The sequence below is a fragment of the Poecilia latipinna genome, unplaced genomic scaffold, assembly GCF_001443285.1.
Source record: "Poecilia latipinna isolate Pla-1442-1.1 unplaced genomic scaffold, P_latipinna-1.0 Scaffold39, whole genome shotgun sequence".
Taxonomy (NCBI): Eukaryota; Metazoa; Chordata; class Actinopteri; order Cyprinodontiformes; family Poeciliidae; genus Poecilia; species Poecilia latipinna.
In genome coordinates, this window is record NW_015112655.1 from 167,899 (window position 1) to 310,900 (window position 143,002).

At 39.2% G+C, this 143,002-nt stretch overlaps 6 protein-coding genes across 41 annotated transcripts in view; 4 read left to right on the plus strand and 2 right to left on the minus strand.

Annotated features, from left to right (window-relative positions):
* The first annotated feature begins 7,699 nt into the window (after positions 1 to 7,699).
* Positions 7,700 to 50,390, plus strand: erf (Ets2 repressor factor). The gene is made up of 5 exons (XM_015045925.1): positions 7,700 to 8,391; positions 35,404 to 35,638; positions 42,742 to 42,857; positions 45,885 to 46,756; positions 47,075 to 50,390. Exons 1-5 carry the CDS (start codon positions 8,370 to 8,372, stop codon positions 47,666 to 47,668), a joined length of 1,839 nt encoding a protein of 612 aa, XP_014901411.1. The 5' UTR covers positions 7,700 to 8,369; the 3' UTR covers positions 47,669 to 50,390.
* Positions 50,391 to 59,664: 9,274 nt separating this feature from the next.
* On the plus strand, positions 59,665 to 100,291 carry cica (capicua transcriptional repressor a). Of its 8 annotated transcripts, none has more exons than XM_015045980.1 (24): positions 59,665 to 59,884; positions 64,906 to 68,433; positions 69,505 to 69,763; positions 77,175 to 77,306; positions 78,269 to 78,422; positions 82,037 to 82,136; positions 83,143 to 83,325; positions 84,230 to 84,356; positions 85,337 to 85,509; positions 88,224 to 88,356; positions 89,510 to 89,592; positions 89,733 to 89,737; positions 90,571 to 90,929; positions 91,029 to 91,171; positions 92,158 to 92,300; positions 92,856 to 93,075; positions 93,815 to 94,103; positions 95,065 to 95,225; positions 96,087 to 96,121; positions 96,177 to 96,247; positions 97,783 to 97,934; positions 98,053 to 98,187; positions 98,753 to 98,881; positions 99,023 to 99,183. In XM_015045980.1, the coding sequence occupies exons 2-24, from the start codon at positions 65,101 to 65,103 to the stop codon at positions 99,089 to 99,091; spliced, it is 6,588 nt and encodes a 2,195-aa protein (XP_014901466.1). In that variant the 5' UTR covers positions 59,665 to 59,884; positions 64,906 to 65,100; the 3' UTR covers positions 99,092 to 99,183. The 8 variants fall into 8 exon arrangements, with proteins under 8 accessions (XP_014901466.1, XP_014901475.1, XP_014901420.1 ...); XM_015045989.1 differs by having other exon boundaries at positions 98,756 to 98,881; XM_015045934.1 differs by having other exon boundaries at positions 59,666 to 59,884; positions 96,087 to 96,247; positions 99,023 to 100,291.
* Positions 100,292 to 103,613: 3,322 nt separating this feature from the next.
* LOC106955687 (glycogen synthase kinase-3 beta-like) lies at positions 103,614 to 112,304 on the plus strand. 4 transcript variants are annotated; one of them, XR_001426636.1, is made up of 12 exons: positions 103,616 to 103,976; positions 107,083 to 107,168; positions 107,924 to 108,025; positions 108,115 to 108,198; positions 108,518 to 108,628; positions 108,700 to 108,830; positions 108,900 to 109,104; positions 109,392 to 109,487; positions 109,660 to 109,846; positions 109,927 to 110,004; positions 111,131 to 111,253; positions 111,286 to 112,304. XR_001426636.1 is itself a non-coding variant. In XM_015046002.1 (11 exons), the coding sequence occupies exons 1-11, from the start codon at positions 103,802 to 103,804 to the stop codon at positions 111,190 to 111,192; spliced, it is 1,317 nt and encodes a 438-aa protein (XP_014901488.1). In that variant the 5' UTR covers positions 103,616 to 103,801; the 3' UTR covers positions 111,193 to 112,304. The 4 variants fall into 4 exon arrangements, 2 of the variants coding, with proteins under 2 accessions (XP_014901497.1, XP_014901488.1); XR_001426637.1 differs by having other exon boundaries at positions 111,131 to 111,249; XM_015046002.1 differs by having other exon boundaries at positions 111,131 to 112,304.
* Positions 112,305 to 115,318: 3,014 nt separating this feature from the next.
* LOC106955726 (zinc finger protein 706) lies at positions 115,319 to 118,846 on the plus strand. 2 transcript variants are annotated; one of them, XM_015046082.1, is made up of 4 exons: positions 115,319 to 115,425; positions 117,013 to 117,157; positions 117,327 to 117,453; positions 118,520 to 118,846. In XM_015046082.1, the coding sequence occupies exons 2-3, from the start codon at positions 117,023 to 117,025 to the stop codon at positions 117,420 to 117,422; spliced, it is 231 nt and encodes a 76-aa protein (XP_014901568.1). In that variant the 5' UTR covers positions 115,319 to 115,425; positions 117,013 to 117,022; the 3' UTR covers positions 117,423 to 117,453; positions 118,520 to 118,846. The 2 variants fall into 2 exon arrangements, with proteins under 2 accessions (XP_014901568.1, XP_014901558.1); XM_015046072.1 differs by having other exon boundaries at positions 115,326 to 115,427; positions 117,009 to 117,157.
* Positions 118,824 to 129,456, minus strand: bmp8a (bone morphogenetic protein 8a). 5 transcript variants are annotated; one of them, XM_015046023.1, is made up of 9 exons: positions 129,436 to 129,456; positions 128,531 to 128,614; positions 126,467 to 128,425; positions 122,455 to 122,647; positions 121,476 to 121,624; positions 120,783 to 120,962; positions 120,628 to 120,704; positions 119,919 to 120,029; positions 118,824 to 119,380 (listed from the first exon to the last, which is right to left on the minus strand). In XM_015046023.1, exons 3-9 carry the CDS (start codon positions 126,915 to 126,917, stop codon positions 119,231 to 119,233), a joined length of 1,311 nt encoding a protein of 436 aa, XP_014901509.1. In that variant the 5' UTR covers positions 126,918 to 128,425; positions 128,531 to 128,614; positions 129,436 to 129,456; the 3' UTR covers positions 118,824 to 119,230. The 5 variants fall into 5 exon arrangements, with proteins under 5 accessions (XP_014901509.1, XP_014901534.1, XP_014901517.1 ...); XM_015046048.1 differs by lacking the exons at positions 128,531 to 128,614; positions 129,436 to 129,456 and having other exon boundaries at positions 126,467 to 127,135; positions 128,316 to 128,439; XM_015046031.1 differs by lacking the exons at positions 128,531 to 128,614; positions 129,436 to 129,456 and having other exon boundaries at positions 126,467 to 127,717; positions 128,316 to 128,439.
* Positions 129,457 to 131,344: 1,888 nt separating this feature from the next.
* The window catches only part of macf1a (microtubule actin crosslinking factor 1a), a 222,836-nt gene continuing 211,178 nt past the window's right edge, over positions 131,345 to 143,002 (minus strand). For 9 of the 21 annotated variants that reach the window (XM_015046202.1, XM_015046193.1, XM_015046209.1 and 6 more), the window contains 8 exons: positions 142,464 to 142,481; positions 141,632 to 141,749; positions 140,560 to 140,622; positions 139,405 to 139,437; positions 136,095 to 136,312; positions 134,564 to 134,686; positions 132,966 to 133,068; positions 131,345 to 132,276 (listed from right to left, as the gene is read on the minus strand). In XM_015046202.1, coding sequence (XP_014901688.1) covers positions 132,029 to 132,276; positions 132,966 to 133,068; positions 134,564 to 134,686; positions 136,095 to 136,312; positions 139,405 to 139,437; positions 140,560 to 140,622; positions 141,632 to 141,749; positions 142,464 to 142,481 — 924 coding nt within the window. In that variant the 3' untranslated portion in view covers positions 131,345 to 132,028. Of the gene's footprint in view, positions 132,277 to 132,965; positions 133,071 to 134,563; positions 134,687 to 136,094; positions 136,313 to 139,404; positions 139,438 to 140,559; positions 140,623 to 141,631; positions 141,750 to 142,463; positions 142,482 to 143,002 lie in introns of all 21 variants that reach the window. The other 12 variants (XM_015046227.1, XM_015046133.1, XM_015046256.1 and 9 more) reach the window with 8 other exon arrangements.

Sequence of the window (143,002 nt, forward strand, 5' to 3'; positions counted from 1 at the left end):
ATATCTAAAGGATTATAGACTTAAAATATGCTTTTATGTCTTGCTGAAAAATTAGTTAAGTTAGTTTAATCTAGTAAGATATTTGCACCTGAAACTAGGCCAAAAATATCAGGTAAGATTTTGTGTTTTGCACTGAGGGAAGATGCCAGAATCGACAAGATGGATGGAGCTAAATACAGATCAATGTCCAGATCTAAATCCAGAGGAGAATTTGTGGCATGACTTGAAAAATGATGTTCAAAGATGTTTTCCATCCTGCTTTATTTTTGTTTTTTTACAACAGAGGGAGAGAGGTCAGTTTCTCCAAGTAGTTAAACTCCCTGAAACTGTAACTGAAGTCAAACATGGTTCTAAATACTGACCGTTGAGTCATTTTTTACTGGTAAAAAGTTTTGAAAATTGTGTTTTTTTTCCTCCTTTCACATCAATGAAATATTTACCAACAATAAATAAGATGAACTTTCAGTTTTAAGTGGGACTCAGATGGATTTTGAGCTGAATATTTCTCCTCTTCCTGCGCTTTAAGTGGCCCAGAAATCTTCTTTCCATCCTTCGTTTGCTTGTTTTGGTTCTGAGCTGAGCCGGCTCACGTCTGCGATCCAGGTCCGGTTGCTGGGATGTCGGGCAGGCAATAAGGACCCGTGTTAAGCAGCGCAGACAGGCCCAATGTGGCTCCTGAAGAGTTCAAGCGCCAAGAAAATAAACAAGCCTTTTGATCACAAAGGACCCATTCACTCCCTGCCTCACTCTTCCTTTCTCTCCACTTACCCTCAATAAGTAGAAGTTGTCAAGCTCTGTTTTTTTATCCTTCTTTAAAACCCTCTCTTGTGTGTTTCCTCCATCCATTTGCAACATCTTTCTTGCTTATCTGCACATGCAAGACAGCTTTGAGTAGAAGACAAAGAGCAGCAGCGACAGACAGACATCATCTGACCAGCCAGAGGGCAGACAGACAGGCAGACAGAGAGGAACATACAAGGGCCTCCTTCTTCCACAAACACGCTGTCGGGCTGGCGCAGAGCAACACGACATGGAAAATGTCCTCATCACTCCATCTTTAGCAGAAAAACAGCAGCACAAACTCTCACCAACCTAATAGGCTTCTCATTTTGGCCCTTGGAGTTGGAGGCTGTGTTTTCTTATGCATGCAGATGGGCCGGCGTGAAAAGGTCTCTCCCGTTGAAAGCCGCGCTGTCGAGGCCGTGCGTGTCGCTCTCTGGGTGTGGCCTGGCTGCCATTTGACCCCCTCGGGCCGGTTTTCCATTTTCAAAACAAGCCAGATTTCCTCATGCAGAAATCGCTCACTTTTATGAAAATAAATAGGGGAATAATCCCGGTTCAGTCCGGAACATTTCCTCTGGGGTTTCATTTCGTTTTTCCACCATCACGGTATTCACCCAAAAACACTTAGTCAGCACTTTTAAAATTCATAACTGGAAAAACATAAGAAGATTTTAGTTTTATATGTTGTTTCTAACAACAAAGGTCAATAAAAGTTAATAATTAGACTTGGATGTAAAATTTGTACTCAAGTAAACGTAAAAATCCACTCAAGTACTGAGTAACTGATCAAACTGTTAGTCATTTAATATTTAAAAATTACATCATCAGATTAAACAAAATATAAATTTATGTGGAAACTTTGGTATTTTAAAGACCAAAGTGAAAATAATTTATATAAATAATATAATTATGAAATAATAGAATCAGTTCAGTTTATTCAGTTTATTTCTCAAAGCTCTTTACAGAAGAAATTATTTGAATTCAATCACAGACATTCATATTGATTCTAGTTATCAAACAGTGGAGCATGCTCAATTAGTTATTCAAATTACATTTTAAAAAGGTTTCTAAGTAAATCCAGCAGATTTCAAACAAAATAAACATTTTTCCAAATAAATTTAGTTCAATATAAAACTTGTGAAACTTTAATGAAAAATGCAGGTGAATATTTAAAACAAGCTTGTCAGTTAGTATCCAGACATTTTATTCACGTTAGAGCAGCACCGCTCCATAATAAAGTTACTCAAGTAAGAGTAAAAAGTGGAGTGTAATACTAAATGTTAGTCAACTAAATGTAATTACCTCCCATCTGTAGCCAAACTAAATCCATCTTCAACCAAACGTACAGGTATGTTAAATCCTTCTTTATTGTTTACCAATCAATGCTGATTGATTGCCCTGTTTACTGATTCCTCTCATTACCACCTCAGTAATGAACCCAGAGTGACTCTGGTGATCACTTAGGACCGATTACCCCAGCACTCCACACCAGTGGAACCATCAGACCCCCTGCTGGGCTTTTGTTGCTGCAGCTTTCTCATGCAGCTTCATCCCCCGACTGCAGAAAGTAAAACTCTGCCGTTTCTCTGCATCTGTGACTTTTGTATTGGATATCTAAGACTCTATAACAAATCATTGGAAACTTCTGAAATAAGCTAATAGGTCAGAGCTTTCAACACAGAAGCCTTTTCATAAAGTCAAAACATTTAATTTGCAGAACATTTTCCACATTCTTTTCATTTTTACTTCTGCAGACTTTTCAAATGGAAAATATCACAATTTTTCACTTAAGCCTCCTCAAAAGAAGATCAAATATTAGAGTTAATAATCACAATTAGGATTATATTTAACGTAAATCACAAAGCTTTTGAAAAAGATTGACATGCGTTGAACTTTTCCACATTTTTCCATCTTACAACATGAAACTTTATGTACTTTATCACAGTTTTTCTCCATTGCTATGGTTCATTTCTCAGAACACAATTGAAATTCTCAAAACTACTTAATTATCACTCAAGTTAGAGTAAAAATGTAATTACTAAAATAATTTAGTGATTTGTGTACATAAAAAAAATAATTTTCCTGTTCTGAGAAAATGCATATGCTTTTGTACATCATCAGGTGATTATGTCCAATTCTCTGCTTTTTCATACATTTTCAATTGCTTTTGTCATGTTGATCAAAATGTAAAAACAAAATACATTCTGAGGCTCTGACTTGTTAATTTTACAGATATTTAATTTTCAGAGATGATCTAAGGATTTAGAGAAAAAAACTGAGTTTTGCAAGTAATCCAGACAGTTTTCCTGTTTGTACAAAATGCTGTAGTTATGACTGAGAAAAACTGTATGTTTTTATGCTATAAAGAAACGTTAGAAAAGTGCGGCCCAAACTAATCTCAATTGGCAAATTTTAAACATGTTTTAAATCACAATTCACTCAAATTAAACATTAAATGTGACTTTGTGTGTCACATAACTTCTAAATAATAACATTTTATTTATAAAGCATTTACATATGAATCTCAAAGTGCTACAAAATGACTATAAAGGCAATGTAAAAATCATAAAAACTCGTTTAAACAGCCTTCTATGTGTTTTGTTTTTGTGTTTCTAATTTCTGTCAGGATGCACACAGACACTGTAAGCTTTTAAGATGTGCTTTTATTGTGGAATAAGTACAGCTGATTTTTAATGAAGGCGTGGTGGGAGGTTGGCTTTTTGATTTAAGCCTTTTCCTGATGCTGTGTGGCATCTCCCCACCCACACAGCCACTCGGTTTCGCTGTCTAAAAACTCACAAACAGAAAGCAGAATTTTGTTTCATTTGCATTAATTATAATTTATGATATTTCCATTGAACTAGGTGGATTCTTGTACGCAAATCTATATTTAAAGCACAACCTCCAGACTGAAAAAAAGAAAAACATGGAAAAGGGAAACAGTTGGTTTCATCTTTAACGGTTTAATTGAAGCGCCTTTTGTTAGATTTCACAGGCGCCTCTCAGTTTGAGGTTGTCGTGGGGAAAGAAAACAGACACAACAGAGACGTTCACGCTCCTCTTCCTCGAGGTGCTCCTCTTCGCGCGTCCTCAGGTGGAGCAAAAGTTCATCCTGAGCTGAAAACCACATCGGGAACATCTGCAGTCACATTCTAACATGACGCCTGTCTCTGTGTGAAAAACTAAACATCCCTGCGCCTAAAAACATCCTTAGTACCTCCAAATGTGATAGCTAAAATGTTTATTCAATATGGAGGAATTTTGCCCCATTTTTCAAATTCAAACTAAAATATACTTCTTGATCCAAAAGGGAAATTAAATGTTGCTGTAACTCAAATTAATTCAGATTCTTCAACGAGTTTTTGTAGGTAGTGATGACTGTTGGCAGGAAAGATCTTTTGTAGCAGTCTGTATTACAGTCAGCCCTCTGACTGAAGACACTTATGAAGAGTTTTTCTTTCAGACATGCTTTCATTTGCCTACATTGAAGGTTTTTTAACTATGAAACCCTTTTTTCAAAATCATGCCACTCCATCAGATCTAAGTGCAGACTTTGACTAGAAAACTCCCAAAATTATTTTTGGGGGTGTGGCTTCCTGAGTTTAGCACCACAAACTGATAATCCCACATTCTACTGCAGGATTTTCTGGTAGAAAGCTAATGGTAACAGTAACAGGAAGTTGTTGAGATCTTAACTCAGAAAAATAAACCCAGAAACCCGGTCAAAAACAACCAATCAGAGCCAGGAGGAGGGTCTTTGCGCTGTCAATCATTCTCATACTAGCTGCTTAATATACTAAATGCGGAGAAACAACTTGACAGTACAGGAAAACCATTAATCTGCCAACTTCAGTGGCTATGCTAACTACCTTCAGCATTTGTGGCAGGCTATGTTGTGCAGCATAGCAGCAAGCACATACACAATAGTGATTAACAACGCTAAAATCCTCCTTCTGGCTGTGATTGGTTGTTTGTAACTGGGAGACAGCAGAGGAGCTCAATTTTTTTCACAAATTATCTGTCATATGCTGTCATGATATAATAAATTTAACAAATATGTAAAAAAAAAAAATGTTTATATAAAGTTAGGCACTGCAGCTTTAATTTCAGTAGACTGGACTCTCCTGGGAAGGTTCAGCCCTGTTCCAGATTTTTTCCATGTGTGTAAAAAGATTTTCAGTGTGGTTCTCTGAGTCTCAATATCTTAAAAATTGTCTTATTGTCCTTTCTTCCACTTTTACGGGATCGGGTCGCGGGGGTAGCAGCCTAAGAAGGGAGGCCCAGACTTCCCTCTCCCCAGCCACTTGTTCCAGCTCCTACGGGGAAATCCCAAGGCGTTCCCAGGCCAGCCGGGAGACATATTCCCTCCAGCGTGTCCTGGGTCTTCCCTGGTGTCTCCTCCCGGTGGGACCCAGAATACCTCACCAGGGAGGCGTCCAGGAGGCATCCAGACACCCGAGCCACCTCAGCTGGCTCCTCTCAACGTGAAGGAGCAGTAATATAATCGTAATGGCATAATAATGCAAGAACACATTCTCAAAGATCAATAACCTTTAAATTATAATGAATATTTAACACTGGAACTGGAAGACATTTTAAATATGCAAAATAAATAAACAAAACAGCAGAAACAACAAATAAAATTAATTATGAAGTCTCTGTAAACAAAATTGTCAATCAATTGATTTATTGCAACAGGCCTAAATGTAAACTGACAGTAAACTAATAATCTTTGCCAAGGAACGTTGTATTTTTTCCATAAATGACAATCAATAATCAATATATTAGCTGTTACTGGGGAGGTAAGTAGTCATACAGGTGGGTTGTTTTCAAGAGGGTACAAGCAGGAGAAGGTGGGAAATTAAAGAGTAGAAATGAGTAGAAAAGAGGCCGGAAATGAGCCTTTTTCATTGTTTGTAGGTGTTACGTCATCACTTTTCTCAATATGATTTTATAAGAACCAGAACTCAGTCTGATTAGGATTGTGAATCATAGCAAGGCTAAAGTTTGTGATGGTTGTGACTAATGAGCCGGAAATAAGGTGGAAAGAGCCGCAGCTATTCAACACTTTAGTGCTGCTGGCACTTCATCTCCTTCCTCGGCCCACCTTTGTGTAATTACTGCTCCTTTCTTCAAACACCTCTCCCTCCAAGAGCGGCTGTGAGAGCTGAAGGGCCCTTCATTAGCCCGGAAAAAGGGCGTGTGGGAGTAACTTCGAGCCACATAATGCTAATGACAGCCTGATGAGCTGCAGGCGCTGTCCTCTTGTAATTACAATCAATGTAAATGGCCCAGTCATTCCTTTAGGGACAGGACACCTGTTGATTAGACCTTTCCGTCCCGCAGCGGCCGAAAAAAATGGCCGATTGGCCGCCTAGATGTCGCGGTTTACGGATAAACACGGGCGCCTCTCGTCACCCGCGGCTGTAATCGGTATCCATGGCAACGCCTGGACGCGCGAAACGAGAGCGAGCGACAAAAAGCGAAGCGGCAAGCAGCGACCGGGGTCTGTCTCAAAGATCGTCTATTAGTATGATGGGGGCACCATTGTTCATTACCTCATAATCATCTCAAGGATCATCTGTTGCTTGTTTGAGTTACAGAAAAGCAACAGGGTTAAGTACTAAACACAGAAATATATTTATTTTGTCAGTAATTAAATCAGCAAAGTGAAGTAGATAATTATTTTTCCTAATTTTAAACTAAAGAAAATAGGGTTTGTTTGTAAATCTGAGGAAGCAGCGGAGGTGGAACCATTAAGTTAGTGTGATAACATTTCATTTGAAGGACTGAGCATACGACTGACATGACACCGTCATAAACATAACACAGCAACTGTCATGAACATGAAGCAGACTGTTTTCATGAAGTATCATTTGATAAATAATGCAAGGTTACATTAAAAGTATCAATTTTGCATTATTTGATAAATAATTGATAAATAATGACACTTTTAAAGTAAAAATGCATTAAAACTTGCTTTAAAATATCAGATTGTCCACTTTGCATTAAAAGTAATCTAATTTGCTTTGATTCCTTCATATATGTGGATAATATATGGTACCAGTATCTGGTGTGAATCTTTATTGTTGAAGCTTAACATTAATGAGATCATGCTCACAACTTAGTAAGCAGAGGGTTTTTGTCCCCACTTTTTCTTTTAATATGAGAAGAAATTTTGCTTAATTCCTAAAAAAAAGAAATTAACATATAATTACAATCTGGCTTTCTCTTTGTTTTGAGAAAAACACCCACAAAACCAGGTTAAAACACAAGTAGCTGAGGATATAGTAGTCAAAAATTGTCCTCAAGTAACAGTAGCACTACTTAAACATATTTTTACCCAAGTAAAAGTAAAAAGAACCCATCCAAGAAATTACTCAAATAAGAGTAAAAAAAGTATTTGGTATAACAGTACACAAGTACTGAGCAACTGATCAAAACATAAATTATTTGATATTTAAAAATTACACCAACAGAGACCAAAACAAAAACGTATGCGGAAATATTGGTATTTTAAAGAACAAAATGAGAGTAATGCATATAAACACTGTATCTACGAAATAAAATCAGACAAAGAAAAAAAAAATCCAAATTTTTTTTTGTGTTGTTAATACAGAACTTATGGAATTTTATTACAAAAACTGTGCTGTCTGGTGAATTTTTGGTTAGGACAAGTTTGTTCTTTATTCAGTGAAGTTACACACAGTGGGTAGAAAGTCCAGAAACTCTTACTCAAGTAAGAGTAGTGATACCTCACAATGAAATTACGCAAGTAAAAGTAAAAAAGTACAGCGTAGTAAAAATACTTAATTCCCCCCCCCCCCCTAAAAGTTACTAAAGAAAATGGAAATGGTTATTGTAACAAAACATTTTCCATCTTTTCATTAATAATCATAATGCTTGGCATATCATAGACGATCTTTGAAGAGTGGGCGTTCGGTTCCTCGCTCCCTCCCTCCCTGTGTGGGTCAGCGTGGGCGGCCCCGTGTGGCAGGAGGAGAGCGAAACACGACACCCCGGCTGTGTAAGAAGGAGGAGGGGGTGCTGGAGAGAGAACACGAAGTGACTGAGTGGAAAAAGAAGAAAAAGAGGGGGCACAGAGAAAGAAGTGAGTTGGCTTCGGTACTTTTGTTCCTCCCCGAAGCGCGGCTGTTGTCAGGAGGAAGATGCTGCCGCTGCCCCGGAGGACTCCAACATGCGACACCGCCGCCGCTGCTGCAGCGATAGGAGTGAAAATTTAAACTCGCCACATTCCGTTGCTCCAGAAGCGGCCAACGGCAGCACGGACTGACTCCTCCAAACTTTCACCATTCAGCCGGACCGGACTGGATTTCTCCCCCTCCTCCCCCACAGCTCCAGAGGCTTTGGGACAACTTTGCTGATTTAAACCAGCAACTTTCACAGTGAATCCGTGTGTTTTAAACTCCATTCGGGGTTTTTTTTCTCGGCTCTTTTTTTGGCTAGAACAACACCGGGGGGTGGAAGGAGTGCGGAGCCGCTGCTAACTCAGCTAAAAGCTACCGTCTGAAGTTACCCGTCGACGGGATTGGTGACGGAGGGAGCCGCCGAAGATTTCGACAAAGATGAAAACCCCGGCAGAGACGGGTGAGTGGACATTTCTGTGGTTTTCCAACCAACTTTTACAGACTCTGGTGTTTGTTGTTCCCGGTGAAAACGGCAGCAGTTGTTAGCCTGTTAGCAGCAACAGCTCCAGGGAAAGTGTGACTGAATTATGGCGCTGCAGAGGATCCATCCGTCTGTTAAAAAGTTTCTATCGCTTCCAGCTCAGAACCAACATGGCCCAAACCTGCCTGGCTTCTTGTATCAAAACAAACCTCCATGTTTAGATATTTACAAAAACTGTGGAGTCACGGTTCACTATTACAGCTCTGTATTTACATCATTGAAATCTATTTTAAAGTACAGTTTGATCTCGAAGTAAACAAATATAGACTGTACAGTTTATTTACAGTCTGGGTGATTTGAACACGGTCTTGATTTACTTGAAAATTTAATTGAACATATTAGGTAGGGGCAATGCACATTAATTAACTTTACTATAATACGCTAGAATTAGCCAAAATGCTATTTTTCATTTGTTATCCCGGGACAATGCTCATTTTGTCCAACTAAAAACAGACTATACACATAACTTAATTAAACAAATTATGTCAACAAAGCATAACAAAACAAAGAAACTGCAACACAGTTGTCATAAAAAGCACACGAAGTAATTAAAACAAAATACATTTTTAAGAATACATTGAATTTACTTTAGCAGCAAAACAGTTGTTGGAAAGGAGAATTAAGAGAATTGAGTGTTATTATTCAGGTTTTAGTTACCAAAAATGGCAAATTTAATGTTGGAGATTTCATTTTTATAATCTCACATAGTTTAAAATTTAACATCCATCTGTAGAAAAATGTTTCAAATGAAGCCAAAAATAATAAATTAAACATATCCAATATGTTACTTTGTGACAATTTTGAGAAACATTCAAGATTTATAACTGACTGTAAACAAAATATGAGTTCCCTTTATAATATCACTGATTGCAGAAAGTTTAGCTTACAAACCACATGTAAAAATAGTGATTGTTGCAGACTTTTACCCACTTATATGAAAATAAGGTGAAAAGTTGAAGCCCAGCAAACATAATTTACTTGGTTTTGCAGAAAAAAAAAGTTTTACAGTGAAAATCCTTGAACTCAGTGGTGTTGAGAAGGAGAAATAAGAGGATTTAAAGTGATTATCCTCCTTCTACTTTACAAAAGGACACACTTTATGTTGGAGATTTTATATTAAACTGAAGCCGGTCACATGGTTGCTTCAGAAACTTTAGGAAGTGGCAATAATTAGTATGTTTGGGTAAAAACTGTCCAATCAAATGACAAGAAAAAGCATTTAAGGTGGATACTTTGGCTCAATGTAACATCAGAAATGATGAAACCAATATGGAGATTCATTGAGATTTGTTTGCAAAGTACCAATGCACCAATCTGTTTGCCAGAGATCATAACCAGACAATTTTTCATTGAAAATTCCCTTCAAATACTGAAAATAGTTGTTTCTCCACCCTGTTTTCCCTCTCGTTGTATAAAATTTTTAATCTCACATCATTCTTGGTATAGAAGTGCATTAAATATTAACTTGTCCTCTGCACTTTTTAGTTTAACTGCAATCAGACCAAGATAAGGGGGATAATCTTACTCTAACTTTATTCTCTGGTTGACGAAGGGTGTTTAAATCAAGTTTTTGGTTCAGATTTTAGATTTTTAAGCATTCTGGTCATTAGGAATATGATTTCTGAACATCCATCACCCATTTTGTTGCCTGAAATCAATTCACATCCATCCATTTAACCAATGTTTAACAGTTTATTTTGGTTCTGATTCCTTTGAAATACCAGAGACTGTGCCCTCTGATCAAACCAGAACAACTCTAAGTTGGTATATAGTATTAATTGTGAATACATAACTACATTTATTCATATTAATCTATGAGATGCATTTAGAAAAAAATGTTAGTTGTTAAAGTGGATATGAATTGATGTGTGATTGCTAACAAATGTGTGATTTCTGGGCCAAAATGACTATATTTTCAATAAAATTTTACCATTTTAAGTTGAAATCCTATTTTTATTACTATATAACTTTTGATTGATCCATGCAAATTGCATTAGTTCCACTAATCAAAGCTGAATGACTAAAAATCCTGAAGTTAGACAGGATCTCCTGCAGAAACTAGAGGGAAACTTGGAGATAGTTGCAATAAGAGGAATGAAAAATGCTGTCTGTTTGTTTACAAAGCTTTCAAATGAATCCCACTTCCAGAAAGACGAGCTTTCAAAAAAAAAAAAAAAAAAAAAAAAAGGAGCCGCCTTCCACCTGAGATTCAAGCAGACCTTATGGCTCTTACAGTTAACATTCCTCCCATTTTTCTGTGACACCACCGATTTTGCTGAAATGATTATAATTTTCCCCCCATTGTGCATTTAGGTGCTCTTAAATTCAGTTTAGTCAGGAGCGCTTTGCGGTGACCTCGGGCAGGCAGGGATCCAGCGGCCCATAATAGACGCTTAAAGAGGGGAATGCCTCGCCGCAACACAACGTCGTAATTAGAAATGTGGTTTCATCCATCTCGTTGCAGCTGAAGGTGCCTTTTTATATCCCAAACTGCTCTGGAGGAGCCGAAAAGAAGCTCAATCTTCGCATGAAGGAGTGAAAACTTTATCTTTCTGAATCGAGCCTCCTTATTTTCATGACTCCATCTTTATTTTTAGAGGACGGCTCAGACCAGCGGGTCATCGTCGCCTATTTCTGACTCCTGAACATTGTATTCCCTCCTAATGACTTCCAGCATCCAGGGGCTGTGTCACACTTCCGCTCGGTTTTAAAAGTAGACCGTCTAGTTTAACCCACATGCCGCTCTCCTTTGTGTGTTTTTGACCCGAGTTCTGGTTTGGTGCAGCTTGTAGCAGCTTGCAAAAGGCTTAGAGGAGTTTGTGTGGCAGCTTAAAGAAAGTTAACCCAGTTCCATTAGTTTCTGTTGATTAAAGCCAGAGTTGAGTAGCAACTAGTTACCTTTAGTTAAGTAACTTTTTTTGAAAAAAATAAAATAAAATAAAAAATAAATAAATATACTTTTCACTACACTGTACATTTTACTTTTACTTGAGTAATTTTATTATGAAGTGTTGCTACTCTCACTTGAGTAAAAGTTCTGCATTATCTACCCACTGAAAAAAAGAGAGAAAAAAAAAACGCATTTTAACCAAAAATTCACACACCTGCAGTTTTTGCTGAAGTTTCATAAGTTTTTTATTGAAAGAAACTGATTTGGAAAATAAATATTTTGTTTGATTTTGCTGTTGTTTGTGCAAAAAATACCATCATTTCCACATATTTTTAAAATTTGGTCTGTCTGTTGATGTAATTTTTCAATATTAATTGATCTATAATTTGATCAGTTACTCAGTACTTGAGTAGACTTTTTACCAAATACTTTTTCAGTAATTCCCTGGATGGCTATTTTTTACTTGAGTAAAGATATGTTGAAGTAGTGCTACACTTAGTGGAGTACAATTCATAACTCCAGTTGACGCTTTTACTCCAAAGTTTTTACTTTAGGAACCCTTTTGTGGTCTTGCAGACCTTTGCAGATATAAATATCTCCATTAAACAAAACAAATAATGGGTCAGCCTGCACTGTCTTCCTATCAGGAAGTCACAAGTCTGGCTCCACCAGCTCCAGCTCCAATTTTCCACTGGTGTTCCTCCTTATATCAACAACACTCCACATGTGAGACGTCACAGCTGCGGCCGGCCGGGACCGCCCGCTCGCCCGCTCTGCGCCGTGTTGCATGTGAAAGGAGCCATACATTAGCAGAGAGCTGCTGTTTACGACTGGGAGGCTTAATTGAGTGCGTGCACAGGCGCGCAGACACGTGTACGACTGCTGGTCTGTCGCAGCGTGGCTCCACCTGATGTTGATGTGGTCACAACAAAACAAGTGTTTTTACTGTCACGCTTCAGGAAGACCGCTTGGTTGTGGGCTGATGAGTGAAGTCGTATTTACAGGAAGTGGAAAGCGCTAATAAGCCTGCCTTAAATTTGGCTAATGAACCACATTCTGTCTGTTAAAACATCAACAAACACCAACATGAACCTCTACAGTTGTTAGACGCACGGCTTAACCTGGAGTAATAAAAATAAATCACATATACCAGCAAGGGATGTGCAGTATGGTATAAAATTCATATCCTGGTCAAGCCTGTCACAATAAACAATATATCAAATAAACGCATGATAAATTAAAACAAACTCAATAATTTCCAGTTGCACAATTCCTTTTTCTCTCTTTCTACCAAAAACTTGGTGATAGAAGTCTTCAGTCTGGTGTTTTGGTCTCAACTTGAAGGACAGTTTTGTTCGAGAAACTTCATAATTCATTGTATTTGTTCCTTCTGTTGTTTTGTTTATTTACTTTAAATATTTATATTGTCTTTTAATGTATGGAAAAATGTTTAAGTTAAATTAAAAACTTGTAGAATGTACCATTTTTTTCCAAATCTGTTATTTATTTTGATCTTTTATTTATTAGTTTTTGGAATAATCGATTACTTGGTAGTTATTAATTGGAGCCACACAGTGCCTCAGATCAGTATTCACACCCTTAAACCTCGTCCTGTTCTGTTAGTTTATCACCTTTCACAATTACAAGCTTTGCTGGACGTTAAATTGTCCAATTAATACTAAAATGTTGTTTTTAGACCATTTTAAATTAATAATATATGATATTGGCATAAAATATAAGTATTCCCTGTATAAGAACAATAAACTTTAATATCTAATGAGCATTTAACACAGAATTGGAAGACAGAAACAAATGAAATGAAGTCTCTCTAAGAAAACATTACCTTAAAAAAAGGGGGTAGTTGAGACCAAAGCACCAGACTGAAGACTTTTATCATCCAGTTGTTGGTAGAAAGAGAGAAACACAAGAAAAACAGTCATCCAGATTTAAATGATCAAGCTTGTTTTTAATCATCATGTTATTAATTGGTTTATTGCTTATTGCGACAGACTTATCTACAACCCTAAATTGGGTCAACCTGCACCAAGTAGTGCTGAGCTGCAAAGTCAAAACAAATTCGTCTTCAACAAGTCTACAAATAAAAACCTGAAAAGTGAAGCAGCAGAAGTATCCAAGCCCCCTGAAGACATGCTTTACACCCCAACCCTCCTGCGACTGGAACGTAACTCAACCTTAGTTTGGATTGGACCAGATTCATAGCCTTGCCACAGATTAGCAAATAGATTTGGGTCTGTACTTTGACTAGGCCGTCCTGGCATATAAATACACTTTGATCTAAACCCGAGATGCTTAATACCAGATTTCCTGAGCTGATCCTGCAACTTTTAGATGCATCCTTTCTCCAAATCTCTACACGAGGAAATTTTGGTGCATAAAATGGCTCTAGAAGTATATTTTATTATTTGTTTAAAATCCTAAAAGTAGAAACAATTTGTTTTTGCAATCTCTGGGGTCATGTTAGGATCAGCCAGATGACGTAACATCAGACCATAAAACAAGTCTTTCTTTTCTTTTTGCTGATCCAGCAGCTGCAGAATCGTGACAACTGGAAAAAAGCCAAACGTATTTTTCCCCACACCCACACAGAAACTCATAGATTGTACTTTCCTCAGGTTTTCCTCCCATTATGCGGTTACTGTGAGTGATTAGTTCGACAAAGGTCGACCTGATCACATTCCTGATTGCTAGCGAGCCAAGTCTGGGCAAGCAGGGCCTGGAAAAACCTCCGCAGAGTGACGTCAGTGCCTCTCTGATGTGCTGTTGAGCGGCAGCCTGGGTCAGCGCCGCTTCGATCGTCTCCTGATGTTATGGCGGGCCTCTTTTCCTGGAAGTGTGTATGCACAGTGGCTCTGTGACCTGTAGCAAGCGCCGACTCCAGACAACAGGTTGCTCAAAGCTCGACCATGCTGGCTAAACAAATGAAATCTCACATACAGGAAAGTCTGGCAGCTGCACCCACATCTTTATTTATTACTAAAATATGTAAAGTCAGGCTTCAAAATAATGTTTCCACAAAGGAAATTTGGTAAAGCTTAATTTGCATAAGACTGATATGATACTGTCATAAACATGGAGTCTTCATGAATGTTTATTACTGTTGTTTTTCCAATCAAAGCAACAATTTTAAAGCGTTTAAAAGCAGACAAACAGATGCTTTCATAATCTAATAGCTGGACTGTTGGGCAACTTGGAGTTAAGTGCCTTGCCCATTTACATGTGGAAGAATTACTATTGTTTTAGAAATGAATAAAAACAAGGTGAGTTTGTGTTATGGTATAATCACAAGTTGAGAAATTTAAAGAATTTATACGTAAAAAGCCAAATTAAAGTGTTTTGACAGTAAATGGATCAATGAAATGTTGCTGTTGGGTGTAGAGAGGAGCGATAAAATGCTAATTTAAAACAACAGCCAAGAGGGATTCTTTATCTGCTTCCAGCTGAGATTACTTGCTGATCAGATTCCTCAGGGCTGGGTTTAGGCTCGTACCGGTTCTGGAGGCCCAGAGTTGGTTAACAATCAAAAAAAGTTTTTTTTTGTTGTTTTTTTTTCCTGCTAGTAGAAACCAAAATGTAGCACAGATATTGTGGGATTTTGCTATGCCAAATGTTATAAACTATATTCCAAATGTTATAAACTTGTATTTATGTTAAAGATGTCACTTAAAATGCTAAAGGTTCCAATATTTACCAACATTATCACAGGATTTCCTAACACAATAACACCTAGTCCCATTTTCTATGTGTTATTTCTGCCTGTTTGTTTCACTGTAGCTCATAACTTTAAGTTGAACTACAGGAAAAGTTATTTTAGGTTGTGTTTTTATCTTTTAGCAGCTTCAATCAGCTGAGGAAACAGAACTAAACCACAACCTGCTGTGGTTGAGTGAACTTTCTGTTTGCGTTTACCTCCATCTGATAACCATCACTCTTCAGCACAGGATGCTTTATCAACTTTATCCCTTAGATCTGAGTGGAAATGCTCATCATCCATGGCTGAAACGATTCCTTTGCTCCTGAAGAGCGTTTAAAGGAAAATATTCACTTCTTTACTCCTTACTATGTCATCATTACATGGAAAAATATTTCCTGTAAAGTTAATTTTTTTCAAATTTAGAGGATTTGCAAATTATTAGAAAGCCTAAATAATCAGCACAGGGTATTATTCTGGTTACTGAAAATCCATTTTATTCTGAGCTGGTCTGTAAGAGCCTGGAGGTGTAAAGTTTTCTCACAGCGGATCTTAAATGAACGTTTCCATCAGGCTGCCAGGCAGTGAGCTGTGATGTTCTCTGATTTTACACGCTTCACTTCACGTTTAAACATCTATCTAAACAGGAAGGCTTTCAGAGTGCCTTGCCTAAAGGAACTAAAATGGTTGCCGTGTTGCTGCCTGATTGAAGGATTTGTTTTAGTATTTTATTTTGCACGACAAAAGTAAAGTGAAAGAATGTGTCCAGGACCTGTGTCAGCTTGACCTGTTGGCTTGGTCCTATCTGTAAGTATTTATGACTGAGTGAATCTCTGTGACATTTGACCTCCAGTGAGGCCAATAAAACAGCAGAACAGGTCGAGTGGAACCAATGATGCACCTCAGCGATCAGATAAGGAGGAGCTCAGATGTTTCTGAAACACCTGACAGGATGCTGGGCTTCCCGCAGAAAGATATTTTAATCAGGCCCGGGACTTTAACGCCTTAATTTTGATTAATTGGTTTTGACACTTTTAATCACTTTTTTAATACGTAAGAGTGTTTTTGCATTATTTTGCTACTTGAAAATGGTCTCAAAACAACAATATTATCATTTATTGCAATAACGTCTGGGACAATTTATCATCCAGCAAAATTTGATATCGCGACAGACCTAAGTGCAACATCAACCAACAATCATCATCATGCATGCGTGCTTTTCTTCCTTCTTTAGTCACTACTTGTACAGATTTATTGCGATAAGTATACATTTCTAATATCTTCTGCTTCCCTATTTGAGATTTATTTTAGCATCTTGTGGTCTGCTTTCAGAGTAAACTTGCTTCGGTTGCCGGTTGTTCGAATGTTCTTCAGTTTTAGATTATTTTCTGTACATTGAAACAACAGATTTTAGATTCTTTCTAAGATCTAGATCTCCAAACTATATATTTGAGGTTTAACTAGAGGCAAAGCTGCTCAAACACTGTGTGTGATTTTAGCTATTTTAAGGAGCAACAATTGTAAGGTTGTCCTGATTCCTCACATATTTATTTTAGTAATTTTTGCAGAAATTAAGGTATTTTCATCATATTCTTGTTTATAATGTTGTCATTTTTCAGTCTTGTTTTTAATGTAACAAATCCATGTTTTCCCGATGTGGTATAAAAACACACAGGCTTTCACAGGGTGCACGCTCCCTGCTGGATTTGATGTTTTTCAGGCCTTTATGGCTCTGTAAAGTAGTTCCAGTGTTCCTGTCGAAGCCAAATCCTCCACCATGTTTGTGAGGTTGGATCCAGCAAACATGAGCGGTAGATTGGAGCCAGCCAGGTTATGTCCAAGTATTTAGGGTGACCCACTGTGGGTGGCACTGTCATTAATTCGTAATAAAATGGGAGTATTGACATGACTTCCATCCATTCATCAGCAGTGCATTACTTCACCAGTGGAAAGTCTTTGATAGTAAAAACAAACCTGTTGAATTTAGAAAGTGTTTAGGATTGATGCAGAATAAGCCTGAAGACCACCTGAAGAGGCTCTGAGGGGAAACCTGCCAACTGGCGGCAGCGGCTCGGTTTGTGGTTGTTTGGACTTGGTTGATCCAGACCAGACTTTTCCTGCATCTCTGTTGGCTTTGCACCTGCATTTTAAAGCTCCCACTGCTCTATAGAAAACATCCAGCTGTCAGAAAACTATCTATATTTTATTAATAACCCCACAAATAAACTCTGCAAAGAAGAGTTTTGATCAAAAGCTGTAGAAATATAAATTTATTGATCTTTATGTCAACAGTAAGGTTCTGTTTGAATCCCTTTGGGACAGACATTGACCCAGCAAGGCAGACAGAGACACTTTGTCCACACTTCTCAACATCTAGGATCTTTTGATTTGCAGGCCACCCTTCTTAAATCCAGGTTTTATGCTGAACTAAAAACTTATTTTTCATAATCAAACACTGTGAAAGAAACCAGGAACACACAGAAGACACAATGCTTCCTTTTTCTCCTGCATTAAATGTCTTTTATTCAGAAGATATTTCTGAATACAGTTTAACTAGATGAATCATAAACTTTTACCTGGAGCTCTCACGCTACCTGTAAATGCTGAAAAGCCTTGAAGTTTGTTGTTTTTGATGGTTTTTGAAGTGTTAAAGTTACTCCAACATGAGCTTCCTGAACCTCCTGCAGCTCTTTGCTCCTTCTGAAATCCAGCGAGGCATGAAACTGGTACTGAACCACAGGATAATGTCTGAAAAATCTAACAGGAGGTTTTATTATCACACATAGTGGCCATGTCTGTGGTACTGGGATTGGCTTTTAGACAAAGTTTAGGAAAGGTTGGCATATTTATGAGCGCGTTTTCACCTCTGAGGTGTTGAATCTGTTTAAAGCTCACTTTTATTCATTTCACGTTGCCTAAAATAATACCCAGAAAAGAGGGGGGCAGACACTTATAGGCCTGTCACAATAAAAAATTTTATTGATAAATTGTGCTAGAAGTTATTGCGATGAACAATAATATTATTTTGAGACCATTCAAGTCAGTGGTAATGCCATAATAATACAAGAAAACATTATCAAAGATCAATGGACTTAGAAGAGAAATGATCAATCATGCAAATGGAAATGATTGAGCTTGTTTTAATTTATCACGCAATTAACTGATTTATTTATTATTGCGTAAGGCTTACCTGTATTCACACTAGTTATTCCAACCCTGAACACATCAAACCAATAAATGAACTAATTTGGTTTGTTGCGACAGATTTAGAAACCGAACCAAGCTAACAAACTCATCAGCTGATTGTACCAAATTGGCTTCAGGTATGAAAGTTCCTCAGAGGTACAGAGTGTGGATCTCTGCTGGGAACGGAGCAAACAGGTGATGATCAGGTTCAGCGGCGCTCACACCGTGTTTGTTCCAGTTATCACTCCGCTGGGAATCCTACAGCTTTGTCTCTCTCTTATGGCCGTCAGGGCCAGCCTTGGGAATCGGTGTGTGGTGTGTTTGTTGTGACTCTGTGTGAAGGTGTCGTACCGCTAAAGCTCAAACGCCTACTTTAAAGACGAGACGGAAGCAAACTTTATAGACTCTCAGTAAAATGCTGCAAAACATCCCAACTCAAAGCAGGATGGAGGATTTTTTAAAATTTTTTACTGGAAACTCAGTGTAGCTAAATGCTAACAGGACATACTAGCAATAAGCTTTTTCACTAATGATGTTGACGGTTTTGAAAAACATGTGAAGCCCTATATGGCCTAAGCTGCTATTGTTCATTTAGACTGCTAGAGAGGGCAACTTCAGGGGATAACAGGAAGGCTAAGCATTCTACAGCAAAGTTTCTGTTTTATCTTCAGTTTCCTACTTTGATCTGTGATTAAAAACACGGTGGATAGGAAAATGTTGGCATCTATAAATCAATGACATTTATTAGTCTTAATGAGATATTCCAATCTGCATTTCATAAAATCTGAAGTCACAAATTGACCTTAAAATGTTTGATGCGTCTGTAATGTGATTCCTTTTTTGGTCTAAGACGCAATAGACAATCTACCAGAAAAGAAATAGAAGGGCTGTTTATTACTTGGTTTATCCATTCCATTTTGTGTTTTTCTGGGTTTTTAAAAATGTTTTATATGAAGAACAATATGCACATGAGACTAAAACAGCCTTGAAAGGTCTCAAATTTGATCAAAACATACTGTATTAGCAGGTAGGAGATTGTAATTAAGCGTAGATGCATAATAACTGGGGGAAAGTCATATAAAATGTTAAAAATTATTTCATAAAGTAGTAAAAAAAGACCATTAAATGTAATGGCTACAGGAATGAATGGTGATCTTTGTTGCTTAATCACCTGATCGTGACTCAAATCTTAATAAAAATAACAGTTAAACAACATTTAAGATGCAGTTTAGTGTAAAGAGCGAACTTCAGTTGTTTTTTTAATAATCTGACTTGTTTTCTGTCTGTGTAGTTTGTGTGAACACCAGTCGGTGACATTGATGAATGAGCGAGAATCATAACATAAAACCCGTTAATCTCTCAGACTCCCACTCATTCTCCTCGCCCACTCTGAGCATGCTCCGTTTATTACGGGTCTGGACCCCCCACGTGCCATGAAAACGGCCGATATCTGTCTTGTATTACACACACACACACACACTCTTTTAATTTTCTCACTGCAGCTCGTGAGCGTGTTGCGCTCGTTTGGGCTGCCATCTCCCTGCGGTGACGCCGTCGTGCCTCCAATCTTTCATGTTTTTACAAACGGAGCGAGCCACTTTGTCTGCAGACTGGAAGATCCAGATTTAATGTAATGGAGGAATTAAGAGTGCGGCGACTTTTTCCTCTGAGGAAAGGCTGACTAACGCTCCCAGACGTCACATATGTTGAAAGTCCCGTGTCTGCTGACACTCGTTTTTTAAAGATTTTCAGAAGTTCAGACTCATTTCTCCAGAGCGGATCACTGTCGCTGTGATTGTTCTATAAGTCTCAAATGGCAGATAAATTACACAAACCAACGCCGGAGAGTGGCAGGGGCAGAACCGCAGCCGTCTGGTGAGAAAACAAATATTCATGTTACAGTCTTGATGAAGCTGCAGAAGTGACGACCCGCTGCATGCGGCGCTGATGAGGTGCTTTTGTTTAGGAGGGGCTTGAAAACTATTAGTCAGGAATGCCTGAGAGGCCAGATGGATCCAATCAACAAACTTCCCACAAACACTGACTGATAATGTTAATCAGACATGAAGAACATGCATCAGAAGATTAACAGCACTTTAGTCTGGCTTTTTTCCCACAACACCTTCAGGACGGGGCTTTTCCTTCACCCACAGGCTGTTTATGGATATTTGATCCAGGGCTGAAATTATTAATCTAAATTAGTAACCAATTGTTGGCTGTGAAAAACTGCTTTAAAAGAATCTCTCAAGCAGCTTCTTTCGGTCCAAATATTAATCAGTTTATCCAAAAAATAAGCAGATTAGCCTACACTGTATTGATGTTTTTCACATCTTGGTTTTATTTAGCTGCAGATTTATCTTTGCTACAAATGATTAAGTGCAAATTAAGGGAATGCTGTGTAATTTCATTTTAGGCAGTAAAATGATTATTTTCTTATGTAAGATTAAGAAAATAATTATTTATTTCAATTATCACAATTTATCCAATTAATCGTTTCAGCCCTAAAATAATTGATTACTACAAATAATTGTTAGCTGGAGCCCCAGTTTGATGTGAATTTGTTTTAGAGACATTATTGGCTCAACCATCAACAGGCTGCATGAAGAGCAGCTCCTTGAAATCTCCAGCTCCCGATAGTCTGTCCTTCAAGTCCTGCCCACCACAGAGACTTTTTCCCCAGATCACACCAGTTTTATGTGCTTTGACTGTTTATAAATGCCATAAGAACAGCTGTACTACTAATTTCACTGTGCAGTTTACTGTACAATGAAATTAAATCAAATGAATCTATCTAAGTTTTAAATAGGTTTGATTGGCTCTAAGTGAAGGTATTGGTTGGTCAGGTTGAGGTCTGAGCTTTGACTAGACCACCCCACCCCTTGATTCTTGATCCTTGCATGTTAACCGAGGCCTGACATGGAGCTACAGGTTTTGCTGCATTTTATCTGAGCATTTTTTCGATCTGACCTTGGGGTGAAATTCCACTTGCAAATCTTTTTCACCATGGAGCGGGGGCGTGCAACTCCAGTCCTCGAGTGCAGGACTTTGCTGACGTGTCAAGGAGGTAATTCAGGCTATAAATTCAGGTGTGTTGTAGCAGGGATGCATCTAAGCGGAGCAGGATGTTTCTTTCTCAAGGCCATTGCTGATGTCTTTCCAGCTTGGCGTTGTATTAGAACACCTGTCTAATCCAGAGTTCCAGACTTTGTTTTCTTTTTTTAATTATTATGGAAACAGTATTTTATGGATGTTACTTTATTTTTTGCTTAACTTGTGTGTGAAGCTGCAGCTAAATCTGTCAATAACACAGTAATTTATTTGCTAGTTTTCTTATTTTTGTCTTAAAGCTCCCAGTGGTTGTTGTTCTCATCCTAAACAGATGTGAAAAGGTTTTTATATTGATTCTTAATACATTAGAATGTAGGCTAACTTTTTAAAAGCACTTTAAAAACCCTTGGAATGAGAGTTAATCAGTACCAGATATGAATATTGTGTGTTATGAGTTTGGCACCGTGTAGTAATAAAAGTCGCTGTGATGTCTCCTCGGCGGGGTCGGGAGGTTTTGTGACTTCAGGGGGAATTATGACACCGTCGTTGCTAATTTCAGATAGATGGATGGATGCCGTTTCATCCTTCCTCTGTCGCATCTCCCAACTGCTTGTATGCAGTTGTCTTAATCAACGCTGGAGCCTTTCCGTCTGTTGGAAAATGCGCTGAAAGGAAAAACTGCCTTATTGGAAAGAAGCGAAATGAGAAGATGACATTTGATTGGCAGAGAGAGTGAGAGTGACTCATTCATGTAGCTCGTCGGATTCAGAGCTATAGATCTATTCAGGGCTGTGGTGGCACATGTATGCGCGTGGTTTTGTGCGTGTATGCATGCACACTAGTGTTCAGACGGCTAAATCTGATATCTGAAGTCACTCAGTAAGCGGTGCTGGGTTTGCTACTGTGTCTGTGTGTGTATTGGGAGTAAAATGAGAGTAGTCTGCTGAACAAACCACAACACAGAAGGCAGATATGAGATTTAAAAGCAGAAATCGCTTTCCTCAGATGTCATCCCTGTGCTAAACCACAGCTCTGCATTAATCCAGTCACAAGTCGTGTTTCTAATGCTAAATATTTAGGTAAAGTAATAAAGGACCAGTATACTTTGAATAAAATTTTTATGTAAATGTTTTTGGGGTAACATGGTTGAGTCGACTTTCATACAGTGCTGAAACGATTAATCATGATTAGTCGATTATTCAAATAATCCTAGACTAATTTAGCAATTGATTAATCGTTAACTAGAGTATATAGACTCAAAAAAAATTATTTTGCTGACAGAACAGAGTAGTGATTAAATCAAAACTACAAATATAAATATATATATATATATAGTATAATAAGAAAAAAATATATATTTTTTCTTATTTCTAAGTAAGAATTGTATATTTGCGTCTTTGTATTTCTAATGCTATATAATCTGCAGAATGTGGCAGTTTGTTTTTTTTTCTACCCCATTTGTCAATAAATTGTAAGAATTATCGATTACTATAATAATCACCTTACTTTTATGTCATACCCATATACGTGAACCACTGTTTCTTAGTTTTTGGAAAAAGTTCTCATGATTATGAAGATAAATAATCATTAATATATGTTACATGTATATCTGATAAACTCTTGCTTTTGAAAAATTGTTTCATCTTATTTACATTAGTTGGGTTTCTGATTGCTGTTCTTAACCTGTTGACTCCAGAAACAGGGCTGCACAATGGATTGCATCAGTTATCATTGTAATGTAAATGTTTGCAATTACAAATAAGTACTTTGAAGCAATATATCATATTCGAGTGACATGCATTCACTCTGCATGCAAATAAAATATTTGGGTAGTGAGATGTTAATGTTTCCTGAAGTCAGCGAAAATATAGGCAGGTCATAATCAACATCACAGTATTTAGCAATCTTATCGCAGTTGCATTCTTTCTTTATACTGTAGAGTCAAGATAAAACCAAAACAGCAATTATCTTGTAAAAGTTTGAATTTATGTATGGCGGACTATTGACTGGTTGTGAGAATATTAACAGCAGAAAAACTCAGAGAAGGTAAACTCACTTAAAGCATTTGAGAAATGTGACCTTCACAACCAACTTTTGTGTCATTTTAATTTATGCTTTTACACAACAGAGTGAAAATTTAGGTCAGAACCAGAATAGATTGTTTAAACTGCCAGAACTTTGGGTTTTCACATATCTGTAGTAAATATGAGACATGTTGAGCTTTTAAATCCTTCTATTGAGTCCTGGTTTGTTAAGTCTTCAAGTTAGTTCACCCAGAAAACATTTCTCCTGACTGCCTTCTTCCTTACTGGATGATTGGTCATATAAATCTTCTCTTAATAAATTAAAATTTAAGGTGGAGAATTTATTCCTGCTGTGTTTGGTGGAAATGGTGTGTATTAATGTCAGAGTTGGTTTTTCAACTTTAATGTCACCTTACTTTGTAAGTCATTGCTTACTTTTTTGCATATTTTTATATCTGATATGGAAAGACAACAATTGATTTACCCACAAAAAACTATAAAATTTATTTTATTTTGGATTTTCTGCCATATCTAAGTCGGTAAAAAACAAAATTTCCCTTTTATTTCTTTGCCTCCTTCTCCTCACGCTTTGTATTTCATCTCGTTTGATCATTCTTTACGAGCCACGGGAACCACTTCTAAAGGTTTTCAGGTTTTTAACAAGCTTTTCTAGTAAAAAAGTTTCTCTTTTTCATCCCGCCGACCGAATGCCCAGTTTGATTCGCCTAATCAGCGAAGAACCTGCCCGACTGTGGAGATGTCTGGTTTGGTTGACTTCACTCTGCAGGGTGTCTGCTTCGCTCACTTCCTGCGCACAGACAGATGCAAACTTTAAAACTTTCACTCTTTCTTTTTTTTTTTCTTTCAATCATTTAAACTAAGTTCATCCTCGTGCCCCGACGGTGGCAGGATGCACTGCAGATCTCCTGCAGGGTAGTCACGCAGCCAGCAGCTCATTACAGGTGAATGTTCTACAGGGTTGTCATTTTCTGGAAGGGAAAGCATGCTCCAACGCGTTCGGCAGCACGTGTACATGCATGTATGTGTTCCTTCGCTGGGAAAACTGATAAGGCTTCAACCTTGGCTCAGGCGCTCCAGATTAGCAGATAGAGTCCTGAGCTGTGAGATCATCACCGATGCAATTGCTGAAGGATTTTGTTTCTCATTAACGCTCGACTAATGATGCGTTCCCATGAAGAGTTTTATTCCACCCACTCATGCTGCCAGGACCTAATTACGAGCTTTAATTGGATTGGAATTATGAAAAATCAAAACAGCTGTGTAACAATGAAGACTTCGCTGGTTGTATCACATCATAATGACTGACTGAACATGAAGAGGCGCACATTGAAACTGATCCAACACCGATCCGCTTTTTCACTTCCGATCCGATACAGAAAAACGGAGCTAAATTTACTTAATTTAGTCAATTTAGCTAAATTAAATTGACTAAATTAAATAAAATTTTTTAAGCCGATACATAAAATGTACTGAATTACAAATTTATTTGATAACTCTGCTCCAGTACCGCACACTTAAATAGCTTTGCAAACTTGGTCAAACATCTAAAAATGATGTTTTTAGATTTTTTTTTTAGATCAGTAGTATAACAGCCAATGTAAAAATAAATAAAAAAACTGATACTGACAAGCATAGAATTAGACTGAATAGATTTGTCCTTATGGATCAGACAAATCGTCACGATACACAATCTAGAATTTTTTTTAATACCAGGACAGATGCAGATATTATTATAGTACCTGATGTTCGTATTTCAACTCTGTAGTTTTAAAAAGTGTGCATAAACATTAAAAAACTGTATTTTTCTTTTTCTGCAGTTGCTCTTATTTGAAAGTAAATGATACAGTATTGGTTGATTTTTAAGCCTCCTTTCTCTTTGTTACCCCCAAATGAAATCCAGTGTAACAAACTGGAACCTAAAGGAGGAGAATATTAATAAGAAAATCAGCCATAAGGCTCATAGTTACTCTGGAGGAGCTGCAGAGATTCACACTCAAGTGGGAGATTGAGTTAAAAAATGGAGGTTCACATAACAACATTAAGCTAATTTACATACTACTGTATAGTCAAAGGTTAGAATGACCTAAACTCAATTGGAAATGTGTGGAAGGAGTTTACAATGTATCTTTTGATGCTCTCCATCTAATCTGACTGAATCAAAGAAGAAGAATGTGGAGAAGTTTCAAGGTATCTTTGCAACAAAACGTGTAAGAAGAAAAAGTTTGGGTGCCAACTTCCTGCCTCTGACTGTGGACTTGGGACCTGCGGGAAGGTTTCAGAAGCAGCCAGGAAGTCACTTTTCTGCTTTTTCCTCTGACTGAACTCAGTTTGATCTAATTAGAAAGATCTGTGATAGATAAATCTTTTTTCCCTGCAAACATTCCTTTTGTTGCTTTTCCAGCACATTTGAAATGTGGAGGCAGTCAGCAGCAAGAAACATTTTGTTGTGTAAATATAGAGTAAAAAAAAAAAGACAGGAGAGTGTTTGAACTTTACATTTATTAAGCAACAAAGCAAGATTTGTAATGACAAAATACATTTTCTTTATCATTCTGCACATGACAGTAATGTGACTGCCTGCTCTGAAACTGCCCATCCCTAAACGGTGAAACATTGTTGAATTATTTGGTTTCAGAGTGCAGGAAGTATCAAGGACATAGAAGCCAGATTTTAGCTCTGAGATCTGAGGAAGGGACTCTGATAGCATGTTTTCTAGATGCTTTGTACTTTTTTTTTTTAGCATTTCACTTTGAAATAGGGGATGTTTATCAATATTTATGGAGCATTTGAGTCAGAGTCGAGCGCATGCTATACATGCACCATAAATTGTTTGTTCACATCGGTGTATGCGCCGACATCGGTCTCACCGCACCCTCACTTTGGGGTTCCCACACTTCACTACTTCAGTTTGGTTTAGACCAGAATATGAGTCTAATGTGTTTTTTTTTTCCCTCGAATGAATGAGTGCACCTGAATGAATGCATTCACACCAGCACTGTTAGTCCACTTCAGTCAAACCCCGGTCCGTTTTTCTGGAAAGTTTGTTTGAGGAGGTGTGAATCAAACTCTGATTGAAACCAAAAAGCAAACTCTGGTCCACCTACAAACTTTGATCTGGTTTCACTGGAAGTGCACATGTGAACGCCAAGTGGACCAGAGACTGATTCAAAGGCAGGAAGTGAACTACTGTGCAGGGCATTCTGGGTAAATACAACCAAAACAAATGCACGTGTCTAGCGCTTACAAGAGAAATGGCTTATGGTCTTTTACCAAAGATAACAAAGAAATCCTTCAGCTGCTAACATCAGACTCCACTCTATTTTCGTTGACATTTTATGAAGAAGAGAGTTGCGTTCATGTCTTTTTTTGGAGATTTTGTGTCGTTTCCTTCAGTGGTTCTTGGTGCAGCGCCCCCACAGGCGAGAAGGGGAACAAGTTTTTCAATTGGTTTAGATTGATGCAGTGCAGTGTGAAAGCAAACCATACCAGCTGAAAATGTAAGAAATAAATTGAGTCTACTGCATTATCAGGTGGGAAAAAACCCTAAAATACAATTTAAAATCTTCATCTAGTCTCTTTCCAACAACTTTATTTTAATAGATCAGAAAAATGTCATCAGATTTTTGTGTTCAAGCTTTTCTTTGTACAGTTATTGCTTTTCCTGGAACGTTTCCCGTCTCTCTTCATGCCCTTCTGTCTCATGTCGTTTGTCTTGCGGCTGAAAAGGTAACTCTAGCTCACCTTTAAAAGCTTCTGTCTGCATCCTGGTTGGAGATTATTCTCAGTTCTCTTTAGCTGGTATCCTCTAACCTAGGATGTGTGTCTTTAAGCCGAAGTGATCATGTGAAACCTGAGGGTTCACGCTGTCCTCGTTTCTCTTTGATCTTTTTTTTGTCTCTTTCTCCGTCTCATCCTCATCTCTATGTTTCCACCTGAGTTCCTCCTCGTGCCGCCTCCGACTCCTCCCTGCTGTAAGCCCCTGGCTCCTCGCATCTGAACTCCATCCTTTAAGGGCAATTATGAGCTCAGTTCAGTGAGGAGAAGATTGTTTTTAAACAGCAGTTTGAGGCTCAGACCTCCTCATTAAAGCGGCGTTAGGCTGTCTTTTTGTGATTCCAGTGTGGCAGAGGGATGGTTATTGTAAAGTAAACATGGAAACCAGACAGTTTGATGAAGATGACCATAAGTTGATCATTGTAAACTGTTTGTTATTTTGGATTTCCTAGCTTGCAGCAGGGTGTTTATTTGTGTTTTTTCCCCCCCAGAATATAACCCGCCCAGCAGAGATTCCCCGTTTCCTGCTCTGTACCCATTTATTTCCTGCTTTTCTGCGCTGTCCTGATCCCGGCGCCGATAAACCCGATTCAGATCCCAGCCGGCCTGTTACCTCCGCGCGTTGCTCTGCGTGCCCCTGCAACGCACACCGACCTTTCCACAGGCTAAATTTAGATCCGGCAAAGAATGAGAGGAAGGGAGGGAAAAATAAACGGGGGATAGATGGATAGATGAAGTAGCGTGCTGCAGAAACTTTTTTCTTTCTGTTAGAGAAAACAGTTTTCTATTGGAGGCTCTGTTTGCTCTTACCCCCTCTAACAATACTCCAGTGATGTTAATCTGTTATTATGAGCAGCGGTCCAACGTCCGTGACGTCAGATTCCCCGAGGAAAGCCGAGCTGCGTGTCGAACCTGCACACTCACTGATTGCTGCCGTGTTTCTCTTGGAAAGGAGAACGCAGGTGGCTCGGTTCTGCAGGCTAATGGGGAATTCTGCTTTGCTCTTTTTCTATATTTAGACTCAGCCGAGGTCTGAAATGCTGCGTTTCACCTCTTCCTGTCTGGAGCGGAGTTTGTTTTATTGTACAAAGGCTTTTGTCCCGTGAGAACTGAGTGTTTGCTTGTACACATCCTGAAAATTACCTGATCACTGAGGGGCAGAGCTGTCTTTAAAGACTAATTTGACTAAAATAATCTTTAACAAAGATGATTATGATTCGTTAGCTTTATTATTTGGTGGTGCTTCTTAATCAATTCTATCAAACCAGAAAGTTTCACTCCATGTAGTGTCTTTCTCAGAAAGTGATAAATAGATGCCTCTTTTTCTTGTTACAAATTTTTGAAGTTTGCAAATGTTTTCAAACCCTAGTCAGTTGACAGTTCTAGCCACCAGAACAAACTGTACAACACTCCATTAATCACAAAATTGTGCAAAGTGAAATTACAAAAATAAATTTGCTTAATGGAAACACGGCAATTTTGCAAAAACTTGTTTTTTTTATACTTTTTTGTGCTAGGCTGAGGTGGTTCACTTTACTCACATCACAGTCGTCACGTGATCAACAGCCGGGTGTTACTATTGGTGGAAATGACAGGGCCTAAAATCATTTTTCCTTCAATAAAGACTAATAAACACACGGACAAGGTCGCGCTTTGTGTTTAAATATAGACTGGTTCCTCACTGAAATTAGTCATTTGCTGCTGTGTTGAGGCTGAGTAAAAGTCACTTAAAGGATCCAGTCATACATTCTGTTGTAGCGCTAAAACTTCTTCTGAGAGCGATTTAAAAATAAAGTTCACTTTAATCAAACTCTTGTTTGTTTGCCTAGAAAGTCCAGGGAGCTGTGAATGCAAAACCAAACTCTGATTCAGACCAAAGAAGCAAACTTGGTCCACTTACAAACCTCAGCCTCTGTTTGGTTAAAGTGAACTCTGGTCCGTTTCAAATGCATGTGTGAACATCATGTAGACTACAGCCCAGGGCATTCTGGGCAAATCTAACCAACACAAACGCGCATGTTAGCACTAGCAGCAGAAATGACTCATAATCCTTCACCAAACACAAAACAAAAATCCTACAACCGCTAAAATCCAATGCCACTCCGTTTTTGTTTACATCTCGTGAAGAAAGTTGTGCTCAGTGTCTTCTTCAGAGGTTTTGGTGGTGCTTCCTTCAGTGGCTTTTTTTGGTGCTGCGCCCTCACAGGCGAGGAGGGGAATAAGTTTTTCAAAGTTTTTAGAACCACAGCAGCTGAAAATGTAACAAATGTTTCAATTTTAGTTCCTAATCAAACCAAGTCTATTAGGTGTGGAAGCAGCCTGAATCGCTTTCTGAACATTTCTTGTAGCAGAAAAGGACAAGGGATTAAACTTGTCCTGTATATTAGATCTGAACAGTCCAGTTTCTCTCTCTCTCTCTCTCTCTTTTTTTAACTAGCTAAATAAAATAAATTATTTTCCAGACCAGTACAAGCTAAAATAACAGCACAGATGCCAGGAAGCTGGGTGGTGTACTTCTGGTTTCTTCTAGTTTCATTCCCATCTTTAAGTAGCAGACTATTGCTGCAGTCAGATCTTCAACATCTGTGACCATCGGCCCAGTCCACTAGGAACATAAAAACCAGCCATAATTTATATTGGGTGATGCCATCTGTATCTGGTGCATCAGATTATAAAGTTAATGCAAACTTTAGAGCAGCTGTAGTACACAAGATCAAACGACAAACGTTAATAACTTAGCTGTATGCTATGCCGTATGAAAAGGGAAAAAAGAAAGAAACGGCAGCAGCGTTGAGGGGGAGAAAGGCGAAATCTGTGAAAGCTTAACGACAAACGAACGAGCTATGAGTCAGCGGGGACATCTGCAGCGCACACGCAGTGGGCATGGTTGCTATTCCTGCGTTCTGTCTGTGTGCTCTGCGCACCCACGCATGAACCCACTTACCTCCTCACTAACCTGTCTCGTGTATCTTTGTACTTTGTGCTGGTGAAATATTAGCTCACCTACTTTAGTTTAAAACACCCTGACTGTACACATCGAACTTTCCTACACGCCCTGTCGTTTAGCAGCAGCGTTTTTTGTGTCATGGCGCCTCACCTGTCCCCAGTGACACCCGGCTTATTGTCTGGAGTATGAATCATATGCTCAGACCAAATTAGTAATCTGCCTTCAGATGGCTGCTAGCTATCTCAGCCAGCTTGTCTGTCTCAGTTGGCGTTCCCTCTGAGCTCCACAGGAGGTCTGAATGCAGCATGTGGTCCATTAGTCATCAGGAACGATTCGGTTTTCCTGGATTTATGACGCCGTTTCTCAAATCTTTATTGGTTAAAACACAAAGTTGCTGCATCTGATGCTTTTGACCATTAGATTAACATGAAGGGAAGCAAGAAAGTTGCATTGTTATCATATATAAAGGATGTATTCAGGGTTTATGTGTAGTATAAAGTTTTTCCAGTTTTCCAGACACAAGTTTTTCTCCATGCTCTGAATTTTTGGAAATGTGTTGCAGGATGTTGTGCAGCTGTTGGCTTTGCATCACCACATGTTTCTATTCAAAACTTTCCTTCTAATTTTTTTTTCTTTTTATAAATCTAACTCGGATTGCAACAAACGATTATTATAGTAAATGATTACTCTGACGATTAGTTAATTACAAATTGGCACCTTCTGTAGATTTTTTTATTTAACTACTCAAGCTTTTTTTTTTACACATTTATGCAAATAATTAATTTAGTTTTTGAAAAGATAAGAAAATAAAGAGTTTATTGCTTAAATGCAATGTCAGCATTCCTTTAGTGAACATTTAGTCATTTGTAGCAAAGGAAAAATACAATCTACTGATCATTTTTTTGGATTAAGAAATAGATTGATATAGTAGATTTTTATTCACACAATCTGAACCAGGTGACGCTAAAAATGCAACTTGAGCTTAAAGTAGAAAAGATTTGCAGACAAAGAAGAGTTTGTAATCTGAAATTCAAAATACATATATTTTAGTTTTGTCTTAATTACCACTCTGGCTGAGCTGTTCTTTTAATAAGCTTTTTAAGAGTCTGTATATTATTATAATCATAATCAATGGGATAATAATGCAAATACACCCTCTCATAGTCTAGTAAACTTTAATTTCTTACAAAACAATCCACATTGGAACTGGAAGATATTTTAAATACTCAAAATAAAATAAAACAACAAATGATTAATACAAAGGAAGTAAAAACCACACCAACTGAAACCATAAATAAAACTGGATTACAAACGTACATAAAGTTGCCTTTCAAAATACATTAATCATCAGAATGGAAATTCACTTGAACTCTTTTTAGATTATTATTTGATTCATTGCTTATTGCAACGAGCTTACTTTCTAGGCATGCGTTTGCTTAGTTTTGCTTTTCATATGAAACTCAAGTTTTCCAAGGTTCAAATTATTTAATGATTTTTAAAGGCCAGAATAAGAAAGGATCATTGGTATTGCAGGAAAACATCAGTTTGAAGCTATTAAGTTCAGTACTGTGGTGTTTTTTAAAGTCAGTGTTTATTTCTGTTCAACTTCAAAGGCAACCAAAGAGTTCAATAGTTAGTCTTTAACCTCTAAATTGTGTAACTATATTGATGAATATTGATACAGTGTAGATCCACAGCCTTGAACTTGACCTTTGGCTATAATGTGGCAACGCTGTTCACTAGCAGCCACACTAAAATCTGACTGAATAGTTTGTTCCTGTCTGAGTGGGTTTCTAGTTTAATGACAGGCTTCTGTTTAATGTGTTACTTTGACAGGAGCTGCTATTAAAACCCGGATTGTTGCCAGGTCTCTGCCGGCTGCATGCGCTGAACTTTGCTGCGTTTCACAGATTCAGGGCTGGACTTTGGTGTTGCTCTCCCCAGCTCTCTTTTTGCATGACTCGCTTTGGGTTTTATCAGCAGGTGTAAATGCTGTCAGTCTGGGTGGAGATTAGAGAAAGTGTGCGTTAAATTAACCAATGAGCACGTGCAGATTTGTAAATAAACAACCAAACAGCTCCTTTTACTACCCATTTGGTTTATTGTATATTTTTTTTTTAAAAATCTAATTGGCAACACAAACTCATTTCTAATGAAAAACTAGGTCTGCAATTTAAACTTTTTTGTACTTTATCTTTTTGCAAGCAAAAGCTTTTGTGTGTTTTATGTAATAAAACGACACAAATTAGTACAACCTTGAAGTGAAGTGATACTTTACTCTCATTGTCCTATAAAAAATCAGCCAGTTGCCTTCTGAGGTGACTCAGCTCATTCTGGTTTGTAGAGCCGCCTCTCCTGTACGTCTTTTATGGTGTCTCTACAGGTAGAGATGTTTTCGACCTCAGATTGGATGGAGAGCATCTAGTGAGGGTCAGTAGTCAAGTCTTGCTGCAGATTCTTAATTGTGTTTAGGTTTGGACTTTGACTTGACCATCCTAACACTAAAAATAGGAGTGTGCCAAGAAAAGCACACTCCTATTTCACAAAAGAATTCAGATTCTCATTTACTATGATTCAGAATTAATTAAAAAATAAAACAAATTCGCTGTTTGTCAACCGCCATTTTGTTGCTACGCTGGACATCTGACGTTACTGGGAAGTACATATATAATTAGGGGTGCAAATTATCAGTTAATCTAAAGTTGATAAGTGGCCATTTACTTAAAAAACCTGAGTTTCTTTTGTATCTAGAGGGCCAACCGCCTTTCCGTAACGTAAAGGGTAAAACTTTCCATATGTTGACACTGCTTGAGTTGTGTTAAAGTGAAACTTAAGGAGGTTGTTGAGTGTTTATATTTCAGAACAGAACTGCATAAAGTGCATTCGCATCCCATTCTGGTATGACCCCGCCACCTTTATTTCTGTATTAACTGGCAGCCAGATTACAACATTAAAAAAGGTCTAAGCATAGGATATTAATCAATCAATTGGAAGTAATTTTAATCTTATAAACCATTTGTCGAGAATTAATCATATTTTGATTAATTGTACACAATAAAGCGAAAACAAAAAAGAGAGAGAGATTCATCTGGCTCAATCTGTGTTGAAGGCAAACATTTGGACTCAATTTTGATTTTTACCGAATACCAGGGAAGACTGGGCATCACTGCTTGCAATATTTGCACACAGTGAATGTAAATTGCAATGTTGTCATCCACGGAGGAGGTTATTTGCAGAAAGGTGGCGCTCTCTTCATGACGCTTTGTAAAACCAAAATGGAGGATGCAGGGAGGGAGTGGTGCCGTTTGAGAGGGAGTCGATGTTGACTTAAAGTTTTATCACATTATTTTGTGGTAATGTTTGGATAGCAATTGAAAGTGATGAAATGAACTGTTACTTTTATTTTTTAGTGTAATTGTATGACTGTGACAGCATGGTACAGTTACACAAACCCCAATACAAAAAATATATATATTATTTTGTTCTGCTTGGATTCCTGTTCTCCAGGAGTGTCTGCTGAATTTTGGTCTTTATGATGCTAAAGAACCTCTGAGACCAGAACCAGAAAATCTGGATTTATTCTGAGATTCAATTAAGACACAGCTGGGCCCATTTACTAATTGGCTGGCTTTGAAGGCGATTGTTTGCACTGGATATTATTTTGGTGGCAACATATGAATATATACCCCACTTTTCAAGGTTTCGTTTTTAATTGAAAGCTCCACTTCTTTATGTCGGACTAAAAAAGTGAATTTTATTTTAAGAAGAGCTCGAGAAAAGTAAATATTCCTAAAACGTGTGTTAAACAGTCCAGACTTCCTGTAAAATACAGAGTTAGGAGCTCACGTCTGTTTTTCGTCTACGTTTTTTTTGTGGATCTTCCACAACTTAATAAAGTTCCTCCTATCAAACGCAGAAAGCAGTAAAGGATAAAAGGAGTAAAAAGTACAGTTGCATCATATGGCGTGTTCGGGTAAAGACCGCATACATTGAGGCGTGTCGTGTTGCATCATCCTGCTGTGATCAATCGGACGCAGAACGACGGCGTGGCGGTGGCGGCCGTGACCATGTACGCCGCCGCTGCACACATACAAGGGGCTTTAAAGTGTGGGAAACAAATTGTAATCTTGGTATTTAGACGAGCAAGATTTTTTACAGCAGTTGCATAAACACACACACAGAAAGAGAGAGAGAGAATTAAGCTTTGTTATATTGTGCCCATATGTTTCCCAGCCTGAGTTTTCTCAGCCTGATTGCCAAGGCACATCTGGTCCTAATAAGGTGTGTGTGTGTGTGTGTGTGTGTGTGTGTGCGTGCGTGCGTATGTGTGTGTGTCACTACGGCTCCGCTCTCCAGCCTTTCAGTCTGGCCTTCTGCACAAGTAGTGTTGAGTCTTTTACTGCGCTTGCAGCATGAAGCCCATACTTTTAACCTTTGCATAATAGTGTGTGGCTCGCAGAGTGTGTCCTGATAGTAGTTATCAGGCCGTATCTCATATTTAGTCTGCTCGTGTTTCAAGGCCTGATAATCTCTTAAAACAGTGTTGATTTTCCAGCTTTGATGCTGATAGGGGCAGTGGTTTGATACATCGGCCGTCTGTGGGAACGGATTCAACTGGAGTGATCATCAGCTGCAGCTTGAGGCGACAATGATTGGGGTTTACATTTTGCTCGTTTTCTAAGAAAGAAATTACAGATGACAGAAAAGTAGTTTTTCCATCGTTCTTTCTGTTTTATACAGTGGAGTATCAGAGCCAGTTCACTTAATTAACAAGAATATAGGCACAATATTAGCAAAAAAAAATGTATAGGAAAAAAAATTACAAGAAAAAAAAGTTTGACATGACCAGCTCAGTTTGTGGTTCTTTCTTCGAAATAGTCTGTTTTACATAATCATTTCAAAGTCCTGATAATGATTTGATGCTGATGTGATAACAGAGGAAGTATTTCTACTCAGAATTATTTGTGAAACTTGTAGAACTTCACAATATGCTCAACATTCCTCATTTTAATTTTATGTTGTTTTTTTTTATGTTCTCTTAAAATTACCACTTTATTCTCCTTTTCATCGTCATTGTTGACCTGAATTCAAAGTTCAAATAAACAGAAACTGTAAAACATGCTTGTCTAACAAGATGGCCGCCATGGATGTGCTGACTTCACTCTAAACTATGGAAACCAAACAACATTGATGGGGAGGGAATCCAGATTTTCCAAAAATAAAAACTTCAAAAACCCAAAACTGGATTTATCGTCCAGCCCTGCAACTGAACATGAAGTGTTTTCTGTGGTGAAACATCACTAAGATGTTTTTTTCTGTGTTTGTCCGGCAGGGTTCGCCTTCCCGGAGTGGGCCTACAAGCCGGAGTCGAGCCCAGGCTCCAGGCAGATCCAGCTGTGGCACTTCATCCTGGAGCTGCTGAGGAAGCAGGAGTACAACGATGTGATCGCCTGGCAGGGCGACTACGGCGAGTTCGTCATCAAGGACCCGGACGAGGTGGCCCGCCTGTGGGGGGCCCGGAAGTGCAAACCGCAGATGAACTATGACAAGCTGAGTCGGGCTCTGAGGTGAAGCTTTCTGCCTTTTCTTCTTTAATTCACCAGAACTCGGGTTGGTTAAGAAGTTCAGACTCGACTTTACTCTGCAGGCATGTTTAGATAGTTTTCTCTCCTCTCCAGTAAGGTTTTAAATAATTTTTTTAAATTAAAGGTGGCCTCTTATGTGTCCCCTCCCCCCAATTCAACATTTACAATTTTACGTGAAAATGACTGTAATTAGATGTACAATTTTACAACCGTACATCTTTGAAAAGGAGGAGTGGAGCCTCCTGCATAGTCAGCAAGAATTCAGCAAGTGGTTTCTGGATGGTAAGTCAACAACTAAACACTTGTCCTTTCTAGCAGCCATAAAACCTGCTGAGCAAATGTCCTGCAGCTCTTCTTGGGTTGCTAGGTGACGGGCAGGGGTTGCTAGGTAACGGGTTGGGGTTGCTAGGTAAAGGCACAATGCCACTGAACAATTGGGACATTTTTGAAACAGCTCATTTTCCAGACACCAAAAAAAAACATCCATTCACTGCCAAGAAACAGGCTGTTTATTTTTAGTGTTTAGGTTGTTTTAAGAAGCAGTTGAGACCCAAATGGAAGTATAAAAATTTGGAAAATGTGACTTTTGCGTAACGTAAAAGAAACATGCTTCAAATGAGCTTAAAATGCGGCTAAGTCAGTGTTTAGACAAGCCTGCTTTGAGATGGACACCTTTTCATAGATCCTTCCTCAGCACACCTGTCCTTCATGCAGAAATCAGATCCTGATCTTTATTTCAAGATCTATATTTCAGTATTACTCTTCAAACTGTAGAAAATAAAAAGAAATGCATATGTTTACGTGAAAGTGAACATATATGCATTTAGCTGAAGTGTTTTCCAGATCGAGATAAGACTTCGTCTAAATCTGTTCTGCCATTCAGGCATCATCCCTTCATCCTTCCATCCATCTCTTTATCTATCCATCCACATGATCATCCATCCATCCATCCATCCATCCATCCATCCATCCATCCATCCATCTACCTATCAGTTTCTCCGTAACTCCTTATGTGTATCTGTCAGTCTATCTCCATCCATCCATTCACCCACCTAACCCCTTGGTCCATTTATCTCTCGGTCCGTCCAATTATCAGTCTATCCGTGTGTCTCTTTGTCTAGTCATCCCTTCATCTTCCTTTTTTTATCCTTTCATTATTCACCCTCACTCTTCCTCTCTGGTCTCTTTTACATTTGTGTCTGTAGAAACATCTTCCATTGGTCCATGCTACACTTTTATTGTTAAAAATTGACTAAAAGGACAGAAAACTCCAGAAATTTGCATAAATAAAAGGACGAAACTTTGATGAAACTTTGACCTGAAAGCTGCAGGCCACCTGGGAAAGAGAGGAGTGGTTTTCAGGTTTGTTCTCCATCTTTTCTCGTTGTGTTGGGTCGTGGTGGTGGCTGTTTGTGTTGTGTAATTAAAAGGTCCTGTCATGTTTTGAAGCAGCCTCTGCTCTCCGCGCCGAAGCTCCAGGGTGACGGCCAATTTAGAAACACACACCTTCACCCACTGCGGAGCACATGTGGGATGCTGCTGGGTTTTATTTAGCCACCAGTATGTTCTCATCCTTATTTACACACACGCACAGTCACGCACACACACACACACACACACACACACACACACACACACTCTTAACACCCTGCCCCGTGTCAGTCCTCCTCCAGCCCATCTGTCCTGTCTGCTTATGAACTTTCTTCTTGCAAGAAAATTGTATTTTATGCCATTAAATATTTATAAAAAACATAATTTCTCATACATGTGATTCTAAATTTAAGCAATTCATGATGCACTGATTTAGCATCAAAAATTAAACTATCTGGACTGATCTGAAACCACACGATGCATGAATGAAGAGCAGAGATGTTCAGGTTTCAGGCACTTCCATGAACCTGGTGGGGCGTTTTTACATACAGATCAATCAATCAATCAATCAATCAATCTAATTTTATTTGTATAGCACATTTCAGATATAGAAACAAAGCTTCACCTTAATGGATAGTTTAAATAAGCAAACATGTCTGGCATCTATTAACACAAATGCGCCATAAATTGCTAGATAATCTGTCTGACTGAAACAAGATGCAGGCTGTTTTAAAGTACAGGAAGAAGTGAAATGTTTCAGTTTTGGATGGGATCTAACGTCTCTTTGTATTTGACCTGCTGATTGCTGGTCACTGGGAAAATTGGCCACTTACAATAAATTCCTAATTAATTGGTGCTTTGGAGCACTGATTGCAGGACATTAAGGTGGTATTTACTGTCAGTGCTTGTATTTGGAAAGTCAGTCTGTCCTAGACTCTTCAGAACATCTAAAGTTTTATCAGCACGTAAACAATCGGTTTTAAAGATGAAGTCTTACTTTCTCTCTGATCTGAGCGTTTCACATCAACGACAAGCTGGAACCGAACTCTGCGAGTTTCTTTCTTGTGGTTTCTGGAGCTTTTATACGAACCGCAGGCCGTTAATTGATTCTGACGTCGTTTGAAGAAACTTCCTTTAATCTTTGATGCTTCTCTTCGTCTTTTGAAGTGAGCTAGCAGTGGTGCACACGTGTGCTTTCATTCATGCATGTACAGTATGCACGTGTTGCTATGTTACTGCATTTTATGGATGAAATATGACTCCTCTGTCTATTTTAAACAAAGACATTTGATAAGAAGAGGCGTGTGTCAATGCATTTTAAACTCGCCTGCTTCCTCCTGGTGTTTGCTTCTTTCACAACTCTGCTCCGGTTTGCACCTTTGCTAAAACCCAGATGTTTACTGTTTGGAAAGGATTCACCACATGTCCTCCATGTGCTCTGCTTAGATTCACATTGAGTGGTTCACCACGTCCCAGCTGGAATATTTACTTCATCCAGAAGTTTACAAATCTTTCTGATTTTGTTAACAACTACCTACTACCTGTTGACAACCTACTAGGAGTGCAGTCTGTGCAAGTATGTAGGAGTGTACAGATTGCAATCTTCTGCCTGATCACCGTTCTATAAAAAGACTCACAATTCACATTTTGATCAATACCATAAGTTGACAATTATTTCAATAACTGATTCATCACAATTAATCGGACTCATCATTTCAGCCCTAAATGTTTTAACGTTGCTGAACATCTCAAACTAAACATTTCACTACATTCAAGCCATTTTTCTGATGAAGACTTGAACTTTGTAAAGAGAATTTCTTAAAAATGTTGTTTTTTCATCAAATTGTCTCCTTTTGAGTCTCCATTCCCTAGTTAACTATTAATTGATTACTAAATTAGCTGACAATTACTTCAGATTTATCATGTCAGCAATAGTTTTTAGATTATTCTAGATAAAAGAAAAAAGAAACAATATAGTCACAGAGGAGTACATTTCAAACTGAATTAAAAAGAACCTAGATTTCAAGATTAATCTTTGTCAAAATGTTGAAATTTGCAAAAAAGAACAAAACAAGACAACTTTAAAGCGTCAATGTACGATATTGATTCCAAGATCTTTTCTAAGATTATAAAGTCAGACATTTGTGCTTGGAATCGTCTAGGAAGGAAGATCCACACCTGCAATCATCAGGATTCCTATTGTCTCTTATTATTGATCAGTACTGATGAAGGCGGCCTGCCTGCTGTACCCACCTGTTTGTTCCTGAGTGATTAAATGACCTCAGCTCTTCATGATCTGATTACTTCCCCTGCTCACAGTTCCTGCCGGTTTTCTCCGTTTGCCGCTTTGTGCGGCCGCTCTCCATGCGAGAGTGTGGGAGTTCATTGCAGCCGTTTCTTTCAGAAGAGGCCCTTCACTCTTTGAGTCACCGAGGGGCTCGACGAGCCCCTGCTTTCTCCCTCCTTTGTGAAAAACTCCCGTGACGAATATCGTGTCCACGCTGGATTCAGCCTGAGCAGAATGACTCATATCCCCACCATTGTGTGATTTCTGTAACCGTCGCTCCTAATGTGACCGATCACCTCAAGTTGTCGTTTCTTCATGTTTACCTTCAGTTTCCTGAAGATGAATCATCCCTCTTCCTGTGCCAGAATGAATATTTGTTACGCATGTGTCCGTAAATAATAGTATTGATCTTTATGGATGGATGGATGTGTAAAAATGAATTGATTGGTGCATAGGGCGCAGTTATACAAGCTTTTATAATCTCTTTCAGCCTGCACTGCAAAAAATAAAAATACTGTCTACTAATTTGTTTCTTTTGGGATTAATATTTGAATTGGCATAATGGGAGATATTTTTCCATGCAAAGTGGGGAAAAAAAGGCATTTGAGGAGTTCTGGGTTGAACAGGTTTACATATTTTTCATATTAAATGCAAAATGTAATATTTTGTATGTTTCCCAGCAAATAGCCATTTTTCAAGTATGTTAACGATTAATCGCTTACTAAATTAGTTGACGATTATTTCAATAATCGATTAATCACAATTAATCCAGTCCTAATGAAAAGTATTAGTTCCGCTGCAGATATTTTCAGTTTTATAACCTGCCAGTGGAGTAGCATTCTTTTAATCAATAATAAGGAATTATTGATCTGAAACAAGCCCCTTTATCTTGCTGAAATGTTAGTCAGTTTTGTCTTATTTCAAGTTTAATAAAACATTTGCACTAGAAAATACTTGGTAAGATTTTGTGTTTTTGCAGTGTGAACCAGATATCCATCCTTAAATCCATGTGCAGATTCACCCACCAAGCTCCTCTGTGCTTCATGTAACTGGAAATGATACGTATTACATTTCCCAGAATGAAGTCGCCGGTCCCTGCTGAATGAGGCTCTACGATTTACTTGTTTTTGTGTAAAGAAGTATGAATGTGGCTGTTGGTGAGTCACACTGAGCCATTTTCTGGTCTTTTGGAGGAGCTGTCAGCAGCTGCCTATTCACTCTTTGCATCACTCTGTGTGCTGACGATGACTAATGCACTCCTACTAATGGAGCCGCCTGGATAAGACTAAATCTGAATGGATGTCTCACCTCCTTCAGGCTCACAGTGAGGCTTTGAATTGAAGCGTTGTGTTCAGTCAGGAAGCGGCCTGTTTATGGAGGTTTACATCACTCTTTCCATCAAGAACTCCCCTCCTTTGACAGCATTTTGTTTCTTTAAGCTGTATTGATCAGTCTCATTGTGCATCATTGTATCTTTACCCATTTTGTTTGGTGTGTTTGCTCTTTTCTGCACCAAACAGGCTTTTCCTGGCTTATTTCTTTGAGAGCTGACCCACCTGATGGTCTGTGTGGGGTTTTATTCTAAGGATTGTAGCATAAAAGAGAAAAGAAATGTTCTGCAGTATCGTTGATGGAGGCTGTAGTTTTGAATACAACGGAAGGAAGGAATTATTATTCCTATTTATGCATCAAAGAACCTTTGACGATGTTTTATAAGTCTGTGCTTTCATGCACGTGGAGAAAAGCAAAGTGTCGAGCCTCTAATCAGGGGTTCACAACCTTTACGATCCAAAGAGTCACTTTTACCCTCAATCCAGATTTATAAATTGCTTACAGCCACAAATATCACATGACCTTTTGGAAAAAATGACAACTGGTCATTTTTAGTGAATTTCTAATTAGGTTTTAAGTTGTGGTGGGACTCTATTAAGAAAAAATAATTTAGTTTATTGCAGGATCTATGTGGAAAATTCACTTTTTGCTTGTTTTTATACTTCTATCCTGGTCTTTACTGCTTCTAGAAACCATTCAACACTAAAAACAACTCCATGTAACCATTTCCTACCAATAAGTTGATGGGTTTTGTTGTCTGAAAACAAGCCGTTTCAAAAACCCATTGATTAAGTCCAGTTGCTAGGTAACTGGTTAGAGCCCAGTTACCTAGCAACCAAAGCGGAGCTCCGCCCACTTCAATATTTGAAGACGAGCCCGATTGGTCAGTTGGTTTTACTGCTTAACATTCAGAAACCTCTGCTGCATCCTTGATGGTTGTGCCTCTTCAGCATCAACGTGTGGTTTTACAGCCATTTGCAGCCATTTTCAAGAGTCTAAAGGGCTCTTGGGGGCGTGGCCAGCAACAGCTTATTTGCATAAAAGTGACAGAGCCCTAAAACGGCTCATTCTGGAAGTTCATAAACAGCAGAACTGAGGAGCTAAAATCTCATTGTATGAGAATGACTGTGTTTTTATAACCCACAGACATTTCCTAACTTACTTAAAAGGAAGCATAATATGTCCTCTTAAATATAAATATTAAAGAGGACATATTGTGACAAATTTGTCACAATATGTTAATAAAAATGTTTAAATTTTTACAGTGGACCTCAAGTATTCATGAGAGTTGGAGACCAACAGCTGCTGACACAGCAAAACTTTAAAAAAAAAAAAATTATAACTGCTTATTTTAATAATTCAAACACTCAGCATGCATAAATACACATATTAGAAACCATCTTGGCATTATTGCATAAACTTTAAAATGCTGTTAGTTTATGAATCACTGAATGGTGCAGCATCAAAATACATTAAGGATCTGCTGGTGTTGTACGAACTTTCCAGACCGCTCTGGTTCTGGTTCTGCTCTGCATCCCCAGAACCAGAACCAAACATGGAGAAGTAGCATTCAGCTTCTATGAACCACAAATCTGGAACAAACGTCCAGAAAACTGTAAAACAGCCGAAACGCTGAGTTCCTAGACTAAAAACTAGAGTTGCTTTTGAAACAATATAAATGAAACGCTGACCAAGATTTTTTGTGTTTTTATGATGTGAAGCAGTTTGTTGCTGAAATGTGCTAGAAAAATAAAATTTCGATTGATTGGTTTGATATTGTAGAAGCTAATTAATTCAGACTAAGTTATCCCCACTCTTGGGGGGTACAGCCAATCAGCTTCAAAGAAAATAAATAAAGCTGCTGGATTGGCATTTACAAACACCAGGAAATGGTGTGTCAAGTAGCATTGAGAGTAGCTTCTAAGTCTGCATTTAATTTCCAATATGTCCAATGTGTTGCATAAGCTTGAAAGTCTCTCCTAAGGTTTCCATTTCCACATGATGAATTTAAACTGCAGCTAACTTCAGTAAATCTGGCTCCATAGTGCATAACCTGCAGGTGATGACACGTTCCTGTCCTCCTCTCTCTGCACAGATACTACTACAACAAGCGGATCCTCCACAAGACCAAAGGGAAGAGGTTCACCTACAAGTTCAACTTCAACAAACTGGTGCTCGTCAATTACCCCTTCATCGACATGGGCAGCTCTGGTAGGTACACATTCGCAGCAACGTGAAAACTGCTGGCCGCTCGGTGTTAAAGGGCGCTGAGGTGATTTACACAGCGAGGAAGGGAAGTTTTGCACCTCCTTCTGGGGAAGGTTCTGTTGGTTTGTGTCGGATTTTAATATGAAACATGAAAAACGAGATCCAGCTGTTGGACCTTCTACTCATCCGATGTTCAACTTCGTGATCTTTCAGGTTTTATAGATTATTCAGTTTCATTTTAATCTTTTAAGCTTTCTTGTTTTTATGCACGTTTTTATTATTTTATATTCCAACATCTGCTACTTTTATTGGGGAAATGGATGCAAAGGATTCAGAGTACTTATGGTTACAGATGACACAAAAATAAGATTATTTCTTCTTTTTGATTCATTTTCTAACCCTGTTTTTGAAAATGGCATAACTTTTATTATTGTATGCATATTTTAAATAGTTTGGAACTTTTGGATCATATAAAATCCAGTTAAAAAAAAAAACTGCAGACTGGCTTTGTTGTTTTTAATTGCCTTTACATTGCATTTACTACACCCTTTACTGTACATTTATTGGCACCTCTGGCAAAGACACATAAAAGTCTTTAAAGCAAGTTTACTGCTGCAGTTTAAAAACAAAAACTGTAAGAAGAGTAGATGAGAGTAGAATGTGAAATACCCACAGTAGTTAGGAATAATTGATGCCTCTTTTAATTTTTATTTAAGCCACTCAGAGTTTTTTACATCCATGAGTCCCATTTTCCCTTACATGATAACATTGGTGGTTTCTGATGTGGCTCATTGCCCAGGGTAGCGTATCACTGGGGGTGGCCCAGCTACTGATTTTATTTATTTATTTGTCTACTGAATTGGAAGTAGCCACCCACAGATGTGTACAGAATAAGCACTGAAATAAATTACTGTAAAGAGATATTTTACCGTTTGTAATAAATCAAAACTGACTTTGAGCACCGCCATTACGCTCATCAAACATGAGCTTAAATGTTTTACACGAAAGAGAAATTCTTTCAAAGTTTCACATTTCTGAAACATTTTTTAATTATTGTATGTAAAAATAAAATACAAACGCTTTTTCAATTTAAATGGTATAATGGTTGGAGCTCAGGCTACAGGTCAGGATGTAATTCAAGAAGGGATGACAACCTGGACATAAACATGATGTCACTTTTCTCTTAACCACTCTTAAACATGGAAAAGAGAAGCAAGCATGTTATTCAATTACAGCTAATGGGACAAATAAATCTCACTCCGTCGTCTAACGGCAGGGGTCACAACCTTTATTACTCTAATAGGTAGAGTTATAAAGACCTTTTTTGTTTTAGCTGAAATATTCTCGTTTCAGCTTCACCGTTGTTGGACCTTTCTGCTGTAATAGGAGAGAAAATACGAGCCAATGAGGAGCCAAATAAAAAGTTTTTTTTAGTGGATGTTAAGCTTCATTTTTGTCAAAACTGACTCAGATTTCAGGTTTTAAGTTTTATTTCTTGTTTCCAACAACCTTTAGAGGTAGCTGTTGAGCAGCTTTTTTCTCCACAGGCTCAGTTTGCCAGAAAAAAATCCCCCCTGAAGATGTTGTTTCATTAGTGGGACAAATCAGAAACATGTTGATGGTGTGGAGGCGTTTGTGCTGCTCTCTGACATTCGTCTTAATCTGCCCGGTAACCGACCGCGTGCGTCTCCAGACCCCAGCGCCACGTCTGCGCTTTTCCCCTCCTCCGTGGGGCGCAGCCGCTTTGGGTCCGGCCACCCAGCGTAAACACGGCCCATATGGAGCGTTGGAGACCGGGTGACATAAGCGAAGCACGAAACTTTAATTATAGCCTCTGTGTGATGTGGCCCACACACTGACATGTTGTGATACGATGGTTTCGTACGCGCTTGCAGCTTCTCCTCCAGCCGTCATTCCTGACACACATGGCACAGATGTGTTTTTCTTTTTTTAAACGACAGGCGCTGGAAAAAAAAACTGAGGAACCCAGCCCATGTTTGTAATGGCAGTCGGGTCGACTTTTCCAATATTTAATCCCGGCATGTGCTCAGATGCCAAGAATTTATTGCAGTGCCACAGGCTCAGAATGGGGAGGCATGAGGAGCTCATCAGGACTCGGCCTAAACTCTTGGTTCCTCTCAGCTTCTAAGGCTTATAGTCAAAGAGAAAACATAAGAATCCTCTTCCTCTCATCTTGAATGTAAACAAATCAAAGGAGAGGATTGTAGATTTCAGAAGAAAGACGGTTAAATCAAACCTTATTTCCATCATGGGAGAAGAAGTGGAGGTGGTTGAGGAAGATGAATACCTCGGTGTTCATCTGGACAACAGGTTGGACTGGAAACGCAGCAGAGAAGCGTCTGTAAGAAGAAACGGAGCGTCTGGAGGAAGCCAAGACCCGTCGAGGTTTGCAGCAAGATGCTGCAGATCTTCCACAAGTTTGTTGTTGAGAACGTCATTTCTTCTGCCACAGCATCAGAGCAAGGGACCTAAAAAGTCTCAACAACCTGATATAGAAGCCGGTTCTGTTCTGGAGACGACTGTGGAAATTAAACCGTATTTCTGGACATGATGATGCAAAGGCAGATTCTTCATAAAATTAAGAAAACTATGGACAACCCTGACCATCCTCTCCATGTCTTGGGAAAACGAGGAAGGAATCAGTCTGGTGCTTTGATCTCAACTAAAACTTCTTTTGAAGGACAATTTTGTTTACTGAGACTTCATAATTCATTTTATTCATTTTGTTGTCTTGTTTTATTTATTTTGGATATTTAAAATGTCTTCCAGTTCCGGTGTCAAATGTTAATTTGAATTTAAAGTTTATTGATCTCTGAGAACGGTAACAACTATTACCGTTAATATAACGATAATGGTTATTATACCATTACTGTTATTACCATGGCCGTATCTTGTGGTCTCAAAACAACAACATTATGATTTATCGTGATAAGTTATGGGACAGTTTACTGCTTATAAACGTCCACCGCTACAGGAAGTGAGTCTGAACTGTTCTCTTGTTCGTCGCAGGTCGTGGAGTCCCTCAGAGCGCGCCCCCTGTCCCGACCGGAGGAACACATTTCCGCTTCCCGCCCTCCACCCCGTCGGAGGTTCTGTCCTCCAGCGAGGAGCTGCGCAGCCCCGGCGTGTTCAGCACCGTGGCGCGCCGCATGGCCCGCGGCTCCGTCAGCGACTGCAGCGACGGCACCTCCACCAACTCCGAGCTAGAGGAGGCGGCGGCGGCAGACGAGCGCGCCATCGGGCCCGACCGGGCCTTCCGGGGGCTCCTCGCCCCCCGCCTGCCTCACGAGTCCCTGTTCAGGTTCTACGGGGGTCACCCGACCCCAGCGGGGTTACCCAGGCCCGCGCCCAGGGTCCACGCCGACCCTCTGTCCCCGTTCCCCGTGTCCCCCCTGCCCGGGCCTGGAGGGCTGCTGTCCCCCGCCCTGTCCATGACCCCCACCCCCCACCTGGCCTACACCCCGTCCCCCTCCCTGTCGTCCCCCATGATGGGCTCCCACTTCTCCTTCAACCCGGAGGACATGAAGCACTACCTGCAGGCCCACACCCAGTCCGTTTACAACTACCACCTCAGCCCCCGGGCCTTCCTGCACTACCCCAACATCGTCGTCCCCCAGCCACACCGCCCCACCCCGGAGAAACCTGCCCCCCACCACCTGCAGGCCCCGCCTATGCCGCTGCCGCTCAGCCAGCAGCAGGCCGACGACGCGCACGCCTCGCCGTTCAAGTTCAAGCTGCAGCCGCCGCCGCTCGGCCGCAAGCAGAGGGAGGCAGGGAGCTCTCTGGCCGCCGCCGCCTCCTCCTCCAACCACGCTTCCTCGTTTACCGGCGCTGGTCCGAACGTCGGGCCTGCTGTGGGTGGAGCGCCGCCGAAGATCAAGGTGAGTCGGCTTTGGTTGCATCTCAGAGTAATGCTGGAATATTAATACAATTATTAGTTTTTGTAATTTATACAAATGAAGACACTTTTTTAACTGATGCACACCTCGTGTTTCCGTAGCTCAGAGTGATGTCAGCACGCCCAGGGCAGCCATCTTGTTTCGCAAACATGTTTTACAGCTTCTGTTTATTTGGATTTTGAGGTCACAACACGATACTAGGGCCAAGCTACAAATGGATAAAAAGTTTTATTAAAATCGGTTCTGTAATCAAAAACTCTGAGATTCTGTTTTTATCGCTGATCTGTCGTTCGCCTGCAGGTGGAGCCGGTCTCCGACCTGTCCGAGGAAGACGTGGAGGTGACCGACATAAGCGAAGAAGATGAGCTGAACCCCAACAGCGAGGATGAGGAGGGAGACATGTTTCCCCCTCTTCCTCACAGCCGTCATCATCATCACCATCTGAAGAACGGGAGCGGCATCAGCCCATCCGCTCCTCATCCAGAGGAAGACCCCGACGATGACGAAGAGGTGTTCAAAACTCCCGCCACTCCGCCTCCCGGCGGCGGCGGCGCCTTCCCGCTGATGGGCCTGAAGACTGAGCCGGGCCAGGCGGTGGCGCCCGTCAGTCCCGGAGGAACCCGCTGCATCCCGCTCAAACTGCGCTTCAAACGCCGCTGGAGCGAAGACCAGCGGATGGAGGCGGACGGAGACCGGGAAGAAGCAGAGGACAAGAAAGTGAGAGGAGAGGGGGAGGAGCAGGAAGACGGGAAGAGAGAGGGAGAGGAGGAGAACGGAGGAGGAAGAGGAGTGATCCTGGGCCTGATGCTGCCGCCGGCGCCGACCCAACGCAGAGCAAGCTCCGAGCTGCAGAGAGCTACGGCGCAGCTGTCGCTGGAAAACGCCGGCTGCTGAAAAACAATCCCAACATGGCAGGTTCTGCAGATCTAGACGTTCGGACCGATCTGAAAGTCTGGCGTTGGTAAACGTAGCAGGTTTCATATCATGTTTTAAAAAACCAGAACCAACTGTTTTGTTCTTTGCTTTTGTCTGAACTCGTTTGGGTCGTTTGCAGGAAGATTCATGCAATAATTCACAAATTCTGGCCTCAGTTAGCCCAATCAGGTGTCTCAAGTGTGGCCCGAGGGCCGTTTGTGGCACGCAAAGTGATTCTGTGTGGCCCTCAACCAAAATACAAAAAAATCGCACAAACTTGATATTCCAGCTCAGTGTTGGAGGTTCATGCAGTTAAACAAATCATTTTTAAAAAGATATTTAAAGTCTCCTAAATATGGAAGGTGCAACACAAAGTATGCATTTAATTAAAGTTTATGGTAAATAGAACCACAAATATTTAGCGATTTTTACTGAACACTTTAATGCAAACATTTTTAAAGACTGAGAACCTGTTTTCTGTTTTCATTGCTCAGAATAAACAAAAAATCCAAAGATAATAGAAAAACAATCATTTAAAATTTACATTTTTTAAAATAGATTTCATGTTTCAGATCTACAATAAGTCGCAGTTCCCTCTTCTATTAAATCAGATTTCTTTATTTTAATAAATTTTGTGTTCACTGCAGAAATACAAAATCTGCCCACAGATAAAAATTTAACATTTAGCAGTATTTAAAATAATTCTAATTTAAAATGTTTTAAAACTCAATCTCATGGCCCTCAATTACTTTTAACTTGACAGTTTAGGTAAAAGTTTTTAATTGAGCTAAATGAACAAATCATCTTCCTCCGTGTGACGCAGCGACCCGTTCGGAGAAAAGCAGGGAACAAAACGAGCTGTTGGCACAGAATCATGTAGAAATCATGGTGTTTGCTTGGTGAATCCAGCCGGACCGGCACTGGGACACATCATCACTTCTTTAACACTAAAACTCAGACTTTAACCCAACTACAGAGTTTTCTCGGTCCACTTCTGATCACAATTGTGCCCAAATCCAGTCGATAAATGTTCGACGTAGGCGACCGGACGTTGGGAGTCGCCTCCGGTTCTTGTATGTTTCTTCTTTAACCCAACATGGAGCCGACAGATCCTGATGTTACTGAAGATCAGCCGCCTGTACAGAGATTCTAGAAGTGCCTGGAAGACGCCCCGTCACTGCAGATTATAAATGCAGAAGAAGAAAAGACGCATCGATTGGTTTGGTCTGGAAGAGACTATATCTTCCTCTCCAGTTTCGCCAACGAGGGCATTTTCAGCGTTGTTGCCTTCAACCTTACCCATCATCAGCTTCTCCTATCTTTTTTATATATATATATAAACATATATATAAAATAAAAAGACTTATTTTTTCCTCTGGATTTAAATGGACAGTATTTTTCGGGCATTTGCAGAGACGATAAACTGATTACTGTCTTTTGGGGGAGGGAGGGAAACATAATGAATGTGGAGCATCAAGGCTAACTCAGGCAAACCTTCACTGAGATATGAAAAAAAAAGTATATTTTTAACATATAAAAAGAGATTGTGCCCATTTTATCAATCAGATTTAAAAAAAATTGTGCCTTTTTGTCAGTTTTCTCCCCCAGGAACATGTATTATCTCTCAGAAAACCACCATGCCTTCGGCTTTTTGTAAAACTAAACGTATATATTTTATTCAAATATATATTAGAATCAGATATTCTATTTCAATATGGTCATTTGATACGAATTAGCTAAATCCTCCTATTTTTAATAGCAAAGATGTGTATATAAATATATATTCTGATGCAGCTGCGGCGACCCAGATCCGGCGGCTCGCTCTGATTGGACGGTCGGGAGTTTGGTTTGAGACTTGAGCAGCTACACCATGCAGCGTCCTGGTTAGTGCGGTTACAATAAAGGGAAACATGACATCACATCTGACATTAGACGCCTACGCAGTCGCAGAAACTACACCCAAACACACACACACACAGAGGAAACCTCAGAGCGACAAGGGACTTCCCATAATCCCTCATTCTGCATGTGTGCGCGCTCTGTGGTTACCCCGTCTACAAACATCCAGCTTTTTTGTGAAAAAGGCTCAACATTTGTCATTTTTAAATAGTTCGTCGCCTCATTCCTGTTTCACCAAACCGTTCGGAGACGTTTTCAGGACTAAACCACCTGAACTGTTGGACCTGTGCTGCCTTACAGCCTCTTCTCTTTCCTCCATGCATTACTGTTACTCCTGTAATGATTTATATTATTAACATGACTACTTTATGATTATGTCGTACCCTTGTGCCGCGGCCCAACCTCTTCCCCATGAATTCCCAGTTTATGAGTTCTTGTACTGGTTTGCACTCTTTCTACCCGCAGACAGCAGCAGGAGGAGGGTTGGATAAAACTCATACAGCAGGGGGAAGAAGTCTTTTTAACTTTGTTTTTTTAGTTGTTTGTATATATATTTTTCATTATGGTGGATTCTGTAAGGACAAAAAATGAGTGTTGTACTGTTTAACATTTTTAACATTTGTATTATTTGACACCTTTTTTCTTATCCTCTCCGTCTCTCCTCTCATGTTCTTGTTATTTTCACTCCGGAGGAGAGGCGGAGCTTTTTATTTTATCATGCTTCTGTTTCCATTCTGTATCTGTTCATCTGCATTTGTAATTAAACAATAATCAGGGTTCATTAAAAAGGTGAAAATGGTCACTTCCTCTATCTTTATTTAATGTTGACATCTTGATTTCCTCTTCAGGAATGAGCAATGGACAGAGTAACAAAGTCTTACATTTTCCAACAACGAAGATGCCGCTTCACTCCTTTTCCTTTGTTTTGAAGCGACTATTGCCTCTAGGAACCTCTAAGTACAGTCACTGTTCCTCTGTACTGAAAGTGCTCCATTATCATAGGAAAGTTTGGACTAGAGCTGCTGCTCCTCTGCATCAAAAGGTCTAATAGCTACTTTATCTATTCAAAGTAGAGCTGCTGTTTCTCTACATTGAAAGGTCTCCGTTGTCCAAGTGATGCACTGAGAAGTCACTGATTCTCAACATCAAAAGGGCTCCGTTATCCAAGGAAGTTTGCTTCTCAACATTGAATGGGCTCTGGTCCGTCCTCTACATGGACGAGTGCATCATATCCTATTAAAGCTCTAGGTAGAGTCACTGCTTTTCAACATCGAAGGGGCTCCTGTTGAGGAAGTAGAGGCACTGCTCCTTTGCGTCAAAAAGTCCATTTTACCCCATTGAAGTTTGAAGTAGAGTCACTGCTTCTCAATAGTAAAAGGTCTTCATTATCCCAAAGGAGCACTGAGTAGTGACAAAACCTGTCAAGATTGAGCCATCTGTCCGTTCTTACCTGGAAACATCTTGAGATCCTGATGAGCAGCTACAGAGGGGGATGTTGAGATTATTTCTTGCAATTTATCAGTTAACAAGGAGATTAGATTACATTTAATCCTTTCAAACTTGGTCTCAAGCAGATTTCTACTTATTTTTACTTATGCTATATGTAACACATTAAAACCTGCATCATGTATTTATGCTAAGATATGTTCTAGTAGATCATTTCACTTAGAACAATCTGTTTTCAAAGAAGTAACATGTTTATAGGCTCTTTTTAAATAAATGTTTCTGAAGCCCTAAATTTAGTTTACAGACTAAAATAATCAGTCATTCAAGAAAAGGGTTAAAAGGTAAAAGGGCTTTATGATATTTTTTATATTTAATTTAAGTTTTAAAACGCAAACACACACACTAAAAACTTCCAGTAATTGATGTAGTGAGGTTTTTTTTTTAACTCAAATGTCTCTGACTCTAGTCTAAAGTTTCAAAGCTTCTTACTCGGTTTCTGATGTCTTGTTTAATTACATCTTTGGCGCCTCCTGCTGCCATCTCTGGGTACTACAGCTCAGTTTCCCAAGCTTTGCCAAGCGGCTCTGTTGGCTTTGGTGGGGATGGAGGGGGAATCTGGCTCGTGAACGCAGAATGGTTTTATAATTGACTTTTCCTGGAGATTGTTTACATAAAACTGTAAACACGAGTTTGAGTCTAGACCGGCCGTTCAGCTCGTCTGGAAACTTGGACCAGGGAAAGCCTCGCTGTGGGAGGGTGTGGGGGAAAATAAAAAGGCTCTTTAATATTAGTGTATCCATGTGAACTTTAGATGTAATTTACATAAATTCAGATGAGATTTTTGACATCTGCCTCCCATCTGAAGCTGGAAACTTGAGATGCTGACCACGGCAGCTTTTTAAATATGTCAGCTTTGGGAAGGAAACTTTTCAGTTTTGAAGCTTTATGATCAAAGTTCCCTAAAATTACTTTACTAGATAGAGTTGACAAAGATGAAAAGACCAATCCCTTCTTGTAGTTATATCTATCCAGAAAATTGGCTGTAAAAACAAATTAGGCCTAAGTTAGAAGATAAATCCTCAAAGAAAAAATGAGTTTGAAATGGTAAACATTCTGATTCCAGAAATTTGCTAAAACAAAAAAAACAAAAAAACAAGCTATGACGCAAAGCAAGACAAATATTTGATACGTAACTGAGAGGTAAGAGCAGTCCAGAAGATTTCTCATTAATTAAATTGATCAATTATAGTTTTTTATGTCATGTACTGTACAACATCTATACACTAAAATGTCTCTTAGACACTAAAACGTAGTAGCAGAAACGGCTGTCTTATAACAATTAGCTTTGAGAGTTAGCATGCTTGTTCTGCTCGAAATACCGTAATTAGCTTTGGGAATTAGCATTAGCATTCTCTTTTGGTCCGTTGGACCTGTTTCAGTCTGCCTGAAGGAGTTGAAAACCTCATTAGCTTTTTTTTCACAGTAGTTTGCTTCAGAGGTTAGGCTAAGCATGTTAGCATTAGAGTTTCTAATCACACAGCCTTGGAAGTTGGCTAAAGCATATTCTGATAATCTGGCTCTATTTTGACTTGTGGTGGCTTGGTACACTGCTACACTACTACAACATAAGCATTATCCATCCATCCATCCATTTTCTGAACACCTTTGTCCCTCAGTGGGGTCGGGAGGGGTGCTGGTGCCTATCTCCAGCTAACGTTCCGGGCGAGAGGCGGGGTACATCCTGGACAGGTCGCCAGTCTGTCGCAGAACATAAGCATTAGCATCACAATATTTGGTTTTAGAAGTTAGCATACTTGTTCTGCTCAAAATAATTAACTTTGTGAATCAGCATTAGCATTCTCATTTGGTCTGAATGTTTTAGTCTACATGATGGAGTTGAAAATCTATCTTACAGTTCAACTACATTATTAGCATTGTGAGTGCAAGTTTTTCTGCTCAACAAAGTTAGTTTTGGTAATCAGTGTTAGCATTGATTTATTGGGTTGGGTCTGCTTTAGTCCAACTCAATTAGCCAACAGCTTATTATCTTGTCCTTTATAATTTTTAGCCAAATTTATTAAGAACCTCGTTGGAGATCTGATCTCTTATCTGCAGGTTAAGAGATCCTCTAGATAAGAGAGGATCTCTGGATCCTCTCCAGAGAAACTCTGGAGAGGATCAGTTTGGCAAAACCTGAGTGTTAGCTTAATGTTCTGCAGTTAGCAGAAGTTTCCAAACCACTCATTTTGTGTTGTGTTTGGTATTTTGTTTACTTTCTTCTCTTGCTTTTACTCTTCCTGATTATATGAAATCAGCATCCAGTCCTCCTCCTCCTCCTCTTTGTCATCTTCCTCTCTGCTGTGACAGTTTGAACCGTTCAGCAGGCCGACTCACAGCCTGTTGGGCCTCCAGCAGAGAGGGGTTGTTGTCTGGCTGAGAACAGAGGTCAGAGGTCACAGTCTGGAGACACAAAGCGGATCACAACAGAAGGCTAATTATCAAGTATTGTTGCAGGAGTCCTGCTGGGACTTCACCCTTTTGCTTTCACCAACAGGTCGCAGTGAAACTTCAGTTAAAACCCGGTGACATCCTCCTGATTATTATGTTTTATTGGCTGTTATTTATTATTTGATAAATAACAAATATTTTATGGGACTATCTGCTGTATTTAAGCTACTTCTTAACTAATCTGAAGCTAAACCTGCCACCTGTAAGTATTTTAGAGTAAAATATACTTACAGACAAAGGTGCTTCCATCTTAAGTGCAAAATGTATTTACATTTTGTTCAGTTTTGGCCTAATTTCTGCTCTGAATATGTTGGGGGGGGGGTTCAGCAAATGACTGTTTTAGAGTTCAGTTAGCAATTAACAGATTACCAAAATGCAATCATCTGAATACTTTTGGTTATTTCAGTCTGAGAAACAGGCTGTCACACGAAAAATATCAAAGATGTTTTAAATATTTGCTAAAAATAACTGAGTTGCTTTAAAGCCAACTTGTTGAGTGAGATCAGTGGAGGATTTACCTGCAGCAGCTCTGTTAAGGTGTTTATTCCACATGAACATAACCGTAAACATACCAAATGAGTCAGGATTTGACTTAAAATTTATATTTTCCAACTTTTTAAAATGTTTCTTTTCTAAACTTAAAGCTCAGATGTTTATGGGATGTGAAACAGCGCCCTCTGCTGAGCTGTAATGATCATTGCAGTCACTGGTTTCCTGGATTTTACTTTTCTTTTTTTTTAATATGTATATTTTTTTGGAAACTATAATTATTCAGTGGACTAATAATGATATAATCATGAGTTACTTCACTTATCTCAATAGTGCAAATATATTAGCTCACCTGATAAAAGACGAACTTACAACCAACTTTTCAGCCAGAAATAGGAGCTTGTTATACATTTTTCCTTAATATTGTTTTTTTTAAAGTATTAGTTTCATTGGCAGATCATTTTCATTTCTGAGTTTGAAAAGTTGAAAATGTTTCAAAAGTCAAAACGTTTTGACTTTTGAAACTCAGAACTTTCCAAGTTTTGTTCAAGAAAATTTAAAAGATTATTCTAAACCTTTCAAAAACTTCTTCTCATATTTTTCTAGAAATTTTTATATTTTTTGGCAGAAATTTACTCCCTTTTTTCGATCTACAATGAGAAATCCACGGAGACTTTTTAGCAAAATTATTATTTTTTATCTAAAATGTCGTAAGACACTATTTATATTTCAGTCATTTTCTACAAAATCTAGACTACTTTACTATTCAGTATGTTTATTATGCTATTGAGGACATAAAAATAACTTTACTTTAGAAATAAATAATTCCAGTTTCAATTAAAAAACAGAAATGTGGCCCTTTGGTTCTTACATCTTAATCACTAATTTAGGTCCAACTCTGATGTTAAAAGGGTCTTGAATGTTATTATGCTGTCAAATCCACTGTTCATTTTTTCCATTTGAATATATATTTTATGTTGGAGAAGAGCAGTGAGGTCTTTAAATACACACTTCAATCAGCGCGTTTAGAGCGATGAGTCCCCTTGGAGTCTGCGGTCTCTGGAGCGGTTCAGGAGTTAAGTGGCTGTAATGGGTTTAGTGTAAAGTGACTGGGATTGTTTCTGTCTCTGTGTGTGTGTGTGTGTGTGTGTGTGTGTGTGTGTGTGTGTGTGTGTGTGTGTGAGGGAGAGAATTAAAGCTTGCAGCTTCATGATTCATTCTTAGGAAGTGTTAATACCAGTCGGATTTACAGAGCTCATTCACAAACGGCTCGGCTTCCTCCATCCTCACCGTTATCAGAGGCCGGTATAAAACCCTAATATTGTACTAAGACCAATAAAAGTAAAAAGTAAAAGGCTACTTTTTACTTTTATTTTTACTCAAATAAAAGTAAAAAAGTAGCCATCCAAGAAATTACTTAAGAGTAAAAAATTTATTTGGTAATAAGTAGTAGCTCATTTAATTATTAATAACTTAATATTTAAAAATTACCAAACCATAAGGTTAATTGAAATTTTGGAAATTTTTAAAGATGAAAATTACAATAATTTTGTAAGTAACAAAAAACTAACAAAATCAGGCTAAATAATTTGTTTTCCAAATCAGTTACTTTCAATAAAAAAATCTCATGAAACTTTAACAGAAACTGCAGGTGTGTCTGTTTTTGGTAAAAAAAAATAAAAATGTTTGTTTCTCATTCAGTGGGTAGAGGATCCAGAAATTTTACTGAAGTAAGAGTAGAGATACTTCATTATGAAATTACTCAAGTAAAAGTAGTAAAAATACTTCTAAAAGTACATTTAAAAAAAAGTTCCCCAAAGTAAAAGTAATTGATTAAATGTAAGTGGTTACTTCCCAACTCTGACTGTTGATGCATTCAACTATGCAGTTATGAATGATCAGTCAGACTCTGTGCGTGTGTGTGTGTGTGTGTGTGTGTGTGTGTGTGTGTGTGTGTGTGTGCGTGCGTGCGTGCGTGTGTGTGTGTTTACAGATTTAACATTTCTCTTACGGTATTTAAAATGTTTTCAGTGGGTGATTGCCGGACTAACATGTCTGCTTGCTCTGTATGCAGGAAAGGCTGCGCGTGCTCAGATACACGTACAGCTTATGTAACACTCAGGCGTGTTATAACTACAGCGTGTGTGTGTGTGTGTGTGTGTGTGTGTGTGTGTGTGTGTGTGTGCAGACTGCAATGCTGCAACCAGCCAGCTCTGTTTCATCGCTGAGCAAACTCACCGTCTGTGAGCTAAACAAAACAACGCGCAGGGTGTGTTTCATCTGTTTGTGTTGTATTCTGTATAGTGCATCGGTGTCCAAAGTGTGGTGCGCGTGCCATTTGTGGCCCTCTGAATAATTTTAGGGTGGTCCTTGATCGCCAGTTCAAGAAAAAATGACTTGTTGATGCAGATCCACATCTTAGAATCAGTGTTGGTGAGATTTTTACTCATGCCAGGTTTGAAAACGTACAGATGATTAATATCTTAAAATGGAAACATGCAACAAAAAACAGCTGTTTGCAAATTGATCCAAACTCTGGTCACCATTGATTTTTATTTTTTTCCTTAACATCCTGGTTGTTTCTGTTTCTATTTTTATGTTTATTGAAAATACTTATTTATTTATTTGCATTGCCTTCCAGAATTGCTATGTTTGTTGTGCTTTTTTGCATAGTGACAATAAGGGAATTTCCAAAAGTATTCACACTTTAAATTTTATTAATCAATAATGGGGACCAAAAACATCCAGGCCATTTAATAAACCTGGAAAATAAACAAAGAGTGGGGCATAAACTCTCTTTCTCTTTAAAAAGACACATAAAAATCCAGTCAAAGATGAAAAAATTTAGGATATAGTTTGCTGGGGTTTTTGTTTTGTTTTGTTTTTTATCTGGCAAAACTGCAAGACCTTTTTTGTTTTAGATCTACAAAGAACTACAGAAATGTGACTGCTTTGCTTATTTCATTAAAATATTGTGTTTCTTTGTTTATTTAGCAAGTAAAAGTAAAATATAAAATACTTTTTTCAATCATAATCAAAAAACGTTTTGGGGAGTTTCAAATATTAATTAGAATTTATCAGAAATAAATAAATCAGAATTCTTATCATGACAAGAAATTCCTCCCGGTAAATGATAAACGATACAGTAAACGCCCAGCCCTACAGGCAGGAGTACAAATGTCTGGAGGATCCGCAATGTTGATGTTTAACTTTTTCAGAAACCAAAAACCCCAGTTTACGGCAAGCTTTGTAACATATAATCAAACTTCACTCCTATTTGTTTATTTCATTTATTTATTTATTTCAAACAAGTTTTTAAAAACTAACAAAACAAGTAACCAGACAGACAAGAGAAAACATGTCAGTGATGCACGATATATCAGCACTAACATCAGTATTGATCAGTCTTTTAACATATCAGTTTCAGTCCGATAAGGAAAACCAGGCCGATACTAACAACTGCTATTTGCTTTATCTTGTTGATATTTGTTCCTGGTTGTTGTTTTTTTCTAAAAGTGTCAAAAAAAGAAGAGAATATATATAATAATCTGTAAATATTGGTTATTGGCCATAACAGCAATATTAATATCGGATATCGACCCACAATTTTTATATCGGCGCATTCCTAGAACAACAAGTAATTTATGCTGTTGTGTTCATATGCCTGTTCAATTTACTGAGCTACAGAACCTTCAAATAATTTATATTATATACAACAAAATTATTACAGGACATTGTCATTATAGGACAAGAAAATTGACCAACCCATAATAATTATAGGAGTAATAATGACAATTTCAAATAATCAGACATACAGCATCAGAATAATTACCAACTCCTTCCTAATGTACACCATACAATATACTTACATAATCTGAGTTACATAACAAATAAGTGAGTAATCACTTGTTTTTAGAAAACTCATTGCAGTCTCTAAAGCGAGTGCTGCCAAGTTACAGCTTTTCCATTATAGCTTTACACACCAACCTTTGAGTGTAGTTTGGAAAAAGTACTAGACTTACTCGCAACAAGAGTTTTAATCCAAAATCGTTCCCAGATCAAAAACTATCATATGTAGAGTTAATGTCTGCTTTTCTATCTTCCAGTAAAATCTCGCTGTGCTGAGACGCTAACGCTATCTACAAGTGAACATGGACATCAGTTAGATATTTGTAGCTTTCTTGGAAAGGAGTTGAAATGCAATAACATCAAATTCCATGTTGAAAAAACAGTTGGATTTTTTTATTCATCCTGACACCTTAACATTTTTGCTCATAATAGATTATAGCCTGTGGTGAGCACAGCTAGCTACAAAGTTAGCTGCACTAACCCTAAAGAAGTAATCATTAGCATTAGTTCCATTATCGTTACCATACCGTATCAGCATAGTATGGTTATGCTAAACTGCTAAATCTAGCAAAGTGAATCGAGTCCAGTTTGGTAAAACTGCTAGACATACTCACTACAACTGTTTTTAGCCAAAATGGTTCCTAAGTGGCAAATGAAACAGATACAATCACATAAGTTATGAAAATTCTGATTTTCTAAATTTCTAGTTATTAGTAGATGCTAATGCTAACACTAGGTGAACTTGAACATCAGTTTGATTTCTGCTGTTCTATTTATACGTTCTAGGAAATTTAAGTCATCCTGGCATTAGTATTTGTTTTTAATAAAGTCTCACCAGTGGTGGGCACTGCTAGCTAAAAAGTTAGGTAAAATAAAAAGAACTTATCATAAACATTAGTCCAGCTAACGTGCAGCACCAACAAATAAAAAAAATCTTATCTTATCTTATTTTATCTTATCTTATGTAACTAGTAGATACTACAAAGCTCAAAGTTTATGTATGATATAATTTGAATTGTGGATGTCCGTTTCTGAGCCTTAATATAATATGGTAACTGGACTTGCCATACTACTCTCCGCTGTTTGGTTAAACTGATGGCAACAAGCTTAATGACCTCACCACACCGCACGCTCATTGGCCTGCAGACCTGAATCCTCCTAACCAATCATACGCTACTCCGGTGACGTACATTCTCCGGCGGCAGCTCTGATTGGCCATGGGGCGGGACGATGGGATTCCGTCCTGTTTAGGACTTGCGCTGATTGGCTGCAAGGTGGGGATAAGGAGAGACTCAGCAGGAGAATTTGGGAGTTGGTGTTTTTGTGGATCTTGGTGAAACTACACTCCACCTGTGGATCGAGTGGCCACGCTGAACTTGCAGACCAACTACTAAAAACACTGGGAGTTTATAAAACTTACATAAGCTCATGTAAAATCACAATCTAAATGAATGACATCTTGATCGGTTTAGGAAATAATAGTTTGATGAAGGTTTGGGGATTCTAGTTGATTCATATTGGCAAAACTTGTCAAAATGTATATATAGAAGTAAAGAGGCGATTTCGAAAAAAGAAAAGAAGCCTCTTTTCCTGCTCTGCGTTCCTGATTAGAATCGCAGCTCTCCTATTGGTACGCAGCCTCGATCTTCCAACAGCTGTTCTGTTTTCCCACACTCTTATTGGTTGAGACGTCCCGTCCGTCAAATTTACTTAGACACGAAGCCCCGCCCTTCCTCCCTTTTAGTGCTGTTTTATTGGCCACTGTACTCCTTCTCGCTGCGCCATTGGCCGGCCGGGCTGGTTGTCAAGTCTCGGGTCTTCATTCACCATTTTGCGACTGTAGTGTAGAATGTCCAGGGAAGGAGTTACTGCTCCTTTTAAGTTGCTTTGCCGGAGAAAGATGAGCGGCCGCTGACGGGCAGCAGCGGACCACCGTGCCCTACTTTACCCGGCGGAGGAGCATCTTGTGAGGGGGGATTCAGAGAGGAATCTGTATTATCTCCGGTGAGTACAAGCTTGCCTACAAATCTCCTCCTGCAGCACTGCAGAGGGGCTTGTTGTGCCTTTTTTCCCCACACCGTAACGTTCATATTTACTGTGGTTATAAACATAGTTAGCCGGGGGCCGGGAGGAAAAAAAGGGGAGCGGTGCGGCTGGACGTCAAAAACTTTCCCGGAGAAATAAAAACAGCGCCATTAAAAGTGAATGTGGACTTCCCCAGAAATAATTTCCACCCCTTCATCCTTAGTGACACATTTTCTTCCTGTTTTGGGTGCTTTAAGGCGGCTGTCACTATTGATTTCTCTCTGTTTGTGGGCCTTCCTCCAGCTTATTGACACTTTCTCCCTCTCTGTACAGCACAAACTCACCCTGACAGCTTTAAAGCCATCGACTTTTTCCGCTTTTCTTCACTTTGTTGTATTATTGAACACCCCGTGGCCGTTTAGGTAACTCGACAGGCCACGGTGAGGTCAGAATCCCCCCTTAACCCGGTTATTTCCCGGTTCCTCCGAGCAGAGGACCTCTTAGCGGCCTGATTACGGAGCGCCGTAGCTGCGGCCTGGTCGCTGCACGCCTCGGCCTGCGGCTCTCATGGAGTAAAACTGGTAGTAACTGCGGTACTACGAGGTTGACACGGTACTACCAGCTTGAAGCAGAGGTGACGACATCCCTGCTTGTTGTTTGCATTCTCTGGGCCTTGTCGAGATGAAGTTAGCAGCTGTTATCTCTGGATTATGATGATGCATTTGTTTACACGCCCCGGCCTGCTGTGAACAGCTCAGTAGCAGCAGCCCTGTTTTAAACTTAAAATAAGTGTAAAGCAATTAAAGAAATGTAAAATATTCACATCGTGAGTGGAATGGATTTAAAAGTTAGAAAGTTTCAAATGTACACGCATAATAAAACCACAACTAGAGCTGATTTGTGGTTTTCCGCCCTGTCTGAAAGTTTTATTTGGAAATTTGCTGCCTTATGTTTTTCTTTTAGCCACAAATCTCTGACCTATGAATCAGAGGCGCTTAAATAGTCTCTAGAGAGATGAACAATGGTTGTGTCTACCAGCAACACACAGCTTCTGAACCATCAACAAGTATAATGGACACAATTTGTTCTCATTATCTAAATTTCCTAAATTAACCCCTAACATTTAATTTAAAAGCTGGTTTTCACTGAAGAAAGTGGAGAACAGTAGAAATGTCAAGGTTTTCAACTGTTTCCATGTCAGGAATGCTAAAATGACACAATACATGGTTCATATAGTTTATAGTTTGGATGACAGGAACAATTTTCTCTGGTTCATAAGCCCCTCCACTACCTGTTGCTGCTCACTGACTGTCAGTATTTCCTCACTTAAACCAACAGAAAATATCTAAACTTTGAAAAGGTATTAAGGAACTTTTGGTGTTTTTACTTCAAAATAATGCAATCCTGCAAACTGGTTTCAAATGAAAAATAAAAAGTTAATCTTCTCTAGTTTTATAAACATTCTTAATGTTTCTTTTAAAAAAAAAAAAAGTGCTGCTTTTTCCATCCAGAAGAATGTTTTTGTTTGTTAAGCTGCGCGACTGGCCTGTGAATCATACGAGCTTAAACACACACCTAAACTGGAGAGAGATGTACTAGAGTTGTGTTTACAAACACAACAAACGACTGAGGAAGGAATCAGTTTGTTACATCAGTCATAAAGACGCATTTTGATCTTTATTTCTACAGTTCAATATAGTTGATTTTCAAATCAGAAAGTTATCCTGGACAAAATGGAGAACAAAACAAACATCAGAACTAAATAAATATTTATATTTTTCCAGATTTTGACAGTTTTTTTCCGTTTCTTGCCTGGACACTCCTCAACCCAGACCATGACAGCATATAATCCAGCCTGAGAAGGATGTGTACATGCACATATGCATATCCTTTCTTTATGCGTAGCTGCTAAATCTGAACTTTTAGGTCAAAACAGAGACTTTGCAGGTTTAAAAAGTTCCTCTTAGTCATTTTGTAGCTTTGTTGTCGTCAAATTTTAGCAAAATGTTTTTAAAAGCTGCTACAACCACAAATTACTCAATACCAACAATGTAATTCGACTTTTTCCACTAAATACTCATAAGCACTCTGTGCACTGTGTGTATGTCAGACAGCCCAATAAAATCAAATTATTCCCATAAACAGAATAAAAACATGCATTGTTCATTAAAGAGCTCACACTGAATTAAAGAAAATATACATACAATAGACAAACTTAATGATATTCCAGACTATTACATTATTCAAGTAAAAATGTTAATGTAGTATTTTTACTTTCACTAGAGTACATTTTTGGTCGTTTATTTGTACTTTTACTTAAAGCTGTGTTATGTAACATTTATAAGACCTATTTTTCAATATTTGCTGACAGTTTCACTGTCCTGACTGTATGTTATGAGACAGTTAATCGGTGCTAAGTAGAAACAACCAATCAGAGCTAGGAGGCGGGTCTTAACGCTGTCAACCACCATCTCCTTGCACAATATTATGCTACATCTAGCATCGCCTGTTATGAATGCTAAGGCTAGTTAGCATGGCCACCAATGACAGCAGATAAACGGTAAGTTGTTTCTTTGCCATTGGCACATTTAACAGCCACTACAGGAGACTGATTGACAGCGCTAAGACCCTCCTCCTGACTCTGGTTGGTTGTCTTTGTTGGGGTGTTGCATTAGGTCTATCTTTTCACAGATTATTTGACTGGAAATGGTGACAGTTTTAACAAATATGTAAACATATTCTTAACAAAAGTTACCTACTGCCGCTTTAAGTACAGATTTGAGTACTTTCCCTACCCTAAATAATTCACCCAGCTCGTCATGTCGGCTCATGAAAATCCTCCAAATTAAAACCAATTGGACTTGTTACCTCTCGCTCCCCCACTGCATAATTTCATCCCGGTTCAGCTGGTTGCATCAGCGCACCTTTAAGCTGTTATCATTCAGCTCATGGCTCTGACACCAGCTGTTGTACTCCGAGCACTACTGAGTAAACACATGCGGCATAACTCCATCGTGACCAAGTAAGGCCAGCTGCCAAATTATTTTATGACGGCTGCTTTCCCCTAAATAGGGATTTACATAGAGTGCGGTGATGGCGATGAGCTCACTGTCCACTATCACTGCCTGTGTGATGCAGCAGACATTAAAAGGCCGTGAATTGAACTCTAGCTTCTGACGACAAAACAGGCTGTGAAAAGGGAGCAGAGATGAGAACGAGGTAGGAGAGACATTTAAGTTAACAGACAAGTTGGCACGCATGTTGGTGGTTGATAGACGTCAAGACAGAAGATTTTGACAGCTGAAAATCGCAGCAGGAGTCTGGGAGAGATGACAAGGCTTAAAGGGCTGCTTTATTCCCTCTCTTTGAGTACATGTTGTTAACATATTTCCAGCTCCGTGGAGACTGAAACACTCACAGCAGCCTTGACCTGAATCCTGCAAACAAACAGTTCTGCAAGGCATCAGAATCAATGCAGCGCTGCCATTTAGGATTGTTTTAGTATCCGTTTAATCAATTATACTGATAAAGACGAAAAAAGCTTTTTTAAAATCTTAAATGCAAATTGAATATTTTTTCTACAACTTCTACTTAATTTGCTTAAATACTCTGTTATTTCAGCAAAAGTCAGTATGCTCTAGTTAACAATTAATCCCAACATTAGCTTTAAAAAATGGCACATTTTACAGATTGTTTGGCTTTAACCATTTAAGACGTTTTTTTATCCAGTAATGGAAATGCAATTCAGTTAATTTGTTTTTATCTTAAATGCAAAAGGTATATATTTTCGAACAGTTTTTGGGTTTATTACTGCTCTGAATATGTTGGGTTTTTTTTTTTTAGTAAATGGCTTTTTTTGAGTCTGTATTTTCTAGTTAATGATTAATCGATTACAAAATTGGCCTAAAAATGGCACACTCTACAGATTTTTCATTGAACCGTTTGCATCTTTTTATCCAATAACAGAAATGCATTAAAAGATGAAAATAAACAAATAATTCAGTTAATTTGTTATTGCCTAAAATGCAATAACATCGTTCCTCTAGTAAATCTGAAAGGTATGAAACTGAAACTACCCAGAACACTTGACGAGTTTTGGGTAGAACATATTTACAGACAAAGAAGTTTATATCTTAAATGCAAAACATTTTTCTAAAGTTTAGGGGTTTATTGAAATTGTTGGGGGTTTTTTAGGAAGTGCTTTTTATGAGTCTGTATACTCCAGTTCTTGATTAATCTGATTAATCAATTCTCATTAATCTTCTCTCTTTCTGAAGCTGTGAATGAGAGATTCTCTGAATGACTCCCGCGTGACTTTACAATTATTCTGCTTTTCTGGATGATTGCGGCTCAGAAAGAAAATGGAGACGAGGGGCAGAAATCGATATTGGAAGGACGAGGGAGTATAATAGTAGCAAAGAGAGAGGGAGGAATAAAGTAACGGGAAGTTAGGTAATGGTCTTCCACAGGAAATGGAGTTCGTAGGGGCGGATTGACTCCGCTTTGAAATACACAGATAAAGGTCGCCTCGGAGAGACAGAGAGAAAGGGAGGGTTTCAGTATGTGAGCACAGGAGGAATTCCCCCGCCTCTACTGCCCCAGCCAAGAAATAGTGTGTGAGTAAGGAGTGCACGCAGAGAGGCTTGTCTGGGCAAAACTCACTATTTCCATGCTGCGTTGTAAGACTGCATTGTGTTTACCCTACAATATTGTCTCCTGTTTTCTCTGTGTACCTGCAGTGGATGCAGGCTTTGTGTAATGTGAGTAGGACCTGTTATGTAATGAGTTGAAGAGTAATGAATATGCAGAGCACACCATTCGGATGGACATTTGCATCTTAAAATGACTGGTTACGGGTTATATCCAGCTTTTATCGCAGTGCCACTTTTCAGAAACCTCTCGCTTTAACTCATCTTTCCGTATTGTGTGCAGTGTTTAGGCTTGTGTAAATGCCAGATGAGTAACCCACGCTTTCTGTTTTTTCTTTTTCTTTCTCGCAGAGTCCTTGACAAGTAAAGTGGGCAAGTGCCAGGGTCGCACAACCAAAGGCAAGACAGAATGAGAAAGACAGGCCCCGACAGAGGAGAGAAGTAAACGGACAAAACGCAAACGGGAACGCCAAGGAGATACTGTGGGATAAATAAATAAAAAGATCTGTTTGGAGAAAAGGCCAGCGAGATAAAAAAAAAAAAAAGATGAAGCCGATAAAGAAGCAAGGTCGGCGCTCCCCTCAATCCACCCGGACCAAAGGCGGGAAGCGCCGCGGAGTCGGGGAGACCTCAGATGGCGGAGAGAAGAGAGATTCAGATGAGAACAGAGATGAAAGCGGATCCCCTCAAAACCGAACCCTCTCATCATCTTTCTCCTCCAGTTCCCACTCAGACTCCTCTCAGGCCGGCCTAGTGACAACGCGAGACACTTCGGATGGGGAGGGAATGTCCGAGACTTCGGTTTTGATGGATTCAGGGAAACTGCTGACGTCCTCTGATGAAAGATCTGGGAGGTCGGCACTAAGCGGCAGCAGTAGCCACTGTGACAGCGGCGGCAGCAGCTGCAGCAACAGCAGCACACCGAGTGCCAACAACAGTCCGAATCCCGCCTCCAGCCGGAAAACCGCCACTTTCAAGGCGCGCGTTCCCAAGAAGAAGTACACTTCTGAGCACTGCTCAACAGCGACTGCCAGCAACCATAGCGACCCTCCATCCTCTACACCCCCTCCGCCAAGCGGTGGGGTCCTCAGCCGGGGGTCAACAGGTTCAGGAGTTGAAGCCAATGTCTCTTATTCTGACAGAAACAGTCAGAGTGGGAATCTGATGGACAACTTTCCCAGTGGAACAACTGGCAGGGAGAATTCCCAAGAATCCCCAGGACCTCCCACATTGTCTCTTGTAATGGAAAGGCCCGGAAGAAATGAAGAGCGAGTTTCCCCCAGCCCCCTGCCCCGATGTTCTTCAACAGACACTGCCAGCGAACACTCTGCTGACCTGGAAGTGGTCGGTGACATGCCGGCCATCTCACATTCTATGTCTCATTCTGCGCCCAGCCTTCCTGACACCCTGTCAGACACCCTGGCTAAAGGACTGAAAAACCAACGCGTCCTCGCCCGCCAGCTCAGGAGGCACAAATCTGAGGAAGTAGGGGGTGAAATGAGAGACAAAGGGAGGAGTTCAGAATTTGTGTTCCGGGCTGGAGTGGTACGTAAGGTCAGCGGCGAATTCGGTTGTTTGGAGGTGCAACTGAACGGCGAAAAGACGATGTGCAGTTATCCTTACCGACATGATAGCCCTCCAGGGGTGGTAGAAATTATTTTAGATGCACCTCCACCTGGTGTCCATACAATACCCATTGGCACCCGTGTCTGTGTACCATTTGGTGATGAAGACAGCAACGAGGGCCAGTTGCAGTGGTACAGAGAAGGCATGGTGACTGAGGTGGACACACACCCTGCTGTGGCCAATCGTTACCGTGTCCTGCTGTCTGAGGGAAGGCCCAATTCTCTGGATGTAGAAGATAGCAGAGGTGCTACCCATGCCGTATGGGTCTCCCGGCAAACTCTCCGTCTTCTGGTGCCACCATGGGATCTAGATTTGCCATCCTGCGGTGGCCACGGAGGAGAAGAGGGTGTCAGAGAAAAGGATAAAAAACATGAAGAAAGGGAAGATATAGATGTGGAACAGGAGGTGTGTACCATCAGCCAAGGAATGAACATTGGCATGGGTTCGATGTTTGGGAGGGAAATGTCGTACCCGGGTATTATCACTGTCTCCTCGCCAGTTACTCGAGAATGGGAAATTGAGAAAGACCGGGAAAGGGAGAGAGAGCGTTTGAGGAAACAGGAGAGAGACAGAGAAAGGGAGAATAATGCAAAGCAGCAGCAACTCCACCCATATATGCCACTCACCCCAGAAGAAGACATGGAGGTGTCCCACTTCAACATGATCCCACTGGGAGCAATCAGATCTGGGACCAAATCAACACCAGTTCACCACCAGATTGTCTCAAAGCCCCCGTCTGGCTACCTCAATTCCCACCTGCCTGTTGTGCGGGGCATTGGGATTCCTCCCACACACCTGGCCCTCAATCCCCACCCTAATCCATCGAATGTCCTCTTAGGCCTTGACTCAACAAATGCCGCAGCTGGTGCTGTCATTACTGCCCCTCAGCTGCCCCCTCTGCCTCCCATCTCCTCCTCTGCATCCTCCAGAGCAGAGAAGGCTTCTGGAGGAGGATCATCCGGTGGCGGAGGAGGACCAGTGTCGGGTTCGAACTCTTCCTCTGCAAACCGTTCCCGCACTCCTCTCACAGCAGCCCAGCAAAAGTACAAGAAGGGAGATGTGGTGTGCACACCAACGGGCATCCGGAAGAAGTTCAACGGGAAGCAGTGGAGGAGGTTGTGTTCTCGGGAGGGCTGTTCCAAAGAGTCCCAGCGTCGAGGATATTGCTCCAGACACCTTTCAATGAGGACCAAGGAGATGGAGGCCAGCGGAGGCGGCCGGGAGCGCAGTGGAGCCAGCAGCACCGGGACTCTAACGCCGTCCGACCTCCGACTGGGCAGTGGGAGAGCCAGCTCAGAGTTTGACTGGGATGAGACGTCAATGGAAAGCAGTGAAGCCAGCAGCCGCGGAGGAGACTCCCGTCCCCGCTTGGTGCTGCCATCCCTGCTTCCCCAGGACTTGTCTCGTTTTGACTTTGATGAGTGCGAGGCAGCAACCATGCTGGTTTCTCTGGGGGGTTCCCGCTCTGTCACGCCTTCATTCTCTCCCATTTCCAATCAGTCTCCGTTCTCACCAACCCCGTCACCCTCCCCATCGCCTCTCTTCTGCTTCCGCCCTGCCACTTTTAGTCCAATCACTGCCCCACCTTCACTTAATCCACGCCGCCCTCGGCAGCTCAGCGGCACCAAGATGGGTACGCCGGGCTCTGAACGAGAGCGCCACCTGTCAGCAATTGTACCCTCCATACAGACCAACCTCACCTTTACAGTCCCTATGAGCCCCAACAAGAGGAGGCCTGAGACCCACCCGCCCCCTCCTCTACATTTAGTCCAGGACTACCAAAATAAATCGGACCAGCAGCAGCTGATGGGTTCAGGGGGCAGTTTGGCTGGAGACCCAGCTGCTTTCAGAGTCCTCTCCCCACACAGTCAGTCCACAACACCTTCCTCACTTCCCTTTTCACGCCCTCGCAGCGCCACCAGCAGGCCGTCGTCCTCCGCTGCCTCTACGCCTCCACCCATGCTCGTGTCTCCAACGCCTCCTTCCCCATTGCCCCAGGAACCCTCTCCACGCCGCATAGTACCCCTTCGCGACTCCCCTGTCATTGTCCGCAACCCAGACGTCCCCTTGGCGAAGTTCTCAGATGGTCCATTAGTAAAAAGAGAAAGAAACCAGCTAAGGGAGAAGAACCAGCCGCAGCACTCCACTCCCCCAGGCCTGCAGGCCCCGGTCCCCATCAACGGGGCCACCACCAATCCGGCGGTCCTCCTGAGGAACCCTGCATCCACCCTGGTCCTGGTCACCTCCAGTTCTGTAAGAATACCTTTAGAGTCAAAGGTGTTTTTTTATGCAGATGTTTTAATATTTATGATGGGATTTGATGTTAGGTTGTCCTGTGAAATATTTTCATCCTTACAGATTTCACGTTTCTGCCTTTTTTTTTTTTTTTTCTTTTTTTTTTAGCAACAATTGAATGCTTCAGAAATTTTTTAGTCTACTTCCTGTTGTCAGATTAAGATGGAGTAATGGCCAGGCTAAGAAAATAATAAAGTTAATTATGAGAATAAAGATCTAATTAATAGAAGAATAGAATTGCACAGTACAACGTTATTGTCGTATTATTACGACTTTGTTCTTGTATTATTACAACTTCTCACATTGTCCGAATAATATTCTGGTATTTCTTTACTTTTATACTAAAAAATAAAGTTAATGTGATGAGTAATGTCGTATTATTTTGACATTACTCTTGTAATATTATGACTTTGTTGTTGTATTATTATGACATTATTCTCATACTATTACAAAGTACTCTTGTTTTGTTAAGTCGTTATTCTGGTATTGGTACATCTTTATTGTATTTTTCCGACTTTACTCATAAAATTATGATTTTATTGTTGACTTATTACAACTTTATTCCTGTATTTTACCGACTTTCTTCTAAATAATTTTTTAGATTAAGATAGAATATACGTTTAATTTGTGTCACAGTTTAGTGTTCAGTTGCAATCACTACTGTTACCAGAAACAGATAAAAGTCATATTTAAAGTTTATTATGAAACATATTTTGGTGTAATTGAATTCAGCCAATGATCTGACTCTTAACACTTACATAAATAATGTTGAACATCTTTTCACATTGATGTAATTTGGCAGTTGACGGATAAAAACTACATTAAACACAAAACCTTTTCTTAAGGTCCTGTTTATGTGTCTCTCTAGAGACCAGAGGGCCATATAAAGAGCAATGGCGGGCCATTTAAAGAGCAATGGCGGGCCAGATTTGGCCCGTGGCCCTTGAGTTTGACACGTGTTCTCTAACAGGTTAAATAATTGATGTTTTCTTCAAACAGACTCAACGTCTTTCCAATGTCTCTCTGCAGTCGTTGACCCCAGTCACAGCAGGTCACGCCGCGCTGTCCGGATCCTCCGTCTCTGCCCCTTTGGGCTCCGCTCTGTCCTCGTCCGGTTCTGGCGGTCGGGACCGGAAACCCGAAGGCTACCAGGACACCTCGGGTGGTGCGCTGCCGCAGCCGGTGGCCTGCCACCCCACGCCGACCGCCCTGCTGCCGCTCATACTGCCAGCTGAGTCGCCGCATCCGGCGCCGCGCAAGCAGATCATCATGGGTCGCCCGGGCACAGGTAAGGCAGGCGGAGGGCGTGGCGGCCACACGACACCTGCGGGTTTGACCTTTTGTTTTTGTCAGAGGCAGAAATCTGCTGAGCTACGCTTGGTTTTACTGCGCTCCTCTCGGTTTCTTTATCTCTCTGGGTTTACAGCCGTGTCAACAGAGTGCTTTGGCTATGACTCACGGATCGTTTACAGCTGCTTGTAGCGTAACATTTTAGAAAATGCTTTTCTGTCCCTGAGTTTTCAACTGAGAGGAAACATTATCCATTCCAGTCGGCTGCAAACTGCTTTCTTAGAAATGCTCAATTGTTCTCCAAGGGGAAAAAATTCCTCTTTTGTCTGGAGTTCTAGCTGTGAACTCAGGGGAAAGGAAAGTTTTTACATTCACGCCTTTTTGAAACACAGACTTGCAGCTAATTCTAAACTGGAGTCAATTTTACATAATTTTCGCAGGTTTATTAAATCTACATTTCTGAAATTTGCTATCAGGAAACATTCGAGTGTGCTAAATAGATAGGAAATGTCAGCAGGTCTGTTTGAGAGTCACATTAGGAGTTAATTTGTAGGTTATAGCATTATTTAAATGCAACATGAAGTGTAAAAAACAAATTACACTAAAGACTATTTTCGTCTGTTTGACCAAAATTGAGCCAAAATTGAGAAACTGTATGTTGGAAAAACTAAGTACACCCTTGCCTCTACTACAGGATTTAATAGGAAGAACTGCATTGATTAACTGATTGTCTCCAGGTGTGATCACCATTCAGCTCATTTTTCATTTAACCACTTAAACTTACTTTATTTTGTATTAGAAATTCATAAAATTACATATCTGAGAATGTTGTTTCAGTAAATTACCTTTTTTTGAGTCTGTATTCTCCAGATAGTGATTAATCGATTACTAAATTAGTTGATGATTATTTCATTAGTCATCTGATAGTGATTAACCGTTTCTGAAAAAAACATTTATCTTTTGTTAAATATCACCCAGCTCTACCTCCTCAAACTGTTGATTTGTGGGTGTTTTAAGCATAAGTTTAAGGGTGTACTTACTTTCTTCTTCCAATAGCTGCGGCTTTGTGTTTGCGGTTGCTTAGCTGTGTGTGTCCTGGGGTGTAACTGTACTGCATATCTGTGATCAGACGTTTGCATGAAAGAAAATGTGCTAGGAGGAGTACAGGTGCTTGGGTTCATCGTGTTCTCTGTGCCTGTTTCCATGCCAACTTTGTGAATATGACAGCATGTGCGAGCGCTGGAAATGTAACGGTGATTTTTACCGTTTTAAAACGCCTCGACGTCGGAAATCCGGTCGCTTCACAGCTGATGCTGACATTTGTGGAGTTTGTGGAGGTGTGAAGTAAAATGACATCATTTTACTGTTTTACATTTCACCTCCTGATGTTAAATAATCTCCTAAATTTAAAATGAAACTGCGTTTCCTAGCTGAGGTGTGAATATCAACAGCTTTTATAAATGAGTTGCTCTGGCAACGTCCCAAACCTGCTGCTGGCTGTGTGTAAAGTGTGACTCAGTGCGTGTAGTGCTTGTTTTTATCCTTTACACGCGTGTTTGTGAGAGATAAGAGGAACATCACTGAAACTTTAAAATCTGTAAGTGTTGATATGTCTGGACATGTCCTCCACTCCTCTGTGAGACACAAACAGAGTCCTGTCCCTGTTTTCAGACAATCAAACAGCCTCAGACGGACCATTAAGGCCACTTGATGCGAATATGTTTCAGGGGGGTAATCGTATTGCCGACGTGTTGTCATGGATACACCGCTCCACCGGTTCAGTAAATTGTCCGAGCTGATTACGGCCGTGCACTTTTCTTTTTCCGCCTGCTTGTCACGTCCGTCGCACTGCTGCTAATGGCCACCTGCCTCTGTAGTGGAGTATTTTCTTTACCATGCATTTTTAAAAAAGAAAAAGAAAAAAGCACCTAAAGGCTGCAGAGGCTGCAGGCAGCTCGCCTAAATATAACCCAGCGCCTCTGCAGCTGCATTGGCATCATAAGTTTCATTATTGCTCTCAGATGTACACTGCTGCGAGAAAACGCAGCACACATTGAGTGGATTAGCATGTAGTTGATGAACTCATTTATTTATTTAAGTTAAACACATTGATTACAGATTAACGACACACAGACTGATGTTTCCTGGATGATAGGGCGATAAATCAATTTTGGCAAATAATCTTATTTTTGGTTTTGAAGATTTAATTTTTGGAAAATATGTTTTTTTTTTTCCCCAACAATGTATAATGTAATTGATATCGTAAGTCAAAAATTTGCTAGAAAAATACTCAAACATTTTTATATTAATCTCAGAAATTTTCTAAATTTTTATTTTTTTATTTTCACAGTTTCAAAAGTCGAAAATATTCACTTGAAACTAAAATATTTCCATGTTTTTTAATAGAAAATTTCTGAGATTAATCTCAGAATTTTTGGTGGAAATGTTCTCGGGGTTTGTTTTGTTGTTTTTTTTCGTATCTACTACGGCCCTTAAACACGATTTCCATACTTCAGAATGATGTCAGCATACCCAGGGCAGCCATCTTGGGAAGATGACAAACACCCAGCTTCTTTTAGCAATAAGTTTTAGTTTTGGGTGTCTAAAAAAATGACACTTCTAGGTAACAGCAGTGCTCCGTTACCTAGCAACCCCAGCCAAGCCCAGCCTGTTACCTAGCAACCCCAGGGGAACTCCAGCTGGTCAGCTGGTTAACGGCTGCTGAAAAAGACAGTTGTTTTGTTGTTGACTTACCATCAAGAAACCACTTACTGCATCATTGTTGGGTGTGCAGGAGGCTCTACTTCTGCTTTTCAAAGCGTACATTCTCCAAAGAAGTTCAAAATCAGCAAAATCTCATTATTTAAGAGTGATTTTGTGCATATATGTGATGAACATGTTTTATATAACTTGTTTATCACATGTTCTTCACCTTTAATACTGCTTAAATGTTATTTTCTGGGGAACTTTGTTATTAAGTAATGACCAAAATATTGGTGATTTTTATTTATGACTGAAGGGTGGAAGTAAGACAGTGGAACTGAAAGTGAGCTGCCAGCTCGATTTCTGAGATTGAAGAGTCATGTTTAGACTGCAACATGTTACCGTCAAAATGTTAACATTTTTTAAAAATTCAGGAGCCATTATTTTGCAATAGATAAAACTAATAAAACACTTTCCACTTGAAAGCCAGACACTGGTGTCTGAGGCCAATAAATACTCCACAAAAACTGAATTTTTTTGTGTTTTGACTCTGTGGCACGAACAAGAACAAATTAGGCCATTAGATTTTAAATTCCTCAAGAACTCTAGCAGATTTTCTAGGACTGCAAGTATTAGCAAATATTAGCTCATTTCCGGTTTAAACTGTGTTTGTGAGTTTCAAGAAGTAAAATCACAGAATTTAAGGAGAACTAGTGTCATATTTTGTACACAGTTGAAATATGAGGTGTTAGCAGTTCTTAGCTGTTAGCAGGTGCTAATGTGTGTTACTTTACTAGTGTGAAAATGGTTTAACACCAAAGTGTTTCTGATGATTTCTGGAGAATTGGATTCATATTTTCTTCATTGTTAACACCAGAAAATTGCCAGAGTGTGATCCAGTCTCGCATATGAAAACCTTTGGTGTTGCTCCAAGGTTGAGCATATAAGAGGCGCTTGAAGATAATTAGCTTTGCTGCAGTAATAAGTGCTTACAAGGCTTCCAGGTAATCTCTGATGACTATTTTTGTGCTTATTTCATCATACATCTAATATATGAAACCACAATATTAATAGACAAGCAAGTGGTAAACAGCATGCAAGCAGGGAGAGCATCAAGCACTAATCTATATTAAGCTCATACATTTGCTTGCAGTGTATTCTCAGGAGAAATACCAACTCTGCTCACACTTGGGCTCATTTTCTGCGTGGTGTAGCCACAACTGTGGGAGGAAGCAGTAAAAAAGTGATGATTTTGCACTTCCATTGGGTCACATTTTGACTCTCATGCCTCTTCAGTGTAAATATTATATAGGATGGTGTTTAATATGCACAGCAGACAACACTGCAATCCTGTTTACCCCTCATTGATGTTGGAAACTGTCAAAGAAGCATCTTCTACAATTGGTGTGGGATCCAATTAAAGATGAACAGAAATGGCTTAAAGTATTTTTGAAAACCATCTAATGCTAATTTTCTGAGAGTAAAGCATGTAAAACTAGAAAATAACCAAACGTTGAAGTTAGATGATGAGGATGTTTGAAACGTGGTGACTGAAAGAATATAATAGATTAGAATAGAAATATTTTTATTGTTCTTCAGGAGAAATATGACGAGCAGTTGTGGCAAAGATAAAAAAATAAAAATTAAGAGACAAAATCAAAATGCGCACCTGTCTGCTCTTTGTTTGTTTTGCTCTTTGGACAGGCTGTACTGAAGTGAAAATTTCCCCTGGGATTAATAAAGTATATTCATACCAGCAGAAATGTTATTTAAAATAATAAAAACTGTAAGTACCAGCAGGGAACCACCAGTAGACGTATTTTTCACATGTGTTTTAGCTGCAGATGCCAAATGATCAGCTGCTGTCGTTGCATTTTAGGTAATAAAATCTTTTCTCTTATTTCTAAAAGGATTTGAATTCATTTGATTTTTTTTAATGTATTTCTAATATTGTATTAAACAAGCTTCAGTGGCTAAATTAATAATCTGCAGAATCTGTGATTTTTTTTTTAATTATTATTATTAAATTAATTGATTAATCACCAGAATTTGTTCCTGTAACTCGGCCCTAATATTCAATCGCTCGATTCACAGGAGGGATAATGTTAAATATATAACATGTTTTCTGGTATTTGTAATTTATTTTTTAGAAGCAAAATCTATTAAAATTGTGTTTGGAATGAAATTTTTTTATTTAGAAGCTAAATTTGAGATGAACAGTCAAAATAAGCAATAAATCAGTTGATCGCATGATAAATTTAAATTAGCTCAATAATTTGATCTGTCTCTCTAACAACAATTGGAAATCAAAAGTCTTTAGTCTGGTGCTTTGGTTTAAACTAAACCTCCTTTTGAAGGATAATTTTATGCGCAGTCACTTTATAATTTATTTTGTTGTTTGAGTTGTTTTGTTTGTTTATTTTGAATATTTAAAATGTCTTTCAGTTCCAGTGTTAAATGTTCATTAGAAATTAAAGATCATTTACCTTTGTGAACTTGCGTCATTATTTCCATTATATTGCTGGACGATAAGTTATCAAAATAAGTTATGAAACTTTGTCACAGTGACAGGCCTGTAAGCAGCAGATTTGTGCTTTTTGCTTGGTGGTTTCTACAAAACAACATGAAATGAGCCAAGAAAAGTTCAGCCAGTTCGTGTCCATTTAACTCTAAAATATTACACTCATTTTGTATCATAGCCGCCGATTGCCTCCAGCTAGCTGACTCAAGTTAGTTTGTTTATGTTGCGTAACAAAACAGTTATCGGTTCCTTGAGGTCTGCTGTAATAAAATTTCTAGAAAATTCAGAATCAGCTGCAGAACTACGTCCAGGATGAGTCGATAATGTATCCTAGTTTACGAGTTGTGGTGGTGGTGAAGCTGAATTTGACCTCTGACCCACTCATGTTCCCATGAGCTCCAACTCGTCAGCGGTGCTACCCCCCTCTAACAAACCCGCTTTATGTGTCAAACATTTGAATAAAGTTAACTTCCTCAGCTGAAGTTCCTCCTGCAAACAGCCGGGTTAAAACTAGCAGAAAGTTGGAAACAGAGTGGATTCAGTCGTAATAATCGTCAGAATCGGCATTTAAAACGGCAGAGTGAAACCAACTGCGAAAATTATTCTGACGATTGATTGAGAAAACAACTGGCACATTTTTCATTTAGCCACTTTAGCTTATTTTGTAAAATATTAGAAATGCGTTGAAAGATGCAAATAAGCAATTGAATTTCTTTTTTAAATAAAAAATGCACATAGGATTTCTATAGCGAATGCTTGGTCATTTGTAGCAAAGGACGTAACTGCAGCAACATCAGTACAGCATGTTTAATATTTTCTAAAGAATTTGAACCAGGTGAAGAACTGCCACTCGAAACAAAGAATGTTTTTTTTTATCTTAAATGCAGAATGTATATATATTACCTTTTTTTGAGTCTGTATACTTTAAGCTAACAATTGAGTACTAAATTAGTTGATGACAATTTTAACAATTGATTAATCATGATTGTATATGGAACACTATTTGGAAGGGTTTCCATTTTAATACTTAGTTAGCAGATTATTTTTTAAAGGCTTTGTTGTCTCTAGTGGCCTTTATTTGTAGGTAGTATGACAGGAAACAGGGTAATCAGAGGGGAAGACATGCAGCAAACATCACCAGGCTGGGAATCGAACCTGCGACTACCGGCATGAGGACCAAGGCCTCCATATGTGGGTCATGCTTTGCCCCTGCGCCACCACAGCACCAGATTATTAATATAAAGTGAACAGGGAAACTTGTCATAAAAATGTTTATTAGGTGTAGAGCAGGGGTGTCTAAACTTTTTATCACATGGACCAATTCAGTCAAAAGTATTTGTGGGCCAAGAAAGTGAAAATAAAACTGAAATAAATCAGTAAATAATAAAGTGCTGATATTCGTGGCACTCATCAAAATGTGATGTTTGTTGCCGTTTTTCTTAAACTGTATGATGACTTTGTGTTTTTATGAAGTAAAGCACTTTGAACTGCCTTGTTGCTAAAATGTGCTACACAGATAAACTTTGATTGATTGATTATAGATACTAAACTTAAGGAGGAGTTTGCACATTCACTCTATTAATAGAAAGACAAAGATTTTGGTCACTTTCTTTCAAAACACGTTGTATTTAGCCAATTTTAATAAATTAAATAGAAACTGATTATTACAAAAGTATGACGAATAAAACTTTGTCATACTTCACATTTTCCATTGTTAGAAAATTACGTTAAAGTCTCCTTACCACCATTTGTATCATTTTTTTAACAACAGTTGTGGTCTGCAAAAACTCTGTAAAAGGTCCATATTTGGCCCCCAGACCACATTTTGGACACCCGTCGTGTAGAGAATGTCTCATTTTCATAAATGACGGTTTTGAAGTGATAAAAGTGTGAAGAACAAATAGTTTTGTGTAAGTTTGCATGAGTTTTGAGTCCAGATCAAAGGAAGTGCTGAAAAATAACAGGTTCCTTCATCAGAGCCTCTCACCACATGACCCCTCAACCCTCATTACCCTGTGGCCCGATCTGGCTCTGAATGCTCCATTCATGGACTTCCTGCTCAGGGCTTTTCTATGAAACTGTGTTTTTCAGTGGAACCTGCAGCCAGAGGGCAGAACATCGTCTTTCCTCTGAAATCACAACCAACATCGTCACATTTCACCTTTTTTTTCTTTGTTTTTTCCAGTTTGGACCAACGTGGAGCCTCGGTCAGTGCCAGTGTTCCCCTGGCATTCGCTCGTCCCGTTCCTGGACTCCAGCCAACCAGGAGCGGCCGGCCAGCCTGCTGATGGCCAGCAGCTTGTTAATCAGAGCAAAGGTAGCAACATGACCCAGCTGCTTTTCTTAGACAGAGGAACAACCGGTTCTCTGGACGATATGTGATGGGCTGTGTTCACTGCAGGAATTTAAAATTAAAACTCTTCACTGACTGAATATTCTCAGGTTTCTGAGTTTATGTAAAAAAGAGAGCAGCACCTTTCAGTTAGTTATTTTATTTAATTTTAAAGTAATTTAATCTTTTTTTATTTAATTTAGTTCTTTACTATTTTATATATTTATTGACTGTATTTTTATTTATTTATACCATTATTTTATTTATTTCTCATTTTATTTAATTTTAAAGTAAAATTTTCATTTTTAATTTAGGTTATTTACTATTGTGTTTATTTTATTAATTTATTTTATGTTGGTATAATTATATTAAGTTATTTTATTTGTTATTTTACTTTATTTTAATGTAATTCAGTATTTGTATTTATTTATACTTGTTTATTTGTTATTTTATTTCATCCACTTCTATATTTTTATTTAATTTATTCCATTCTACCAATATTTAAGGTAGATATTTGCATAACCTCATACAAAGGAAACCTCTTTTTACTCTGCCTCACATCCGATCAGACTAAACCTTTCCTGTTTTTGGTCAGGATTGCCAAGACAGTTTCTATATTCTTGATGACAGAAGGTTTTTGAAGTTTTTGCATTACTTAAATAGAGATTACTTTGCCTTTAAAGAACTTGGGGAAAGCCCAGATGATGGTTCACATCGTTTGAGTTAAACAGAAGCACAGCTGTGGATGTATTTTAAGGTTTTCATGTGAAGCAAACCACTTCCTTGTGTGGCATCCTGAGGAAAATTAAATTAAATCATGCAAGATATCAGAGCTGGAGAGCTAAACGGAGAATGACCGGGGCTGAAAGGCCATTCAGTTGAGAAGAATGCATTATGTTTTCAAATGAAGTCTGATTTTAAATAATTTTGAACCTTTTATTTTGTAGAGCCTCGCTGCGGTGTGGCCCTGGTGAGCGAGGAGCGGGCGGGCCCACCGGAGCCGGACAGGGGGTCACCGTCTCGCCCTCCCCCGACCAACGACAACCCCCCGGCAGACAGGGGCGGGGCGGACAGCGAGACAGAGAGCGATACCGATGATCCGTGAGTACGCTGCAGGTTTTTTACTACACAGAAAGAAATATTGGTAAATGGTTAAAGGAGACCTACTTTGTAAAATTTACTTTTTGCTCATTTTTGAAAGTTCAGTTTGAGTCTAAACTGCTTCTAAAAACAGCCAAACCGCTTTAAAAAAGCCACCCAGTTGGCAACAAGTTATAGTTTTTTGGTGCCTGAAAATGAATCACTTTAGATGGGCAGTGGACCGTTACCTAGCAACCGCAATGGCTGCTGGAAAAGACAAGTGTTTTGTTGATGACTTACCGTCCAGAAACCATTTTCTGCATTCTTGTTGGTTGTGCAGCAGGCTCCACTTCTGCTTTTCAAAGATGTATGATTACATAGTTGCGCATCTGTTTGCGGCCATTTTCACGTGTGAGTTTATTTGGATTTAAAGTGACAAGACGGACTGGAAACTAGACCAAAACTCTTTGGTAAGTTTGAAATGCTTTGAAGGACCACAAATAGCAACCCTGCCAAAGATTTATCCAAACATGTCCAAGGAATCATCATAGGTCACCTTTAAACACCAGGATTCCTTTGTGTTTAGTTACATTTTAATTAAATTTCAGCTGATGGGTTGAGTGCACAGTTGAGCATAGATTTATTTCCTTGCTTGCCTGAACATTTCCCTCTGAAGTCAGTTTTTAAATTAAAACCGTCTGGTAAGATTTTCTCAGTTTCTGATCAAGCCCCTCGCACTCGCCGCTTCCTCTCTGCGACTCTGCGTATGACTCACAGCAAAGTGGGTAGTAGCTGTGATTAGATGCAGCTTGTCGTGTAGTTTGAGCCTTTTAAAACCCAAGGCCTCCGCCGACAGGTGCAGCAGAACACGAAAGGAAGCGGCGCTTTTGTCTGCGAGTGTTTGTGTGTCTGCTTGCCAGGAGTCGTACAGTTCGTTCTCGTTCGGGCTTCGTGTCTGCATCTGGCTCGTTTCTCTTTCACAGTGACTCAGACGTGCTGTCTGGTTCGTAGTGCGGTTATGAATGTTTCAGGGTCGCTGGGATCTCAGAGGCCGGCGGCACCAAACAAATACAAAAGTCTTACACCTGATTTTTTTTTTTTCCTTCCTGTGCATCGCTTTGAAAGGGCGAGTGTCATTGATGAAAACAAAGTCGACACACTTATCGCCCTCAGGGGCTTTGGTGCAGATTTGCCAGGGTTGCTGTTTTTGTTTAGCTGTTGAAGCAAAATGACAAACGGAAACGCCCCCATCTGTGAAAACATGTACACAAAACAAAGATGACATTTAATCCTCAAGCGAACTGACTCGCTCATCCCTCTGATGAGGTTTCTAACTTTTGCTTTGTCATTTTTCTCTAAGAGAATCCAAACAAATTTCAAATAGAAACAGAATTCAGGTTATAATGGCGCTTCTCACCATAAAACCTTACTAAGTATTTTTGGTCTAGTTTTTAGTGCCGATATCATAGTGCACTTGAAATAAGACTAACTTATGAATAACTTTTAAACAATTTTAAGCAGTAATTCTTTAATATTGATTAAAAAGTACTTGATCTATATTGGGAGATTATTTCACTCATGTCTTGTTATAAGTGAAATAATCTGCCAGTTAAACTAGCACTTTTTAAACAATATTAAAGAATTAGCATAAAACCAGCTCCTATATCGTGCTGAAAAGTTACATTTTAGTTACTTTTGTCTTATTTTTAGTGCACTATGATATTTGCACTAGAAACTAGACCAAAAATACTTGGTAGGATTTTGTGTTTTGCAGTGAAATAAAAAGCAAACTCGTTTTCTTTCATTTAACAAGGAAAATCTGCAAAAACTTCTTCAAATTTTGGATTTATGATCACATTCCCACACAAAAAAAGGAAAATCTGATTACTATTTTTTTATATAAAAATAGTTCATGCTTAGTTTATTCTTGACTTGGTTAAAAAAGTCATATTTTTGGTGATTTTTAGTTATTAAAATTTTTTTTTTTGGCCCTTGAGTATGTTTGAGCCGATAATTTTCTGAAACTATATTAATTTATATCCAGTATAGTTTAAATTCTTGAATGCGACGTGTATTCCTGCTCGCTCAGGGGCTTTGACGACCCACCAGATCCGTTTCTGGAGCGTGACGCAGCAGGACGGGCCGATATTTGCATGCAGCAAACGAACTCAGATCCCCCCATGTGCTTCACAGTGGGAGGTATCCGTGGTGTAATCAAGCTTTTGTCTGTGTGAAGATGAATAGAACCTTTGAGGTAAAGATCTGAAACTTTCACCCTTAAGACTAGTCCGGTCTGCAGCGGCTGGCTCTCCTCTTTGATTTTCTCTTCTCAAATCTACAACAGACCGTCTCAGTTCTTGGATAAAAACTCAATCTGTTTCATCATTTATTTTTGAAAAGATGTGTTAAAACCCAGCTGAGAAACTTTTGAAATAAAGTTATCTTCTGCGAAAAGGCAGAACGTGGGAGAAATAGAGTGCTAAATAATTCAGAGCTAAAAAACCTTATATTATGAGATTTTTACTGAAGCTTGAGAAAACATTAAACTTTAGGTTGTTTTGCAATGTTTTGTTAGATACTAATTGGTTCACTGACACTTGTTCCTAAAACTTCCAGGTGTTGATACGAAAAACCCACCAATACAGAACTAATTCGCAAGTAACTTTTAGCAAGATGATGGAGCTTATTTTAAGTCAACAACTCCTTAATATTTATAAAAAGAACTAGTTCCATTGGCAGATTATTTAACATAAAGAAAAATGTGCTGTTGTCGGTGAGAAAATTAGCACTATTCTCATCAGTATTAAGGAATTATTGACTTAGAACAAGCTCTTATGTCTTGCTGAAAAGTTTCTTCCAAGTTATTTTTTAATTCAAGTGTATTAAAATATTTGCATTAATCTAGACCAAAAATAGCTGGTAAGATTTCCTGATTTTACAGTGCGTCTGTGGATATTTCAGGATATTTTACATCTTGTGTATACACTGCAAAAAAACAAACAAACAATCTTATCAAGTTTTTTTGACTAGTTTATGGTACAAATACCTTATTACATTCGAAATATGACAAAACGAACTTACAAGTAACTTTTCAGTGAGTTACTTGTACGAGTCTGTTTTAAGTAAATAATTGCCTAAAATTGATAAACTTCAACTGGCAGATTATTTCACTCGTAACAAAACATTTTCCATGTTATAAGTGAAATAATCTGCCAGTGAAACTACTGTTTCTTCCTCATTAGGGATTTTTTTAAGTTAAAACAAGGTGTGGGCAGCTCCAGGCCTTTTAGATGTGTCTTCACTTCAACACACCCGAGTCAAATAATGAGGTCGTCAGCAGGACTCTGGAGAGCCTGACTGGACTTAGGATTTAAGTGTGTTGGACCAGGGAGACGTTTAAGTGTTGCAGGACACCGCCCTCGAGGAGCAGGGTTGCCCACCCCTGGTCTATATCTTAATTAGTTGTGTATTTGTTTTCTGTTATTTATTTGCACTAGAAACCAGTCCAAAACACTTTGGTAATATTTTATGTTTTTGTGGTGCATTAATCTTCCTGCAAGTCCCTCAGATGGAGGAATCTCCCCTGATTTCCAGCTGGACTTTCAGTTTCCCTTTCCTTTGTGTTTTTGATGCAGGTTTTCCCCTGGCGTGGGGAACGACCCGTCTCCCTCCGCCGGACCCATGAAGAGACGCACGCAGTCGCTCAGCGCCCTGCCCAAAGATGGCGACAGGAAGGTGAGTCATCTGGGCTGACCTTCGCTGACCTTCACTGAACTTTCTGACATTAATACCACAGAATTCAATATGTTTTTCTCGGATTTGTTGCATTATTATGGGCTTTTTCAATCTAGAAATCAACATTTTTGCAAGTCTCAGGTCTTTTGCAGCATTCCATATCTAGTTTTCTTCTGGTATTTCCCAGATTTAGCTCCATTCATCTTCATCTCATCTATGGAGGACCAAAACTGACATAATTTTCCTTTTCCTTATGGAAGCGTTTGCATAAGAAAATCTATATGTTTCCTTTTGTGTTTTCCTTAAGCATGTTTTTGACAAGAACTTCTTATATTTTGTTCTTGATGAAAATGTGTGTAAAATGAAAAAGAAAATATATCTATTGCTGCTTTTATTTTTAACTGTCAGTTTTGGACCTCCATACTCAACATAAAGTCCTTATTTTATCTTAGTTAGTTTTATTTTATTGTCATGTTTTGCAGACATCAGTTTTTACTTTGACATAAACTTTAAATTTTTAATTTTAAATAATTTTTTGGAGGCAAAACAACCAATTTCAGTTGATTTTGTAAAGGCAGAAAAATAAAGTTAAACTTTCAAGACAGTGGGTACTTTTTATGAGCACTGCAGGGTTTCTTAAGTAATTGTCTGCATGTGGGTTAAGTACTAATGCACACCACACTTTTCAGATTCTTTTTTTGGAACCAATGACACAGATGCACTGTAAAAACACAAATTCTTACCAAGTATTTTTGGTCTAGTTTCAGGCAGAAATATCTTAGTATACTTGAAAAAGACAAAACTAATTTTTAAGTAACTTTTCTGGGAAATATAGGAGTTTAAGTCAATATTTCCCCATTATTGATTGAAATGAACTGGTAGTAGTTGTGTTTTATTGACTGCATGTTGCTCAAAGTTTCGTCTTATTTAAAGTGTACTAAGCTGTTGCCGTAGGAACTAGTCCTGCAGGTAATCGCATGTTTTTCTGCCTCTGAAATCCACCCAGAGGGAGAAGGACTACATCCGCCGCCCCATGAACGCCTTCATGATCTTCAGTAAACGCCACCGAGCGCTGGTGCACCAGCGGCACCCCAACCAGGACAACCGGACCGTCAGCAAGATCCTGGGCGAGTGGTGGTACGCTCTGGGCCCCAACGAGAAGCAGAAGTACCACGACCTGGCCTTTCAGGTTACCATGGAAACCCTCACTGACCGGACTCATTTCAAACAGACAGGCTGCATAAATATCTTCATTACGGATTTGATTCTATCAATCAATTTTGTTTTTGGAAGGTTTGGATTCTTTTAGGGGAGTTTTTTGTTCAATGCTTTTGTTTCCATAGTTCAGAGTGACGTCAGCAAGCCCACGGCGGCCATCTTGTTTAACTAGCATGTTAGACAGATTCTATTTATTTTGAATTTGATTTCAGGTCATCAGAAAGAATATTAGGCCCAGGCTATGACTTTTACATATTTTAATTATGAGAATACAGTCATAGTAATACAATAATAAAGTTGTACAACAATAATGTAAGAAGTCATATTACCAGAATAAAGTCATAAGGTTAGGAAAACTAAGTCACAGTTTTATAAGAACATGAAAATAACAAAAAATAAAATTAGGAAAGCTGAGAATCTTACATCGGTTTTACAGATAAGGTAATGATTCAAATTTGAACACAATATTTTGGTAATATTAAAACTTTTTTTCTCGTATTTATTTTACGACTGTATTCTTGTAATATTATGACTTTTATAAGATTTATGATTAAAATGAATAACTCTTAGCCTGGATCCAATTTTTAGTTGTAGAATTGACCCAAATTCAAAATCCAGATAAAAGCTGCTTGTCAAACAAGATGGCCGCCCCCTTGATCTCGCGTCATGAAAAAAATCCTGATTTTGCAAAAATCTTTAAATCTTAAAAAAATCTCAAATTTGATAAACTGATTAAATGATTTATTGTTTCTATTTAGCAGAGACTCTGCAACATATTCTGTTAATAAAATCTGAGTCTTTGGAAGTAGAACTTGAACATTTCTACTGTTTTCCATTAGATTTTCTGTTTTACGTTCTTTCTCCGCCTCCTGCAGGTGAAAGAGGCTCATTTCAAGGCCCATCCTGACTGGAAGTGGTGCAACAAAGACCGCAGGAAGTCTCTGTCTGAGGGCCGGGGCACGCCGAAGGAGCTGCGGGAGAGGAGCATGTCGGAGAGCATAGGTGAGTCTGCAAACATCAGCATTTTTCAAATCTCTGCAACATTTTCATTTCTTTACCGTTTCAACAGCTGGTTTATTTTGGTACCAAGTTAGATTTTAAGATTAAAAACATTTTTTTTTGTTTTAAATTTTCAACTTTCTCAGCCACACAGAGTTCACAGCACTTGAAATTCTTAAATGTTTGAATTTAGATGATGTATTTTCAACAATTGGAAAGTGTTTAATATTCAAGCTGCACAGTTTTGTAATAAAGTGCAATCTAACATTTGACTAAAAGCCTAAAACAGTTGAAACCAGATATTTTCATACACCCAATAAAAATACACACACATTTTTCTGACCATCTGAAGTTAAAGTAGAGTAAAGTTTTCTTATTTTAGGTTAGCTAGTCACCAAAATTATTTATATTTACTAAATAGAAATATTTGGCAAATAGAACATTTTTAGAGATTTTCTTTTCTAACTTTCTTTATTGATTCTTTAACCTGAAACATGTAAAACAAAGTTATTGAACTTGGGAATTTTTTCTTAAAATATTTTGTTTTCAGACCAGTGAGCAAAGGTTTTAGGGTGAGTGAGATATTTCCAAACATGATATTTTAATATTTACATTGTCCCTGCTGTAGAATGTAGAATCTAATCACAATACAGTATCATAACAGAAATGCCTTTTTTTAGTACATTTGTATTGTTTTTATCTCCAAAGTGTTTGAATCTTGGCCACAAAAGTTTGCTTTCATGTTGTTTTATGAAAAAGCTTAAAATTTCAATTTAAAAAAAGCTTTAATTGTTCTCCAGTTTTACCTTTTAAAGGACGTTTCTGAACATTAGATATTTTAAAATGAAATCCAAAACCTATAATCTAATTTATTTGCAATAGAAAGAAAAGCTTTCCAACACTATAAATAAATAAAAATAATCCAAAATGTCTGAAGTTTTATTGATCTTGTCCCTGATGAGGCTTTCTTCTCTTTCCCCCAGATGCGCTCTCGGAGTCCCAGGTGCTGGAGGGAAAAGGTGGAGGTCCGGGCTGGCCGGGGGCATCGGAGCGTCGAGGGGGGGGTTCGGGGGGCCAACACCCCCGTCCCCGAGCCTTTTCCCAAAGTGCCGTTCACACCCTGGAGCAGAGGGAGAGGCAGCGGGAGCTGGAGAAGGTATGAGGTCGTTAATCTGAGCCTCCCAGGCAGAAAAATAACTCAAGAGACAAAAAATAACAAAGAAACTTTCTTATCAAAATGCTTTGATGGCGCCTTTTCACGATTTTTAACTAGATTCACGCAGCAAAACCATCTAACAACACAAAGACAAATGTCTTTAGGTGGTAGTTTTCAACAAAGAAACCCAATTTGTCCTTAAAGGATAAATTATGCAATGTTCCTTGAATATATTATATACAAAATATTCCTGAGATGGTGAGATTTTAGTCTCAGAGGGCATCTGTCTCTTTAAATCTTAATAAGCTGCTGCCTGCCACACCCCACAGCTCAACCTTTACAAACATAAAAATGACTGCAAACAGATTTACAACAATAACAGTTTGCTGGACAATAAATTGTCCCAGAAGTTATTGTGATAAATAATAATATTGTTGTTTTGAGACCATTTTCAAGTAATATAGTGGTAATAATGGCATATTGATGAAAATATGTCCACTCAGTGATGAAACACTCAACACTGCAAATGGAAAACATTGTAAAGGTGACCTTTTATGCTTCCTTGAACAGGTTAGGATAGATGTGTGGGTTATACAAAACATGTTTAGTACCTTTTTTTTCACAAAATCATTCTTAGAAAATGCCATAATGAGCATAGTGAATTATGAAGTCTGTGTAAACAAAACTGTTCTTCAGAAAAGAGGCTAGTTGAGACCAAAACACCAGACTGAAGACTTTTGTTATTCAGTTTTTAGTAGAAAGGGAGAAACAGTAAATCATGCAAATGGCAGTTGAGTTCATTTTATTTGATACGATTAATTAATTTACTGCTTAATGCGACAAGCCTATTATTTAGGTTTTTGTTTAGATTGCACAGTGCTGCGGATGAATGAACTTGCAAAGCTCGTGAATATACTCTACGAATCAAAGAGACATGAAATGGGCTCTCCCTGCATGCTGTGTCGCAGGCAGAACCCACTGAAAGTTCTGTGGGAGTGCAAAGCTTTGGCTTCTCAAGCTTTCACCTCTGCAGCTGCTGCATCACTTCAAATCGCAGGGGAGCAGCACATGCATGCATGCACGCACTCCGGCTGGCCGGCCGACTTCTCTGTTTCAGGACGCTCGTTTGAAAGCTTGCGGCATGCATTCGATTTCTCTTGTTTGGTTGCGTGTTTGTCAGCAAAAGTGCAAAAACTACTACGTGGGATGTTGTGAAACTTCTGCTCATCTTGTAACTGCTACAAAAAAGGTGTGAATATGAGACGCCAGTTTTGGCATTTCTGTCAGGCCTTTATTTCCATTTCTGGGTTGATGTCAGATTAAAAGTACGCCTACTTTTAATCTGAAACGGAGAGTCTGGTACCCAGTTGAAAGCAGAAGCTTGCATAAACTGAATAAAATTTAACACTTTTCCCTTATGCGATTCTTCCTGTTTCAGGTTATTTTCTCAATGATTTCTTTTTTTTGCAAAAGCAGAACTTTACATACATTTCCTTTTCATCTGGTCTGCTGCAGTATTTTCACACAATGTTCTTTCCTCAAGATGCTATCTATTTTGTGTAAAACACGATGCTGCCACTTCTTCACAGATCAGAAAGTATCCTCAGGCTGGGAAGCTTCCCTCTTTTTCCTGGTGGTCAAACGCAACCGAACACAGGAAATGCCTCCAAAAAGAAACGTCTATGCAAACTGTAATCTGAGTTTTTTTGTATTCAAAGGTTGTAAATCCAAACCTGGACCATTATGGTGTACAAAACATTTTAAACAAAAAAGAATCAGAGTTGACTACAGAGAGAAAAGCTCAGACATTTGACTGTTTATGATGCGTTCAGACTAATTGCTTCTTGCTTGCTGCATGGCAGTTCAGTCCACGCTGATACACGACAGTAAATAATAATAATGTTCATTACAGCCAAATATTAAACTCTTAGTTTCACCAGACTTCATTTGAGAGTTATTTGTTTTTTAAAATCATGAGAATGAAGTCATATTACAAAAAAATAAAGTTGTAAGTTAAATAATGTGTATAAAGTCATCAGAACAAGAAAATAAAGTCATTTAATGTGAGAACAAAGTCATAATAATAGAATAGTCATAATATTAAAATAGTCATAAGTGACTTTATTTTTAGAGTTGTCATAATATGAAAATAGTCATCATAGTCTTAATATTATGAGAAGAAAGTTGCCATAATACAAAATACATTTGTAACACAAAGTTGTAATATGAAAATAAAGGTATAAGAATAAAGTCATAATAGTATGACAAAGTTGTAAAAATAGAATAAACTTATAATAATATGAGAATACATTTGTAATAATGTGAGAATAAATGATCCTGTGCTGTACTTTGGTATCTATTTTACAAATAAGGAAATGCTTCAACATTAACGTCATCAAATTTCAGCTGCAGGATTTTGAAATGATTTGGAAACAACAGAGTCTGGTTCGAAAAAAGAACTACACAGGATTCCTGAGACCTTCATAACTATCAAATTTTCTTTTTCTCATAAAAACAACTTTTCTCTTAATTTTATAACTTTCTTCTGTTAGTACTTCATCTTTATTTTGCTAATATTATAAATGGGGTAAAAATACATTCTTGTAATTGAATTTTAAAAAATCTCCATGTCAACTAGTACTGTGTTTGCAAAACTTGCCTGAATATTCAACAAAAATAATTCTGTACTTTTATCATTTTTCCTGTTCTGCCAGGAGGACGGAACCGGCTTGTTTCGAAGCCGACCGCCGCCTCAGTCTTTGTACCACAGCGGTGCCAACGAGGATGTGACCAGCGACGAGGAGCGCATGGTCATCTGCGAGGAGGAAGGAGACGACGACGTGATGGGTGAGTTATCTGAGCTGAGTGAGCAGAGAGGTTTCTTCATCACCGCAAAGTGATAGTTTCACTTCTCATGATGGTCAGGAAATTCAGCCTTCTTAGTCAAAATGATTGTGTCAGCGCTGACAGAAAAAAAAAAAGCCCCAGCAGGCCTGTCATCTCGTGAGTGGCCACGATAAACTGCTGCAGCTAAAATAAGACCAGAGATTACAGTTTGGTCATGGTGATACTAGCAGTTTGGAGGCAGGAAGTCACTGCAAAACCAGATCTGTTTTGTTCTCCAACAACAAAATGAATATCAAGAAGCCATCATTTGAAATGCATAAAAAAATAAAACTAATTACATTTTACAGTTAATTTCACAAAAACAACACTCAAATGAAAGAGTTTCTTATCAAACCATGATTGAAAAAAATCAGCAACTGTTCTTGCTTATCAACCTGGGAAGGATGTTATGGCCATTTCCAAACCATTTCCAGAAAGAAAAGTTGTTCTCCTTCGATTTAGTTCAGAGTGACGTCAGCACGGGCAGGGCGGCCATCTTGTTTTTTTAACAGCTTTTTATTTGGACTTTGAGTTCAGGTCAACTCCATGACAAAACATGAAAATCAGGATAAGACTTTATTTCTTTTACAAAAATAGTCATAATGTTATAAGAATACAGTTGCAGTAATATGAGAATAAAGTCAAAATAATACGAGAATGAAGTTTTAATATTACCACAATAATGGTGTAATATTAGAAAAATGCAAAAAAATTTAAGACGTTCTTATAAAATTGTGTCTTTATTCTTCAGATATTATGACTTTATTCTCCTATTTAAACAAATACTCATAGTCAAGCCCTAACATCCCCTTCATACAACTAACAGGAGGGACAATTGAAATAAAAGCCACTTTTTGAAAACATTTAGTCAGTTTTAGAAAATAAAGGGAGAAAAATAATGCATTAAAATCGGATCTGGTACAAAAAAATGGAGATTTTATTTTTATGCTATACAGCCAACAATTCACTTTCTTTCTGCATTTTGATCCAGATTTCTGTGTGTGTGTTGGTAAAGATGATACATTTATGTTTAATCATGTCATAACATGTAAAAGTTTGTGCTGAGAGTCTGCTTTGCTGTAACGATAACAGCGTCTCACATTTCCGCCCTCAGAGGATTCGTGCCCTGATGGCTCCATTGACCTCAAGTGCAAGGAGAGAGTGACAGACAGCGACGAGGACGAACCGGACGGACAGGTTGGTGGAGGATTACTCATCCTCATGCTGGATATTTAGATCTATAGCGACATGAAATGTAAATGTAGAGCATTAGATCAAACTTAGACCTGCAGCAAAAGTGAAAATGTAACAGAATGAGGTATGTGGAAAAGTAAAAGCAGGAATGTTGCCACTGTATGAACCAGAATCGGCTTCATTGTGAGCAAAAACAAAGAATTTATCTTTGGTTTTGTGCAACATTAGATATAAATGTATAAACAGTTGAAATTACAAACACCCAAGAACAAAAAGATAAGACACATTATAACTTTAATTTAATGAAAACAAATCCTTCGCTGAGCTGCAGGAGCCATCAAGAAAGCAAGGCAAGCATAAAAACGCTCCAAAAATGTACAAATATTAATGTTTCTAATTTAACAGATAAAAAGACATTACAAAATGTGGAAATGTTGTCTGGGATTTGGTTTATAATGTTGCTGTTGAATATCAAAGCCAGATTTTTGTAGATGGATCCTAAACCCTAAAACTGATCATGAAACGCATGCAGCTCGTCAGAAACCGTTTTTCCTGTACGTCTGTTCATAAAGCGTAATAAACATTACGGATTTTATGATATTCCCTTTTTCTACTTATCCTTTATATTTCTTTCTATTTCCACTTACTCTTTTTCTATTATTTCTACTGACCCAGGGCATTCTGGGTAAATGCAACTTAAACAAACATGCTAATCAAGCGCTAGCAGCAGAAATGTTTTTTTTTGTTTTGTTTTGTTTTTACCAACGACAATCAACCAAAACCTGACCCCACTACAGTTTTGTTTACATTTCGCAAAGAAGGAAGTTGCGCTCAGTGTCTTCAGAGTTTTTGATTCTTGGTGCAGCGCCCCCACAGGCGAGTAGGGGAACAGCAGCAGCTGAAATGTTGCAGCTTTGGTCCCTATTTGAGCCAAATGTACTGGACTATAAACTGAAAACCTTCCTCTCTTCTTCTGTTTTTCCTCCAGCCGGAGAGTCGCTCCTCCCCCGCCGTGTCCGACTCCTCCGCTAAGGGCGAGGCTGAATGTCCTGGCGAGGACAGGAAGCGGGGCGTGGAGCCAGCGGAGCAGGGAGAGGGCGGTACCAGGAAGAACGAATTGTCCGGAGGCGGGTCGGGCGTCTCGGTCGGTCCGCTCCAGCAGGGCCTGCCCCAGGTTCTGGGTGGGGTCTGGGTGGCCCCCCCAGCGGTTCGCCCAGCCACCAGCGCTCCCATCGCTATTGCCAGCAAACCGGTGGACGGCGGCGCCGCCCTCAGCTCGCTCCCACAGGAGAAGACCAACGTTCTGATTGGAGGAGCCGGCGCTCAGCTCACAGCGGGAGGTGGGTACCTATCTTCATCATCCTCCTCCTCACTGATTTACACCCCTCGGACACCAAAGAGTGAGGTCACTCATCTCTTCTCCGTTTTCCTCTCTTCAGTCCAAACTCAGGCATCGGTGTTACCAAGCAAGATGTTGGTTCCCATGGCAACAGTGAGGACGGGGTCCACGCCTCCTCAGCCCTCCATCTCCCTGGTGGCTCCGCCTCTTCCTGTGCAGAACGGCCCCGCGACGGGAAACAAGGTGAGCCTGATTTCGTCTGTATGAGACCAGAAACAAACAACATGGCCGCACGATTCAACTGAAAAACAGGCAAGTCTGTTTGTGGGGAAAAAATAAGAATAAAATAAATAGATGCTTTCATATTTAGGTTGCTTCCTGCAGCTCCTTCACTTTTGCCAACAACTTGTTTTAATATTGCAGAAATGCTGTTACCATTTATGGCAGGCCATTTTATCATAAAATCAGTTTTGTCTGACGATCTGAAATTGTTTTGACTAGAAACGACAACATTTTGGCTACTGTGAAAATGTTACAGTAGCCATTTTCTACTGGCTACTGCATTTACAAAGATCTTACATCTTTGTAAATGCAAAGATGTAAGATCTTTGCATTTACAATTCAAGATATCTTTAATTACCTCCTGACAAATCAAATTGCCTTTCAAGTTTTATCAAATTAACCTAATTTTATTACTGATACCTTGAACAATTATTCTGTCTAGTCAAAATGTCCCAGACTTTTAATTAAAAAAATATTTGATTAATCAAAATGTATTTGAAGACATCTTGAATTATTATTATTCTTTCTAGTCAGAATGTGATTGCACAAATCTTAAATTACCATTCAGGATAGTCAACGCTCATTTTCAGATAATTAGAATGTAATTATGAAACCAATTTTATGTTAAAACGGCCTGCCATAATCTCTAAATTACTTCTAGAGATTATGGCAGATTATTTTGTTTCAGTGTATCTGCAATTTTATTTGCATTAGTCAAATCTATATATCTTTTATCTAAATGTACATTTAAGATTTTAATTGGAATTATGACTAGAACAAAAAGTGACATATCTCAAATTTACTTGATGACTAATCATAATTTATTTATCTGAAAGATACTTTCTGCCATACACTTTGAGACGCAACATCTAAGCCAATGTGACACATTAATATTTGTTGTATTTACTATATTTCCTTCATGTTTTTGTTTGTTTTTCTCCTCTCAGATCATCCAGCTCACTTCCATGCCCGTGGTGCAGACCAACGTCCATCCGAGCCCTGGGAGCCCCTTTCCCGTATCCATGGCGACGGTGATGGCTCCCGGAGCCGTCCCGCCTCAGCCCGTTCTCCTGACCTCCCCGCCCACCAGGTCACTAAAGCAACATGTCAAAGCTGAAACATTAAAATGTAGCTTAACATAAACGCCTGCATATGGTGATTTTGTTTTTATACAGCTACTTTAACTGAAGTCACTATATAGTGGTAAAATAAACAGATTTACTTCAACGTTTATAATTTAGAACGATTAAACTGGTTTCGATCCAGGCTAATTCACATTAAAAACAATTTGGTTTAGGTTCAGTTCAAATCGAACCTACACATCCCAGTACCATTATATGGTCAGATCAGGTCCAGTTATGAATTATGAGTATTTAGTCCTAATTTAATTTTAATACAAGATTCAGTTGATTTAAAAAATGCCAATTAGCTGCTGTTGGTACTAGCTTTAGTAGTATTAGTACTAGCTTTACTAGTTAGTTTGCTGAACACCAGGGAAAAGCAGACAAACTCCAAACTAAAACCTTTAGAATCCCTGAACAGTTGATTAAGACAAACTTAAATGTTACAGGAAAGTCTTGCTCCTCTAAAGGAAAACATGGAAGAATTAAACAATATTGATCCTAACGCGGCTCGTCTCCCTCAGGATCACCTACGTCCAGTCCAGCCCAGGCGTTACCACGGCGACGCCCCAGCAGGGCACCCAGCCTCCCGGTCCGGCGTATCTCTCGTCACACCTGGCCACTCTGGGGTTCACCGCCATCGCCCCGGCCGGACAGACCCTGGTTCAGCCTGTGCTGGCCCAGGCTCCGCCCCTCGCCGCTCAGTCACAGACGCCTCCGGGTCAGACCGCCGCGGGCCGTCAGGTACAGAAAACCTAACTGTGCTAACCTGTAGCACACCTAGCTTACACTAAATTATTATGTAAATTGTAAAGCGTTAATTTACTTTGCTGTTTTTTTTAACAGAAACTAATGCTAAGTTGGAAAAGTTTGACATTTGTGTTAAAGTTTTGGTTATCGACTGTTGAGAATTATTCAGGTAGTTAGTTGTTTATATTCATGCTCTTGTTTTGAAGTGGCTGAAGTTTCCCCTCCTCCACTTCTCTCACTCTCTTTATCTTTATCTCAATGACATTATGTAGAATAAAAAACATAAAGGCACAAAATAAAACCCAGACAGTAGAGAAGAGATGAGCATAAATACAATGTCTGAGGACATCATAGAACATATAATTCAGAATGTTAAAATTAAATTGATGCTTGAGGTTTGTTGTCATTCAAGGTCAGATATAATTTGAATTGAAGTTGGTGCGTGTAGCATCAGCTTCTGCTATATACCATGTTGGTGTAGTGGTTTAGCATTAGTTAAATACTGTTTTGGTGTAGCACTTTAGCATTTAATATTAGTACTTTAGGGTTAGCGCAAATTACTTTGTAGTAACCGGGTCCATTTCTGGAAACTCATTTTTATTTGCTTGTAAAGCAAAGTACTGATCAGTTCTATATGGATATTAGCTAAAGGTACGAAGATCCACTCTTAAACCCAACCATGACCTCCAGTATGCATTTCTGCAACCTTAAACCTGCTTTGTTTGGCCTTCAGGTACTAACCGCCATCTACCCGGCACAAACCGTTGCCCTGGCGACTGGCGTGGTCCCGTTGGCAGCTGCTGTGCCGCCTGCCATAGCTTCTCCAGCCCAGGACGCAATAAACCCGGCTTCCCCATCGACCAAAGCAATGCAGGGTTCAGCGACGGCGGCGACCTTTCAGCCGGGGACCGGAATGAAGGTGGAGGTGAAACAGGAGAGCCAGCTGGACTCTGAGACCGAAGGGTCGTCGGGCTGCAACCCAAGCTGCTCAATGGGCAGCTATGAAAACGGAGGAGCAACAGGTAAACAAGTCCAGTTTATCACCTGCAAACTTTACAAAAACAGAACAGTGCAAGGATTAATCCATCAGGATCTGGGTTTTACTTGGGGTGCACCAACACACTGTTTTCACTTCTGCAGAGTTGGGTAGTAACTAGTTACATGTACTTGAGTAACTTTTTTGAAAAAAAATTACTTTTAGGAGTATTTTTACTACAACTTTTACTTCTGGATTTTCTAGCCACTGAATGAGAAACAAACATGTTGTTTATCCAAAAATTCACCACACAGACACACGCCTGCAGATTTTGTTATAGTTTTATATTGAAACAAACTGATTTAGAAAAAATTCTTTCATCTGATTTTGTTATTTTTTGTTACTGATATGAATTATTGTCATCTTAGTGCTTAAAATACAAAAAAATTAAAATAACAGCAACAAACATTGTTTCAAATGGTTCAGAAAGTGCAAAAAGGAAATCAAAATATTCTGTAAAATGAATAACGTAAAATCACAGCGTCACTTGGAGCACAAGTTATAGAATTAGACTGAATTGGTTCCAAGACCTCAAATGTGCAAAAACGAACAATATATTCCTGAGAAACGGTAAAATATGAAAAGGTTTGTGTGAAAAACAAAGTGTTGCTTTCAAATTAGCGTTCAGGTTGTTGTTTGAAACACATAAAAGTATGTATAGACTCTTTTAATAATTAATTAGTTGAATATTGGGATACTAATTCCAGTTTTTTCAGGAAAACACAACCTCTAGGAGGAATATTTTGTGGCTTTGGGTCTCCACCATGTGTCCTTTCTGCTTGTTTGCTTTAAGAACTATGATACAGAAACTCTGATGTGGAAAGCAGATTTTGGCTCAAAGGCTCCAAGATTGTTGGAAAACTTCAGCATTTACAAACCAAAACAGAATCAAAGTTGGTTCTTTGTTTCTGTCAGTGATTAATTTGATTTGTTTTTTGATTTTCCAGTGAAAAAAGAAGACATCAGCCTGAGCATCAAGGAAGAAAACATGCGTGATGAAACTGAGATGGAACGACAAAGTGAGGCGGATGAAGAGCGAGATGGAGTGATGAAGGAAGCCAAAGAAACGGACAGAGGCGACCGCAACGCAACAAATAACAGCAAAGAGGTGAAAACAGATTCAGCAAATTCTGTCACAAACATTATGAACCTGTTTGTTTTCAAACCTGGATATTTTATTTACTGTATGCTAGCTTAGGATTCATGATAGTTGTTTCAGTTAAATGAAATTAAATTTCCTCCACAGTTAAACTGAATTTATTCCTTTAAGTTAAAATATATAAATAATGTTGTGACTTTTCATTGGAATAAAAAAGCAAATGAATAAAATGCAACTCAGTTTCAGGAAAAAAACACAAACAGATGGAGCAAAGATGTAAAATGATTGTAAGATTCATGAGAAAATGTAGCAAACGCTTCAAATCCAAATAATTAATACCTATATCAATTAATATAGGTATAAATTAATATAGAACTAATACAGAAAATATTAATTAATAGATATTATTATTATTACACAATTTAACATATTAATTAAATTATTTTAATAAAGCTAATTTAATCAATAATAACAATTATTTATTTGTTAAATAAATAATATAGCAATCTAACAGTATCACTGTTATTTATTAATTAAGGTATTATTATTGTTAACATTATTATTTTATAAATATAGCTAATATTCATAAAATACATATTTTTGGAACATTATTATGTTACATTAATTAAGGTGTTGTTGCCTAATTATTTGATCACATAAAAAATGTTTTATTTTTTGGGATTGTTCAGGAATTTCATCAATTATTTTCTAACATGATGACCCTCTCTCACGTTAGTGAAACTAAAGGTTTGATTTTCAAACCTTTTTAAAATAAAATCGTGTCTCTTCCAACTTACTGTTGATTTAATTGTAAGAGTTTTATCAGGAAATCCAGATATCTGACTTACTGAACCACGTTTTCCTCACCAGGCTGGACCTCGTTCCCCACCTCCTCCTCCTCCTCCGCCCTCAGGTCTGGACCCGCCTCCACCTCCACCAGCAGAAAAAGAAACCGCCTCATCCTCTTCCTCCTCCAAGAGAATTAAGTTTCGCCCCCCTCCACTCAAAAAGACCCCCGACTCTCACGACAAGTGAGTGTCTTTTTAAACAAGCTCTAAAAACAGAAAATAACCACATTAAAGCAGAATTTCAGACGTATTTCCTGCTGATTTTGGTTGATAAAAAAACTGAAAATCTGCCTGGTTCTTTTTAAAATCTGCTGATAAAAACACATTGTGTGGACGAGGCAGGACTCCCATCTGTTAGCACTCATTTTGGAGCAGTGCTGCATCCTTTTAGAGCCAACTTCCAGCTTCATCAGGCTGTAGTGGGAGCTCTGTTTACTGTGTGTGTGTGTGTGTGGGCAGAGTGCTACACCCTGGATGTGCTTTATTTAGGCCGCTGGGAAGAGGAGCGGAAGCTGCAGGGAGAGAGGAAGAATAGCAGAAGTAGCCCTGAATGATTGAGAAAACACTCTGAGGAGATTCCCGTTACATTTTAACCAGATCAGATCCTTGAGTTGGACTAAGGGTGTTCAAAGTGGGGGCTGGGGGTCATTTGTGGCCCCCTGAGGTGAGTTTTGTGACCACCAAATCACAATTCAAAAATAAATTTAAATAAATTAGGACAAATCATGACTTTTAAAAGTGACTTATTATGCTTTCTTGAACAGTTTAGGACCAGTCTGTGTATATAAAACATGTTCATTACATTTTTTTGCACAAAATAATCCTTAGATAATGAGATTTTTTAGCCTGCTCAGTTCAGAAAGAACTGTTTTAGAGCTTCCTGTCACTTTAAATCCAAATAAGTTGCTGCTAACCCCGCTTCCAACTCAACATTTACACTCGCATGTGAAAATGGCTGCAAACAGATGCACAGTTATACAACCGTACATCCTTGAAAAGCATTAGTAGAGCCTCCTGCATAACAAAACACTTTTCTTTTCCAGTAGATGTCATACAGCACATAGAGCATTAAAACCAGCTGACCAAATGTGTTGGAGCTCAGCTTGGGTTGCTAGGTAACGGGGCTGGGCGTGGCTGGCGTTACTAGCCCGTGGAATGTGACTTAACAATTGGGAGGTTTTTGAAACGGTTTTCAACAGCAGCTGACACCCAAATGAAAGTACAAAACGTGAAAAAAAAAAAGTATTTTGCTTAAAGATTTAAAGAAATTGGGACAAATGATCACTCAGAAATTAAAATCTACTCACAAAGATATTAGATGCAACACAAAGTAATCTTGTCCAAGTTTTATGGTTTCCTTTTGTTATCATGGTAACTAGGACCACATCAACTCGTTGACTTGGGCTCTAAAGTTCACCTTGGTGAACCCAAATCTGCGTTTAATTGCTTTTTCTGTTTTCTTAATCGAGTTCAGAATGATAAGCAAACTGAATGCCTTTCGTTTAACGAGGAAAACATAAAAACCACTTGAAATTTTCAATCTACAATCTCAGTCCTACAAAAAATAAAAATCTGATTACTTTATTTGCCCAATATAAAAAGTTCATACTTAGTTTATGGTTGGGGAGGTAAAAACAACTGAAATCTCTGTATTTTTAGTGATTTTAGTTATTAAAAATGATATTTTTGTCAGCTGATGAAGCGATTTATGTCTTCAGGGTTTTGTCGGAGACGTCGTTCGAGGAGCGCTTTGCTGAGCTTCCAGAGTTTAACCCAGAGGAAGTTCTTCCCTCGCCCACGCTGCAGAGCCTGGCCACCTCTCCAAGAGCCATCCTGGGAAGCTACCGCAAGAAGAGACGCAACTCCACCGGTGAGACGGACATGCACCACCTTTATTTTCTTCTTTTATTTGTTATCCCCATTAGTTGCAGTTTCCTGAAACTTCAAAAATGTTTTCCTAAATTTATAAATTTGCCGGATCTCTCCAGATCTTGACGGGGCGGCAGAAGACCCCAGCTCCCCCCGAAGGAAGTCCCGTCGTCTCTCCAGCTGCAGCTCGGAGCCCAGCACCCCAAAAAGCGCTGCCAAGTGTGAGGGAGACATCTTTACATTCGACAGACCAGGTATGAGAGAGTCGCCTCCAGGTGCTGCACTGCAAAACACAAAATCTTACCAAGTATTTTTGGTCTTGTTTCTAATGCAAATATCTAGGTACTCTTGAAATAAAACAAAACTAACTTAAGTAACTTTTAAGCAAGACATAGCAGTTTGTTTTAAGTCAGTAATGTCTTAATATTAATGCAAAAGTACTAGTTCCACTGGCAGATTATTTCACTAAAAGCCACACATTTTTCCCATATGAAATAATCTATATCTAATCTAACTAGAACTTTTTATCAGTATTAAGGGCTTATTTAAAACTAGCTCCTACATCTTGCTGAAAAGTTACTTCTAAGTTACTTTGTGTTATTCCAAGTGTACTGACATATTTGGAATATTGGTAAGATTTTCTATTTTTGCAGTGGAACCTTCAGAGACACATAAAGACGGTTACAAAGTCAAACCACTTTGAACTGCCTTGTTTCTTAAATATGTTATACAAATAAGCTTGGTAATACGTAGTTTTATTTTATCTTTTGGCAGTGAGATGATGCATGGACCGTTTTGTGAGGTTGCTTTTTGTTCCAGCAGGTCTGGAAGGCGACGTCCCGCTGGGAGACCCGGACAGGGTTCCATACTCGTCTCTGCGGAGGACACTGGACCAACGCCGCGCGCTGGTCATGCAGCTTTTTCAGGAACACGGCTTCTTTCCTTCAGGTAGATCCAGTCTCTGTCCTAATAAAAGCAATTAAAGTGAAGTCTAGTTTTATTTTGAACTGCTGTGTTGCTGAAATGTCCTATACAAATAAACTTGATTAACTGAACATTCTCCTCCTCTTCTCCGTCTCGTCTCTGCAGCTCAGGCCACGGCTTCCTTCCAGGCGCGCTACCCAGACACTTTCCCCACCAAGTTGTGTCTGCAGCTGAAGATCCGTGAGGTTCGTCAGAAGATCATGCAGACGGCGACGCCGGGGACGCTTGAGCCGTCCGAAGCCGGGCCCACCCTGTCCCACGGCCAATCAGCACGGGAAGATGGTGGGGCGGAGCATCAGGGAGACAAAGGCCAAAACTTGGAGGAACCGAAAAACGAAGGATCGTAAAAAAACAAACAAAACGGAGGAGATCAGGAAAATAATTTCACTGAAAGACGGAGAGAAGGGTGTGTGGCACTGATTTCCACTAGACCTGGGCAAAAATAAGACTCCTCAAGACTAACTTTGATTGTCTAATCTTAACGTGTGGGAACCACAGCAAGTGCTTCTTGAATTTCCTTTCATCCTGAATGTTGCCCAGGTCTGCGCTCAGCACATTGCAGCAGTTTGGGACTCAAACTCTGCGGTACATACTCTCTATCTCTCTGGTACACACACACACACACACACACACACACACACACAAACCAAATCAGACTGTTACGCTTGGTTGTTGCCGCAACCAAGGACACGACACACAAAGGCACTATGTCACTTACCTTAGCGTGCAGATGCAGTTTGCTGTTGCCAGCCAGCCAGCCACCCCTCAGATGCCATCGACCTGACCTCTGACCTCCTCAGCACCGTGGTCGGGCCGCAAACACAACCCCAACGACCTCCACTGATAACTCACAGCCCCTCGATGCTGCAGGACAGACAGCACACACACACACACACACACACACACACACGAAGATAATCAACCCGGGTCGGAGTAAGCCATCGGCCTGCACCGTTTCACGTGATTGTAGAGAGTCGGAGATGCAGAATCGGGATGTAGTGACCAATCTTTGCACCTTCAGTTGTTGCCATTACGACGGACGGAGCCGGATATCTGAGTCTGTATGAGATTATGTAAAGATTTGGAGGCATAAACTCCAGAAAAGCAGGATCTTAACCAAACTTCTCAGAAACGACGTTGCTTTTCTTCTCGTTATCGTTGCCGTGGAAATAACCAGTTTTACCGTGGCCTGTTTTTTCTCTCTCTCTCGTGGCTCTTATTGTGTTTCTTCTCCAGCATAAAAACTTTTTAAAAAAGAAGAGAAAGAAAGCGGGAAACTGGACGAAGAAGGGGATAAAATCCGTCTGCGCCCTCCCTTCTCCACCTGGACTCAGAAACAGGGCAGGGCGGGGTTTGTGGTTTTGTAAAGAAAAACAAAAAAATTGTCGAAATCAGGTGTTTGCACAATTTGTGCGGCCTCTTTTTGTCGAGGGGGGTCGCCACAAGTTCAATCAGGAAAGTATTGTTTTTAAGAGATTGTTTTAGTAAAATTAACCTTGTTCCGTATGTTTTCCCAACCCATCTTTACCTCCCCCATTCAAAGATTTGTTAGAAAGTGCCCTTAAGCACTGGTCCCGGGTCAAGCGCTATGTAGCTCAGGATGGTTCTGGTTAGGGTTCAGTTCAGGGAAAGCAGATCCTAGACCAGCCCTGGAGGGCAAAACCTGGAGCCCTCCCACCCTTTCTCCTCTTCCCTCTCTCCCTCTCGTTTCGACACTTTATCCTTTCCCATCAAATGGTGCAATAGGACATTTATTTTTTTTTGGAAATAGGTTTTTATTTTGGGCGGGGAGGGGCAAGGCTTTGTGCCATAGATATTAAATTGAGGGCAGCACTGCAAAAACATAAAATCTTACAAAGTATTTTTGGTCTAGCGTAAAGTGCAAATATCTTACTACACTTGAAATAAGACAAAGTAACTTATAAATTACTTTCAGCAAGATATAGGAGCTTGTTTTAACTGCAAAAACACAAAATATTAGTGTTTTCATTCTAGTACAAATATCTTGGTATGCAATATTTTGCTTTATTCTTCCTGCAAAAGGAAAGTTTATTTGTACACCATATTTCAGAAATAAGGCAGTGCACCATACAAACCTAACACAGTAACCAGTTATGAAACAATCATCATTGAATATACATGACAGAAGACTGACTTTGTAACTGTCTTTCTGTGTCTCTGAAGTTTCCACTGAAAAAACACAAAATCCTAAAAATAATTTTTGTCTAGTTTGTATTGTGAATGTCTTAGTGTACTTGAAATAAGACAAAAATAACTTAGTCGTAACTTNTCAGCAAGTTATAGGAGCTTGTTTTACGTCATTCATTTCTCAATATTGATGAAAACATTATTGTCTCGTTGGCATATTATTCCACCTATATATGTGAAAAATGTCCTATTGTAAGTGAGCTTATATGTTTTCATCAATATTAAGAACATTTTCACTTAAAACAAGCTAATGTATCCTGAAAAAAGTTACATAAGTTAGTTTTATTTTATTTCAATTGGACTAGAAACTACTCTTACTTAGTAAGATTTTGTGTTTTTACAGTGAAGTCAATAATTCCTTAATATTGATTTTAAAAAAGTAGTAAACATTTTAACTTATGGGAAAAACGTGTTGTTCCACTTAAAACTAACACTTTTCCAATCCAAATTCAAAAATATTTTATTGTTCCCAAAGGCAAATTAAATATTAATTCAGAACTCTTCAGAGTTATTGTAGATAGTGATGGCTGTGGGCAGGAAGGATCTCCTGTAGCAGTCTGTGTTGCAGTGAATTTGAAGAAGCCTCTGACTGAAGCCTTTTCCTGGATGGGTTGTAAATTTCCTTGATATTATATAAAATCTTTCTCCAAAAGTTCATCAATTTCAATGAATTATTGACGTAAAACAACTTCTAAGTCTTGCTAAAAGGTTACTTTTGTTAACTTTCTCTTATTTCAAGCGTATTCAAGATATTTGCACTAGAAACTAGACCACAAATATGTTGTAATATTCTGTGTTTTTGCAGTGCAGTCTGAGAGGAACGAGCTGTTGTGATGAACTAAGGTTTTAAAATAAAAAACAGCAAAAAACAAAAGAGAATCACAAATATTGTCATTGTTGAAGAGATAGAGAGCATAACTTACTAAAAGTCAACGACAATTATTTGAATAGCACTTTTTTGGCTCTTTGCTTCTTTGGTGAAGAGCGGAGCGGGGGTAGTTCTTATTATGGGTATCTCTTTTATTTCTCTGTATACATATGGATGTGTGACAAAATATATATAAATATATTACAGGTATTTCCATATTTGTGCATCTATGTCTGTGTTTTGGGGGATGTGTATGTTTTTGCACATGCAGGCAGGTCTCCTTTCACCTCTCAGCAACATCATCGTCAGCATATTTTTCTGTATTCCTACTCAAGAGACGGTATTTTTATAGTCACCGTGACTATTTTCTCAGCCATCTAGACTGTTAATAAACTCAGCTGATTCAGGAGACGTATATATAACGTATGCAGGAGACTCATTTTAGTACATATATGAATAAAGACACACAGGTTAATAGTAGGCTATCCGTTTATGTCACTATGGGGGTTCTTTAGGGCTGTTGAGTGTCAATCTGCGTGCATGTGCGATCACATGCACTCTTGCACACACCCACACAGACATGCATGCACTCACACACATGTATGCGTGTACACTGTATGATTGTGCTTCTAAAATAAACCTGTCCTTACTTTGGAGAAGGAATTTGTAGGATGAGCGATGTGTTATCTCATAAGCAGGCATGTTGACCATGTGCAATATTTCTAAATGACAACAAAAAGAAACTAAATATTAAAGATCTAACACAATGCCTTGTGTTGTTGAGTTTTTATCTGTAGTTTGCATCTTTCTCTACATTTAAAATAAAGTAGATAAATATTTAAAAGAACCAGGTATAGTTTCTTAATGTAAAGGCAACATTTAAAATTTTTGTTCTGTGATATTTGTACTAGATTTCCACAAAGAATGGCACTAAAAGTACCAGTAGTGGTTTATTATTTATTTTTTTAGTCATTCATTAACCTTTTCATACACATGTGAAAGAAGAAAAGCAATGGCAAAAGAAAAAACTGGACAGAACTAAGAGAAATAAACTATTTAAATTCCTGTTGAGTCCATAGACAAACTTGTAAAAGACAATAATCATATTCAAACTGTATTTTGTTTAGCAAATTATTTTTATACTTTTTTATAATTTGAAGAGTGAAAAATGCTTAATATGCTTTTAGATCTTTGAAAAGGACAACAAACTTCCTAAAGTAGATATTTGTTTAAATTTATAAGCTGACTTTAAAAGAAAATCATGAGACATTTGTGGTTCTAAATGAGTTCTATCTGGCTGTCTTGAGGGCAAAAAGACTGAAAAGTATAAATTGAAAAACAACATAGATTCATAATATAATTTTAAATTCTTAAATTTCCAGGTTCTTTCCAGAAAATTTCAGAAATTAATCTCAATGTTTCTGAGTTTTTTGGTGGAAATGTTCTCATTTTTTCCATTTGCAGTGGCCCTAAAGTAGGGGTATATGATCTATAGGTTTACTGCTTAAATTGGGATGTTTGGGAGTCGTAAATGTGAATTTTTTTTGTTTTATATTTAATATTTTGTTTAATAATAAATGCTCAAATTGTTGAGGGTTTAAAGCAGCCTCAGTAGCTTCGTACTCCATTTCCCAAGTGGCATTGCGGGAGCTCCGTTTCTAGGTGTCTAGCAACAGCTTTCAGCCCAGACAGCTGGCGGCGGCAACTGGAGCGCTATTTTATAACATTATTCGCTGCCGGTTGTTCATAATTATTAGTCACTAAGCTGAAAACAGTGGGAAAAATAACTCTGACCTCTGCTCAGAGATATGAGCGGCAGCGGGCGGCCCAGGACCAGCTCGTTTGCTGAGCCGCCAGGTGTTCCAGGAGCCCTTGCAGCCTCCGCCGGATCAGCCGCTGCCGTGGGGAGCAGCACAGGAAAGTCCGGGGTCCCGCAGGCCTCCGGCAGCAGCTCGTCGGGATGCTCGAACCTTAAGCTTTCCAGTGAGTTATTTATACCTATTATTTCTTAGCTTCAACTTTTATCCCATGCATATATTACAGTAGCAATTTTAATGTTGAAAAATAACTAGATACAGAGAAAAGTCATTTTCTCTGTGTGTAACGAATAGCTAGCATGCTAACAAGATTGCTAACAAGTTCGTTAGCAAGGCAGGGTTTTTTTCCAGTTGGAATAGTTACTATGCTAACGAACTTATTAGCATGCTAGCTAGCCTGGCTGTTTTAGCCACTTGTTTTGTTAGTTCCCGGTCCGGATGATATCGCCTCCTCCCTCCGCTGTGACTCCAGTTCAGAAGATTATTATAACGCCAGGCTATCAGGTGATCATCTGAATTTAAAATATAAAACCATGTCTAGCGGGGCTCGGGTTAATTTTACTGGGGTCAGATGGGAGTGAGAACATGAATTAGTCGGTGGTTCTTTGTGGCAAAGCCAGGCTCGGATAACTTGGATGCAGCATCGGCTGGGCTCTTTTGTTGGTGTTCGTGTGAGAGGGGCATCAGCTGTCGGTCTGACTCGCCTGGGGTTGGGTCAGGGCGGACTGATGCTCACCCACCAAGGTCACCTGTGGGGCGAAGACTCGGCAGCAGGTGGCCGACGCCTGGAGGATGCAAGTGATGCACGTCCAGCTTCAAAACACTGATGTCTTCTGGGATTTCAATGAGTTTGTTTCCTTACTCTGAAACTAATATGAAATCCATTTTAAATGTAGTATCCAATGTCATCACAGTACATTCAAAGAGTCTTTGTGGTAGCAGTCAGTCTTGCAACAAATCTGAAGAAGCCTCTGACTGAAGAAGTCTCATGACTGTCCTGACATCTTAATAATTCAATATCTGGGCAGAAAAGACTATATTTTACAGTAGCAATTTCTTGGAAAACTTTATTTGTCAAATAATATACCTTTACATAAGAGGCTAAAATTCAGTCTAGATTTTATCATTTCTGTATTGTGAGTGAATCAAGTAAGGCGTGGTCACAGTATTCAAAGCTCAAGTAAGTTGCTTGTGTCTAGAATCTCTAGATTCGTTGTGTTTTCCTAATAAAATCCACATGGTTCAATTTATCCTTCAGCTAGATTGTGCTAGCATGTGTTAGCTCCAGTAATATAACACAAATATATTGTCATTGCAGGATCTGTGTGCAATATGCATGTTGCCAAGGATTATTATTATTATTGCTAATATATTCAAAGTGTTAGCCAGCTAATATTGGCCACTGTTGTTCATGTCAGACACAGTTAAGATCACCCAAAATGCTAAAAGTCACAGAAAAATGCAGGTATGTCGAGAGCTGAAGATAGGCAGATATCACAGACAATATTATCATTTATCGCAATTATTTCTGGGACAATTTATCATCCAGATGTATTGTGACAGTCCTAAACACAATATTGAATGATTGTCTAATGTTGTGCATCTTGTGTTTAAATCAGTAAAATCTTAAACCTTTATTTCTTTGCATTTTAGGTATTTGGAAGCGGTAAACAATTACTTTTACAGATTTGGATATAAAGAAGCAGTCAAACAACACTAGATGCACAAAAATGTTGTGAACATTGAGGATGGGTCAACGTATATTAGGAATGTTTATCTTTAAGTCGCTATGAGTGAAGTTGAAGTAGGTTTTTCCTGTAGTTTGGTAGAAAAAAGGGATTGAAGCATTTCCTGTTTCTCTTGATGGAAATATGTAGCTTTGAAAATTGCAGCGTGGTCATTTCTTCCCAGTAATTTAAGGTTTTAAAGGTTTTTCAAGGCTGCAGAGCCTGGAAGAAAATGGAGATTAAAACCTACAACAAACCCTTTGGTACGGTTTATGACTGAGAATATTAAAGGCTGTAGAAAAAGTTCCAAAACTGAGGAAAAAGTGGAATTTGATATCAAAAAATGGCACAGCAACCAGCATTTTACTTCTTATCTACTTATTTATGTTTGTCCAGAGGATGAACCTTGTAGTTTGGGTAAAGAACTCAGTGAGCCTAGTTAACTGATACCGATACCAGCAGTGTTAGGGTTAGATAACCTTCATGGACTGATGATGGTTTACCATGTCAGCCTGTCATGATCAAAAATTATCCCAGAAATTATAATATTGACACAATTTTCAGCCAAAATACTAGTTATTAGTTTAAGTATACTCACCCAAAGATAATAGAAAAAGCACTGATTTCTAAAGAACATTTAACACTGGAACTGGAAAACATTTTAAATCAATAAAACAACCAAAATACCATTAATTAAAATTAATTATGAAAATTGCATTTCAAGAAATAACCATTCAGCTTCGACAGGGAAAACAGGGAAAAGGGGCAGGTAGTGCAAACTAATTAGTTCATACCGAGTGTCAAAAGTTTGCAGCATTTCTCAAAATGGCAGCTTTTCAGTGATATTAAAGGGGAGTGTCTCTTTAATGACTGTTCAAATAAAAATTACCTACATTAAAAAAAATAATTCTCACTTTTTTGTAAAATTGCTTTTTTCCTCAGATTTGAATTTCTCATAATTCTCACCTTTTTTTTATCATAATTCATTATTCTCAAATATTTTCAAATTTTTTCTCCATAATTCTGACTTTTTTTCCTCTTTTTTTCCCCTCAGAATTGATATACACATAAAAACAAACCTAAGGAAATGTATTGTAAAATGTAAACATATGAAATATTCTTGAAGTAACTCCTCATTCTGCCACACATGGCTGCATCCCTGAATGAGTCAATAAATTAGCTCCAGCTGGCATTACAAGAAATAAAATATTTCCTCTATAAATTAGTTAATTAGACGTCGGACTTTTCCTTTGAAGCTGGATTGTGTGACAGAATAATCCTTTTAAATGCTGGCTGGCATCACTGAACGCAGCTCTGCAGAATAAAGACAATGTTGGCCTATTTTTGCGGCTTCCCAGGTTAATTAGTCACACAGCCATGAATATGAACTCTGCCACTCTGTGTATTAAAATCCATCCAACTTAAATATTCCTCCAGGAAGCAGAGAGAAGGTCCAGAGATTTAATCCATAATAATCTTATCTTTAACATCTTTTAGACTTTATCCCTAGATGTTTGATTAAACCTGTTGTTGCTTGTTGCCTAGGAGACATTGGGAAGGTGACGACGGTCGTAGCGACGCCGGGTCAGGGTCCAGACCGCCCACAGGAAGTCTCCTACACCGATATCAAGGTGGCTGTTTACTCTGCTCTCTTTCGCTCTTTAATCACGGCCAAATGTTCCAGGTCACTGAAATGTCGGACTGCAAATAATGCCAAAGACTTTTAATGATTTATTTAGCTGCAAATAGGAAAACTTCTCCATCCAGATGTATTTCTTGGGTGGTAAATAAACAAATAAAACTTTGATTTGTGGCTTGGAGCTTTAAATTAAACATTTTCAGTTTATTTTTCCTATGAAGTCAAACGTGTAATTTCTGATGGGAGTTTGCAGAAGCTACAGTATTATTGTATGGAGAACAAATCATGACAAAATTGGCAATAAATGTATAAATAAATAAATGGCTTGATGAATATGTACCAAATATTGCATCCAAAGATAAAAAAGAAGTTTATTTGATTATAAAGTGTGAAACATTATCACTATTATTTATTGTATTGTTTTAATAATTAGTTAATTTTTTATTTCATAATTAATTTTTTGTAATGATATTATGTATTTAAGGAAAAACAGGACAGGAGAAAATGTATACGACTAAATAAAGTTATATAAATACAGAATATGAAAAAAATTAAAGGATAATGGAATAAAATAAAATGGATACTATTAGAACTATGTACCTGGAAATAAATTATAAAATTAAGTCATAGTGATGAAGCTGTTGGTCGAGTTTTCTGTTGCTTTAATAGATTCCAGAATAGACCACAGAACCCAGCAGCTCCCATCAGCCTTTACTGGTCTGACTGGTGTTCTGTAAATCCCGGCAGGTTATTGGGAATGGATCGTTTGGCGTCGTGTACCAGGCCCGGCTCATCGACAGCCAGGAGATGGTGGCCATTAAGAAAGTTCTGCAGGATAAGAGGTTTAAGGTGAAGCTTTGGTCTGGACTTTATTTTAATCTGTTGGGTCTTTTACTCTGAAAAACTTCATTTGTTTTTCTCACTTTTTTTTTTTCCAGAACCGGGAGTTACAGATCATGAGGAAGCTGGATCACTGCAACATCGTCCGTCTGCGATATTTCTTCTACTCCAGCGGCGAGAAGGTTCGGCTCCTCCTCCGGTTTGGGGGAAATGTCCATCCGTCTTTTCAGCTGCCAGTCTTTTCTTCTGTCTTTTTGTCTTTCTGCTTTAAAATGGCTTTATGATCAGTAGACGTGTAGAAAGTGCACCTTGCTCTTCAGTGGTTCAGTAGTTTGTTGCTATAAACCGAAGCCATGATGGATTCCTGTAAACATGTTTTCATTCTCATGTTTTAAGATTCTCTTAATGTTTTTGGAATATTTAGCTTCAAACAAATTGACGTAAATCTTTCCTGGCAGCTTGTTTTGTTTTTATCTCCTACATCTTTTCTTTCCGTGACAGAAAGATGAGGTTTACCTCAACCTGGTGCTGGATTTTGTCCCTGAGACGGTCTACCGGGTCGCCCGGCACTTCAACAAAACCAAGAGCATCATTCCCATCATTTATGTGAAGGTAAAAACGTCATCAGACATCAGAAGTTTCGTTTTCCTTCCTGATGTGACCGGCTGTCTTTCCCTGCTCAGGTCTACATGTACCAGTTGTTTCGCAGCCTTGCCTACATCCATTCGCAGGGCGTTTGCCATCGAGACATCAAGCCGCAGAACCTCCTGGTCGACCCGGAAACTGCCGTCCTCAAGCTGTGCGACTTCGGCAGGTGAGTGGCGGGCGACAGTGGTCTCTAAGTGTTTCTGCCATTTTGATGGTTTTCTGTCCTTGCCCTCAGTGCCAAGCAGCTGATTCGCGGCGAGCCCAACGTGTCATACATCTGCTCGCGGTATTACCGCGCCCCGGAGCTCATCTTCGGCGCCACCGACTACACGGCGAACATCGACATCTGGTCGGCCGGCTGCGTGCTGGCGGAGCTGCTGCTGGGTCAGCCCATATTCCCCGGGGACAGCGGCGTCGACCAGCTGGTGGAGATCATCAAGGTGAGGCTGACCTCTGACCTTTGATTCATGCATGTATGGAGTCACACTGCTGCCAAAAAAACCCAGAGGAGTGTTTTGGTTTACCGCTTGCCGTGATGCGTTCATGGGCCTGCAGATAAATGGAAAACAGAGCTACTCTTTCATCAGTCCTTTCTTCCATTATTTCTTTGGTTCTTGGCAGGAATGTGACTCCATATTACTTCGTTTTTCAGGAATTCATGCTGAATTTGATTTTAAGCCTCTTACATAATTAATATTTTAATTATTTTTGTTGGGTTGGTTTTAAGGTGCTGGGAACGCCAACGAGGGAACAGATACGAGAGATGAACCCAAACTACACAGAGTTCAAGTTCCCACAGATCAAAGCTCATCCATGGACCAAGGTGAGAAACACTAAAAACAAGTTTTGAATTTTTGGTTAAAGCATGTTTGTTTTTAATTTCAGTAGCTTCAAATTTTTACTTTGAATTTGGAATAATATGCAGCCCTTCAGCTCTTTGGCGCCCTCTGTAGGTGGAACCACCTGATTGCATCGGTTTTTTTTCCTCTTTTCAGGTGTTTAAACCTCGTACCTCTCCGGAGGCCATCACCCTCTGCTCCCGGCTGCTGGAGTACACGCCGGCGTCGCGCCTCTCCCCGTTGGAGGCCTGCGCCCACGCCTTCTTCGACGAGCTGCGCCAGCCGAACGCGCGGCTGCCCAGCGGACGCGAGCTGCCCCTGCTCTTCAACTTCAGCACCACAGGTCAGAGCCGCGTTCATCCTCACCGTCCGCCTCAGTTTCTGCATCTTAAGGAGGAGTCTGGTGTTTGCTTTTATGTGCAGAGCTCTCGATCCAGCCTCAGCTGAACTCGATCCTCATCCCTCCTCACGCTCGCTCGCATACGGCTGCTTCTGTCCACGGTGGGAAACCCCTTTTGTCATTTAATCATCATCCTGTCATATCATAGAAATACCCACGACTCCTCTGAAATCGCACCTGATTTGGATTTTATTTGGTGGGCAGACATGAAGCTAAAATAAAGTCTAAAGAATGGAGTTCTCAAAAACTTATGCAAATTAAAATCTGAAAAGTGTGGCATGCATTTCTTATCACTCCCCCCTGACAGGTAAAGACAATTTGTCTTTCCACAGATTCTTAGTTGAAGTTAAGTAGTCCTGAACTTTGACTAGGCCAATATAATTTAAAAATGGCCCATGCTTATTTACATTGATCAACTTTCACCAACCTGCGACAGACTGGCGACCTGTCCAGGGTGACCCCGCCTCTCACCCAGAACGTTAGCTGGAGAGGCACCAGGACCTCCCGACCCCACTAGGGGACAAGGTATAAAGAAAATGGATGGATGGAACTTTCACCAACCTCTCTGTCCCCATTAAAGTACTGCAAAAAGTATTTTTGGTTTAGTTTCTGGTGGAAATAACTTGGTGACGGGAAACAATTTCTGCCAAATATAGGAGTTTGTTTTAGATCAATAATCCCTTAATATTGGTTAAAAATGCACTAGTTCCACTGATTGATTTTTACTTATAACAAAACATTTTTGCCATGCTATAAGCTAACATGGCCATGCCACCAGAGGAGGTTCGAGTTGAACATATTTACACACAGAAAATGATTTTTTTTTATCTTGATTGCTAAATACTTATATTTTTATTAGGTTTTGACCTAATTACAGCCCTGATTGTGTCCTTTCAGCAAACTGCCTTTTCTTGAGTCTGTGTTCGCCAGTTAACTATTGATCAGTTACTAAATTAATTGACAGTTATTTCAGTTAATTGATTAATCATTTCAGCCCTAAAGGAGAGTGGAAAAAAAACACTGATTTCAGACCACAATTTCAGTTTCAGTTGAATTTGATCGGTAGGGAAGGGTTGCCGAGGTAACAGAGATTTTAAAAAGTATGAATGGGAGTGAGTGAATGTGGCCTTTTTGTGTTTATTAGATGAGATGCATGTTGTTGCTGTTTTTGGACACAAGATGGCAGCATTGCAACAACAACAATCGTTTCGCTGTGTGTTTCCTCAGATGGTCCCGGTTCAGATTCATCTCACCACAGTTTGCTTCCTGGACCCGTGAACAGCATGTGAAGGGCAAACCAACGACTACCTGCAGGCCTCTCTTTCTCAGACACACACACACCCACACACACGCGCGCCCACACACACCCACACACACGCGCGCACACACACACACAAGCTCTCTCTGCTGCTTTCTGTCCTCTCTATAATCTGTCTCTGTACAGTAAATCTGTTAAGACTGTTAGCTCTTTAGCTGCCGGGATGGAAACGGCAGGAGGTTGTTGTAGACACACACACACACACCCACACATACACACGCACACCTGGTGTGGTGGAACGAGGAGGTTCAATAGTGGGGGCTGGTCCTCTGAAAAGAACGTTTTTAATCCGCGTTTTGTTTTTATTTATTTGCCATGTGGTCAAACGTTGATTATTTTTAAAATCAGATAATTTTTTATTCTTGCGTGTTTTTAGAACCGTGATGTTTGGAAAATCCAACCCAGAGTTTTGGTGTAAATGAAAACCTCCTGACTAGGATCAGTTGGGCAGGCGGCATCAGCAGCCACAGAGATCCACTTTAGTCGTGTTTCTCACCTCTTACTTTTGATTTTAGTTTTAATTTAGGATGAAGTGAATTTGTTGAAAAGTTAGCACTTTTAGCAACATGCAGTTGAGCTTTTTGTGTGGTTTGCTGAACACAAACCACACTTGGTTTGGTCTGGTGTTCAATGTTCAGATTGAACATTGAACACCAGACCAATGTTCAATCTGAAACGCTTTGCAAAATGACTTCCAGTGACGCCTTTGGCTGTTTCTGACTAATTTCGTCTTTAAACGCATCGGATTTGTCTTGATTTGGAATGTTCTGCACCCGATTTTTGTGCCGCTAAAACATCCGTCTGAGCGTGCAAAGACCGAACAGCCTGTGTTTTTTATTTGATTCTTATTTTTTATGGCTGAAAATGGAGTAAGATGTAGAAATGAAATGGTCTGGATATGAACCCTGCTGAATGCCGCTCCACATCTCAGGTTGTTTAAATGCCAAAAGAAAGACAAGACTGGTCTGTTGGAGACGTTGCTTTAAAATGACAGGTTAACAGAGTTTTACATTAATTCAGCCTTAAATACATGGAAAAATATATGAGGGAGTATTAGGGCCTCTCTAAGAAAATAAAAAATAAACGAGAATAAATTCAAATTCAAAAATACTTTATTGATCCCAGAGGGAAATTAAATGTTACAATTTTATTCTTGTATGACTTTATTCTCACACAAGTTTATGAATTAATTCTCATTTTGACTTTATCTTGTAATTTTATTTATTTTTTCTGAGTATGACCCTAAAACTCTTAAATAAAAGCTAAAATTGAGCTAACTCCTGCCAGTGTGAAAACCTAAACACTGGATATTATTATTATTAATATCAGTTAGCATCTGTTAGCGAGTTTAACAACTTTACAACACAAAAATACTTAACGTTAAAACTCTCAAACACTTCTGATTGGAAACGACTGGCCATTCTTGCATTGCTTCGGTGTGGAGAGCGCAGAGTAGTTTCTCAGTTCTGTTCCTCCTGTGGTTGAAAGTGGTAGCTGCTTGTGACTGCCCACCCTGCTGGATGAAAGATTAACTTTGCGGTTTCTGTAGAAACCCGAGACGTTTAAAGTCCTCTCGTCCAACCGTTCTCATTCTGAGCCTCCAAAATGTTTTTGTTTTTACGTCTATTATCAGTTCAGGGTTTTCATTTGCATCTCTTTTGGTTTATTTGCTTTTAAAAGCTAGCTGCAGCCCCTCAAAATCGAGCAGCTTTAAGATTGCAATTTTACTGCGTATCTGACAGAATTAAAGCTTTTAGGGAGAAAAATAAATGTAGAAATCCAGCGAATGTAAATCCTTGTGTTTGTGTCTGAGATTCTTACTGCGGTCCGAACTGTACGGTACCGGTGTTAGTCAGCAGAGCAGAACACGTGAAAGTTCGTAGTGTAGCGTGTTTGAACCATACGGGCCGCCTGGTGTTTTGCGTCGCTGCCAGCCGGTTTTTAACCGGTAACCTTCGGGTCTGATGAGGTCACTGCCGCCCACATCCTGCTTCCCTCCCTGCCCAGCGTCCGCTCCGTGCCGCCCTTCGTCCCTGCAGGGGGCGCCACCGTTCACGCTCAGAGCTGTCCAGATTACTGCGGCAATGAAAAAGCGTGAAATGAAAACGGATAAAATAAACAAAACCCCTGCAGGGAGGAAATCAGGCGTGTAGCGCCGATTTTTCTCCCACAGAAGCCATTTATTTCCTTATTGCACATGTAAATATCACTGATTTTATTTCTTTTTATTACAGACAGAGTTGGTTATATTTGACCTCCCTCATTCTGTCGACGTCTTAGTTTGTAAATAGTTTTTTTTTTTTTTCTCCACGATTCAAAATGTAAATACTGCAAAAAAGCATAAAACAACCACTCATCATGTTTGCAGATGATGTTTTTCTCTCTTTCTATTGTTTTGTAAAAACTGTGAAGAATCTCGGCTGTTCTCCTTCTACCAGTCCGATCCGGGTTTGGTCCAGTCCTGTCTGGTTCTGATCCAAAATATCGTCTTCCTCTAACCAAACGAGACTGAATGTAGTCAGTTGGGGTCTAAAAGGTCAAATAGATTTATTAAAATAGTTTCCTTTTTAAATTTTTAAAAACTGCATGCTTTTTTTAAAAATTATTTTCCAAACATTTGGAGAATTTTCGGCCATTTTTTTAATCTCCAAAACAATTAAATTTGTATTTTGGGGTTTTTATTTAAATGTTCTGGACATCATGACACAACACTGCGCTGAAAAAGAAATCCAAGTTGAATTATTCTAGATAAAAATTACGATTCTTCTTCTAATTTGTTCTACTTTTTTTTTTAAATCCCCTAAATAAGTGATGATGTTTCAGCATCTTAACTGAACCTGTTTTAAGAATCATGAGTACATTTTAAAGTGCTGATCTCAGCACAATAAAATAAGGAAAATGATTTATTATAAAAAGTTTTTGATTTTTCTTTTTCAATAATTGAGATTTGAATACTTTATAAAATTATGAATAAAGTTGGGAAGCTAGAATGTAAATGAATTTTTTTTCTTATAATTGTGTAATTAATGTCAGAAATTTTATATTTTTCATAGCGATTTGCCACATTTTTGTTCTTTTATTTAAAATAACCTTAATACTCCGTCATGCCTTTGACACACTGAGGACTTTATTTACATATGAAGTTACTTTATGCAGGCTGAATTTCAAGACGCTTTCACCCAGAATTCCCATTATTTACAGTTTCCAGCCTGTAGGTGGCGCCGTTCAGACATGAAGTGGTTAGTTGGTGATATTTTGGACCAGAACCTTGCGCTGTCTCTGACTGCAATATTAAAATACTGTGCAGTATTTTACAGAAATATTTCACATTACCTCAAATCTTTTATTAATCCGATGTGTTAATCGTTGTTTTTTCTTTTTCCTGTGATAAGCTGTTGATGTTGGTTCTGACCCGGTGGACTGTTCAAGTGGCGAAGGCTGAAGGAGAGAAAAACACAAAGCTGTCCGTCTCTGTTATCTGTGTGTACGATATCGACTCATTTGCTGTAATAAAGTGGTGAAACTGTGTTTAAAATGTTTGTCTGAATCATTTCAAAAGTTCTAAATTGCAACTTTATTGAATTTATGTGGATTTGATATTTAAAACATGGATTTTCTCATGTAGGATTTCAACTTTTGGATCCATTCATGACTGCTTCTGTTTCTCTGCCTGTTTTCTTAAAGATTTTTTAGAGTTTCTTCACTGCGTATACAATATTTCCTTTTCTGAACCTTTTGATTTCAGACATCTTGAATCATTGGACAGAAATGTAATGTATACTTTTCTGATCTTAGAGTTCTTCATCAGAAACTCTAGAAACTGAGTGAGTTGGATAAATAGATAAAGAAAATCCACTAAATATAATCTTAACAGAAATTTTCCTGTGAAAAATTGTAAATTTGCAAGATCAAAGGTGATCTTGATCAGTTTAAGCCTTTATGGTTGAAGGCTTAAATTGCTGATATTAAACTGAATGAAAAAGGTTTTCGAATATTAAAATGTGAAATTTTGTGGTCATTAGTGTCATTTGTGCCACTTTTAAAACGTTTGTTTTTTTTATTCTGGAATTATGTGGAAGACCTAGGTTGCAGTTCCACCTCCGTCCGCTAGAGGGCTCTGCTCGTAGATTCTGGGTGCGGTGAGAACTACTCGTTCTCAAAGAAGGAAAGCAACGAAAGGAGAGAAGAGAGTCGACTCTCGAAGGTAAACCTCACCGAGTTTGTGAGCTTCTTACTTTCTTAATAGCTCCGGTTAAACTTTATTCCGGTTTGAAATTAACATGCACATCCACTGTTATCATTTAAACGTAAGGATATTGAGCTATAAACTAACTTTGAGCTGTATGAAACTTTAGCGCTGCTAAGCTAGGAGCGTTAGCTTCAAGGCGGCGCCGGTTGAAAAAAAAAAAAAACCTGCTTTGAGCCACGGTAGTTTTTTTTTATCAAACTAGACATTTTAATACATTTTATATGTTAAAACAGCATCAGGCGTCTGGGCTTGAATGACTCAAAACGGATAAAAGTAGTTAAACGGGTAGCCGGGTTTCCATTTCTCTCTCGGTGCTAACTTAGCTCCCTGAAGTTGGCGTCTGAATAGTAGCTTAAGGACTGTTTTCGATGTTTATTTCAAGCTGTATTTCTTGAAATTATTACATAGAATAATTCGGAAAACCAAAAAAAGTACATTTTTAACATGCAGAGTTCTATTTGAGTCTATTTTTTGTATTATTGTAGATTAACAGCTCGTTAAAGCCCCAAAATTAAGCTTCTCTGATAACGTAAATATTACATAAGAACAATAAATTCTGATATAGATGTTACGACATTGTGTCCAACACGAAATATTTGATGGTAAGACGTAAAAAATGTCTGGGTAAGCTGAGGTATTTTCAAATCTGCTTAAATTTGTTTTCTATGTTTATTTGAAGCACTTTCTATATTTATCGTAAAAAGTGCTTTATAAACAAAGTTTTACTTTAAATGATCATCAGCAGGATAACAGCTCTGTATTTTGCTTATTTGGTCTTTTTTACGTTCTATGTTTTTGGATTTGTAATTTGTTAGACATCAAAATCTCCAGAAATGAACTGCAAATTCAGATTTGAAGAGTTGACAAAAATATGTGAAATATTAATTTTAAGTATCTTTACTGCTGAAGGTTTGTTTTGGTGTTGTAAACTTCAGACTTACCTTTAACCTTTTGGTGAAAATCCAGTAAATTATCTTCTCAGGGTTCGTACTCGTTTCCCCACAGTAATATTCAAACACTTTCCAAACATTTTTAAGTGACTTAAACTTTTTCCCCCCCAACAGTTTGGAGATACAAGTCATTTATTACTGCTATTGAAAAATTGCCCAATTTAAATAACTCTGGCAATTATAAAATATAAGACAACAGCTACATGGATCAATAAAATACTGAGTGATTAGGAATGATAAATATTCATCATCCAAACAAATCATGGTAATAAAAGTAAATTACATTCCCCCTGAAATTAAATGCTTGAACAAAATATACTAAGAAAATTTAGTTTCAAATCTCTTAAAAAATGTTCCCACTAAGTTTTCTGACATTTTAGTAAATATAAAAAATTTTGGTGACCTAAAACAAGAAAAGTTATTTTGATTTAACTTTAGGAAGTGAGGAACAAAAGGTCTTTTAATTAAGTTATTTTGAACTTTATTACCAAACTGCAGTTCAAACATAACATTTCCAGAGGTTTAATGTCTCTATGTTTGGTGATGAAGTTCCTTTAACGTCGCTGCTCCTCTTCCTCTTCTTCCTCCTCAGGCGCAGAGCCATGGCTCGTGGGCAGCAGAAGATTCAGTCCCAGCAAAAGAACGCAAAGAAAGCAGCAGAGAAGAAGAAATCTCATGGTGCCGACCAGAAAACCGCCGCCAAGGCCGCGCTGGTCCACACCTGCCCGGTCTGTCGGGTCGGTACCAACAAGTTCTTCAAAACCCAGACCTGATTACAGAAACTGTTTAGACAGAATGAGCCACGAGATGTTTAACGTCCGGACAGATTATTGCTCTTTCTGTTTTAACAACTGGCGAACCATTTCTTCACATCTGAAGTTCTTCTGTTTGTTCTGGTTCTTTCAGACCCAGATGCCCGACCCGAAAACCTTCAAGCAGCACTTTGAGAGCAAACACCCAAAGTCTCCGATGCCTCCGGAGCTGGCCGACGTTCAGGCGTAACGGACCGCTGAGACGATGAAGATGGGTGAAGGTAAGGACTTTTCATAGCTGGAATTATAAAACTCATTTTATAAGAAGGGTCTAAATCAGGGGTGGTCAAAGTGCGGCTTGGGGGCCATTTATGGCCCTCAGAAAGATTTTTGGTGGCCAAGTTTTAGGGCAAATTTGGCCCACAAGCTCCTTTAGTTGATGAAGATGGACAGTTTTTCATTTCTTAGGGCAACATTTTTTATAAATCAAAAGCATCTTTAATAAATAGGATGTTTATTTTTTAGTTTTGAAATGAGACTAGAACAAACATTGAGCTCCTTTTCTTCAGTAGGAAAACAAATTAAGAAACTGTAGCTGTGTTTCCATTGACCATGTAGCTGCAAAATGTGACATTTTGAAAATATTATTTTTTTTTAAATAAAAAGTTTAGACGGTACAATGAGGTTTTTCGTTTATTTCACCAAACTGCACTTGGTCCTGAGGGGAATTCATTTGGACAACACAGGTTTAAATAACTGATATTAATTTAAGGAAAAAAAAAAACAATTCAAATTATTACTTTTACAGACAGTTGCTGCATTTCCATCACAAATGTCTGAAAAACTTTGACTATGTTCTGCTACTGTTGATAAAACATAATTTCACACATGAATAAGTTTGTTGATGCAAAAAGTGATTAAAAACCGTTCAGTTGATCCTCCAACCACTTCCTGTTGTCGTTTGGCCAGTAGAAACAGCTGGTTGTTGATGTGACTCATGATCAAAACGTGTTTCCTTTGCAGCTTTGTTAATTGAACAGATTTATTGGAATTGGCATGTTTGCATTGGTTTTTCATTGTCAAATTGCATGTAAATGGAAATGGCTATAAAAACTGTAAAACCTGCCAGTGGTTTCAGTAAATTTGAGTCAAATGTCACATATGGTCACCTTCCTAAAACAATGGCCTTATACTTTTAGAAAGAGATGCGAGTTGGGTCATAGTAGGAAGGTGATGATGTGCCAATGTTTTCTTTGTACTTCTAAGAAAACGAGAAAGACAAACTTTGTAATCATCCAGTGTTTATATCTTGGATGTTTTTTTCTGAATCATTCCTGTTATCTGCAGAACCACGATGACCACAGATGACTCGGCTGCGTTGCCTGGGCGATGTTGAACTCGGGACCTGTCAGTATTCAGTGGACAACGGGGGAGACGCACAACAGAAACCTGGGCAGACAAACACCAGCAGCCCCCCCCCCTCCATGTTTAAAAATATATATTTATTACATGTAACTAACTTTTAGTGTAACAGATTCAGTTTTTCCACCATTATAATATTCTTCCACTGCAACAAAAAGCAGATTTCATGTTAAAAATTTGCCCCCAAAAGACTGAATTAATGTTTTCACTGTACTTTTTTTTTTTTACATTTTCAATAAAGCAATCAATATATTTAACTTTTAAGATCTTTTATACATAAAGCATCACCATTAACTACATTTTCTATTACAGTTTAATAGATTCTTCACATACAAAAACATGTTAAAAGAAACGAGGCATCAAACTGTAGAAAGCATCATTTGCCTGTTGACCTTCAGCAGCAACTGGAACAGTACTGTAATCATCAAATCTAATGTTTTTATTCTTTTTACAGTAAAATAACGTCTTCTGTAGAAAACTAAATCTGTTTTTAAATAGATAAAAGTCTGAATGCCTGCGATAAATCTATGTGAAAGCAACAAACTGGATCCTAAAGCAGCAGTTAAAGCGCGAACCGACCTGCCGTGTCAGAGTTCATGTCGGGGCAGAGGGAGGAAGGGCGGCCTCCTCTTCCTCTCATAGACAGCCGCAGGTCTTCACCACCATGTTGCGATGCTTCTTCAGGATCACGTTGTTGTTGTCGTCGTAGAAAAGCACCGAGATGGAGCTGAGTTTGGTGGGGGCGCAGCAGGCCGACGGAACCTCGTCCGGTTTCATCAGGTGGACCTGCAGAACGTTACGATATTGATTAATGATCAGATGATTTTTACTGTCGACTCCATTACAGGGTTTTTTTTGTGTTTGGGTGGAAAAGAATCGTTTTAAATAAATGTTTGGATATTGGCATATGGTGGTGAAAAAATGACATAATATTTTTCCAAAACAAAAAATCAAATTATAAAAATATAGTTGTGTTTTTATAAATAGAAAAATGATGTTTCAAAAAAAGTGGATGTTTTTATAGCAGTTTTTTTTCCCTTTTCAATTGTGGGTTTAATAGCATTTCACTGGCAATGTTTTCCAGTAACATATAATTACCCAGAAATACTTTTATATTTCCTGTCTACTTAACATCTTTTAACACAAAAACATAAAAAATGATGTGAAGTTTACTCTGATAGGAGCTCTGTGTAGCCATTGCGAATCTGAAAAGCTGCTTTTTCTTTTTATTCAGATGTATTAAAGTTATTCTGAAATATTTAAACATGAAAATTGATCGAAATCTGAGCTAATCTGTAGAAATGTTTCGGTTCTGGGTACCGACCACTTGCTGGATGATGGCGTGGTTCGTGGCGTTCATGCAGGCGCCCATTGGGTGGATGCATTCACCGTCGCAGTAGTAGGCAGAGTAACCGGCCGGAGCCAGAACCCAGTCCTGAACAGAACCAAACACCAGTTCAGCATGATTTCAGAGAAACAATAAATACAGAAAATTCAAAATCAAAAACACCATTAATCCCAATCCCTCATTCTGCCCTGATAGGGCAGAATGAGGGATAATACTCTGGGTTGATGTGATCAGGTACTTCTGGACATTTTTGCTTTAATTATTGATCTGAATGGTTTTTTGGTTTTTTTTTTCCAGCAAATTACCTTTTTTTAATCTGTATACAATGTATATAATACAATAACTCCTGTTAGGGTTAGGGTTAACCCTAACCCTAACCCCCACCAGGGGGCGTGTCTGAGTGACATTATAATCAATAGGAAACTTTAACTGCAGTAGCCACAGTTTGACCTACAGAGGGCAGCACTGAGTCGGTTTTAATCAAATGTAAAATTAAACACATTTACACGTAAAATATTTTAAAAAAAATGTGGAGAAACAAAGATAGAAGCCTTAAAGACCAATTTAGAAAGTTTATCTGAACAAATGAAGTTAATTTGGGGTTTAGTTACTCTAAGTTTGCAGTACAGAAGTTCTGGACCAACAGAAGAACCAAATGTTCTGATGTTTCTGTGGTCCGACTCACCTTCCAGCCCAGGTCACTGAAGCTGACGTACAGCTCGTGTTTCTTGCAGGGTTGACCTTTACTCACAGAACCGCGACCTTGAAGAGAAGCAAACGGCCCAGTTTTAAACCGAACAGAACCGAGTTAAAGGGTTCTCCTGACGGAGAGGCTTGTACCGTGGATGGTGGGGATGGGCAGGTCGTATTTGGGTTTCTTCCTCCGGGGATTGGGCCGGACGGCGCGAGTCGGCCGACACGGGATCTGGCTCTCCCTGAAGAAGGTCACCATGAAGGGCTGCTTGGAGCGCGGGCCTCTGCGGCCCACCAGGCCGATCCAGCTGGCCGACAGCGTGCGATCTGGAAGGAGAAACACCCAGAACTTCTGCTAGAACCCGGTCAGGATACGTATTAAGAATCTTCACAGCCAAAAAATCGTCTTCAACCTGGGGCTAAAGAACTGGTTGGATCTGATGGAGGAAACCCACAAAATGGAAAAGTTAACATTCATGTCGAGACTGAAATCTGAACTTCATAAGAAAAAAATGATAGTGGAAACCAGGGGAGTCCAAACTGTGGCGCAGGGGCCATTTGTGGCCCTTGGACTGATTTTTTGTGGTCCCCAGCTGCAGTTAAAGAATGATAAAAATTTGTTTCAATGGAAAATCTTTATTTTTTATCATTTTATAACCAAGTTTTTATAATAATTAGAACCTCGTCTGTCCAGATATTTTTTCTGAAAAGCCAACATTTCTGCACCCAAAATCACCAGGCTGAAGACTTTCATCATCCAGAAAGAGAAAAAAAAACATTAGGCAAGTGGAAATCACAGAACTCGTTTTAATTTGCGGTGCGATTGGTCGATGGCCTCACCGTCCTCCGTTTCCACGTAGAGGCGGAGGCCCAGGTTGCTGCGCGGGTGGAGCAGCCAGTGGTTGGAGGCAGAGGTGACGTCGAAGGCCAGCCAGCCCTCCTGGCCTGCAGGAACCGACTGCATGTCCAGCAGAACCAGCTCCGACTCCCTGCAGGAGCAGAACCACAAAACGCCATCAGAGAAACAAACCCGAGGCCCGGGGGCCGAACACGGCCCACTGAGGCCTTTAATGTGGACGTTTATCTTTATTCTGAACATTTCTCATCATGATATGAATTTCAATTTAAAAACTAAACTGACGTTTAAAATGTTTTTACTATTTTATCCACTGTTTGTTCCACAGTTCACTGCAAAAACACAAATCTTAATATTTAGTTTCTAGTGCAAACATGTTACTGTGCTTGAAATAAGACCAAACTAAGTTTTTTTTTCCCTGCAAGATACAGAAGATTGTTTTAAGTTCATGATTCCTTAAAACTGATAAAAGTACTAATAATATGGGAAAAACATACGTTTTCCATATTAGAAGTGAAATAATCTGCCAGTGGAACTATTACTTTTAAAAAAATAAATATTAAGGAATTATTGACTTGAAACAAGCTCCTAGATTCTGCAGAAAACTTATTTTTATCTTATTTCAGCTGTACTAAGATGTTTGTACTGGAAAAGAGAAAAAATACTTGGTAAGATTTCCTGTTTCTTCAGTGAATCTGCATGTTTCAGGATATTATGCATCTACTTACAACAGTGTAAACACTGCAAACAATAATGAGATTATTCAGAGAAATAATGAGCTGCTAACAAATACATATTTTCACTAACACCAGATGATGGCGCCATTGGCAATACATTTATAGCCTGTATTCTGATTCTTTTATTCACACAATTAAACCATTCAGAGATGAGATGATTTATTCAGCTTTATAAAGCCTTAAAGTTCAATAAAAACAAAGAATCCAGTAACGCTGGAGGATCTACCTGTTCCTGTTTTCTCGTTTGATCTCGTAAACGGAGATGTGCAGCGTCCGGTTCGCCCTCTGGCCGACCGTCAGCGTCTTGTAGATCCGAAACTCTGCCGCCGTCACCGTCTCACCCTGCGGCAACGGCGTCAGGTCGAAGCGAAACTCCTTCCAGTACGGACGCGTCTGCAGCAGGTTGCGCTCCTGCTCCACTGCAAAGAGAGAGCAAAGGGTCAAAGGTCTCTGGGTTTAAGACAAACAAACACTGGAACTGTCAGAGTTTGCAGGTAAAAGACTTTAAAGATGGACTAGGAATCACCACATTCATGTACTTCTGCTGCCAAACTTTCTGTTTTAGAAGAGATGAGAAATATTCAAATGAAATAAAAATGACTCATAAAAACTAAAACCTGCAGGCTGAGAACAAAGAGGGACAAACTGATAGACGGTCGGTGGATGAAGACAGATGGACAGAAATATTTTTACACATTTGACCTGGAAAATATCCAATTTCAGGCATTTTTTCCCCCCCGTCTCTTTATGAACCTCGTAAATATGAAGCACTCGTCCTGAACTAAAACTGGACTTTTTATGGTTTAATGTGAGTCAAAACTAAAATAAAGCTTCTTTGATAACAGAACGTTGCTTCAGCAACCAGCAGAGGAATATAAACCCACAAGCAGGTTTCAGATCTTCTGCCTGGGATCCAAACATTAAACAGAAGCAGAATCATAAATTAAAGCGCAGATAAACGAGGATAATCAGGAGGAGCCCCCTGATTGGTCGGCTGCAGCAGCAGCTCTGCCTGGTAATTAGAGACACTTTGCTGTGGACCGCAGCAGCTGCTCTGCACACACACCACTAATTACAGGCCTGCCCGGTATTTTTAGAGACGCTCCTCCACAGAAGCATTTTCATCTCGATCCGGGCCGTTGTGTGTCAGTGGGGCCTTTAATTCCCACCAGCTGTTTCTTCCCATGACATATACAGAAACCCACACCCCACCTCCACCGCCGGCTCCGTTCAGCCGCTTTCAGCCTTACAAAACGTTTTCTGCAGGGAAACAATCATTTGCAAATGGATGAGATTTTTTTAGAGTCGACTGATGAATTTCCTTTTTGCTAAATGATGAGAGTTCATTAAAAGCCTGGAGAGGAGACAAATTATTCCCACGATAAAGTCTGCGTCTGAATCCCAGAGGAGCCGGAGGAAGGAAGCCGTCGGGAAGAGGATGTTTAGCTTTCAGGCCAACACAGATAGGCATCGACCAGACTGCTGAGCGGTTCTGACGGACTCCCTGAGGTCCAAACAGGTTCTGGGCGGCAGACGCACCAGAACCAGAGTGATGCAACAAGCTGAGTTTAACGTAAATCTGAAAACAGGTTCGCATCGCGCTCATTTCTACGACAAATGTTAGCTCAACGCTTTTGTTTTAAGCGTTTCAACTCTTTTTAAGGGCCACAAATAAAACCAAACTGATGTTTAATTAAATCGCTTAAAGCTGCAGAATGTCACATTTATAAAAAAGTTAGTTTTTTTTTACATATTTGCTAAGTCTCGCCAAGTTTCGACAGTGGAACATGAGAGATAATATGTGCTGCTATTGCTGTTTGAAGAAAACCAATCAGAGCCAGGAGGCGGGTCTTAGCGCTGTCAATCAACCCTGTGAACATGCTGCTAAAGGTGCTAATGGCAGAGAAACAACTTGCAGTTACAGGAAAACCGTTTAACCTCAATCATGCTAACTAGCATTAGCATTATGTGCTGAAAATTTAGTTTTATGCTCAAATGTTTTTTAATCCAGTGATGTTTTTTTCCTTTAAGTTTTCTGTTTGCAATTTTACTTGATTGATGAAAAGTATGAGATTAGAGAAAAACACTTTACAATTAAAATCCATTTTTATTATTATGATGGTAACGTCTTTATGAAGCATAAAAGACCTGATTGAGCTAAAACAATTTAAAGAGCAGCTTCTAAATAAACTTTTATGGTAAAAAAAAAGACTTTTTCTTTAAGAACGATTCCTAGAGACGTCTTGAAAAAATTTACGTTCAAAAGATTCAAAGGGGATCAAACTCTGAGGTTCAAACTAATCCAGGGTGTCCAATGTGTGGCGCAGGGCCCATTTTTGTGCCTTTGGAAGATTATGGGCGGCCCATCCAGAGCTCAATTCTAGAATGGAGCAAATTTGACACTGTGTTTTTTATGTTTTCTATCTACAATGAATAACAGATCCACTATCAGTGGATTATCAGATCCACTGATAATTGTTCAGCTTATCATTGAGAAAACAAAATAAAAAGGCAACAAAAGTTGGTCTGCCACAATAATACATTTTTCTGGACGATAAATTGTTGCGATAAGCAATGATATTGTTTTGAAACCATTTACAAGTAATATATTAATAAATGTTAAACTGAAACATATTCTAAATATCTAAAATAAAAACATAATTAGCAGTAATAAAAAAGCATATGACTGAAACAGTCAATAAGATGGATTCTGACACCGCCAAGCAAAATCTCTCTTAAAATATATTACTCATCAGAATTTAATTTTTGAGCCAATTTTAATTTATCATGCAGTTAATTGCTTATTGCGACAGGCTTAACAAGAAGTTTGTTTTAAAATATGAAACATTTTTTGTCATCTTTCAGTGTCATTTAATTCAGAAACAATTTTTTTATTCAGTTTAGAGATTCTGTTTAAATTATATGACTGAAACAGAAAAGACAGTAAATAAAACATTTAAAACAATTTTTTTAGGTTCCATACTGTGTCAAATACCATCAGTTAACATTTAAAGCTGCAGAATGTAACTTTTATTAAAATGTATGTTAAAACTGCCACCATGTGGTAACAGTTTGTTATGAGATAAATCTGTGAAAAGATCAACGTCCTTCCTGCAAAAACAACCAATCTGAGCCAGGAGGAGGGTCTTAGCGCTGTAAATCAACCCCATGATTGTACTGCTAAATACGCTAATGCTGGAGAAACAGCTTACCGTTACAGGAAAATCGTTTATCAGCTGTGATTATGCTAATTAGCTTTAGCATTCCCAACAGGATCTGTCGACGGGGAAAAGCTGTAGCGGTATCAAAGAGGAACTCTAAAAAAGTTCCTGCAGCTTTAAGCAAACAGGTTTGTGTAAGATTGTCATCATAAGTAATTTTGCAGGACGATAAATTGTACCTCAAGTTATTGCGATAAACGATAATGTTGTTTTGAAAACATTTTCAAGGAATATAACGGTAATGGCATACAACGCATTCTGACGTTCATTTTATTGGTTTTTCTGTTTATTTTGATATTCAAAATGTCTTCCTGTTTAAATGTTCATTAGGATTTAAAGTTTATTGATTTTTGAACAGAATTGAATAAACTATTCAAGCAAATCAGTCATTTCTCCTTAGGAAGTATATTTAATTCTATTCTACTCAACGATCAATAAGCTTTAAACTCTAACGAACATTTAAAACTGGAACATGAAAACACTTTAAATATGCAAAACAAAACAAACAAAATTAATAAACAAAATTATTCCTTAAAAAAGGGGAAGTAGAGAACAAAGAACCAAACTGAAGACTTTTGTCATCGAGGGAGAGAAAAGAGAAAAACAATAGTTTGTCTTAATTTATCATTAGATTTATTGACCTATTGACTAATTATAGTTGCATTCAATTCTAATTTCCCATCAAAATGTTAAAAGGTCGGTTATCTCCACTCTCAGAACTAGGGGTTTAACTGAAACATTTATCTGCACCAATTTCCTAAATTTCTTTTCCAAAACTCTTATCTTCCTCAGTAAAGGTATAAAACCAGCTCTGTCCTCTTCTGCTCTGCTTTTACCTGTTTGACTGACAGTCCGGCCCACCAGGTCACGGCGGCACGTTTACAGTTAACAGGAGTTAACAACCCACTGTTGCCAACTCAGCAACTTTCTTGCTGTACTTAAGACATTTCAGACAAAATAAAAAATGTGTTTTGTCCAAAATCGGACCTCTCCTCAGAACTGCCTCTAGCCACTCACCCAGGTTGACGAAGCTCATCACCGTGTCGGCCTCGCTCACCACGCTCCCCAGCGGCGGCGTGTGCGTGCTGAGTGTTGGCAGCGCGGCGTAGTTGACCTGCACGGCCGCCCCGTACCTCCCCAGGCCCGGCCCGTTCAGCGCCATCTCGTCCTCGTCGTCGGCTGACATGGCGTGGTACAAGTCCAGCATGAAGAGCGGCGCCGACGAGGGCGGCCTGAGGGGCGGGTGCGGTCTGGGTCGGCCCGGCAGGCCCAGGATGTTCAGGATCTCCTTCTGCATCTCCTTCTTCTCGCGGCCACTGAGCCGGCGGAAGCTGGAGTGGACCACGGCCTCGGCCTGCTGGGTCCACAGCAGGACGGACAGCAGCAGGAGCGGCAACAGCAGGGTGGAGCTGGTTCCAGGGTCGGGTCTGGTTCCAGGTCTGCCCCGCAGGATCTGGTGCAGGTTCATCCTTCTGGAGCGCCGCTCTCCTCCAACTGCTGCAGCTCAGTCACCGCAGACAAAAACAGCCGAGATTTATGCCTGAGGTGTTTAGACGAGCGCCGGCTCTGTTTACCTCTAATCTCAAATCAGAAGGAAAATCCACCTCTCCCCTCAGCGCTCAGTCACGCAGCAGCAGCAGAGGCGCGCATGATGAGAGTCGGCATAATTACAAGCTATTCGAGCTGCTGTGAATATAGACAAAAAAAAGAGAAGCTTTGAAGCTGTAAACGTGAAAGATGTGGAGCAATTTTAGTGATGAGTGGGTGCTGGAGAGGAATTTGGGAGCGTTGTCATTAGGTTTAGAGTAATTCTCCTCTGGATCCAGGATGAGAGGAAGGAGTTGGAACCGGCAGGGATTCCCCAGGAGAACTTTGACCTGCTGGTCGGCTCAGGAACGGTCCGGTCCCGGTTCGATTCTCATTTCCCAGCAGAGGTGAGACGACTCTGCGCTCTGTGGACGCTCTGCCGAGTGAATCCTGAGCAGCTGTTCACAAGCAGGAGGGAGTTTCCCTCCTCCTCCTCCTCCTCTCTTCATCGCCACCCCTCCCAGAGGTCTCCTCAGGAGACCTCATCTCACCGCCACACTTCTACCTCTTCATCAGCTTCCTTTCCTTCACTTAGTCGTAAATTATTTTTATGTTTACAACAGAAAATTAAATGCACTTTTTAACTCTGAGCTGATAAATCCTCTATTTATCGGTTCGGTGGAGTTTTCCTGCAGCAGGTCTAGAGCAAACATCCGCGCTCGGGTCCAAACCAGAAGGACTCTGAGGGAAGAAATGATTAAAATAGAGTAGAGAGGTTCAGCCCTGTGCCCACTCATGTTTGTGCACTCTTCTCTTCAAAGCGGGCTCGGTTCTTGTGGTCTCTTTGAGCGGAACGAGTAACACTGACCAAACCAACGCGGTCGCCGTCATTTTTGCTCGAGGCCAAAAGCAAGTCCCCGAAATGCCAGGAATTAATGCGCTACCCGCTTTGCTTTGTGCACACGCCAAATCCTGAAGGATTTATCAGGAGAGGTGAAAGCACCGAAGAGAAAATATATATAAAAAAAGAGGGAATGTTTGCCTATGAAACTAGAATAACCCAACAGAAATAAAAAAAGGCATTCTGGGAGGAAGAAGTGAAGGACTGTCACCAAAGTGAGGGGGTGAAGATGGATGGAGAGTGGACAGCAAACGAGTGGTCTGTGAGAGTACACACAGCTGCAGAGGAACAACTCAAACCATCACATAAACACGACAAAGTTTCAAAACTTCCACCACCGCCTGAGTAAAACCAAAAACATATCCCGGTCTGGGCAAGGCAAACACAAAGTTTAGCTTATTTCTCCCAAAGCACCACCTGCCTCCGCTCTGTGTTTACCTCCTCTCTGTGCAGAGAAGTGAAGATCCAGGCGGGCACGTCTTTATCTTCTGCATTTCGAACACCTCAATTACAGAGAAATGTCCGGCGACTGGCTGCGAGTCTGGGCTCTGCCATCAGACACGAACGGAGGCACGCACACACAGGAAGAGGGAAAAACAAATTAAGTTTGCTTCACTTCTCTCAATAAATTTACACTTTGACGGAATACCAACCAGGCACTCGGAAAAAGAAGATGCAAACATCTGCATAACTCATGCAGGCACTGCTAACATGCATGTTTTCATTTGGCTTCTGACCTTAAAAAAAAAAAAAATGACAGTTACATTTAGGAACAAGTCACAGAAATCCAACAACATAAAAAATTATTGGATTTTAAAATACAACTTATCTTTAATCTGCTCTAGTTTATAAACTACAATACTTAAACTTTTTAAACCTGGGCTACATTAATCTGGATCAGTTCCAATATGGTCAGGGTGCAAAAAACTCTTCTATAACCTGTTTCTTTTAACTTTCAAAAGTCAAATAAAAGTTTCATAATTTGCAAATGAGTTTGAATTACTCTGCTGTGTAGAATACTCTAGTCCAGGTTTGACTGGTGTAAATTTTTAAATTATATCAGATTAAAAATGCTCATGGTAGTGAAAAATTAAGTGGAATAACATAGTAGCCTTTTTCAAAATTAGCCGCTACAATCAAAAATTAACTTCATCCTTGTATGAATATCTCCATTATCTTCCATAGCACTAATGAAACGTTAAACCCAAATTCAAAACTTTGACAGACTTATTGACTAAACAAGAACCAAAACCAATATTTTAATACATTCATATTCAATGACATGTTTATGAAGATTTGGTAAAGCTCATTTGACAGCGCAGACTAAAAAAATTAAGACTGTGTTTTAGTTTTTTGAGTTACTGCCGTTGGAAATTGAAGTAACAAGATGGCGGATGTGCGATATTAGCGTTCTGGTAATATTTGCCAACTTCGACATTCTTTCAACAGAAACGTACTATTTTCTCTGGTAAGACTGTTTTTGTGCACTTTTTATTGTTCTCATATGTTTACAAGCTTATGAAATGATTTCTGAACAAGTAAAGTGATAAATCCAAACCTGAAAGTCGTCATTTTCCAGGTTGCACAACGCCAATGATGACGTAAGAGAGCGTCCCTTCAGACATTTCCCGGGCAAATAGTGGAATGAACCATTATGCGATTTTGGAGGGGGCGATCCAAAGATTAGACATTTTAAAACACTTGTCTCAGATACCCAAATACGTTAAATGTTATCTAAACATTTATACATTACGCTTACAATTAACTGTTTAGGGAATGTTGGCTGTAAACACATTTATTTACATACCGAGAACAGAACTGGATACCTTTTCCCCCAGTAAGATTTCAGGCAGCACTTTCAGCATAAAATGTTTTTGGCTTTACACAGTTAATCTGTTTATCATTTCAAATCCAATTTCAAAAGATATATAACTTTGTTGTAATATCTAAAAACCCATTTTGCACCAAAGAAAAGTCCCCAACTTAATAATACTAATAAAACACTTGCAACTTATTCAAAATGGGCACCAGAAAGTGGCATGGTAGTTACCAGGCAGTTGCCAACGCATTTAACAGAATTACCGTCGACCCCTGCCTATTCGTGGTTCGGTATTCATGGATTTTTTTAATTTTTTTTTTATAAAAAATGTATAGAAAAACCCATCTTGGACAAATTAAATACCTTACACAATGCTAATTGACCTGTTATTGGCTGGTGTTTGCAAAGCAAAAGATCCAGGATCTCCACATTTTTTTCCCCCGGAGAAGACTGTAGATACTAGTTCTGGCCTTTGGAGTCTTAAAATTTGCACTTTTAAAGAAAGTCTCAAGTATTTTTGTGTTTTTTAGTTATTTCAATGGGTTCATTGTACTGGTACTTGGAGTTTGACAGCCATTTTGTTGCCACAACTGCTTCCATAGAGTTTTATCTTCAGGACTTTAATTTCCTAAACTCAAAAAGTTTGATGAGTGTAAAATCAAAGAAAAAACAAGACCAGAGGCAGTTTTATTGCAAGCATACTTTTTTAATACAAAAACAGAAAAAAGTTTATAATTTTAGTTTATTGTTTTAATTTTACACAAGTGACTCCCTGTAACACCCCCTCCTCCCTCCATGTTGACTTCATCACACTGAGAGGACTGCAGCATCAAAAAGGTGGAGTAATCATTTCCCCCTCAGAGAGACAATAAATAAATAAAAATCAACCTTAAGATGACTTCTTGATGTAATTTCATTAGTTTCCATAAACTTCATCTCTTAATTTGAGAAAACACTTGGACAACGTGGCCCTGTCAGCAACAGGACATTTGAAAAAACCCTAGAAGAGACATTGTCATTCATATCTGTGGTTCATCTCTACACATGAAGGGCAAACCCCTTTGGTCAGGAAAATGTAGTAGTTAGCGATAAAGAAAATTTTACAACAAGGCTGCCACTAGAGGGCGCCCCAATGAGCAATGTAATGTCACAATAGTAGAGTAGAAACACGCTTTTACACACAAACCATGTCAACAAAAAAAAACAAAAGCAGAGTGGGCATCTTCTCGGTACAAAAAAATCATAATTTCTTTAACCATAATACTAAATCACTCTCTGCCGACGGTGATATGACGAAAAACTGAAAAATAAATAAATCTGTCTTTCAAGCTAAACAACAAAAAAGTCCAACTGGTTTATAAATTAATCAGAAAACATTTGCAAAGTAAAATTTTGCATACAGTGACTCAAGTCAATGACCTCTGCTGCTTCCTGTAACAGACACACACACGATGCACGTGTGTGTGCGCAGCGGGGTCACTAAGGGCAACACAGCGGCAGAGGATTAGTGCATGCTGGTTGTCGAACTCTTGCAAACACGGTTGTTAACATCATGTTAAGGTTACGCATGTTGTATATTGTCAGTAATGTGCTGTTAGTTGTCACCATAAAAATAGTCCTTTCTATTGCTAGCTTGTGATTTTTGTGTAAAAAAGGAGAAAAAGAAACCACACCGCCCTTTGCTGAAATGCACGCTTGGGGCTGAGGGGAGCGTTCCAGCGGTTGGGCGGAGTCACCACCTCCACCGATCCTCACAGGAAGTGTGTGTGCGTGTGTGTGCGTCAGACAGCGTTTCCTCAGCTCCGCCGCTGCTGAGGTGACGGTTTTCTCGCCAAGCGACAGACATGGCAGTCGTTGCATATTTTCTCTGTTGACGCATCCTTGAGGCATCTGGACCACAAGTAAAAATAATTCTCCCACAATTCTTTTTCTGTTTGTGTAGCTGCGGCGTTGGCGGCGTGCCCCGATCCGCGCCACGCAGCACCGCGCCCCGCGCTCTACGGGTCCGAGTGTGCGTCTGTCAGTTAGAAAGCCGGACATCTGATCACGACAATGTGTGTAACATAAAGTAAGGCAGCATCACGTTTGAGAAGAGGAGACTGGAAGGCAAACTGGGGCTTTAAAGGGGGAAAAGTTCTCGCTGACCCCTCGGATTCTGGTCCAGAGACCTTCTCCTCTTGTGCATGTCTTCAAGACTTGGGAAGGAGTGAGAGGGAGATTTACTCGGATCGCCATCTCCTTCATTCCCCGGAAAAACATCACTTATAGTGCAGGATTTTCACACCAGCCGTCTGGATGAAGAACAAGAACACCGACTGATTCTTCAGCTGGTTTACTTCTTCGCAGACCCTGGCGTCTTGGGGCTGGGAGTCTTCTTCGATATAGTTGGGATCTTGGAGGGTTTGGTGGCGCTGCCGGGCCGCCTTGGCGTGTCTGAAGTGTCGGAGCAGACGGAGCGAGCGTCCTGAAGCTCCGAGGCGTCAGACGCGTCGCTGCCACGGCGACTGCTGGCCCGGCTGCCCGCTCTGCTGCCGGCGCGGCTGGTCGGACCGCTGGCCGTCGCCGCCCCTCGCTTTGGATCTGATGGAGAGAGTTAGCAGTTAGCCGACGCGGAACTGAAACCCAGTCAACCAACTGGGTTTCAGTTGGTTGACTTTTGTAAGTCAACCAACTTAAGTCAACAGCTATTTCTTGTGCAAATAGCTTAGTACACTTGAAATAAGACAAAACTAACTTTTCAGCAAAATACAAGAGCCAACAACTCCTTAATGTTTATAAAAAGTACTAGTTCCACTGAGATTATTTTTACACAGAGCAAAGGAAAAACCCTACACCTTTTTCACTTCTATAGGTGAAATAATATTTTTTTAAACAAATATTAAGGAATTATTGACTTAAAACAAGCTCCCATATCTTGCTGTAAAGTTATTTATCTGTCTAATTTGAATGTACTAAGATATTTGCACTAGAAGATTTTCCGTTTTTGTATCTGCACATATTTCAGGATTTTGTGCATCCATTCAAAGAATCAGAACAAGTATAAACACTGCAAAAATACTACCAAGTATTTTTATGCCAATATTTCAGAACACTTGAAAGAACTAATTTGCAATTAACAAAGAGTTTATTTTAAGTCAGTAATTTATTAATATTGATAAATTGTATTAGTTCCACTTACAACATTTTCCCCATGTTACCAGTAAAATAATATTCACTGGAAACCGTATAAAAATACTTGGTGAAATTTAGTGTTTTTGCAGTGAACTCGCCTGTGCGCTTGCTGCTGTGCGGCGTTCCTCCGTTCTCTCCGGTCAGCGAGCCTCGACTCGAGTGGAACGTCGGCCTCTTCAGTTTGGAGCCAGACGCCGCCCCCTGCCGGACAACACAGGAATGACTTCACGGTTAGCTGACCGAGCAGCCATTTTAAAACTGGGTCAACAGTTTGACACAGAAGCAGAAAACAGAAAACACAGACAGATCTAAAACACACAAACACAGTTACACTTTAACACAATGCTACAGCCGAACAGTGAAAGGTGTTTAATTCATTTATGACATGAAAACTAGAAAAATATTTATGAAGAAAACATTTAAATATTTAAGTGGCTGATACAGTTAATTATTCAGATTTCTTTCAAGTTATTTTTAAGTTAAAATTTTTGTTTAGAAAAAGCCTACAAAACAAAATTTATAAAACAAAATTTTCTAAACTGCATCATGTCAGGGACATTATGAGACCAATTTGTTAACCTGCTCCAGGTTATTTAATGCCCAAGTTAATTTTACTCAATTTCCACATTCTCAAGTTAAACTCGCAGCATAAAAATAAATCAGAAAATTTATGCTATAAAGGTATTTACAGAACAAATAAAATAAATCACAAAACAAATATATTGACTTAATAATCAAAATTAAAAATGATTTCTAAATGTAATTATTGAGGTGAAATGTTAATTTTTATATACATTTTTAGATGTCACAATAATATTTATGTTAGTCTCTTAACAAGTGGCTTATGTTATTTCTACAATATTACTGTTCATGCACTTTATGTACATTTTTGGAAAAGTGATCCGACTCAATTGGAAATAGTCCGATATTCCTATTTCTAATAACTGCACAATATTTTCCGTTTCAGTCTTGTGCAGTTTATTACCATTATTACTACTATTATTGTTAATCTTATTTTTTTATATATAGTTTTTATATACACCTGAGTTTCCTCTGTGCAGGACAATGAAGGCTGTTTTTCTATTTATGCTGCAGCCCAGCCAGTTTCATCCTGTCAGGATTTAATTTGACTTTGAACAAACAGGGGTGTCCAAAGTGCGGCCCAGGGGCCATTTGTGGCCCTTGGAGTGATTTTGTGTGGCCCCCAACTGCAGTTAAAGAATGATACAAATCTGGTCTGTCAAAACTATTTAGTTTTAATCAGGGTAAAAATGTTTATTAACATAATTTTCTTAATTGCCTTTTTATAACCAAGCTTTCATAATAAGTTGAACCACATGTATGTAGAGGCTTTAACTGAAAAACTGACTTTTAAACAGATTGTATTTAATTTATTAAACTTGGCTGAATGTAGCAAATATTTTTAAAGAAAGTGACTCAAAAGTTTTTCTTGTAATAGAATAAATTCACACAACTTCTGTGCAAATTCATTTACAGTTTTGGATCTAAAATGAATAACATTTTCTTTCAAGAAACAACAAAATCAGACAACTATAATTGCTTGATTTTATTTTTAACCTTTTTTTTTATAGCCTGCCACGCGGTGCAGTGTTAGTGCATTAGCTCGGTCAGAAGGGCCAGGGGTCGGAGGTCAGGGTGGGGAGGCGAGTGGGGAGGTTGGAGGTGAGTGCGTTACCTCGTGCCCAGGAGCGCTGTGGTTGTGACCGAGGTCTGGGCAGCAGTGGCACTTGGTTGGCGTTGGAGTTTTACTGTGTGCAAGCCAGGGCTTGGCATAGTCACGCGAGTGAGTGAGGGAGGACTGAAGGGAAGAAGGGAAGGAAAGGAGGGAGCAGAGCCAAGCAGCGTAGGAGGGAGAGGAGGAAGAGGAGGGAGCGGGTTATGGAGCAGGAGGTTTGGAGGGCAGCGCAGGGTGTTGTTGTGTAAGAGCAGGTCAGCAGAAATGGTTATAATTTTTTTTTTATCAAACAGAGAACCAGACGATGCAGGAAGTTTTTTTTTTTTTTGATGGGATGTTAGCAGGGTTGAAAACAGGAGAGAAGGCAAAAATATATATAAAAAAACAGAAAAAACACAAAGAACAAACATAAAACTTCAGAGTCAAGGATGTGGTGATTTCAACAAGAGGATGACGATAAACATGAAACAGAAAATACACACAGAACCTCCTGCAGTCCAGTCAAAACCTGGACAGAACCAGCGCAACGTGTGTTCACTCAAGTAAAAAACGGCCAGTCAAGAAATTAAAAAGTACTTGGCAAAATATAACGGAGTATTACAGCTATGCCAAGGAAAAAAATAAAAACAAATTACTAGAATAAAGTCATATGAAAATAAACTCATAAGAGAATAAAGTCGAAATATTACATGAATAAAGTCATAACTTTATGACTTCAATATCACAATATTATGATTTAATATCAATATCATGTTATATTAGTCATGATATTATATCATATTATGAATTTATTTTCATAAACATTAACTATTTCGTAAAAAACAAAATCGTACCCAGACCTTATATTTTGTCGAATTCAAAGTTCAAATAAAATTGTCAGAGACGATGGACTCCAGAATTAGTAGAAACTTTCCAACTCTTTCCTTGAACTTTTAATTAATTTTAGCACAAAACTCGAGAACCTCGTCGTTGATGACAAAACTATAAAAAATGGCTGACAAATGAAATAAATCACCTTTAAAAATAATACTCAAGACCACTTTTATGAGTTTGACACTTCACATGCCACATTTTGAAGGTTTTTCTTGCTTTCTCACGATGTGGCGTATTTACAGGGTTTCTCCACGATTCACTAACTCCAACTTAAGATGTTTTAAAGCCTTTTAAAGGCCATTATGAAGTAAATTTCAAACCTATATCTATGCAACTTTGTCCAACAAACTGGTGATACTTTCCATCATAGTGCAAAAAAAGCTAACAGGCAGGCTAGCTAGGACGGGAAAGTTAGCAGTGTGCTAGCGTATTGAGTCAGAGTGCAATGAAGATGTCAGAAAAGTCCCGCAAGACAAAACGATACACAGAATATGAGATCAAATAGCTGAGACAAAATTTAAGACCTATGATTAATGTACTAGAGGCTAACTTACCTTTTCAAATGATTTTGTAATTTAAAGGCCTTAATTTTAGATGTGTGAGTTTAAGACTTTTTAAGGATGACCTGATTTAGCCGTCATAAGGCAGAAAATCATACCCTAGATGAAGCCGAAGCCGTCGGTGTGGCAGGTGTGGAGGGAGCCGACGGGAGCGAGGCGCCGCTGTGGGAAGCTGAGGACGACGAACGGGTTGGCGAAGCGTTTCGTGAGCCCGGTTTGGAGCGTCGACCCCGAGAGCGGAACGCAGCCAGGCCCTGAGACGCTCCTTCAGGAAGGATGAACTTTTCCCTCAGCTCCAGGTTGGTGCGACCTCGAGCTGCAGACAGAGACGAACACAGAGCGAGCAGAAACAAATAGTCAGTTTTTCCATTGTTTTTAGTTCATCTTTGCTCCTCCAGCAGGGGGCAGCAGAGGCAGCGAGCAGAGTGAGGGAGGGAGAGTCGGTGCTTCCTTGGCTGCAGACATCACAGTCGGTGCATGTTTCATTTGAGAGTGCGCATGAGCAGAGCGCGTGTTTGGAGCAGTGGAAAGGTCAGGAGGTCATGAGATTAAAGGTTGTGAGGAGGAAAGTGAAGTTGTGCAAGTGCAAAGGAAGGAGAATTAATTCAATATTCGCAACAAAAGCCAACCAGCCATGGAGACACACCATTATTGCTGCTTCTTAAGCTTTGAAAAGGAAAACCTGAACCTCTCCAGCGCCACCTACTGGCTTCTGTTCATCATAGAACATCTGTAAACCTCCAGAAACACTATTCTCCATCCTACTTACGCTTTCTCCTTCCCTTCTGCAGTTACATCACAATGTCATCTGCAAACATCATAATCCTTCCGTCTCTCAGGCTGCACACCTCACCACTGACTCACGTACTTCCTCCTACTTTTCCTCCATCCTTCATGCTTTATAGGAAACAAACTTCTAAACCTTTGTGGAGAAGTCTTAACTAGATGTACAACCCAGTCCTTCTAGGATGTTGCCATGTTTTTTTGTGATTGCTGCAGCATAAACTGATTGATTTTGCAGCACGTTTTGAAAAGATTGTGGTCAAAGTTGCAATTTTTTAAGCTTTAGTTTTGCCATAACATGGTTTTAAAAAGAGTACGGCTGCAGCAAACTATTATTCTATCGATTATTCTGATAATTATTGATTAATCAGATGAAAAAAAGTGGCATATTCTGCAATTTATTCATTTAACTACAACATTCCTTTTGTGGTATTCCTTTAGTGAATGCTTGATCATTTCTAGCAAAGGATGCATCTGCCAAAAAAATAAAAAATAAAGAAAATAAAAAACTGCCAACCTCAACATGTGAAAAGTTCAGGCCTTTCTGCTGACAGTAGAGCTGATCTGGTGATTAATTTGTGGATTAACTGATTAATAACTGGTAACAAAAGGTGGAGCTAAAAATGCCACATGAGGAGTTCTGAGTGGAACAAAGAAGGTTTTTTCATTTTTAATTCAAAATGTTCAAATTATTACTATTGTTCTTTCAGAAAATTACAGTTTTTGAATTTGTATACTCCAGTTAATTAATCGATTACTAAATTAGTTGACAATTACTTGAATAATTGATTAATCACTCTTAATCATTTCAGCCCTGCAAAAAAGCTGAAACTGCTACATAATCTTCCCTAAAACGAAAGGATTTTAACATAGTAAATATTTAAAGAGTGAACATTTTCAAGTACCTCTAATACAAATAAAATAACGTCCTGAAGAGAAAATATAAATAATAATTCAATATTTGTCATTAGAGTTAAAGTGAGCTGTTTACACGGTATGAGCAAATCCTGCAGAATATCTCAAAATGTTTATTTAAAAAATGTTGCTGTTTAGCGTCACTCATCCTTTCATCTTTCATGTTCAGCTTTCAACAGGAAGTTAAATTAGACGACGGCTAAATCGATAAGTCAAAGTACAGCAGAGTCGCAGTGATTGGTCAGAAAAGAGGAAACACAGAAAACATTCAGACAGATTTACAGAAAAGTTTGCAAGTCCACCTAAAATTTGCAAAGGATGACTGAATTAGTTGCATTAATAGTTTTGATCATAGCGTTGCAACTTCTTGGAGGGATTGGAAAACAACATATGATGAAGTTGAGATCAGATTTAGATTATTTTATTTCTGCTTTTACGCAGAAAACAAACACCAACTCATGATGAAGCTCCTGAATGTTCATTTCAGCTGAAAAAACCCAAAAGTTTGGTTTTGCTTCAACAATAAATCACTTGAACAGATGTTGATGTGAACTCTGAATCTAATTAAACCTTGAAAGCATCTCCAGTTTTCTGACATGAATGAAAATCCTAAGTTCCCTGAATGATGGCAGCACTTTCATTGCGTAGCTTCCTCTCTGATTAATTGGTACGTTCCTCCCAGCTCCTCTGTGTTTGCACAGCGTGAGCGTAAATATTTGCTGTAGGCTGGTCACGCGTGTTCAGGGTTTCTCCCTTCGTCTTAAAACACTCAGGCAGCATTCTTGGACGGAAAGTGGTGCAGCAGCACCGGCAGACAACAGAGAAGCCCGGAGAAGCCAGCCACAGAGAGACAGTGAGGAGGGAGATCGAAGCTAAATGAGAGGAAACAAATTGAGCTTGGACGGCCGTCGTCCTGAGCAACCGGCCGGTCAGTTCAGACGGGTGCAGCCTGCAATCATGTCCCCACATGAAGCCAGCCAGCCAGGTGCACCCTGTAATTCTGTCTCCCACCAACCAGCAATCACATTTAAAGGAGCCGCTCTGGAAGCAAGCGCTGTTAGAAACCCAGCCTGGCCACGCCCGGGTCGAAGGCTCCGCCCCTTTCTATTTAAATGACAGTTCACCCATTAACCATCGATAACTAATGAATTTATAGCTATAAAGCTGTTTGTGTTTCTGTGAAATGACCTGCAGAAAAGCACTACGCCTCCTCAGGCTGAAACAAATCAGCCGTTTTCACATTAAACTGTCTTACAGCCGTTGTTGACCATCGCTAAGAGATGGCGTTAGAAGACCAGGGCTTGGCCAGGTCCTGCTTTGGTTGTGAGTGAAGAAAGCATGAGGCAAACATGTGGCACAGAGACAAGACTGAAAGCAACATCTGTGCACTGAAACATTTAGAAACGACACACAAACATGGAGTAGGGGTGGGGCAAAACTCTGGAGACGTAGGTTGATGCTTAATCTGTACAATAAGGCACATTTTTGGTACCTCTCTGCTTTTCGCAGGGAGATTTTATGAAGAAACTTGAAACTATCGTATGATTGCTTTATCATTCATCGTAACGCGGGGTAACCGTTGCCTCCCACCCCTAACACGAACACACGTGAGACAGCTGATGTTAACGATGGAGGCTGACAGCTGGACGGACAGATGGAGTTATAAGATCAATGAAAAGGTGCGAAAGACAGAGAGGAAAGTGTAGATACCTCGGCAGCAGAAATAGCCAGGAGTGACTGTCACTGAGAGACACAAGAGACAATGTGAAATAACTGCATGCTCGAGGTGGGATGAAGAAAGTTTTGGACACAAATACAAACACACACACACTGCAAAAACACAAAATCTTAAGCAAATTTGGTCTTGTTTCTAATGGAAGTATCTTAGCACACTTGAAATGGAACAAAACTAAGTTTAAAGTAATTTTTCAGAAAGATATAGGAGAACCTCTTATCCAAAATTCACATTTTTATTTTTCCGTTTGGGTTTCACCTGCTTCAAAAACAACCCAAGTACTTTAAAAAAAACACCAAGACATTTTCTGGCAATAAGTTTTCTTTTTGTTTCAAAAACCTGTGGAATGTAACGTCTTTTCAAAGATGTTCGGTTGCATAACTGCAGCATCTGTTTGCAGCCAGTTTCAGGTGCGAGTTCAAACGTTGTCTTGTTCCACTGGCAGATTATTTCACCAGTGGTCAGCTGATTTACAGGACAGACCAAGTTAACGTCACATAACACGTTAGCTTAACGCAACATAATGCTGATAGCATTGAGCTAGCATTAGCTTTATAGCTAATTTTGACTTCTACACCAAAGTTACTGGCGTACTGAATGGATTAAGTAAATGTTAGTCATCATGCTAGTGTAAGCTAACATATTTGGTAAATCTTGTTCCACTGGCAGATTATTTCACTTTTTTCACCAATATTAAAGAATTATTGACTTAAGCCAAGCTCCCATATTGTGCTGAAAAGTTACTTTTAAGTGAGATCCGTTGCATTTCAAGTGTCCTAAGATATTTGCACTAGAAACTAGACCAAAGACACCCTGTAAGATTTTATGTTTTTGCAGTGCAGAGGCGATACTTCTTGAATAAAAAACATTTAGATACACAAAAGGCTCCAGATGACAGTCTGTCGCCCCCAAAAATGACAACATTCAAAGATTTCAAAGCTTTTCCAAGCAGGGGAAACAGTACAACCGGGAAGACATTACGTTAGTCTGGAGATCACAGTCAGCAACAAGAAAAGAGGCAAAGATGATGCGACGAGAGATAGAGAAGGAAGACACCTGGGTGGGACTGTCCACGTAAAAACGAAACAAAAAAGACACGCAGCTGAGAGAAAATGTGAGAGAAATCCAACCTATACGAGATGAGATGGAGCTACTGGAATCGGAGCGGAGAATCTTAAGTCCTGGATGTTTCACTGAGGAAAGAGAGAAAAAAGGGAGGGAGAACGGAAGGAGGAGAGGAAGAAAAACTGAGGACCATGCATCATGCAATACTACCGTTTAATTTCATAAAGTATGGAGAGAGAGACAGAGGGAAGGGAAGAGTGAGTACATGGAAATAAAACTTCAAATGGAGAGGATGGGAACAAAGAGACATGGCTCCGATCGGAACAGACGATCAGATCTTCACTGCTTCACCTGCTGGCAGACGGCTGGACAACGTGAAGTCATTTCACAGTTTAATGACTTGAACATGAATCCAAGAGCCTGACTGGTTCAAATCCTCAGCTGGAGGCATCACAGTCCAAAAAAAAAACATTAGCATGATCATAACTATAAACTATAAAAACCTGAAGCCAACAGCTGTGAACTGAACAGAGACGCACCTAATTCATTACTGATAGCAAAAGATATAACATTTATTTATTAAAGAATTTGAACAAAGTGAAGCTGAACCTTTGTCACTTGAGTTTTTTTTAATCTTAAATGCAAAATGTAAAGAAGTTTTGTACAGTTTTGGCTTAATTACTGCACTAAGTGTGCTGTTATTTCAACAATTGCTTTTTTTGAGTCTATAAACTCCAGTTAACTATCAATTACTAAATTAGTGGACGATTATTTCGATCATTGATTAATCACAATTCGATTAATCATTTCGACACTAATCTGAATTTAACACAAATTAAATTCAGAGTTCTGCGACTCTGTGGTTGCAGAATATTTCATCTGCAACCACAGAGTCTAAAAATGTTTAGAAAATCCAGCAAATGTGAGCACAGGAGTAGAAAAACTCACTTTCTGTTCCTTTCCTGCTGCACATCAGACACGTTCAGCTGCTTTTCAGCCAGACTATAATACATCAAGCAACCCAAATAACCTGCAGCTTTTAGTCTGAAGTTGGTAAAGATCCCGAACCAGTCAGGTTCTTGCAGGTAAACGTGAAACACGATGGTGGAAATCCCGTCGGGTTCGAACAGAACTCACCTCTGCACGGATCGTTCTTGACCAGGAACTCATCCAGAGCCATCCAGCCGCCGCCGACTCGCACCATCACGGTGCTGCGCAGAATCCTGACCAGGCGCAGCTGCTGGGAGTCGCCAAACTGAAGAGGTCCAGAGAGGAAACACGAGAGGGAAAACCCAGTCAGCTGAACTGGTAACGGATATAGTCAGGAACACAGAGAAACCCACAAACCAAAACTGGATCTACTCATGCAATCACAGAGAAAACACATGCACTGATTCTCAGCCACTCAAATCAAAGCATCAACCTTAATTTATGGACCCAAAAAGTTTTATTTTTGTAAATTCACCCAGCAAAGCTCATTTTCAAGCAGAACCAGCCCAGGAGGATTCCTCTGGACGTCTCTCCAAGCAGCTTCCCAGCTCCAGCACGCCATATTTTCACCCCACCACTAATTAGCACTTCAGCCGTGTCGCTGTCACTCGCCTCGCATTGTGCAATTAGTCAAACAAATCACAGCATGAACACAAGCGGACGGCGACAGCTGCTTCCACGTTGCACAGCCACGAAGGAGAAAACTTTTAGGGGCAGAAGTTTAGAGCCCCCTAGGGGCCATGGGGGAAATGTTTCCTTTGCAATAATGTGTATTTAGTAGTCAGTTTGTACTCCATCTTGAATACTGAAAGTCTTTCTCTTACAATATAAAGTTTTTGCTTGTAGGCATTGAATGTTTGGGCTGAAACAGTTAATCAGATTAATCATAACTAATCAGTTGTTGCAGAAGCGTTTCCCTGTGTGGGAAACATGGAAGCAGCTTCCACCCGTCCGCTCCCACCAGCGGCTGAAACTTTACCTGGTTTCCGAGGAAGAACTAGAAAAAGTCCGGCAGGAAACGGAGCAGAGGAACACAAGGGCAGGGGGGAAGAAACAGAACGAGAATGAAACATTTATCATAAACATCTTCCTGAACTGCAGCTGGAAGTTAGTGGTGAGAGGCGTGACTGCATCATGATGATGATGATGATGAGGGAAACAAACTCGCAGGCAGAGAAACGTTAGTTAGTCCAGCGTCCTGCAGGCGGACGCCGGATATCATCACCCTGAGGATGATGATGGAGAAAAATGTGATGAAGATCCAGGAGATGAAGCTGAAAACGAGGATGAGGAGTTAATGGCTGCAGCACAGAGACACGGCGGCTCCTGACGAAGGGCGCGGCTCTAGTTTACCATAAATTATTTATATAAATAAAAAATCTAACTAAACCAGAAAATTCTGCAAAAATATTAATTTAGAGAAAATGTATGTCAAGATGACCAATGAAATTTACTTAAAAGTCAAAACTTTTATTAACTTTCTGATGTTTAGACACAATAAACCATCAGATTTCATGT

Coding starts and splice junctions, on each gene's coding strand:
- erf (XM_015045925.1), top strand. CDS start 8,370: ATGAAAACCCCGGCAGAGACGG. Junction 35,639..42,741: donor AAGCTGAGTCGGGCTCTGAG/GTGAAGCTTTCT, acceptor CTCTCTGCACAG/ATACTACTACAACAAGCGGA. Junction 46,757..47,074: donor GAGCGCCGCCGAAGATCAAG/GTGAGTCGGCTT, acceptor GTTCGCCTGCAG/GTGGAGCCGGTCTCCGACCT.
- cica (XM_015045934.1), top strand. CDS start 65,101: ATGAAGCCGATAAAGAAGCAAGGTCGGCGCTCCCCTCAATCCACCCGG. Junction 91,172..92,157: donor GCCCCGCGACGGGAAACAAG/GTGAGCCTGATT, acceptor TTCTCCTCTCAG/ATCATCCAGCTCACTTCCAT. Junction 96,248..97,782: donor ACCCCCGACTCTCACGACAA/GTGAGTGTCTTT, acceptor TTATGTCTTCAG/GGTTTTGTCGGAGACGTCGT.
- LOC106955687 (XM_015046002.1), top strand. CDS start 103,802: ATGAGCGGCAGCGGGCGGCCCAGGACCAGCTCGTTTGCTGAGCCGCCA. Junction 108,831..108,899: donor AAGCTGTGCGACTTCGGCAG/GTGAGTGGCGGG, acceptor CCTTGCCCTCAG/TGCCAAGCAGCTGATTCGCG. Junction 109,847..109,926: donor CTTCAACTTCAGCACCACAG/GTCAGAGCCGCG, acceptor TTTTATGTGCAG/AGCTCTCGATCCAGCCTCAG.
- LOC106955726 (XM_015046082.1), top strand. CDS start 117,023: ATGGCTCGTGGGCAGCAGAAGATTCAGTCCCAGCAAAAGAACGCAAAG. Junction 117,158..117,326: donor ACACCTGCCCGGTCTGTCGG/GTCGGTACCAAC, acceptor TGGTTCTTTCAG/ACCCAGATGCCCGACCCGAA.
- bmp8a (XM_015046023.1), bottom strand. CDS start 126,917: ATGAACCTGCACCAGATCCTGCGGGGCAGACCTGGAACCAGACCCGAC. Junction 121,625..122,454: donor AAACGAGAAAACAGGAACAG/GTAGATCCTCCA, acceptor CTGCTCCTGCAG/GGAGTCGGAGCTGGTTCTGC. Junction 120,030..120,627: donor TCAGTGACCTGGGCTGGAAG/GTGAGTCGGACC, acceptor GGTTCTGTTCAG/GACTGGGTTCTGGCTCCGGC.